The sequence below is a fragment of the Mytilus trossulus genome, unplaced genomic scaffold, assembly GCF_036588685.1.
Source record: "Mytilus trossulus isolate FHL-02 unplaced genomic scaffold, PNRI_Mtr1.1.1.hap1 h1tg000220l__unscaffolded, whole genome shotgun sequence".
Lineage (NCBI taxonomy): Eukaryota > Metazoa > Mollusca > Bivalvia > Mytilida > Mytilidae > Mytilus > Mytilus trossulus.
Genome location: NW_026963313.1, coordinates 269,350 through 413,528, shown reverse-complemented (window position 1 = coordinate 413,528; position 144,179 = coordinate 269,350). Strand labels below are relative to the sequence as shown.

The following is a 144,179-nucleotide window of genomic DNA, read 5'->3' as shown; positions in this document are numbered from 1 at the left end:
TCCAGTCCTCCATTTTCAGGAAATTAGCATGGGGGAGAATCTATAAAGCTGCATATTCCAAGGTGTATATAAGGTAATAAGTAATGTACAATGTTAGTTGATCAATCATGTAATAAAATTGAGAATGGAAATAGGCAATTATGTTTATTTTATAGATCTTTATAGATAGAAATATTTTCTGTAATTGATTAACCAGATTTCATACATTGAGATTCTATCTTTTAAAAGCTAAAGTAGATTAGTAAGTTTGGTTTGATATTATAAACATCTGATCAAACGCATGTGTGTTAATGCTGTAGGCTATCAGTTCTCGGCTTGTGTCATCCACATAATAGTGTGCATGTATTGGCATCATTTACATGATACATTGTGTAAAGACAATTTCAGCAAAAATATAAGAGGGTGATTGGTAGAGCCATCAGGGGCGGATGCAGCCATTTTAAAAAGGAGGGCTCCCAAACAAGGACAAAGGAGGGATTACAACTCATATGTCCCCATTCAAATGCATTGGTCGGCCAAAAAAGGGGGTTCCAACCCTCGTATCCCCTTCCCCCCGAGACCGCCAATGGCCATGCTCTGAGAATTTTTCTTGAAAGTGGCATAACTGTTGCCAAATTATGCAAAAACAAAATTCTAACATAATTCGCCTACTAGTATATATATGACGTAGAATAAACTCTTCTTATAACTCAATTATTGAAACAAATTGAATATATTTTCAAACATAATTATGATCAAATAAAATTTTCACAATGTTATCGCAATTTAAATGTTTTGATTTATAGGATCCTAACTATGAGTTAGTAAATCAAAATATCTGTTTTGTTTCAGTTAAAACTGCAGCTAACATAAGCAGCATGATGTGTGCAACATGTGGAGCAGGACCTGTCCGGAGCACCTGAGATCAACCCCAGTTTTTGGTTAAGTCCTTGTTGCTTAATCTTGAGTTTACTCTGTTGTGTCATGAGTACCAGCTATTATTTGTCTGTTTGTCTTTTTCTTTATAGCCGTGGCGTCGCCGGTTTATTTTCGATCTATAAGTTTGAATCACCCTCTGGTATCATTTATCCCTCTTTCACAGAGCAACCCTGTCCGGAGAACCTAATATCAACCCCAGTTTTTGGTGTGGTTCCTGTTGCTTTGTTTTGAGTTTTCTCTGTTGTGTCTTGTGTACCAGCTATTTTTGTCTGTTTGTCTTTTCTTTTTAAGCCAAGGCGTCGTCGGTTTATTTTTGATTTATAAGTTTAAATCACTCTCTGGGATCTTTTGTCCCTCTTTCAATGACAAAGTTGAAATGTTTAGGTTGTATATAGTGCTCTGACTGTTTGTTCGTATGTCTGGCTTTCTAGATTGTTGGTCTGAGAAACGCGTACAAATTCCATTACACGACTTTGACGTCAAACAGCTTTTATGTAGAGTTTTGTCAGCAGCCGACCAAGACAACACGATTATTTGTAGGAACTTATTTGTAAACATTTAACTGAAGTGATGTCAAGTTGCGTATACAGATCAGTTTGATCGTATATGTAGAAAAAGTAGTAAACGTGGTACCCAACACATTGACAAAAATAATTTGGCTCGTTTAATTTTCATCAAATTTTGACAACATATTAACGTTTACCCTTTGAAGACAAAAATTGAACCAATCACTTTCTCGGAAAATATTGGTTGGATATATAGTAGTTTGACAAACACTAATTTTGACCACTGAGAAACTTAACATTTCCTTAACAATACAACGTGATTAAAACAGTAAGCTTATTTTACAGAGTTAACTCCCTGTAGTGTTAGAAACCAGCCTAAGAAAAGTACACTGTACGCTAGTGCAGGGAGATAATCACCGGTAGGAAAGCTGACAATCATAGTAGATTATTTAAAGATTGAAGCAGAGAGCACCTGCAAGATTGGGATTCAAACTCACAACCTCAGTGTTAACATGATGGTAACATAGTAGTTCGAAAATATAAACCACTCGGCCATCGATATTTTAAATGACAAAATAAATTAGCACAAATATCTTTCAAAAATATTTTATTCAAGACTGGATATGATGAATTTAATATCCATATAAAAATACAATGTAAAATGATATTTAACTGTTGAAAGAATAATTAGCTCTGTAGCCAGGACGTCTTCGACAACAAAGAAAATATTTGAAATTTTCTCTGAAACGGTTGCTATTATAAGCATAAAGGAATGGATTAAGTGCAGATTTAAACCATAATACCCATGTACACGTTTCAATCAATATAACGCATATACATGTAGGACAAATAGACTGAAAGACTATGATAATACCATAAGGGGCCCATAAAACTATAAATGCTATTGTTAATATCGCAAGCGACTTTGCAGCTTTTGTTCCATTCCTTTTTTTAGTATTTTCTTTGTGTATATCAGTCGATCTTCTGTGTAGTTTTGTCATGACACTATCAGGTTTTAATTCCAAACACACAACAGAATCTGAAGATCCTATACTACCAGAATGAGTCGAGATAAGCTGTTCCCGGGTTTGTATCAGTTTTCTTATTTCATAAACTATAAATATGTGAATAATTATGAGAACCGTAAGAGGTATCACAAACTGTACAGTTGTCATAATTGATATGTAAACAACATTATCATAAAATTGTGCTTCACAGTCGTTTGGATCTGTAGAATTGCCGGTCCATATATCCCATCCTATTGTTGCAGGACCATTTAAAACAAAAACAAAAATCCATGCTAGACCACATTTTATATATGCCTTTTGAGGCGAATGTATTTTGTAATATGTTGACCAATGTCTGAGCAATGACAGGCGGTCGTAACTTATCAAAATCATCAAAATGGCAGTTATCTCTACTGTAGCCATATCGAATAACAGAAAAACCTTACAAAAGTGGTATCCGAATATCCAAACGTTATTTCCGAAAGTATATGTTAGATATATTGGCATAGTAACAGCTCCAATTAATAAATCGGCTATCGCTAAATTTAAAATGTACACATTGCATGTTTTGTGTAATCCTTTATCTCTTATAAAGCTACAAATTGTCAATACATTTCCTACCACAGCAATTAGAATCACTGGTACAATAATAATACCCGCATACGACATAGGATTCGAGTTGTCCTTGGTCTCTTTGGAATCTTCTGATGTGTTTTCTAAGGTCTGAGGCAATATTTCTGTGATATTAATCAACATTTTGTATCGCGTGGGCTCATGAGTCAATTCATCTGAAAAATAGAACAAAATCATTGACTATTGTTATTAAATAAATTAGATTTACCATAACAAGTTTATTATTACGAAGTTATAATAATTAAAAGTACATGTAACCACACAAAATAGGGATTACCTGAACAAAACTAAACTGAAAAACTACACATTCAATAAATCATTTTTTTTTATATGCAAGCTGTGCTTCATTAGGAGAAAATTTCAGCAACGTTCAAAGTCTGGACCGATATTTGTTTAAGTTGATGATACTAAAATGAGTTCATCTAAATTGTGGGGGTCTTGTTGCTCACACCATCCATTTTTCTTTGGATTGTGTAGGTACAAAAAAAAGAAGATTTGGTATGATTGCTAATGAGACAACTGTCCACAAGAGACCAAAATGAAACTGACTTTAACAACTTTAGGTCACCGTACGGTCTTCAACAATGAGCAAATCCATAGATTAGTGTTCTGCCCTTTGAATTTGTCATAAATTATTGAGTTGTTACGATCCATATTCGGTAATTACTTTGAGTGTCCTTTTGGTATATCTTTGATTTTAGTCTAATCAGTATAATTAAGGGGGCCCGCTCCAGGGAGGGGCTTTTCGTGGGACACATTTGGTTGATTATATAGGGAATCACTGAAGCATGACTGGAGCGGGCCCCCTTCGGTCAGCCATCGGGCTCCTGCTTATGAAAAGTTCTGGATTCGCCACTGCTTTGTAATTAATTATGTAATTGGTGGTTTCTCTCTTGAGTTTTTGTTACGTTTTAATTAAGGTTTGGATGATATTTTACCGCATACATACAAAATAATGTGTTGTAATATAGCCAATGAACCAACTGGGACAGTATCCCTAATGCGCCTTGAAATGAGGAACTCAAAAGTCACGTGTAAACAAAAATTATCTGTGTAGTGATATTTGACACTTTTCTTTGATAACCAAGTGACTGAGCTTAACCATGTGAGTTAATTTAAGAAAGTAGCAGAACACAGAATAAAGGTGTAAAATCTATAGAGCTATTAAATGTGTTCAAAGTATTAAGTTTTCAAAGAACTTATTGTGTTAAAAATAGGATTTTTTACCACGAGGAGCCGCAGCACAAAAGGATACTCGGGGTTTGCTAATTTACGAAAAAAGTTATCTCACTTCGTACCCCGAAAATTTAACCACATATGTCAAAATGTCTCAGCTTCGAAACGAGCAATCACACATATCCAAGTTAACGATATGGACTGAGCAATAGAAGAAAACATTACCATTACCGAAGACACTAATACACATCTTGACCCAACTTTTCATCAAAGATCAAATGACAAATAAATGAGCAACTATAGGTCACCGTATGACCTTCAACTATGAGCAAACATTTTGAAATCTTACCTGTATAATGTACCCATATAAATCCAACTAGTACTGATTTTGTTTTTACATCTCGCAAATGAATATGTTAAAAAGGCACTTTTAACTTGACAATAAACACTGTCCTCGAGTTAACATCTAGTAGAATCATAATACAATTTTATATAATGAAAGGATAAGCCATTTCAAAGTTTCACTTCTTACATTTATAATTTTACATGTTATAAATCACTTTTATGAATGAGTTAGTTCCGGTTATATTTTAAAGGTGCGTTTTTTCATCTAACGTTAGATAATATTGATCAATGGCTTTAACAAACAATTTGAAATGACATGTTTACATAGTTGTCTAGTCAAATGTTAACATTAAGTTAAAATCACGTAATATAACAAATACACCTTATGTCATTGAAAAAGTAATTGAAACTTGATAGATCAAATACTCCTTATGTCATTGAAAAGTAATTGAAGATAACAAATCAAAATATAGTTCCTGTTTTATTTGTGAAAGGATCTTTACGTTTATTAAATAATTATATAAGCAGAATAAAATGTATGTTTTTTTCTTAATGATGTGATAACAATTTGTCACTAAAATTACACCAGAAATCTAGTAGGCGTTTCAAAGGAATACAGTTTAATTGACACATAGGGGAAGAAACAAATACATTAATTGAGTGCAGAGCAATAAAAAACGAACTGGGGTAATCGTATGGGCACCGAAGGAGCAATATCTGGTGCTTTAAACAGTGGGCGTGTAATTTGTGACAGCAGTTTTTGTAACGAGGGCACTCTCCTATTATTGAAGTCGGTAAAGTGAGAACATGCATGCGCATAACGTTTTAAAGAACGCCATGCGATGGAGCAGAGGATACGCTACTACTGAAAAATGGGACGTTTAAAATTGGAAAGTTAACGAAACTTTCATGTATGTTCTTTGATTATCAGTCAACGCCATGTTTTACATACCCATACAGGGAGTTTAAATGCAATTGAAAAACAATATCTGACAACTGATTAGAACTTGTGATTTACTTAAGGACAATTCGTTTAACGTGGAGACCGAGCGACTTCTATTTTGCTGAATTTCATGTCGCTACCTGAAATGTTTCAATCGAATGTGCTTCAATATATAGAACATGAAATATTTTTTTGGCCTTTTAACGTCTTAGCTTCAAGAGCCAATGCTGGGTCTTATATAGACGAGGCGCTCGTATGGCGTTCAAATTTGTACGTTTATTATCCTTGATATTTTGATCAGAAAAAGCTATCAAATGAACTGATGATAGATACCAGGATTAAAGTTGTGTACAAATTGTAGTGCCTACTTCCGTTAGCTATAAACACTAATAACTGTATCAATAAAATAATTTTGTGGTTAGAAATCATCACATAATTGTCAATACTTGGTCAACTATATCCTGCATTTTTACTGAGTTTGACTGTCTCTTTGGTATCTTTCATTCCTCTTTTAAGTATTTTACAATTTGAAGTAATAAAACATGCACTGTACACCTTAATCATAAATCATAGAATTGATAAATGAAGGCGACAGTAGTATATCGCTGTTCGAAATTCATAAATCGATTGAAAAAAAAAAGATCCGGGTTACAAACTAAAACTGAGGGAAACACATCAAAATATAACTCATTTGTACTGGAACATACCTATGCTTAAACTATACATTTGTTATTCTTATGGTAACGTTTCTTATCAGTATCTAAATAGATCTCATTTTTGGCAATCAAACACGATAACTGTTTGTCAATTTATATGCCTGTAACGTGTATCACCAAACTATAAGTTGTCTATTTAATTTTTGTATTTTCAACATAAAGCTCTTCAACGGTTTCGGTACTTTTACATCTTCGGATTTTAAATGTTTTGCTTTGAACGTTCCTGGTGAAGGTAAATTCAGAAAAGCGCTTTGGATGTAAAAAATTATTAAACGTGTTGTTTTCAATTTTTTAAGGGTGATTGAAGGTCAAAGGCAACAGTATTATATTGGTGTCCAAAAGTCATAAGTCGATTAAGAGAAAAAACAAACCGGGTTACAAACCAGAACAAATAAAATAAAACACTTAAAATAAAGTTATCGTATAAATGAAAATTCATGTCAACACCAGTGTTGATTACTGACTGTTGATATCCTCGAGGGGAAAAAAATCCAAAGCCCGTTTCTGTTATCATCAATTTATTACCATATGGAAGTCAACTTTTGTGCAAGATACATATATCAATGACGTTAAAAATGGTTTCGACGGCGCGGGAAAGGGTGAATATGCAGTCTTGAACAATAAATAATAAAATTTCATTACTATATATTAAACTCTCAATAAACCCGGAATATCAAATTTTTCAATGAATTGAATCGTCTACTTACTGCATGTTTCAAGTGTACAATTCGTGTTATCCTTTTAACTTGAAAATCTTTCAGTGTTTACATTCCCTCGTGATTAAAACAATGTTGACGTAACTTTTAATTCTTTGAAAGACACCATGTTGCAAAAGATGAGAAATCTGATGAAAAATAAGAATTTAAATTAATGACAGCTGCTTAACTCGTATTGGTCGATATTATATTCGTGCACTTTGATATTGATGATAGGAAAACTATCGCCCTTCCTGGAAGTGAACTTCACTATTGTCACGATATGTGATTAGACAGGAACTATCTGATTCAAATGGCAGTTGATTGGCTTATGTACTGATATCGTCTGTTACATAAGCAATCATTTATTACATGATGTTACATGGGTTCACATTGTTTGTTATCAGTAATATTCTAAATAGTTAATCTTTACTAAGGTGGGAAACAATTTGCTATAATTGGCTGATTTAGTCTTACGTTAGATTTAGAAGAAAAGAAATGAATTTTCCTTTTAATTAAAGTGGTACCCAACAACTTGACTAAATTTAATTTGGCTCGTTTAATTTTCATAAAATTTAGACAAGATATTAAATGTGAACCTTTGAAAAAAACATCGAAATTTCAAAACAAATGAACCAATCACCTTCTGGGGAAAAAATTAGTTGGATAGATAGCAGTTAGACAAACACTAATTTGGATCATTGAGAAGCTTAATATTTCCTTAACATACAATTGTCAAAGTGATTAAAACGTTTAACTGTTTTTACAGAGTTATATCCCTGTAGTGTTAGGTACCACATAAACATTGAAGTTTTGTATTTTTGTTAATACCATAATTGATTGTGATAGAGTGACTCTTACAAGTTTGTAGATAATGTAGGATTATCTCGCTATTCCGAGTAACTCCATTGATCTGTAAGTAGCGACAATGTAAAATTACAAATAGTCTCATTGTTATATTTCCTATTTTACGAATTCGGAATTTCAAAATATATCTATAACATCGAATTCGCAAAATAGGAAATATAACATCATTATAGATTTGCGCCAGAGAGCATTTCATTCTGTTTTGTTACACATACCTTTTCATATATTTGGTTACTCAGATTGGTAATAAAGTCAGTTATATCTTTTAAAACAATAACCTATTCAACCATAATTCTCGAATATGTAATAAGTTTAAGCAAGACAATTTTTAAACAATAACCCCAATTCAATCTATTTCATGATCTTTGTACATTGTTGGATGTAGCTTTTCCAATTCTACACCGACCATATTCAGTCCAATGAATATTAAGTTCTTATGATTAACTCATCATAGATACCAGGATTGAAATTTTATACTGCGCCATACGCGCGTTTTGCCTACAAACGACTCATCAGTGACGCTCGAATCCAAAAATGCTATAAAAAAAGGCCAAATAAAGTACGAAGTTGCGAACATTGATGACTAAAGATTCCTATCAGTTTTTGACAACCACAACTAAGGTATTCAGGACATAAGACACTACATTTTGGGGTACGACTATCTTATCATTAATGAAGTAATTGTATAAAGTTCGAGATTGCATGTTAGTTACGTAAGTGCGTCACTGTTCTCGATTTCCGGTGGTGATTATTTTTTATGAAATAGGTTCGTTGTTGTTCTGTGGTTTGCATTTTGCGTCGACTTTTATTTTTATTTTTTATGAATTTCTTTTTAATTAATGTTCTTGCGTGTGTTTGTGCTGTATTTCTGTCTCGTAGTGGTTTAGCGATATTTTTTAATATTGTCATATAGCAGGAGGTAAGGCATGTCATTAAACAAGGTTTGAGTCATCATTTTTTTTAAAGTTCTTTACCAAGTCAGCAATATGGCAGTTGTTATCAAATAGTTCGTCTTGATGGTTTCTGCGTTGTTTTTTTTGTTTTTTGGTTTTTTTTTTGCACTTTGGTAATCCTCATTTTCCTTTGTTTTCCTCTTTTAATTGATGTGTTTCCCTTAGTTGTTGGTTTGTTATCCGGATATGTTTTTTTTTTCTCAAATGATTTATGACTTTTGAACACCAGTATACTGCTGTTATCCTTATCATGTTTATCATGTTTATCTAAAGACTTAGCAATACGAACCCCACCAAAAACTGTGAGTGATCTCAGATGCTCCAAAAGAGTAAGCAGATCCTGTTCCACATGTAGCAACCGTCGTGTTGTTCATCTTATTACAAACCCGGTAAATAGTCTTATTCGGAAGGTCATATTCATGAAAAAGGAAGGGAATTGTAGTTACGACGTAAGGAACATGTGTGAAAACGGTTATTCTATAACTGTCAACCAACTCGAAATGGCGTTCGTAAAATTTACGAAGGGATGATTACGACTTCACCATTTCGAACTCTTTGGTTGAATACATTGTAGCTTCCTTGTTAGCAGCAACATTCTATCTAGATATGAGGTCGACTTAACTGTATCTGGGGTTTCCTTTATCTCTAGTTCGAAGGCATATATGCGTTCAACATAGTCACCAAATGTTAAATTATTACGTGAGAGAACATCATCTATTTAGCGGAAAGTAAAGTTAAAGGATATTGCTAACATATATATCGATGGATTATTTCTGGGTTGCGATTTTTGATTGTAAATAAACTCATCATAGATACCAGGACTAAATTTATTATATTCGCCAGAGCCAGACGCACGTTTCGTCAACAAAAGACTCATCAGTGACGCTCGAATCCAAAAAAAAAAGCCAAATAAAGTACGAAGTTGAAGAGATTGAGATCCTAAATTCCTATAAGTGTTGCCAAATACACCTAAGGTAGTCTATGCCTGATGTAGAAAAGCCTTAGTTTTTCAAAAAAATCTAAATTCTGTAAACAGTTAATAATGCGTTGTTTCAACTTACTTGTGAAACTAAATAACGATTGAAAGAATCTCCCACACTTTACCTCAGTGACGGTAACTTATTACCAATCCTGACAATAAACAAAGATTAAAAAAGAATCCTACCATATAAGACAACAAATAGTGTGCACCTGTCCTAAGTCAGGAATCTGATGTACAGTAGTAATCGTTTGTTTATGTAATATATACGTGTTTCTCGTTTCTCGTTTTGTTTATATAGATTAGACCGTTGGTTTTCCCGTTTGAATGGTTTTACACTAGTAATTTTGGGGCCCTTTATAGCTTGTTTTCGGTGTGAGCAAAGGCTCCGCGTTGAAGGCCGTACTTTAACCTATAATGGTTTACTTTTAAAATTGTTATTTGGATGTAGAGTTGTCTCATTGGCACTCACACCAAATCTTCCTATTTCTATTATCGTTTAAAATCTGACATATCCAATCATGATAACAAATAGACACCAGTTCCATTATGTACTACTTATTGAATGTAACTGAATCATGAAACTTTCTCTTGTGTGAAATAAAATATGAAAATGTTAATTTGATTGACAATACTTGACACAAACTCAATTACAGAGATTTAAAGAGAGATACCATTCATATGAGAATTCCATGCAATTTATAGTAAATGTATAGCAACCGTTTCATTCATGTTTATTCTAATCTTTAGAAGCAAGAGTATTTCTATTCTTTTCATATGAATGCTTGAAATGCATTGATTTGAAATTGAGAAAGGAAATGGGGAATGTGTCAAAGCGACAACAACCCGACCATGGAGAAGACAACAACCGAAGGCCAAAAATGGGTATTCAATGTAGCGAGAAACTCCCACAACCGGAGGAGTTCTTCAGCTGGCCCCTTAAACATATGTATACTGGTTTAGTGATAATTGGACGTCATACTAAACTCCAAAATATACACAAGAAACAAAAATTAAAAATCATACAAGACTAACAAAGGCCAGAGGCTCCTGACTTGAACCCTCAAAGCTCTTCAATTGTGTACTTGTTTGGCTTTATTAATATTTTGATATGAGCGTCACCACTGAGTCTTACGTAGACGAAACTCGCGTCTGGCTTACTAAATTATTATCCTGGTACCTTTGATAACTATTGGGATAGGCGCAAAATTGCGGCGGGGTTAAACATGTTTATGAGATCTCAACCCCTCCTCCCATGTACCTCTAGCAATATAACTTACTTCTTAATGGCAATAGTGATTCAAAAGTCTTATCAAAGCACAACGTTACACGTTTATGAAACGCAATGTTTTATTTTTGATAAACAAACCTTGGTTAGATGAAAGTATTTTTTTAAAGTTATCTGAAATGGTTTTGATTGGCTGGAGTTTAAAGCTACATTCATCATTATTGTGTTTTTTATGAGGCAGTCAATGTGTGTGGATTGTAGGGTCCAGATAGAACCAGCGACCTTGGTAGGGACAAAATTTTTATCAAATACGATTGTAATCGAGAAAACGTGCTACAAGTCCAGTAATTCAACTCAATACAACATCATCAATCTTTTCTCTTGTGTGTTATAAAACACGAATGCGTTAATTTGATTTACAATTATTGACACAAACTCAATTACAGAGTTTTAAGGAGTTAAATCATTGATTTGAGAATTCCATACAATTTATGGTACATGTATAACAACCATTTTGTTCATGTATATTCTTATCTTTAAAGAAACGAGAGTAATTCTATTCTTTCTATATGAATTCTTGAAAGGCATTGATATAATTTACTCCTAAATGGCATTATCGATTTAAAAGTCTTATCAAAGCACAACGTAACACAATTATGAAACGCATTGCTGTATGTTGATTAAGTAACCTAGGCTAGATGAAAGAATGTTTCAAGTATTGATCTGAAAAGGTTTTGGTTGGTTAAAGTGAAATGCTACATTCAGCACTTTTGCATTTTTTCAAGGCAGCCCATGTGTGTGTGCTGTAGTTCCCAGATCGAACCACCGACTTTTGGTAGGAAAATTTTAAAAAATCTTATCAAATACTATTGGTATCGAGAGAACGTGCCACAAGTCTGGTAATTCAACTCATAACTATTTTCATCATCGTTGCTTAGCATTAATTATTAATTTCATAAGATAGACTCCGCATCAAACATTTGGCCAGTCTAAAAAAAAACGTTTGCAAGACAAATTAAAACAAAAAGAGCATAAGCATAATATTGAAACGTCAAACTTTTCCTGGATGAAAAAAGTTTACATGGATTTTGAATTTACAATTGTACACAAAATGCATTTCGACAATAATGATAAGACCTAAGGAGATGTAGTATGTTTCCCATGATACAAAAACATGTACAAGTCACCGTATCTAAGAACGCGTTGCGTAAGAATTTCGTTTAGTTCTTACCGGTCTCTAGTGATTAATTTTATACTGTTTTTTTCATTGTTTGAAACTATACACGTTTGATTACCCCTGCCAGTATTTTTAAAAGGAGTACATAAAATCAACGGTACCAATTTTGTTGCACCAGATGCGCATTTCGACAAAACATGTGTGTCATATTACAAGACAAAGTTGATATAATTGCGAAATCATATAGTGATTTTCAAAATTTGTTTTACTGGATAACGTTTTTTCTAAGCACATGCTTCACATGTCTTGTTCTTGAATACAATATACATTATGTATGTGTATAGATATGTATAGTACATGTATAAAAATGCTTTAAATCCACAATCAGACCGAACCACATTTCTAATTTAAAAAAATGAGATGTGAAGTAAACGCAATTGCGTGAATAGCCAATGAACACACACAGTAAAGAGAGTCATAACTTACATGTACTTTAGAGGTGATGAGAAAATACAAATTCACACAAAACTATTCTTCACTTTTTTTTATAATCTAGAGATCCGGGACACTCATTTAAAACTTCATATTGATCGTTGTCCTTCGAATCCAAACACAGGAATGAACAGATACACCAAGTATTACATTTTATAGCTATAATATCGCTTCGTCTATATATAAATGTTAAATAATAAGGATGTTGCCATTCTAGAATTAATATGTTCTTATCTGATTTTTCCTTGGTATATTTAATTGAAAAACTGTAAAGCATTCCTTGGGGAGGTAATCATTTAACTTACATCACGTTTTGTACTTATATACCGAAATATAATATATATGACAACAGAAACCACTGCAAAGTAACAAATTATCATATAGAGGAAAGTCTTACAGATGTACGTCATTCAAGTACGATACAGGTTTTCCCCCTTATTTCGCTAAATAACATACAGTATCAACTTTGTCATTTAAAGGACAATTAAGTTATCAACTCAAACTCCAAATGAATTTTTGATTAAACGCGATGTTGTACCTGTAATAGGTTATTCTGTAGAAATATTTTAGTTCGATTTGAACTAATATGCACATGCGGGACTTTCCCTTTTAATCGTGTAATTACGTTCTCACTCATCCATACACAATTATATGTACGCATTGATTATACACACAATTATATGTACGCATTGATTATAAACGTAATCAGTACATTAACTTGTTTTACAGTACTTCCGTAACGGCAGCCCCATTCATCAATTACTTCCTGTCAAATACGTATTAAAATGTATCTTATTTTTTTCTAAATAATTGTATTGTTTCAGCATTTTACAATGAGATTTAAATTGAGAATAGAAATGTGGAATACGTAAAAGAGACAAAAATTAGAAAATAATAGAAGACCACTAATGGGTCTTCAGTTCAACGACTGCTTTGACAAAATTAGTACAGTATTTTTATGATTCCGTTGATTGTAAAAGTTAGTTTTGAAGTAACCCCAAATCTGTGTTTTTTAGAGCACATTTATTGCCTAACTGACATATATTAATTAGTTATCAAAGGTAGCAGGTCTATGATATGATATGTCAGACGCGCGTTTCGTCTAAGAAACATTCGAAGGATACAATTCCAAAAGAGGAGTAAAACTTTAAAACTACGCAATGTGCGGAAACACTATTATTTATACACATATGTATTGTGCCAATCAAACTAAGACCAGTCTTTTTCCGTATGTTAGTTATTCTAATTCATTGGTAACATTCAGTGCATTCAGTCTTCTAATAAACACATTCCTTATCTTTCTAGTCTTTTGTTCATATTTTCTTAATTGGAAAGTATAGTATAAAACTAAAATCAATACTGCAGTTGCTTAATCTATTATATGGAGAATATCATGTGTGGTTTTTTAATATCACATCCGTATCAACCCAACACACCAATAAAATCCCAAGAGACCTGCTCTAGGGATTAAATATGTCGAGGGTTGATACGGTGTGTGATATTGATCAAGCCATATCATATATACTTTAGTATATACCTCAAGTTGATGTTGTTTATGTTATTTGACGCTATACAAATAAGGGGTTTGATAAAGTTTTTGTAACATGGACTGATGACGTTACGTTAAACTGGCGTATTTACACAATTTAGTCTTGGTATCTATGATGGGTTAATTTACAACCACTGGGTCGATGCCACTGCTGGTGTAGATTAATTTCCCCGAAGGTATCACCAGCCCAGTAGTCAGCACTTTTTGTGCTGACATGAATTATCATTGATATGGTTATATTTATAAATTAACTATTTACAAAATTTAGAATTTTTTAAAATACTAAGGCTTTTCTGACTAAGGCATAGATTACCTTAGCTGGATTTGGCAAAACTGTTAGGACTTTTGGTCCTCAATGCGCTCCAACTTCGTACTTATTTAACCTTTTTTATTTTTTTTTTATTTTTGTGTCACTGGTGATATAAAAAAAGAAGATGTGGTATGATTGCCAATAAGACAACTATCCACAAAAGACCAAAATGACACAGACATTAACAGCTATAGGTCACCGTACGGCCTTCAACAATGAGCAAAGCCCATACCGCACAGTCAGCTATAAAAGGCCCCGATAAGACAATGTAAAACAATTCAAACGACAAAACTAACGTCCTTATTTATGAAACTAAATGAACAAAAAACAATTATGTAACACATAAACAAACGACAACCACTGAATACTGACACATACATAAATAATGTGGTGGGCTTAAACATATTAGCGGTATCCCAACCCTCCCCCTAACCTGGGACAGTGGTATATTAGTACAACATAAGAATGAACTATAAAAATAGTTGAAAAAGGCTCAACTCATCAGATGGACAAAAATACAAGTGCACGTGGCCGGGTCTTCTGTAACTTTTGAGTCTTTTGTAGACGAAACGCGCATCTGGCGAATATACAAAATTTAGTCCTGGTATCTATGATGAGTTTATTTAATAGTGTGATAAAGCCATTGCAACTGTTACATCTATATCATCAAGGATGGCTGATACAACACTATTGCCGTTTACCGTATTACACATACAATACATCTGTATTTACTACTAAGTATATGATAAATGTATTTAAAGTTCGGCGTCATCAATATAGTTAAAGCAAGGATTATCATATTCTGATTAGAAGTCTACGATAAACTAGGCATAGCATGTGTAGAATGATGTTTTCGTCCGATGACATAATAAAAATCATCCATTAAAAGGCAATTGAAGATATTAACAAGGACCCGTCACGTTATCTTATAGACATGATAGAACAGAATTATGTAATAGTCATAAATTTTATGGTATCGATCATCACACAAAGAAATACACAATAAGAAATTACGAGACGTTTTATCAATACCAATGTGGTAGGACTAAAACATATGAACGCTTACACCATACCGTATGGACTTCAATGATAATCAAAACGCATACCGTTTCTATGAAATACATAAAAGGTAAAATCACAAAAATACTGAACTTAAAAAAATAAAACACGTCCTAGTTTGTTCATTTGAACCATGGATGAACTGAAATAAATAGTTGTAATTTCTTAGAAAAGTGGTTTCATGTAAGACTTTACTTAAATATACACCATATTCTTTCTTCTCCTTCATCAACATTGGACAATGGTATGAAGGTGTAATTCTAGCCAGGCGATGTCAGTTTATTTTCGATTTATGAGTTGCATGGACTGTCCCTTTGATATCTTTCGTCCCTCTTTTAAGTATCTTCAATTTTATTACTTAGTACATTTTTCCTTGAATCAATACATTATTTTTCATTATTCATAAGCAATAATACGAGACAACTTTTGTATGGTCTAGTTAACCCTTATACTTCATTATTCGTTAAATCAAAAGTATATAGTGGTTTGGAAATATTTGTTATTTGGTTCAGTTGTACTATGAGTTTTCTTTCAGGCCTCCATAATGTCTACAATATGATTCTGATAACTTGATTATTGGATTGATCATAAGAGAACAATGTGTTATTAATCTAATATCAGTCAAATAGGTACCAAAGAACAGTACAATTATGAGTCTTAGTTGCTGTATTCAGACCTGCGAATCACCAATGAAATACTAAGTAAAGGGTTTTTTTTGTTGTTTTGAATTTGATTGGACTCTATTGAAGGGCAAAGAGGAAAGACATTCAATTCTGAGAAGCGTTTTTTCATCTGAAATAAGTTTGATATTATTGATTTTGAATAAATAGAAATATACTTTTCCTATAAAAGATCAAGAGAATTTTATGCCATTTTTTTCTAAAATGATGTTGACAATGGAAAAATGAATAATAAATGATTTAAAATATTAAAAAAATAGCCCCTTCATCAAACCTGATCGAAAAATGATTGACTCAATTCATCGTATGTGATATATTTCATCAAAACTGTGATCAGTAGCATGTATGCGTGTATGATTGAAATCAAAACCAAAGATACCAAAGCCATTGCGTAAATTTAGGACAATGTGCCTATAATACACTGATACCCCACTAGTACTATCATTTTCTATGTTGATTGGACCGCGAAATTATGGTGAAAACTCTAACTTGGCATTAAAATAAGAAAGATCATATCATAGGTAACATGTTTACTAAGTTTCAATTTGATTGGACTTCAGCTTCATCAAAAAATACCTTGATCAAAAACCTAAACATCAAGGGGGAAAGAAGGACGAACAGACAGACGAACAAACTAACAAACGAAGGAACAGACAGACGAACAAACTAACAAACGAAGGAACAGACACACGGACTAGAAAACAATATGGCGCTCTACTATCGTAGGTGGGACATAAAAATGACACACCTTTGTTATACAGTTCGTAAAGTATGTTTTTGAATAGGATCTAAAAATGTGATGCAAACAATGTTTTATGTTAGTAATATATATCCATCTACTTTATGTCATATTCATTTCAAATACTCAGGTAGTGTGTAATGAAGATGAGGCAATCATGTTTAAAATGTTTACAATTAAACTTAAACAAAAGGGCACTTAAAATTGAATTTATAATTATTCATATTTCACTTTGACAATGCCCGTATCGTATTTTGTATTGTCTTCATTTTCTTTTCGTATTTGATACAGACAATAGTTTTAATGGTCTCCTAACATTCAATATTGAAAGTCAATTATAAAACGACATCGTTTCCGTTAACTAAAATATGAGTATCGAAGTGACATTTTTCTTTTTAAAGTATATATTTGACTGGCTGTTATATTTGTATTATACAATTCCACAATGACATAGTTTATACATTATGTGTATATTTGAATGTGCTTTGCTTTGGCATCCACGATATCTTATTCCTAGAATTGCACCTATATTATAAGTCATATGCTGATAATGATCGCTTTTAATTTCAATTAGTACTGAGTCACTCCTCCAAATTAGAAACTCGTTTTTTTAGGGACGACATCAAAAGTTCAATGTATGATAAAAAAAAACTTAATTCACTGACACCCCCCCCCCCCTTTCTTAACTTAATTTTTGAAAAATTGATTTACCAAAAGGGATATATGTAAAAATCGGTTTTAGACATACAAAACTTGTAGAATTTAAACCCCACCCAAAAACTATTTGATTTTCAGTTTTTTTTATCCTACATAGAAATCTATCTTTTTTTACACGAACGAATAGCAACCTTACATTTGGTAAAGAATAACAAACAAAATTAAAAGAGATCAACCGATGTTATTCGATAATAAATAGGCGTCTATGCAATAAGTCAGTCGAAATATCAAACCAAAGTAAAGAAATAAAGTGAAAAAATATAACAAAAGGACCATAGAAAACATAAAACAATAACACACTAACGTGGTTTCAAATTCACATTTTTTTTTGTAATATCGGTAATCAAACTGTAAAAAAGGCTTCTTGTTGGCGATATTGATATTTTCTAGAAATCACAGAAATTCATCAATATAACTTAGTTGGAAACAACATTTGTGTTACATAATTGGTAAACTATGATTCACTTTGATTGAAACTGTATGATTATCGTCACGTAATGACAAATGTAGAATCAAGCCTCTCCCTCGCCTGCCTTTGCACAGAATCAATATTTTATAAAAAAAAACTTTTATTGCAATTTTGATGAAAACGCTTTCGTATTGTCTGTTTTTATTCAGAAAAAATACAGTCGCTGTTCTGATGTATCTTCAACGATAAGTGTATCTGTTCAAATAATATTTCTTTGTGACACTTTGAATTGTCAACTTTTGTTTTATTTTGTACATAAAAAAATGTATGACCACAGTTTGGAACATAATACAAAATGCGGGAGTTTTTCACTACATTAAAGACCCATTGGTGGCCTTCGGCTGTTGTTTTTTTCTATGGCCGAGTTGTCGCTTTGACCTATTCCCAATTTCCATTCTCAATTTTATTGTATATTTTTATCTTTTTAGTTTAATATTTCATAAGATGAAACATTTTCTTCGTCATATTACAAGTAACATTTCCGTCTTCCTGCTGTGTTATCACCGTGATATTATGCATGTACTTTCGCCATAACTTCATTTTTACATATATTTTCCCGTTTGAATGGTTTTACATTACTAGTTTTTGGGCCCTTATAGCTTGTTGTTCGGTGTGAGACAAGGCTCCGTGTTGAAGGCCGTAACTTGACCTATAACGGTTTACTTTTATAAATTTTTATTTTGATGGAGCGTTGTATCGTTGGCACTCATACCACATCTTTCTTTATCTATATACGTGATGTGTTTAAAATTTGTTTTCGCCCATAGCATTCAAAGAATTAAAATAGTATTTCACATCTATCAGGTTACATTTCGATGGTAATATGACAAAATATAATCCGATGTTAAAAATGAATTGAAGTCTTAAACGGGTAGTTTGCTCTTAACATCATCTACAAATTTATTTAAATTGTATAATAAATGCAATTGAAAACTACTGAAAGTTTGAGAATAAACTGAACATTTCGTATTAAACGATCTGCACGCACATGAGCTGAATTGTACATTGTACTGACTTTATCGCTATGAATTATGTCTGGCTGACTATAGCTTAACATGCGTTATGATGTCTTTTATTTTGTCATTTGATAATAACTGCTTACTCTTCCGGAGCACCTGATATCACGTTCAGGGTTTGTGTTGTTTATTCTTTAGTTTTATGTTTTGTGTCATGTGTACTATTGTATGTACGTTTGTCATTTTTCTTTTTTGCCATAGCGTTATCAATTAATTTTCGACTAATGAGTTTTTCTGTCCAACTGGTATTTTTTGTCCCTCGTTTAATAACTTATCAGAAGAAAATAACTGTTTGAGTGTTGATTACCAATGATATATTAACTTTTGTTCTTCAATTGTGTCTAAAAGAGGGTCGAAAGATACCACAGGGCCATTCAATGTCACAGATGATCGACAAATAACTGAATAACTTGAATGAGAAATCAAATTTTTCTATTCGTTCAAAATGGTACAAAAAAACATTTAAATGCGTAGCTTAAATGTAATGTCAATGAGATATTCCATTTCCGTTTCGATTGAAACAATTTCGATTTGAAATATCTTAATAGTCATGACGGATGTCGTTTCTTGTAAATCAGCAAATTGAATGTCTTAATACAAGTTTTCTACTTTTAGACAACAAGTACTTCCTGTTTACCAAAGCAAATGATGAAGTAAAAATATGATTTGGAGAAGTGAGGCCATGCAACACGTATACCACAATAAACAGATTCTGTTTCTAAGTCAAATTTCAGCTAAGAAATAAAACCCTAAAACGAAACATTAATGTAATTGTAATTAAAGTAACTACTTTATTCATTTTTGATAACTTGGGATTAGCTTTCATGCACATGTATTGAACAAATGGTAAGTATCATGTACGCATCAATGTGCTTACAAAACATTTCCGATAACATGGTCTCTTGTCTTAAGAAATTGGCCAGGATATCCCTATCTAATTCATATTCGATTAGATGATACGATGTTTACGTCACGATGAATTTTAACCGACTTCCTGACATACAGTAACTACGATTTACATTACTTTTTTTTTGTTATTTTTTATAATTTTGTGTATGATTAGGATTTTTTTTTATTCCAGGCATATATTACCTTAGCCGTTTTTGGCACATTTGTGATCCTAAATGCTCTTCTACTTTGTTCTTGTTTGGCTTTGTAACTATTTTGATATGAGCGTCACTTATTTCGATGAAATGCGTGTCTGCCGTACTAAATTATAATCCTAATACCTTTGATACATGTTAACTATTTCGACTATGTTTGTATCATTTAAAACGACCTCAGCGGACAATTTGGCATTACAAGAAGTTAGGAAATACACCTACAGACAAGCTTTTTCTGGTATCATTGTTCTACTTTTGTTATAAATTAAAAGTTTAAACATTTACCGTGGCAACCCATCAATTATGGTAATTTGTGCTTTATTATTGAAGATAAAAAAACACAATAAGATTAGTTATTTACAACTTCACGAAGATTGCTAATGATACAGCTTTGGAAAACAGTAATATTGCTGTTTTCATATTGATAATCCGGAGCACTTGAGATCGCCCCCAGGTTTTGGTGGGGTGCTGCTTTGTTTTCTATGTTGTGTTTCTGTACTATTATTTGTCTATTTGTCTTTTTATTTTTAGTCATGGCGTTGTCAGTTTATTTTCAATCTATGAATTTGACTGTCCCTCTGGTATCTTTCGTCCCTGTTATCGAAGTGTTTTAACGATGAGCTTCTATATATTGCCCTTTTTAGTAATTTTAAGTCTTTGGAGAGTGACACCGTGTTATTTTGCATTATACACTTTGCAAGACATTGTAATACTCGCTGATTTAGAATGAAATCTAACCATAACAGCATCTACTTTTAAAGTTAACAGACATTATTTCTTTATCCTTATTTTATTACATGCTATAAAGAACTGCTGTGACCGTTCTATAACTGAAATGAATCTACTTCATCATTTTCTGTTGTCTAATACAAAAATACGTTTTATCATGGTAATGAAGTGAATAAAATAAGAATAACTTTCGAGGTCGTATTCACAGGGAAGAAAAATAAACAATGAGGTTAGATTAGCATATTAACATATACTATGTCATTGAACTAAAACTTATATAAAATAGTCCCGATAAGTTCAGCTTCTTTTGTGTCTAAACTCACATATTCGAAAATCTATTTTTTAGAAATATATATTAGACCGTTGGTTTTCCCGTTTGAATGGTTTTAAACTAGTAATTTTGGGTCCCTTTACAGCTTGTTGTTCGTTGTGAGCAAAGGCTCCGTGTTGAAGGCCGTACTTTAACCTATAAAGGTTTACTTTTTAAAATGTTATTTGGATGGAGAGTTGTCTCATTGGCACTCACACCACATCTTCCTATATCTATTTGATTGCCCAAATTTTAATGTATTTTCTTCCACGTAAGTTGCCATAGATGTTTACTGATACATCATAATCTTGAAATAGTACTCAAGATGTTAACATGTAGATTCCTTTATATATTGTAATAATCTAAGTTATCTCCCCTTACAGTCGAAATCAAGCAATACAATCATTTAATTTCAATCCACTTTAACATTTACTGTCTAGATTTAAATCAATACGTGTTGTCCTCTTCTAATTGTCAATACAAGATTGGCAAAATTATTTAACTATCATAGATGGACACTTGCAAAAAGGAAAATCACAAAAATAATAAACTTGGTGGAAAATTCAAAAGGAAAAGGTCATAATCAATTTGCAAAATCAAAAAGGCTTGAACACATCAAACGAATGGATAACAACTGTCATATTTCTGCATAGTACAGTCATTTGAGTATGTAGAAATTGGTGAATTGAACCTGGTTTGATAGGTAGCTACTTAAACGAAACTATTGGGGTAAAACAGACGTTACAATGGTATTTGTATCTTAGATATTTAGATATATTTACTGTTTTGAAATAACATCAACAAGAAAGTAGAACATACAATCATTACATCTTACGGTTTAATCAAACTAACGAATGATAAGATTATAAGTCAATTATATAGACAACAGTTCAATATACATCAATTTATTCAGACTAGAATAGATCGTATAGAAAATGTCTTTACTTAGAATTGACCCACACTAATGTTAGTATGTTGTGGTATATGTTATGAAGATAAATTGGAAATACATTTCTTATCTGATTTACGTCATTTGAATGCCATACAGGAATGTTTCGTTTGCTGATCTAATTCATTTTTGTCCATAGCAAAGAAACATGATGCCGATAAATCAAGTCTTTGTCAATCTAATTGGAATCTAACGAGAAAATGTCACTTCCAGATTACAACAGGATTTAATGTAAAAGACAAGGCCGCTTCATAGATAAAACCATCGTCGATTATTATGATTATTTTTATATTTGTAGAATTGATCCAACTATCCTGCTGGACGCCAATTTATATCGGTTTATGAATATCAAAACATTGATATTTTTTTTCAATAAATTAAAGCCGGTTATGTTGAGATATCAAAGTTGCAAGTTTTGCTTTACACACCAAAAATAAACTTTCGACTATGTGGTATGTTTTTTGCTCATTGTTGAAGGCGGTAAGGTGACATAAGTTTTTTTAATTTCTGTGTCAGTTTGGTCTCTTGAGGAGAGTTGTCTCACTTGCAATCATACCACATCTTCTTTTTTATAACATTTGTTTCCGAAAGGAAAGAACAAATCAAGATTTTAAATTATCTTTAATTATGAGATTAATGAGACTAAGTTCATTTTTATATTTACAAAACTTTGAATTTTTCGAAAAACTAAGGATTTTCTTACCCCAGGAGTAGATAACCTTAGCCGTATTTGGCACAACTTTTTGGAATTTTGGATCCTCTATGCTCTTCAACTTTGTATTTATTTGGCTTTTTAACTATTTTGATCTGAGCGTCACTGATGAGTCTTATGTAGACGAAACGCGCGTCTGGCGTATAAAATTATAATCCTGGTACTTTTGATAACTATTTCAAAATGTATTGTATATTTGTTTTTTACCATAACAATTTGTATCTGATCTATACATCAGACGGGGATGCAGAAAAGATTGCATATACGTAAAGTTCAATCTAATTTACATCCAGCTGATAACATATTTACTAGGCTTTCATCGTGGAATTTTTCATGTGAGCAGTATTTCTTTTTACAATTGTTACCAGTAGATAATTGACCTAATGCTAATTATGCATGTTTTTTCTTGATGCGATTGATAATTAACGCTAACGGTAACCCTTTAATGATATTTCATACAGAGGAATATAATTGGACCTTTGGTGGTGCAGCTAATAATCTATCTTTCTAGTTTTATTGACCTTGATATGACACATTGATAAAATAGAGTCTTCAAGGTGACGAGTGGGTTTTAGTAACTGTTTTGGATCAAAGATTAAAAGTAGCTCTAAAACCAATTTAACCTACCATTCTCGTCATTAGAAAATTCCTGTCCCAATTCAGGAGCATCTGGCCTTTGTTAGTCTTGTGTTAAGTTTAATTTTAGTTTCTTGTGGGCTAGTTAAAGGACACCTATGGTTGCGGGAATTCTCGCTACATTAAAGACATTAAAGACCCATTGGTGGCCATCGCCTGTTGTCTGCTCTATGGTCGGGTTGTTGTCGCTTTGACACATTCCCCATTTGCTTTCTCAACTTTACTGTATAAAGTCAGGAATATGAAAGTTGTTATCCATTCGTTTGATGTATTTGAGCTTTTGGTTTTGCGATTTGACTACGAAATTTCCCGTTTTGAAATTATATCGGAGTGCTGTATTTTTATATTTTTTTTATTATATGGTTGCATACTGCAATTTTGTATTAAAAAAAACTCATAGTCCTTTGATTTTTTTCTACTCTGACATCTTTCATCTATTTGTCTTTCAACTTTTAACAACACTAATAAAGATCGATGTCTTTGAGCCTTTAAGTTTCATTTTCTAATTTGATATTCAATTTCGTTTTTCAATGCAAAAACGTAAAAAATTAAAATATTGATTTTCTTATACCTTACCTACATCTTTTAATTTGTGGTAAGAATTATTCTAACCTAACAGAGAAATGCTGATAGTTTTACTTTATGAAAGGCAATTAATTCCCTCAACTAGAACCTTTGTTAGTATTCAATAAATTAATAAATTTCAAAGGTATTTATCAACTCAATACCATTACTAGTAGTATTTTACATTTCACTATTGCAAAACAGAGAAATACTGATAGTTTGACTTTATCAAAGACAATTATTCTCTGTACTAGAACAAAATTTTTTGATAAAATAATAGACTGTTAACGGTATCCATGAACATGATCAACTCAATACAATTATATGTAGTCTTTGAAATACAATATTTAAAATCATTCTTACCTTAAGAGAAAAATACTGATAGTTTTACTTTATCATTGAACAATTAAGTCCCAGTCCTAGCACAGTTTTGTCTGATAGTAGAGAAGCTAGCGTTTCATACCAGTATTTTATTTCCGATACAATACATTAACATTGCGTGACTTTATATACATCCCACAGTGGATAACACTTAAATAATAAAACAGTTAAGGTACGTTCGTTATATCTGTCTCTTGTTAATTAGATGCTTTGTGGTTTTTCATACAATAAGTCTACGGTTTTGTTTGTATTTAAAGCTCACTGGTTTCAATATTGATGAAAACGTGACAGAAATCAGCACAATTGACGACAGTTCAGCAGAGAATATGAAATATGATAGGTTTTACATCTCTGAATAATTAAGAAAATGTCTATGTTAATTGTATGAAAAATCTAGAGAATATCATTTCCCGCCATATTGACAATTCAGTAGAGAATAGGAAATATGATAGGTTTAACATTCCTGAATAGTTAAGATATTAAATTGATTATGTCCTGAGTATAAAATTGCAATCAACATTAAATATTATGACTTTTTTAAATGCATACAAGTTATATATTCATTCTTGGAAGAGGGATAATTGAAAAGCATTATAAACTTTGAAAGAGGAAGAGTGAATTGCTCGTGAATTGATGTTACACCAAAATCAATTAATTTGATTTCAAATGCAGACAGGTTATATATTCATTCTTGGAAGAGGGACAATTGACAATTGAAAAGTTTAACAAAGTATTATTAACTTTGAAAGAGGTATGGTGAATTTCTCGGTAATTTATTTTAACCCAAAATCCTTAAAATTGTTTTCTTGAATTTGATTTCAAATGTATACAAGTTATATACTCATTCTAGGAAGATGGACAACTTAGAAAGTGTAACAAAGCATAACTAACTTTGAAAGGGGTAAGGTCAATTTCTCGTGAATTTATGTTACACCAAAGTAATCTAAAATGGTTTTCTTAAATTTTATTGCAGATGCATACACGTACCATACTTATTGTTGGAAGACGGACAATTAAAAAAAATTAACAAAGCATTATAAACTTCGAAAGAGGTATGGTAAATGTATCGTGAATTTAAATTACACTATAATCATCTAAAATTGTTTTCTTGAATTTGATTTCAAATGCATACAAGTTATATGCTCATTCTAGGAAGATGGACAACTAAGAAAGTGTAACAAAGCATAATTAACTTTGAAAGGGGTAAGGTCAATTTCTCGTGAATTTATGTTACACCAAAGTAATCTAAAATGGGTTTCTTAACTTTCATTTCAAACGCTTACTAGTTGTATGCTCATTCTTGGAAGAAGGACCACTTAAAAAGTTTAACAGAGCATTTGAAATTTTGAAAGAGATTGGGTGAATTTCTTGTGAATTTTTGTTACGCTAGAACCATCTACACAAGTTTTTCATAAATTAAATTTCTTTTTCACTCTCCTTTTATATGGTCATTTTTTTTTAATTCCCTGTCACAAAACTTAAAATTTCCCCCAAAAAAACTAAGGATTTTTTTATTCCAGGTCAAAATTACCTCATCTGTATTTGGCACAAATTTGAATATTGGGTCCTCAATTCTTTTCAACATTATACTTGTTTAGCTTTATAACTATTTTGATTTGAGCGTCACAGACGAAAAGCGCGTTTGAAATAATATGAGGCAGACATAACCTCTGAATGGGGACGAAGTCTGTATGAATTAGTTTTTTTTAAATTCAAACATGCTTAAAATTTAAAAAAAAACTGAAAAACTGTCATCCGAAGATGTATCAGTACCGAAACCGTTGAAGGGCTTTATGTCAAAAATACCTAAAATAACCAGCCAAATTCATCTAAAGCCAACTTTGCCAGAGGGAGTTGAAACGTTATTCTCTTTATAATTTCCAAATAAATAAACGGACAATTTTAGTAAAGTTTGTTTAATCATGTCAGTACCAAAGTACTGACTACTGAGCTTATTTGATAGGTTGTTGGATTTTCATTTAAAATTTTCAACATTAAAATTCTGTTTGAAATCAAGCTTATCATCGTCTTAGTAAAGGAATCAATTATTATTGTGAAGAGATGCCTTTCGATCAAAATTATATGAAACCATGTAAATTTGTGATTTTGTAGCCTGGCTTATGTTGAATTTATTCCACGGTTCCTAATGAAACGGGGGCAAAACGTAAATATTTTCGTGACAGTATCGGACTCTGACTTAATCTTGACCCACGGTTTAATCTGGGGATGAAGGACTTTAAACTTTACTCAGTGCTCTGAGCACACAAATCATGCTCGAAATTTAACATTTTGATTGATTGATTTTGAAGTATTAGTACAAACAAATGACTCGAAAGTTTAATAACTACAAGGCCTGGTCTGTATTTTAGCACTAGCAAGTTACACTGGTGAGTCATTTCTACTTAATTGTTATTACAATTAGACGGCTTCGTAAATGAAATTCACACGCCTGTCGTACATAAATATACTGTCCGTAAAGTATTTAGGATGATTAGATTAAAACGGATATGAAGAACGGTACACAAACACTTGCTTTTAACCGGTTCAATGTCGATTCTTAATTGAAGGATACTAAGGGTAGTTATAAGAAAGTGGAATAGCGTATTTTATGGTTAAATATCATTATCATTGAAAATATGATTTTATGGTAGTTTCACAGTCAAAAACGCTATTAATTATAACTCATTTATACAAAGAAAAAAAGACATATAGTTCATGTTTAAATTTGTCCTTCCAACATGTCCAAGCACACTAATATTTAGAACTCTAGAAATGATATTGCTGTAAATAAATGTGAAGTTCTTAATTATACATTTGCAGCTTTAAAAAATAGAGTTACAGTACGTCGACTAAAACTCTTTAAAAACAGAAATCCTTTATTCACGCATTTCCTTATAACAATTAATTACATTCTGTTAATAGATATTTTCCATATTCCAAATAAGCCAACATTTCGTTGAAAAAAAATCATTTCTAAAACTCGGCCGTTTGTCAAAGTTTAAATACAATAGATATATATCATTTAATCAGCTTGGACGCCTTCTTCTTATTTCTTATCTCTCTGGGGTGCAAACTTGATTCCGAAACCTTATTAGTCATTACCGGTTCTTTTTCTATTATGAGTGATTCTATGTAAATCAGAAACAAGACTGGGGATGTGTGCAGTGAATAAACTTATCATAGATATCAGGATGAATGTTTTAATTAACGTCAGACGCGCGTCTCGTCTACAAAAGACTCGTCAGTGACGCTCGAATCCAAAAAAGTTAAAAAGGCCAAATACAGTACGACGTTGAAGAGGGAAATAAATGGTATCTTTTATCATTGGAAAAATATATAAAACATATACATTTCAATATTAAACTTTTGATCTTAAAATGAAAGCAGTTCAAACATTTTGCTGTCTTCCATTATTTGTAAATAACACGTCTTCTTATTGAATGTAGAGTCTTGTCTATCCGCTCATACACAGAATTGTGTCATGGTATCGTGACGTTATCAACTACTTTCATCGTCTTCTCAATGAGGATGGAATTAAGAATTTGGTTATAAAGAATGACTGTAATATTGTTTTCTGTCTATCCTAAATAACCTTAAAATGTAGTGCACACTTTTGAATAATCAGTTTATCAGGTTATTCAGTGTATTGTGGTATTACTCCATAGACAGAAACAATATTAAAAACATTCCGTAAATTCCATTTTGCTGTTACCCTTATTCGCTGTTTGTATGTTTTTCTTTATTCCACGTTTTAAAAGATTGGTATCTTTGTCATGTCAATTGTTTATTGGTTAAATAAGATACTTGTCTAAAATTTATATATGTGACAATTTAAAGATAAGGAAATTGCTTTTAAGTTACCGTACAGTATTTTCGACTTCGAAAGGATTAATGACATTATTTGAATAATGGGTAGACGTATTCGTAGACTGTATGTTTTACAACTATTGTACTGAATCTTTCCTCAGACATGACACATAATTATAGTTATAAAAAGTCAATAAATCTACATATCTTTATTACAATGACAATATAAAATAAACCGTAAATATAGGATCACATTCAGGACATCAGATGTGATCCAATATTTTATTAACCAAGTTATAAGATCACAGTCTGGCATTGTTCTTATTAATTATTTGATCAAATAAAAAAAAAGGATTTTGAGCAAAACCAAAGGAAAACATACAATAATTAAAATTATTTATATATTACAACAGAAAGTTAAAATTAAGTATGGACATGGAACAACATTTTTGGAATTTTGAGTCCTCAATCCTCTTCAACTTGTACGTGTTTGGCTTTATAACTGTTTACATTTGAACATCACTGATGAGTCTTATGTAGACGAAACGCACGTCTGGCGTATTAAATTATGATTCTGGTACACTTGATAACTATTATACATGGCACTGTTGCATGCACTATTATTAACATTGCGGTTTGGCAGTACGTCAGTGTATACATCCGTATTAAAAACGAAATTCATTAAAAAGATAAAGTACTTTCACCTCATTATCAATAACTTTTAAACGTGCATGTCTTAACTAACTACGAACATTGCATATGACATTGATTCGTGCACTGTTAATTATATATCAACTATCCTGTTTAGTACTATTGAAAGTACATCGCCAATTTAACAATTTTATAACGAAGATTTGGTACTTTCATTTTATTATTAGTACATGTATATGCCACAACAATTTGATGATACGTAGGTGGGTATTTATCAATTATGTTTAACGAAATATTCGACTGATTCGGTCAGTGTTTTCTTACCTTAGTGGTCTATTGGTGCAGATTACCTTATTGTACCTTATCACAAATTTGTTCGTCTCTCTTATGTATGGTGTTTCGTCAATGGTCTTTGTTTATTTATAATGTGTGTTTGATCTTTGTTGGTTTTTTTTTAATTTAATTACATGGTACAAATAACATTAAGAATAGAAATCGGAAATGTGTCAAAGAGACAACAACCTGACAAACAGAAGGTCATCAATAGGTCTTCAATGCAACGAGAAATTCCCGCACCCGGTGGCGTTCTTCAGCTGGCCACCAAACAAACGCATACACCAGCTCAATGAAAATGAACGCCGTACTAAACTCCAAAGGGTAGTTTATTTTTATTTCATTCATACCTTGTCTAGGTAAGAAGGCAAAGTGATAAATCTTTGAATGACTAGAATAATACTTTAAAACTTGATCCATTGACATTAGTGTACTGGATTGTTGAATTTATACGAAACACGCTTGGAATAGGGACGAAGGATACCAGAGGGACAGCCAAACTCATAAATCGAAAATAAACTGACAATGTCTGTATGAGTGTAAATAAATCATTAATAAAACAAAAGTTATTAACAAATACTGAATCACGTAGATATATAAGCATCATGGTAAAAGAAATAAAACTGAAAGAACCTAAACTAGAGAGAAAAGTAAAATAACGAAAAATATCACAGGAAAATACGAATCAGAAAATTCATTATCAAACGGCAACATCTAAGCTCAAAAATATCAAGCGATATGAATGATTTTGGTACACAATTTCCTGATTTGGTACACAATTTCCTTATGACAAACAGACAAATAATAGTATGGAAGACACAACATAGAATACTAAAGACTAAGCAACACGAACCCCACAAAAACTTTGAGTTTTGATCAGGCTACAAATAACAGTATTAGTTGCATCTTAGAATTTTATAAAGAGCAGCACTCTGCGTGTTCTCTGGTTGAAAGAGTTGCCCATATGTCAAAGACATAGATACAACAGAGTAAAAAAAAATCGTCAGCTATGAAGTTCTCTTATGATTTATTATACTCTCTAGGATAAATACATGATGCCGGAAATGTATCAGACAATACAAATACGTTAAATATCATACTTCGTTCTTAGACTATGTCAATCGGAAGCAAGTGGGATCCAACGTTTTCCTGGAAGTGATAAACTTCATATGCACTTTAAATCAATCTCGTATCGATCGTATATGTGTTTTTACGTTTTTGTAGCAGAACAGAAGTATTGTTGAAAGTTTAACACTCCTGTTCATGGCCATATATATATATATATGATTTTGGTGGGGTTCATGTTGATAAGTCTTTAGTGTTCTATGTTGTATTGTGTGAACTATGATTTGTCTGGGTTTTTTTAGCCATGTCGTTATCAGTTTAATTTCTATCTATGAGTTTGAATGTCTCTCTGGTATCTTTCGCCCCTCTTTTCTAAACCAGGTTCCAAAATCAATGTGCTTTTTTCGTTTGATAACTATAATTAGTGGTCGTCTTGCTTTACATGAAATGGTTTGAGAATAAAATTGGGAATGGAAATGGGGAATGTGTCAGAGAGACAACAACCCGACCATAGAAACAAACAACAGCAGAAGGTCATCAACAGGTCTTTAATGTAGCGAGAAATTCCCGCACCCGGAAGCGTCCTTCATTTGGCCCCTAAATAAATATATACTAGTTCAGTGATAATGAACGCCATACTAATTTCCAAATTGTACATAGAATAATACAAGACTAACAAAAGCCAGAGGCTCCTGACTTGGGACAGGCGCAAAACAGTAGCGGGGGTTAAACATGTTTGTGAGATCTCAACCCTCCCCTATACCTCTAGCCAATGTAGATAAGTAAACGCATAACAATACGCACATTAAAATTCAGTTCCAGAGAAGTCCGAGTCTGATGTCAGAAGATGTAACCAAAGAAAATAAACAAATTGACAATAATTCATAAATAACAACAGACTACTAGCAATTGATTGACATGCCAGCTTCAGACTTCAATTAACCGTTTCACAAATGATATCGGATATGTTCCTTACGTCGTAACTACAATCCCCTTCCCTTTCATGAATTTGACCTACCGAATTAGACTATTTACCGGATTTGTAATCACATAAGCAACACGACGGGTGCCGCATGTGGAGCAGGATCTGCTTACCCTTCCGGAGCACCTGAGATCACCCCCAGTTTTTGGTGGGGTTCGTGTTGTTTATTCTTTAGTTTTCTATGTTGTGTCATGTGTACTATTGTTTTTCTGTTTGTCTTTTTAAATTTTTAGCCATGGCGTTGTCAGTTTGTTTTAGATTTACGAGTTTGACTGTCCCTTTGGTGTCTTTCGTCCCTCTTTTATACTGACTGAAAGATTATGATCTCGTCATATGAACATCAGGCACAATCCTTCCCGTAAGGGGTTTAGTATCATACCATCATAACATATAAGAGAAGAATAACCCGTGTCATGCCAACAATTGGTTTTTGAATAAATGTGTTTAGTTCCGATGCAAAGACCCTATAAGTGAATCAATATTAACGCCAAAATACACAATCTGTAATGACCTGACAACAGTATCGTAACTATATCTCTTCTTAATACGTCTGTTCAAAGGTTTTGTTAGTTTCTGAGGTGAATACTGACACATTTGTGCTTTATAAAGAATATTTTCATAAAACATTGGATGTGAAATACCTGAACGTTTTAGAAGTCTGCATGTTGAGCTATATTTAGAAAAGATGTTATTATACCGATGATAAAATTTAGTAAATGTTTTGACTAGTTTATGATATCGAAAACCCTGGTGTAATAATTTTTCAGTAATACATAATTTTTTCTCGGTAAAATCCAAATCATTGTTACACGAGCGAATCGTACAAGTTGAGATATATAAACACCGTAAAATGATGAATGTACTGATTTTTTTTGTAGTGGGTGGATAGCACCCAGAATAAAAAAAATTATATATTTAAAGGGGATTAGTTATTAACAGGTAAAACTGGTTCAACCCTATCAAATTATCAATTTAGTGGATCTTAACTGGTGGTGTTCGTTGTTCTTCGTCTTATGCGTAAACATATTTTTTGAAAGGGTCGGGCGTCGAAAGTTGGTGTGGGTTTTCTTTTTGTTCTGTGAGGTACTTTGGCGATTTCGGTTCATTTCTTTTATATTATACATCTTAAACCTTACTATGTTCTATTATATTTTTATTTGCTTTACACATTTTCCCAAATAGTTATTTTAACTACATGTATGTCATGTATGTAAAACGTACAATTGATTTCATTATAAATTAGACGCAACAGTACCGATGTTCAAAATTCATAAATTGATAGAAAAGATACAATCGAAGTATAGAGGTTACAGCTTTAGCTCTTAATAAGTTGGATTGCTATGCATAAATCATCTGCGATGCTAATCCATACTCAGTCAAGTTGTCCTAGTCGTTTAAATGACAAAAAACATTTAAATGTGTTTTACCACTCTTTTCAATATCATTAGCCCAACTGTTTTTTTCATCAGCGATATTGATATCGCTCACTACTTTGTTACAAACAATATCATATTCCATAGTTTAAACATGTAACAAGATCGATGAAATCCTATACTATTTGTTCTCCTTTATCATTTAAACAAATAGAAGTTGCTCAATGTTACCGAAAGTTACATATTGTGTCTAAGTACCTATCCTACTATTGTGGATATTAATGGCACTAATGATACAGAAATAAGGTAGCATATCAATAAAATATTGATGATATATTGTTCCTTGTTTGACGTACAATGGGATGAAACGTGTTCATAAATTGATATTTTGAAATATATTACATTTGATTTACAGAATTGAAAGATCAAAATTAAAATTTATATAGCAACGTATATTGTTTCAAAAAGATCACCTTTCAAATCATTGTTCTGTGGATTCATTTATTTTCGTAGGTATCAAGGTTCGTGGATTGCAAAAAATTGCATATTCGTGGATATTTGATTTCGTGGTTTTGCCAATCATTGTATACAAAGCCTATTGAAAATATGTCATTCGTTGAATATTTGAATTTGTGGTTCACCTGTACCCATGAAAACCCACGAAAATTGGTATCCAACGAATAATAATAAATCCTCACTAAAAATAATTTTCTTTTAAGTGCTTCCAACCAATAGTTTATAAAGTGCTACTGCATATCAGAACTTATAAGGAAAATCTATAAACACGACAAAAAAAGTGCAAAAATTAATGCACCTACTAAAGAAGGAATGCCCGAATACAATTCCTTTGTTTTAATGTTATATGCTAGCCAAAGCATTAGTATCAGTATTAGTAAAATACCTTTTTAAAGTAATTTCAGTAAATGTATTAAAATTATGGCTAAGTATGTTTCTTAGAAAGCGCTATTCATACATTCCTCATAGGACCTAGAGACATTTTCTATCTAATGGTTTATGTTTATTTGATTTTTTTTTATTATCGAATTTCTAACTGTTTGTTGTTGCTGTTATGTGTTCATTGTCAACACCTCTTTTGGTAAATGACAAGATAGCTAAGAACAAATTAGGAATTGTAAATCCAAAACAATATATGTTAAACATTTAATTGAAACAAAAATATTTTTTCATTACCAAAATCGAAAAATTGAATTTAGAAATAATGATGCGTATATGGTTGTCACTGTGCTTTGAACGTTCTTATTTGTTCAGCAGGAATTTCCAAGCACGAAACTGAATATCAGATATACAAAATAGTTCTGCACCTTGATTCTTGGTATAATAATCCCAAACGCAAATGCAATACGAGCTGAAACACAATAGACAATGAATTAAGATTACACCGATTCCAAGAAAAGTCTTCAATCGACTTTTCTAATCTATTTTTTACTGTATTGGCTTATTAACTGGTTGATGTGAAAATTTAAATTCTGCCTGCTTAGCGAAGAAAAACATTAATGTTGCAATATATTGCATAACTATATGTTATTTAACAAATGTCTCAGGAGTGTTTATTTTAACTTAAGGTGGTACCTAACACTTTCAGTGAAACTAATTTGACTCGTTTAATTACATCAAATTATTATTTACTTTGACCCTTTGACTAAAATAAAAAAAAAAATAGAACCAACCAATTTTATCAGAAAAGTCACACTGGTTATATAGCAGTTTTGACAAACACTAATTTTGATAATTGAGAAGCTTAATACCCCCTGAACAACACAACGTAATTATAACGTTTAACCGATTTTAAAGAGTTATCTCCCTGCAGTGTTAGGAATCACCTTAAAAAAGCATTATTGTTTAATTTGACCTAGTGTCGTTTTAGCGGATACACAGATGTATTTCATATTTGTATTTTGAATTTGCATGATTTAACGATCCTAGACAATATCCATATTTTTTATCACTTCGTACACGTATGAATGTTTATTTTACAAATGAAATCGGCTGCACAAGAGTAAAATGAAATCTAAAAATAGTAAACAAGTGGGGTTGCTGCACAAATATAAACGCATACAAAATATTGATATTAAATATCAGGTGATTATCAAAAATTATAATTTGAAGAACGTAAAACAACACTCTCCTTCTTATTCTTCTTTTTCCAAATAAGAACCCGGTTTCAATGACTGCATGTATTAGGTTCGGTGCATTATGACTGTCGGACAAGTTTTCGCTTGGTTATTTAGATTTAAAACATTATATTTATATATACAGTTAAAGCTCTGACCAAAAGGGAATGACAAAACAATGTGTAACATGATACCCTGCTCAAGCAAACCAACAGTTTAGCATTCATAATTCATAATAAGTCATAACAGAAGGAGTACAATAGCATGAGAGTCATTATGAAAGCAAAATGAATAATTTGCAAACAATAGCGTTCCCATTACATCAATCAGAATCAAATATTTGTGGATATAGATATTGAAGGAAGCTGTTAAACCAGGTGTCTGTCCATCCGTAGTTTTTTTCAGTATCATAATTTTGTATACAAAACTTCTCCTAAGCCACAAACCGACGTTTTTTTTTTTCTTCTTCTTCTTCTTTTTACTTCAACAGAATCTTACTAAAACGACGTTTCTCATTATATCTTTCTTGTACGTTGTCTGCAATATTTTTTTATGTTATTTTATACATGAGCTAAGTTATATCAGCACATTATAGCGCAGCTCCAATTTGGCTTCATCAGCTATAATTGATGGTAATTTTTTCTTACAAAATTGTTGAATTAAAAAAAAAAATCACTAGTTCCTTAATAAATGGCACACTTAAATGCTCAAACACATCATCAAACTAATGGAAAGTGTCAGAGTGTCATGTTATGAGCTCGTCTCAACCATACATATTCATATTCTGACATCGGACTCAGACTCAACTTGAATTCATTATTACTGTGTGTATTTTAGTGCGTTTTGTTATTGGCTAGAGATATAGGGGGATGGTTGAGATCTCAAAATACATGTTTAACCATGCCGCAATTTTGCGCCAGTCCCCAGTCAGGAGCCTCTAAACTTGTCTTGTATGTTTTAATTTAAGTTTCTTGTGTATAATTCGGAGTTAAGTATGACGTCCATTATTACAGAACTAGTATATATGTTTGTTAAGGGGTCACCTGAAGGACGCCTCAGAAAGGGTGTGTACTTTCTGGCTACATTGAAGACCAATTAGTGGCCTTCGGCTGTTTGCTGCTCTATCGTCGGGTTGTTGTCGCTTTGACACCTTCCCCATTGCATTCTCAATTTTTAGTTTCCACTCAGTTTAATATCATGTCTTATTTTCAGGTCAATCTATCGAGATTTTAAGGAAACAATTGCAGTCACAATAAACCCCTTATAACAGAAATTATTTTCCATTTACTACATATTGATTACGCTTTTATTGTGCATTAACGTATGCAATATGAGACTGTTAAACAATTTATAATGCAATGAATTTGGATTTCTGCAACATTCAAATATCATATTGCCTTAAACAACTATAAGTCATAATGACCTTAGATATTGTATGACATTGATTTTGGTTTTCGTATAAGAGCGCTTCACTAATTATATTTTCAATATTAATACTGTAGGCAATGGGAAAAATTATAAAAAGCAATCACTTAGATAAGAAACAGCTCTTGATAGAAAAAAAACGTGGCTTCTGAGCATATATTGAAAGTCTGTCCAAGGCTAAATCTTTTGTGCAATAATAAAAAACAAGTGTAACGTTCGTTGCAAGGAATCAATCACAAATTGATCAATAATCTGAAATATATTAGGTTCTGAATTTTTTCTTCAATGGTTTATGATTATTTTCTCTATTCTTTATACGTTTTGCCTCTTTATTCTCTTTAATATTATAGTCCGTGTCTTTGTGCGTTATACTTTTTACGTTGTATTGCTGTTCTTCTTATATTTGAGTTTAAATTCACATAACTTTAAGACGTGTACCGGTGTTTTTCTGTCCCAAATTCAAGTATTTAGTTTTAATGTTATATTGGTTATTCTCATCGGATTGTGTCTAATGCTTAGCTCATTTCTGTGTGTGTTACATTTTGACGTTGTGTCGTCGTTCTCCTCTGAAATTTAATGCGTTTCCCTCAGTTTTATTTTGCAACATTGATTTGGTTTTTTTCTCTATCGTTATATGCGTTTCGAGCAGCGGTATAATACTGTTGCCTTTATATCTTTGCATCTCATCATTCTCTATTATTTTATTTTTGCTCAATTTCACTCTTTATTATATAATTTGACCCATAATTCTCTATTTAGTAATCCCATATACACACTCATATATAAGGTTTTGCTCAGATGAAGTCTTTTTTTTTTCGCTATAAGTGCAGCAAGTTGCACTTTCAAGCAGAGATTTTATCCTATTGATTTTTGTAAGGACTTCACTCAATATGGAGAATACTTCATTGTGTCCAAAACACCAAAGCAGCATTTTCGTTTTTTGATTTTTGAACTTGAATACGAAATCGTTCTCCAAATATTTCTTGACTGTAAGGCTTGTACTATCGATTTTGGAGATGAAAAAAATAAAGGCAACAGTAATATATCGCTGTTCAAAATTCATAAATCGATAGAGAAAAAACAAATCCGGGTTCAAACTAAAACTGAGGGAAACGTAAATCAGAGAACTACGACACAACAGAGAGACAACAGCGAAATGTAACACACAGAAACAAACTATAATGTAATAAAATTTTCCTGACTTGATATAGGGCATTTTATGAAAAATGGTAGGTTAAACCTGGTTGTGTGGGCATGCCAAACCTCCCGTTTTAATGACAGTGTAAGAAAATAGAGATCTACGATGTTATTGTTTTTCTTTGGTGCCTGATGATGATCATGATGATTGACAAGTGATAGATGGTTTTGCATGGAGGTTTCAGATAAAATGGAAAAGTAACTATACTTTCAAATAGAACATTATATTTCTCTATGTGTACATGCTCAATAAATAACATTGCTTGCCTCTCTTGAATTAGTTGTTAAAGAAGAAGACACGAATAATCTTTTGTACAGTTTTCCATATGTTGTTCGCAGAATAGAAACCTATGGGTCTAATGATACTAATTAAAAAAAAAAGAAAAGAGAAGAGAGTCATGATGGAGGGAGGGGTGGTGGAATGATGAGCCATAAAATAAAAAAAATAAGAAAATGGCATCAAATCTTTATAGTACAAAAATGAAGACCTCATCAACACATCTCTTACAATCTCTTGTTTAATTACGTTTGTAATACTACAGATTAGTTTCGATGAACACGGAATGCTGACCAACTCCAGCACACCTGTGATTAGTGAAATTGTATCAAATCTGTGTTCTCTAAAAATGTCCACTTGAGGTGTAATACCACCATTTATGTTCCCTATTAATCTTTGTTAAATTGGCACTTTTAAACAGATTGTACAGTATTTACCTTTATTTCAACCAAAGAAATACTTTTTATTTATTTTTTATCTATTTTTTCAATACTCAGGATTTAACATCACCTTTACAGCATCACCTGACTAAGGTTGTACAGGGTTTCAAATATATAACAACATAGGACTATTGTTTTATCAAGATTTACACAATCGAAAATATTTTTTTTTTGAAAATCTCTTTTTTTTCCCCTCTCTCTCTTTCACTCTCTCGCTCTCTCTCTCTCTCTCTCTCTTTCTGAGACTCTTTCTCTCTTTTTTGAAAATCTCTTGATATAGAAATATCTACATTATATAATAGAAAAAAAAGGATTACATGTTTGCTCTGTTCCATAAATAGGTGAAAAAGATATATATTGATATAAATTTTGTTGTTTAAGATTACCATTCAGGATAAATAATAAGCATAGGGGCCCAAAGTTTTTCAAGTTCAAAAACTTTGTTGTATTTTCTTGAAAATACTTTGCATGTATAAAGTTTATTCCTTTCCAGTGCTACAGTAAAAATTGTACAATACATTTCATTGCATATAAGAAAGTAACCATCACCGGAAGTAAACAACCCAATTGTTACATTGTTTATACTGGTTACCTGCTTTGGAAACTATGTAACCTTAACGTTCCAAAATATTCCATAAGACCATCAAATAAAAAAAAATTATGCTTTCAGACCCAAATATACGTGTTTATGACTCTGAAAAAGTTAAGTGCATTAAAATGCAGGGTTTGTTTTTTTACAACGGTCAAATTCAAGGGAATATAGTTTTAGGCCTACTTTCGTACTTACAACCGGATGTGACGTACCATGATTTGGTGGTATTACACCTAAAGAACACCTAAATGTCATATAAACTTATTGTAATTTTTTTCCCTCCAATTACAAGTTATTTCTAGCATAACTGTCAAGTTTGTCTCAGTCAGAGCTATAGTTTCAGAGAAATTCACTATAATGTAAGGTCATATGCTACGGCAATGTCAGTCTAATTTCTTCCAAAATTCCTAATTTCAGTGTATCATTATAAAATGCAGTGTTGACTAATATCTGATCATATACTCATGATCTATGCATTCAAACAATTCAATACAATACAAAAGACAACTTTAAGATGATAAACAATTTTATATTGCACCTTTAAGAGTTGTTTTAAAGGTCTGTCGGTCTGTTTTGGTACATTTTTCCTTCTTCCTTCTTTTTTCATCAAAATCTGATATCTTTTGTCTAAAAAAATAAAACAAATGTGATTATTTTCCCCAAAAAATGAAATAAATGTAATGTTAAATCAATAATTAAAGTGTTAAGCTGAAAGAGCTGTCTCTATAAATGTTAACAGTCTTCACGGAAGTTTCTATAAGTCTTAAGTGTAACTTGAGTTGTTGGTCTGTTCCCCTAGTGTGACAAATAACGGTTCCCTTTCAGTCAATCATGTAATGTTACTGTATCAAAGTCTTTTCATTTACTCATAACCGTATATTTCTAATAGATTTACACAAAAAGTCCACTTTCTGGTATTTTACATTAGAAAATGGAGAGAAAGAGTAAAAAACATATCTCAAATGTTTTTAAAAAGGGTTATATCCATTGGGATGCTGGTAAAAAAAAATGGTAAGAATTATTAAGTTTAAGTATGTGAGACTGGATTCTGATGTGTATAAATCCAGAGCAAATAAGTGTTTAGATGATTTATTGTCAGTGCAAAATGCAGATGGCACAATGGCAAATTCTACACGTTTGCGGCCAAAAAAAAAACCACATGACATTAGTTATACATATTTATATCACCAGCCCAGTAGCCAGTACTTCGGTACTGGCATGAAAATACGGATTTTTTGTGTTATTAAAATTTGCTGTTACAAAATATTAAAAATTATTATAAATTAAGGAACGTATCTCCCTCATGCAAAGCTCTGATTCCTTTCACGAATTTGGCTATACTTTTTGGACCTTTTGGATTATAGCTCTTCATCTTTAATATAAGCTTTGGATTTCAAATATTTTGGCCACGAGCATCACTGAAGAGACATGTATTGTCGAAATGCGCATCTGGTGCAACAAAATTGGTACCGTTGATTTTATTACTACCACTGGGTCGATGCCTCTGCTGGTGGACTATTAGTCCCCGAGGGTATCACCAGCCCAGTAGCCAGTACTTCGGTACTGGCATGAAAATACAGATTTTTTGTGTTATTAAAATTTGCTGTTACAAAATATTAAAAATTATTATAAATTAAGGAATGTATCTCCCTCATGCAAAGCTCTGATTCCTTTCACGAATTTGGCTATACTTTTTGGACCTTTTGGATTATAGCTCTTCATCTTTTATATAAGCTTTGGATTTCAAATATTTTGGCCACGAGCATCACTGAAGAGACATGTATTGTCGAAATGCGCATCTGGTGCAACAAAATTGGTACCGTTGATTTTATTACTACCACTGGGTCGATGCCTCTGCTGGTGGACTATTAGTCACCGAGGGTATCACCAGCCCAGTAGCCAGTACTTCGGTACTGGCATGAAAATACGGATTTTTTGTGTTATTAAAATTTGCTGTTACAAAATATTAAAAATTATTATAAATTAAGGAATGTATCTGCCTCATGCAAAGCTCTGATTCCTTTCACGAATTTGGCTATACTTTTTGGACCTTTTGGATTTTAGCTCTTCATCTCTTATATAAGCTTTGGATTTCAAATATTTTGGCCACGAGCATCACTGAAGAGACATGTATTGTCGAAATGCGCATCTGGTGCAACAAACTTGGTACCGTTGATTTTATTAATGCTGAAGTGTCATCTGCAGACCAATCCACATATAAGATTTTTCAACAGAAGGCTCTTCAGAACATGGTTAACACTGAAATGAAAATAATCACATGTTGTAGATAAACAAAACTGTAAAGGTGATTTAAAGTTTGACACAGTAAACTGAATACAGCCTTGTCTGTCCACCGATTTGACTTAGTAAACACCCGTAAACACCCGTTTTAAGACAATTTTACCTCAAACGTGCTTTCTATGTCTCGATCCATTCCAAATAGTCCATGTTTACAATTTGAGAACTGGTTATAATAAGTAATAACTTTAAAAATGAAAGAACAATAAGGTCACGCGTGCACAAGTAGTTTCCCTAAATAGGTGTAATACCACAATTGATTTTTCCCTATTAGTCTTTGTTAAATTGTACAGTATTTACCTTAATTCCAACCAAAGAAATACTTTGCAAGTATTAAGTATTAAGTTTTACCTTTCTATATTGGCTAGAGGTATAAGGGGAGGGTTGAGATCTCACAAACATGTTTAACCCCCGCTACTGTTTTGCGCCTGTCCCAAGTCAGGAGCCTCTGGCCTTTGTTAGTCATGTGTTATTTTGATTCTAGTTTCTTGTGTATAATTTGGAAATTAGTATGGCGTTCATTATCACTGAACTAGTATTTATTTGTTTAGAGGCCAACTGAAGGACGCCTACGGGTGCAGAAATGTCTCACTACATTGAAGACCTGTTGGTGACCGTCTGCTGTGGTTGTTGTCTCTTTGACATATTCCCAATTTCCATTCACAATTTTAATCCTTTCCAGTGCTACAGTAAACATTTCACACTACATTCCATTGCATATAAGAAAGTAACCATCCCCAGAAGTACACAACACAATGTTTACACTGTTATTGACTGGTAACTATGTTACCTTAACGTTCCAATGTATTTTATAAGACCATCAAATAAAAAAAGAATGATGCTTTCAGACACCCAATATACATGTTCATGACTCCGAAATATTGAAGTGCATTGAAATGCAGGGTTTATTTTCTACAACTATCAAATATTTTTTTAGACCTACTGAAGGACAACTCCGGGTGCGGGAATTTCTTGCTACATTGAAGAGCTGTTAGTGACCTTCTGTTGTTGTTTTTTATTTGGTCGGGTTGTTGTCTCTTTGACACATTCCCCATTTCCATTCTCAATTTTATTATGTATACAACCGGATGTGACGTGCGATGATTTGGTGGTATTTTTTTTTTTTAACTTGATTTGGTGGTATTACACCTTGATATATGATGTTATAATCATGTTGAATATTATAAATGGGAAATAGAATTAGCAAATCTATGTACAGCATAAATATAGATAAGCAAGTACAACTTTCTACTTGGTTTAACATTTGATTTAAACTGGGATTGTTTATCTGAACAAGTTAATCAGTCAAAAAATTCCCTGTACGTTGACCTCCAAGGATCAGACATTTATTGTGAAATGCATCGATATCATATTTGTAGTTCAACATGTTCAAGGTATTTGCTGTCAATTTTATTGATAGAATGATAAATGATATATATAGACATTTTATTATCAATCTACGAACAGTAGTTGTAATGTAAATAAATGCAACAATAGTATATTGCTGTTCAAAAGTCATAAATCGTTAAAGACAAACAAATCCGGGTTACAAACTAGAACCGATAAAAAAAAACATCATTTTTAACAGAAAATCAAGAAAAAAACAGGAGAACAAAAAAATCAAACGACAATGCAACACACACAGACAGACACGAACTATAAGTTAACTAATAGATAAATTTCTCAATTCATTTTTATAATGTACTGTATTTTCAACTTTCGATTATGTATCTTTTTGGTTCCACAAAACAACTACACACGATGTTTACACGTGGAAAAAAAATGGTATTGTCAAGTTTGTTTGAAACTTAGACATTCCAAGTCAGGAATATGACAGTTGATGTCCATTCGTTTGGTGCGTTTTGTCATTTGATGTTTGCAATTTTGAGAAGGGAATTTCCATTTTTCTCGGAGTTCAGTATTTCTTCTGAGCAATCATGCAGCATCTCCTTATTGTTGTATGGTTTACATTTTGTCAAGTTAGTGTCTTATATATTATTCGAAAAACTAAGGATTTTCTTATTCCAGGAATAAATTACCTTGGCCGTATTTGGAACAACTTTTTTGAAATTTTGGGTCCTTAATGCTCTCCAACTTTGTACTTGTTTGGATTTTTAACTATTTTGGTCTGAGCGTCACTGATGAGTCTTATGGAGACGAAAAACACGTCTGACGTTTTGAATTATACTCCTGGTACCTTTGATAGCGTTTTATAACTGACTTTACGGTTTTAGTTTGGCTTAGTATTAAAGGACGTATTTTTATCTATAGTTTCTTCGATCCACATCATTTGAGCTTTTATAAATATTGCTCTTATTTTCATTTATACTAAATATACAAATGTTATGATATAAGTATTACAATACGCCTTTTAGAATTCTAAATGACTATGGGATATATCATTTTTCGGACACCAAAATGAAAATAGCGTTACGTCATTGGTATATATGTTAAATTTCTATTATTTATCAAGTATTTAACCAATTACAACTTTTGGTGTACGCTTCTGAAAATATTACCCAGAATGCATGATATTTTGAAACGGCGAAATGTGCAGTGACCTTCTAAAAAGTTAAAATCTCGTTGGGTATTTAAGATTTATATTCTGATTGATAGCATTGGCATCCTATATAATTGCCCTCAACAAGGGAAGACATTGAATTGTCAAGACAGCTATAACGCCATCAATACGTCTAGTCGTCTAACAGAATGATCCCCCTCTCGAAGTGTCTTATTATTTAGAAATACTGTAATAGATTAAGAAACGGAATTGTTCGCAATTGTAATGAAAACAAATTAGAAGTTGTACAAGAAATTATTTTACCAATATCTGTTCAAGCTTCGACGCTTATCATTTAACTTGAAATACTTGCATTTGTCTCCAGATTTCTTTCCGAGTCTTAAAAAGTTGCAATTATTTTCAGTACTTATGAATTTCGCATTAGTAAAGGACACAAAGTATATCAATACTATGTCTAGAATATTTCATTGCGATATTTAATAACGATTGTTAAGAAGCTGAAACATAATCTTCGGAAGCTATATACAGAATGTAAACACAACAAGTTCAATCACGTCAAATATTTTAAAGTAAATACAAGCAGTGTTGAGATATATATGGATTCCACAACTTCAACTAGTGTATTACGATATTTCTCCACTCGATACAGTTAAATTTTACGTGATCAGGTATGGTCGCCTAGAGAAACACAGATTATCACTAGCCCCAAGAACATTTTCAAAAAGTAAAGGGCGGCAGGCAAGACACTATTAGTGCAAAAAGAAATAAACGCATTAAATATATTCGGCAAATGACGACTTAATAAAAAGTACCACAACCCTACCAAAAACCTGTTGTAAAATCACGTGACGAGAAAAGAATTTACGACTTTTCGTGGTAGATTGATAACAAAACTTTGTGCCAAATAGATGAAAGCACCTTTCCAATCATCTAAAATCCCCTGTATATTGATTATATAGTTTGCTGTTGATCCGATATTGAAGTGTTTGAGTTTCTTTGATATTTCCTTGATACAGGGAAGATTTTAAACAAAGAGTTTCATGTGGAGAGATTGGAATCCTCCTTTCGAAATTCTACAAACGCATTATGATTTGGTTGACTGTTATATCATATCTGTTGCACAGATGACAAAGGATGTTTCTATTGTCGTAATTACAATCCCGATCTCCTTCCATGAATAAGACCTACCAAAATATACTGATTAGCGGGTTACTTACATGAGCTACTCATGAGTTCCACGTGTGAATTTGCTCACCCCTCCGGAGCACCTGAGATCACCAAGCTTTTTGGTTTGATTCGTGTTTAGTTTTTCGGGGATGTGTTTACAAGTTTATTTTCGACTTTGAGTTTGAATGTACCTTTGGTGTCTATCTCCTCTCTTTTGAATGGTTTTAGTGTTTGCAGTAGTTTGTTATATATTAGTGTTTTTGAACGAAATACGAACCTTGTAGGATTGTTTTATAGATCAAGTATTTTTTTAATTGATCGAATAGTGATAGAATGTGATTCGTTTGTTTTATTTTCAATTTCAACCACAATAGAATATATAAATTTGTTTCAGAATTCTTTAATTTCCTACTAACAATCAACAAAATAAGAGTGAGCTTTAAAAGCATTCACATTTTGTTTTCATTGTCAATGATTTAAAATAAACTCATCATAGATAACAGGACTAAATTTAGTGTATACGCCAGACGCGCGTTTCGTCTACAAAAGATTCATCAATGACTCTCGAATCCAAAAAAGTTAAAATGGCCAAATAAAGTACGAAGTTGAAGAGCATTGAGGACCAAAATTCCTAAAAGTTTTGCCAAATACAGCTTAGGTAATTAAATAAGCTTATTAGATTGTTACCAAAGTATGATCCTGTATGATATATACAATTGGACAACAGATAAAACAAGAAACGTTTATTGATGTTCATTGATGTTTATTGCCAATATTGATTTAAAACTAAATGGTGGTGCGCAGGGAAAAAAATATGTTACAAAACCGTGTACGTTCAATGTTCATTTACTATTATATAGGAATGATTTGATATACTTTAATAACCAAGGAACTTAAAACAACCAAACGGTCATTGTAGGCACAGCGAGTTTTAATGTGATTGAATCAAATGTATGCTACACAAGGACTTAAAATTGTTCTGTGCTTTTTTTAGCATTAAATATTAAACGGAAATAAAAATTCTATTTTTATTTACCAGACTGCAAACCAAATACATATAAAATCAAAATATGCATATTTGCAGGAAAATAACATTGGTCTTAGCGCAACTTTCTCACTATTAACCGAATTTGTAATAACTTAAGCAACACGACGGATTCCATATGAGGAGCAGGATCGGCTTACCCTTCCGAAACCCATGAGATCACCCACAGTTTTTGGTGGGGTTCGTGTTGTTTATCTTTAGTTTTCTATGTTGTGTCCTCTATTCTATTACTTGTCTGTTTGGTTTTTTTATATCTTTAGCCATGTCGTTGTCAGTTTATTTTCAATCTATGAGTTCGACTTCCCTCTGGTATCTTTCAACCCTCATTTACCCAATTTATGAACGGTTAATTTATAATAAAACAAAGGCAATTAAATGTATTTACTGAAGAATATGCTTAGTTTTCGCATTGAAAATATGCGGAAGTCAAGTAATTTTCGTTTTGCTGCTTAAATGTATATCATATAAAAACAAGCAACAAACGATATACATTTTAATCAGTTATATTTAGTAATCATTATTTAAGAGTATATCATTGAATCTAATAATTTTATTTACATCGTTTTATTCCATGGCAATGTCATTTTTTCGACTAATGAGTTTGAATGTCCCTTTGGTATCTATGCCTCTCTTTTACAAAATTAATATTCCGTTTGTCAATTTTATCCGAACTGGCTGTGCATGTGTTTTGAAGCTTTCAATTATATTATATGTCCGATATATATGCGAACGATAATACTAGTTTAACTGTGCAGTTATTAATTTTTGTTTTACTTTTTGCTTATCAACGAAACCGGTGATGTGAACATAGGCAAATTTATGTTTCACTTACGTACCGGAATTTGTTTTTCCTGGTTTTAATTTCTCTAAAAGGACTTAGTATAGGACATTTTAAACCAATATGATCGAATCGTTTATCAAGGAGACATATTTACACTTTTGCATAAAATAAAACAAAAAACAAGAAAAAGGACGGAAAATCTATATGTTGTCTTCTCAAATTTGTCCCGTCAAGACAATATCAGTATATTTTTAATTTATTAATTGTATAGGCGCCATATGGACAACTTTTTGGCGGTCAGTTTTTATTTTTGAAGGAAGCTAGAGTGTCTGCAGAGAAACATCTGAGAGTCTAGAGTACCTGCCGATTGTCACTTTACTGGTTCGAAATAACATGGCAGCAAACTATTCATAAATCATAAGTACTCTAGTCAGTTTTGTCTGATTTGTGATTTTCAAGTTACCTTATTCGTGTATCAATCCGTATACACTGTATACAATTAAAAAAATAAATATAGTATATTACATCTTTATCAATGGATCATTAGTACTTAGTTCGGTTTGTCTGACTTCCAATGATATCTCATTTGTATCCTTCAGTATAAACTGTATACAAAGTACTGGTATCCAGTTTAATACATCATAAACCATAAATAATTAGTACTTTAGTCGGTTTTGTCTGATTTATAATTTGACCTCATCATTATAAAACTTTCATAAATCTTGCTTTTTCTTGTTATAATGTGGCATTAAACATTAATATTGTAGAACATTGGATGGAAACATAATCTGACATTATGTACAAAGTTCCAGACTTAACATTGCGCTATTTTAACGCTTTGCCAGAGACATATAATAATGTGTCTCTGGTTTTATACTTACGTAGAAATATATGTCACATAACGGGAATCATTACTCATTATTTTAATAGAAATGTGGTCACTTAAAAGCACTATATCCATTATATTGTGTAGTATCGTTAGATTTGACTTAATTTGCGACAAAATATCCCTTATTGATAGCGAAGCTAAATAAATAATTTAGATATGGTTGGATATGCGTATTTAAAGTGAGAAGAAAGATAATAAAGGGACATCCAAACTCATAAAGAATAAATTAAACTGAACCTAAAAAATGAAAAGCGTTATCAAAGACTACACCTGTCTGAATGAAGAAAACACAAAATAAAAAACTAAAGAGTGAGCAACGTTAACCTCGCCAAAAACTGAGGATGATTCTTTGTGCTCCAGATGGGTAGGCAAATACAACTCCACATGTGACAACCGTAAAATACATGCTTTACATTTGATCAAAGAACATGTTTTGATTATATGGTGTGCTTAGTAATCAAAAGTGTTCGATAATTAAGTTTTAAAATCATTTGAAATAGCTACGACCTACACATCTTTGTAATACTGACGAAATTGCAAAGATAAATAGAATACATAGACGAATAATGTATTATATATTAATTTCTGATTTTTTTAGAAATAATGAGGATTTCACATAATGAATAGATTGCATTAGCTGCAATTTAAAAAACTTTTTAGAGTCACGGATCTAGATGGCAACAAGCAATTGTTTAGTGTAACCACTGTCTATAATACAGCTAAAAGTATAAAAAGAGGGGCAAAAGATACCAGCGGGACATTCACAATCACAGTTTGAAAATAAACAGACAACGCCATGGCTAAAAAACAAAAAAACAATAGTACACCGGACACAACATAGAAAACTAAAGACGGAGATAGATGAACCCGGCCTACTTCGATTCGTCCAACTCGGAGTAGTAAAGTCTGTCGAGTTTTGTTCGACTGACAACCGACAGTCCCCCGCCACCAAATTTTACCTTTTTAACCTACACGAGTTATCTCAAAATCAACCCTAGGTCGGGTAGGTTTCGTCTAGTTTCAAGATGTCGTCAACTAGTAGCAATAAAGAACAATTGTCCAAAATAACTCTTTTTTGTAAAAACACAACGAAAATATTAAAGTCTCTTACAAGGGGAATTTATTTTTGCTTGTATTTTGGATTGAACCAATTTTGCTCATGTGTAGAACAACTGTCAGTGATGTTTATAAATAAAACAGATTTTTTTTCTCAGAACGATTTTTTTCACACAATTATTTTTCTCTTACACACTATTTTTCAACAGTATACAGAATCAGGAATCCTCTTTCTGAGACGTAATGGGTTTGTTATGCTCAGAAGAAACAATATTTTCACTTCCTTATTATATTCTACTTGATGGAAGACTTTTTCCTTCGATTTGGAAAGGTTGCACAAATACGCATTAATATTGATCTCAGAACTCGAATCAACCCGAGTTGGACAAATCGAAGTAGGCCTGGTATGATCTCCGGTGCTCCGGAAGGGCAAGAAAATATTGCTACTCGTGTGGCCCTCGTCTAGTTACTCATCTTATTACAAACCCGGTAAATAGTCTTCCTATAGCTAATTGTTCGGTATGTCACATCCGTAAAAAGGGAACGGGATTGTAGTAACAACACAAGGAACAAAACGGATTTCATGTGTGAAACGGGTATTCCATAACGGTCAACCATCCGTCAATAGTTTATAAATTTATGTATATATTGAACAGATGCAATCAAATTCTCAAAAAATTACAAACAGTCAAATAGGGAATGTGACTACCACTAACAAAGTTGCATGCTTACGCAGACTTTTTCTGAGAAAAATAAGGAATATACACGATCTTCAAGCCATTATTTAATGTCAATAGTTTATAATTGTATATTCATGAAATTTTATGCGACTGGCATACAAGTTGAAAGTTTAGTTAGCTTTAAAACCCGGTTTTGAAAACTTCAAAAAATAATAATAAAGCAGATTAAAGCACTTTTAACTTTAATCTTCATACGAAAATGCCGGTTCCAAGTCAGGAGTATGACAGTTTCTATCGATTCGTGGGATGTGTTTTTTTTTGCTTTTGATTTTCCCATTTGGTTAAGGACTTTTTTGAATTTTTCTCGGAGTTCGTTATTTTTATTTGTTTACGTCGTGTAGGTCAATCGGAAGCTTTAGTTGTTGTAGTAAATATTCAGTTTTACAAACAAATCAATGATCCTCTGACAGAAATTTCCATAGATTGCAATTTAGGCTGGATATCATTTTTCATTTACGAATCAGTGCTGTAGTCGATGTTATCATAGCAAACGATCATTGATAGGAAATGTATTCATGGAAAAAAACATTTAGCTGGAAACAAAAACTTATCAAGGATACAAGACTGAAAGGGATTTATATGATTTAGATTCTTTATCAAATATAATTAATATTACGTTAGTGTTCTCCGTTACAAATCATTTGACAATATACAAAACAAAATTGTAAAGCTATATGATTTTCGCTACACGATAGCGATAGAAAGAACACGTTACGTTTATTGGTTACGAGATTTTTCTTTACATATTATATAGGATATCAGAATATCAAACAGACCAGATGTTCTGTTTTAAGCATTTATGAAATGATTAATGAATGTAGAAAGATAAATTTTGGCTATTCTCCTTTATTCATTCTTTTAGTTTTAATCATTTGTCCTTATTTTCTATTTTTTAGCATCCCATTTTTCTTTAATCTTTAACTTTTAGCCGAAATATTGTTTTCTTTAATTCAAAACCTATATAACCCTAATATGAGAATTATTTAGCAAAAAAGACACAAAAGGAGCAATATTATTACATAATATTTTTAAGTGAATAATAGAAAAATCCTTACAAATCATATGTTTAAATTTACTTTTTTCTATAAAAATATGTTAGAAATTACCTGATTGTTTTTATAATAAAAAGTTTTCTCAATAATTCCATATCGAACATTTGCATTTGTAGGCACACTACTAAAGTCAATAATGGGGACATAGTTTCAAAAACATCAAGCAATAAAAATGATGTTTTGCAAAATCATAGCGTATTGTTTTGTATATAAATGGTTCGCTACAAGGACATTGAATTGATAAATTAAGTATACTTTATTTTTTCTTTTTGATTTTAAAAATTTACGGAAAAATAACTTCAACTTTATTCATTAAAATACAATACTTCTACATTTTATCATCATTTTTAATGAAAACCTGAAGTATATTTCATAATTTCATAAACTGTTGGAATTTAAGTCTATATTAATTTTCTAAATAAAGGCAACAGTAGTATACTGCTGCTCAAAACTCATAAATCCATGGGCAAAAAACAAAATCGGGGTAACAAATTAAAACTGAGGGAAACGCATTAAATATAAGAGGAGAACTACGACATAACACTAAAATGTAACACACACTGAAACGGACTGAGCATCAGACAAAATTCAACGAGGATAACAAATATAACATTAAAACCAAATACATGAATTTGGGATAGACAAGTACCGTGACACGTCTTATCGCAATGTGAATTTACACTCAAAAATAAGAGAAATAAACGACACAATGATAAAATGTAGTACACACAGAAACGAACTATAATATAACAATGGCCATTTAACTCAGAAATTCGAACTAGTAAAACACTTACAGACCAATGTACCTACATAAAAGGGTGGTCACTGCCCCCTACACCCAATCAAACTCTGATTAGCATTTAACATGTTAACCTTAGAGTACCTAGAATAAGATAAGTGAGGGCATTTTTATTATGTTTGTTCCTCACTTCCAGGATATTTGTGATTGATGGAATCTCACATTTTACTGTCTACTGAATTTTTCTATGAATAATTTATAGCATAAAGGTGATTAGCGTGTTTTAATTAACGTGTCTACGAAATAAGTTGTTATCATGATGATATGAAGTTGGTCTGTATAGTAGTAGAAAGATGCTATGAATAAGTGTTAATTAATTAAAAAATTAATTAAAAAAAGCACACACACAAATGCCTTTTGAAACTGGTAGATTTTTCTTTAAAACAAACATTAGTATTGTGTTTTTTTACCCAAACCATCTTTATGGATTATGGACTTTCCGAATTGATTTTCCTCTGAGTTCAGTATTTTTCTGATTTTACTTTTTTTTCAGACAGTTATGATGAAGATAAACAAGAAATGAAAAAAACATAAAGATTTGTCAAAAACAATTGAACAGTTAATTTTATAAAAAAAAAATATATTTAATGACAATCACAAAAATATTAGACTGAAATTCAACACGGAAAGTTCCTAATCAAATGGCAAAATCAATAGCTCGAACACATCAAAAGAATGGAACAAGAATGTTATTAAGTATAAAATGGTTGTTTAAACCTGGTTTTATAGTTAGATTAATCTATCACTAGTATGACAGTCGCAATAAATTCCATTATATCGACAACGATGCGTGAACAAAACAAACAGACATAGAAGATAAATATGTCAAAACATCAAAATACAAGTACAGCAGTAAACATTGTGTTATTAAAGAAGACAATCTGGGATACAATTGCATTAAACTTCTTGGTTATTATTTCTTTTCAAGACCAATAACAAACCATTCCGAATCACTGATGAGTGTGTTTTTTGGGGGTTTTTTATACGACAAAATTTACGACTGGCGTACAAAATTGTAATTATTAAACCTATGATGATTCAAATAACAAAATGATAATGTAAACAGTAAAAAAAAATGAGATCCGAGGAAAATTCAAAACGGAAAGTCCCTTCTCAAATGGGATTATCAAATGATAAAACACGTTAAACGAATGAATAACAACTATCATATTCCTGACTTGATACAGGCATTTGTGTATGTAGGTTTTAAAATCAGTTAAACCTCTCACGTGTATAAATATCAAATACTGTTATAATGAGATCATTGTCTATTTCCGTTCACACTGCAAGAAGATGTGGTATGAGTGCCAATGAGACAACTCTCCATCCAAGTCATAATTTGTAAAAGTAAACAATATATGTATATGTCGTGCATGGTATTTGACACAATTAAGTTTGTTTAATAATTGCTGCATTACTTAAATGTAACAAATGTGTTATCTTTACGTTTTGTTTGTATTTTTTACATCTAGAAATGGAGGTAAAAGTTAAGAAATGAACAAGCACAAATAAAAAGGCGTAGTTAACGCATCGATAACAGTTCGACACGTGTTTGATATCTTTAAAAGTAATGTGTTACTGTGATATGCAAAATGTAATCCAAGTTATTGTCATTCTATATAACTCCAAAGTTAATTCCGCAGATCCGTAAATTCCTCCAATGTACCCTACAATTTGAAATTTCATTAAAATTTAGACAAGATGAATAACTGAACATATTAGAAACATGCATCATAGATTGAGGAATTTTGAATGACAAATTATGACGTTGCACGGGCTAACATCGCTGAATTTGTTTGATATTTAATGACAAATATTGACACTGAGCATGTCGACATCAATGAGGTTATTTTATATTCAATGACAAATGATGACGTTCTACATGCCGATATCGCCGAAGATATTTGATATCCAATGACAAATATTAACACTGTACATGCCGATATCGCGGAGGTTATCTAGTATCCAATGACAAATGATGACGTTCTACATGCCGATATCGCGGAGGTTATCTAGTATACAATGACAAATGATGACGTTCTACATGCCGATATCGCGGAGGTTATCTAGTTTACAATGACAAATGATGACGTTCTACATGCCTATATCACGGAGGTTATCTAGTATACAATGACAAATGATGACGTTCTACATGCCTATATCACGGAGGTTATCTAGTATCCAATGACAAATGATGACGTTCTACATGCCTATATAACGGAGGTTATTTGGTATCCAATGACAAATGATGACGCTGTGTCTGCTTAAATCATTGAAATAATTTGATACATAATGAACAATGATGACAATGTACATGCCAACGTTTCTGAAGTTGTTTAATATTCGATGATAAAGGACGATGTTATGTACATGCCGATATCGCTGAAATTACTTGATATTTAATGATAATTCCCGATATCTCTGAAATTACTTGATATTCAAGGACAATTGCCATTATAGTTCAATCAACTTTCATTTATAATCTAGAATATCAATAAACTATAATGATCTTACGATATTTATAACTACATCAATTCCTTTGGTATTACATTGTGATTATTTGATGAATATTTCATGTTCAATTCATATTATTTGATTTGTGAATAAAGGTTCATAGATTGATTAAGTCATTATCACCCTCATTGCGTCTTCTGGGGATGTTATGATAAATACTTTCTATAGTATACAAGTACTGATATTATATAGATTTTAATATTTCTCCTTATATTACATGTTTAATGTTATATGCAATAATAGATATTGCTTTTTGTGTTTAGAGGCTCCCATAATGCATGTTTTCTACAACTATATATTAGATTTATTTAAGTTTAACTTGGACTTTTGAATCGTCCTATTGTAGTCTTCTGCCTTTTTTATCGATCATTTTTGGGTCTTTTTCCTTAATGATCGTCCCTCTCGTGTCTTTTGTCTTAAATTTGGTGATCTTTGGTCTTTTTTGTAATTGCAGCGTTTTTATCGTTCCTTTTCGTATATCTGTCTTTTATCCTATTTTAAGGTAGATGGTTCTCTACGGACATATCGGCTTCCTCTTTCAATAAAATGCACCGCCATGACAAAGAACATAAGTAGCAGTAAACACCTTTCAGTCAATCTTCAGCCAAATGGATCCTATCTGGTTGTGAGGTCCCGTTTACCGTTATTGTCCTTCAAATTCGACTGGGCGATGAACTATGACAAATGATGAAAGTTTCATTGAAAGAGAAGTAAATGCAATGTTTTTAAAAGTCTTTGTTTTGACTTTGTCGTTAATATAGAGTCATGTCACATTCTGTTTGTTTTGTTCACGCATCATTATCAATATCATTAAATGATGCGACTGTCGTACAAGTGAGATGTTCAGCGCTATAAAACCAAGTTCAATCCAAAATTTTCAACATTTGAAAATGCCTGTACTTAGTGAGGAATATGACAGTTGTTGTCCATTCGTTTTTATGTCTTTTGTCATTTGATTATGCCAAGTGATTAGGGACTTTCCGATTGGATTTTCCTCGGAGTTCAGTATTTTTGTGATTTTTTTTTTCACACAGAGACAATCAATGTAATTAAAAAAACACCAGCACGAAATGTCACATTGTTTGAATTTTGGGATTCAAAAGCATTCTAAAGTTATGCCACTGCTACTGACTTGAAAATACAATCAACAAGTATAATCAAATTATTTTTTTTTTATTAAAAAGCAAATTGAGACGCAATATATGTCCGTGTGTATACTATATTATTTATCTAATGATATAAAATAACAGGATATTTTGGGATTTAGAATATGATATTTCCATGTATCATCTAGTAGATGTATTTGCCCACGAAGCCTACGCTGTCATAAAAAACGAAATGAGTTTCAAGTAGCCGTTGGGTTTGAAAATGTCAAAGGGGTGATTGACAACGCGTATAGTTACGTTTTAAGAACCAATAAAAAAGAAATTATTCCATTATTCATTTTGATTCTCTAAAATCAATTAACCGTCTTCATGTAGACTGGTTCTCTGTTCTTTATTTGTTTGGCTCTAGGATATCCGTATGTTGCAAGAAGAGGACCAGCCTATTCTTCGTTTTTGCTTGTTCTATCTTTAATGGATTATAATATTCTGCCTCCACAAATGTATATTTAACAAAACATAAGTCTACATTAACTTATCGTATCAATAAAAGGTCATTGGTGGTATCAACGAGACATCAATGGAACAGCAATCCAACAACACAAAATCAAAAGTAGCTTTGGGATCAAGACATAATTTTTATTTTCGGCGACTGCCATACAACAGTTAAAAGACGAAGTGTGAGATTTATCTAGCTATAAAACCAGGTTTCGTCCACCATTTTCTACATAAAAATAATACCGGTACCAAGTCATGTTTCTAATCACGTGATGCGTTTGAGGTTTAGATTTTCCTGTTCAAGTAGGCCTTTTACCTAACATATGTAGGCAGGTGATTGATAAACATAATATGTGAAAAGTAAAATCACAAAAATACTGAACCCCGAGGATAATTAAATAAGGAAAGTCCTTAACCAAATGGCAAATCTAAAGATAAAACACATCAAACGAATGGACAATTAACAAGGTTTTTGTTTTCTCCATTTTTCATAACAATTCGTCTAGATTTTAAAACCTCCATCAATCTTCCCTGTTGTATAGAGAAATGGATTCACGTCAGCTTTGTGTATCAAACCAAAGCATAATAACCTTCTGTACAATAAATGTTGTTTGAAAGAGTGCAGACATCTTTTAATCACCATTTTCTATTAACTTTAAAAACCGGTGATTTATTATTTTGTTTTCCAATATAACAAAACATTTTTAATCTTAAAAATTGTATATTGATAATAATTTATTGATGCATATTGGCAAAATTAATGATGTATGTATTCTTCACACACATAATTATACCTTTGTAACAGTCTACATCATGAAGTTCATTTCCATCTTCAGCGTAAGTAATAGAGTTTTCCTTAGGTTTACAGAATAGAGAACCATGGGTACAAAAAGAGGGACGAAAGATACCAAAGGGACAGTCAAACTCATCAATCTAAAACAAACTGACAACGCCATGGCTAAAAATTAAAAAGACAAACAGAAAAACAATAGTACACATGACACAACATAAAGAACTACAGAATAAACACCACGAACCCCACAAAACACTAGGGGTGATTTCAGGTGCTCCGGAAGGGTAAGCAGATCCTGCTCCACATGTGGCAAAATGGATAACAATGACGTACTAAAATGTAACATCTAGTGAATAAATTCATCATAGATATGCCAGGATTGAATTTTGTATTTGCCCCAAACGCGTGTTTTTTACAAAAGACACATCAGTGACGTTTAAATAAAATAAAGTTGAAAAGGCCAAATAAAGTACGAAGAGCATTATAAGGGCCAGGAATTATATATATGTATGTATTACTTTTATTAAATAAACATATTACTCACTTAAAATAAAATAATAGTGTAAACATATAGGTAAAAAGTAAAATCACAAAAATACTGAACTCAGAGGAAAATCAATTAGGAAAGTCCATAATACATGGCAAAATCAAATAACAAAACGCATCAAAAACGAACTGTCATACTCCTGACTTGGTACAGGCATTTTCAAATGTAGAAAATGGTGGATTAAACCTGGTTCTATAGCGCTAACCCTCTCACTTTAATAACAGTCTCATCAAATTCGGTATTTGTTCTTTTTCAATGACGGAAACTGCCATCTTTAAATCTATGCCACTGATATATCATTTATTAATGGGGTTTTTTAATAATAAAAATAAAGTTTTGTCTCACTTACACAAACGTTTGCCCTGTTGAATTTTCAAACCAGTTAATTTATCATATGAAGTGATATACAGAATGGAAAAAGGAATGTTTCAAGGAGACAACCCGACCAGAAGAGCACAACACAGCGCTAGACCACTAATAGAACGCAGCGGGAAAACTCCACACTCGGAAACTAGCTTCAGCTGTTCCCTAAAACAATAACATATACTAATTCAATGCAGATGGACACCACAATATACTCCTAAGCATCAAAACTAAGTAAAATTTAAAAACATTTGACTTGCAAAAACTACGGGTACCTAACTTAGGACAGGTGATTGGATTTGTGGCGGGGTAACACATCTTTTGTGAGGTCTCACCCCCCCCCCCCTCTTAAAACTGCCGTCATACAATAAGGAACAAACACCCACAAACAAAACGCAGAGTTCAAGCATATGAGCAGCATGGACAACATTTGCAAGTGAGTTATATATATTTTAAATGACCTTTACTATTTTTTTCATCTTTATTCATGTTAGATAATTAGTGTTAGCTAAAAATTCGAACAGTTATAATGTCATTGGCACAAACCACTTTATACTGATTTCGTAATAACGATGCATTGCGTAATTATCTAACAATAAATTAGTGCCTAGAAAAACATGTTTGTTACAGTAACTTTACATTTGTAAGCGATGGACATCAGAAGGAATATTTTAAGAGATTAAAAGTCATACTACAACCTAGAATATCACCGGAGTGGCAACTTTTGTAGAAGTTGAAAGCACCTGCCACTAGCGGGATCCGAACTTAAAACCTCTGAGATTTTTTTATATAAGACCACTAAACTTCTGAGGCACCTATGTCGACTTAGGTTAGTATCTTAATTGAAAAACAAATTTAAAGACACAAATATCAAATCAAGTGTTTCTATAACTCAAACGACTGAGCAACAACCCGATAACATAGCAGAAAATATCCAGAGTCAGCGAAGATGATTGTACAAATAGTTTGAACATAAAACATCCCTCTTAATGGATACTGTAACACTGTATTATTTAATCTGCAATACTCCTCCTACTATTTGATTTATACAAGCAGTAATTGTGTGCTCTATGTGTTACTTATATTGTGTGATATGACACTGAACTTCTCAAACCATCGATCATATGTCTTCATTGACGTCTTGTTAATGTGATAGAATGGCTGACCGACACGATGGCGTGATTGATGATCTTAGTTGCGTAGGGTTGATGATTAACTTTGTTCTGAACCTTGACGTATTTTATTTGTTCCATTTCCTCATGTAAACATCTCACAAAAGTCGATAATGAAATAGCAAAATATTTTACTTTTATATACATGCATGTTTCAGTACTTTTGAAAACTTAAGCTTTTTTTTCAACAGTGGTGAATATCACTGGACACTAATTAATCTTAAAATATTAAAATAATAATATTAACTGTTGCTAGATCTGAGTCTACATTCTCTAGATCTCGATCGAGATCGAGAGAGAGAGAGAGAGAGAGAGAGAGAGAGAGAGAGAGAGAGAGAGAGAGAGCACCACTAATAACGTGACATTGGGAAAGTCGAATCAAAAACCCGAATTAGTGACGCGGTAACAAAACAAAAGCGTTGGCGTCTCCAGTAAGGGCGTGAATTATTAGGATCATATTATTCGGCAGTGGTCACTGGTTCTTTCTGTGTGCTCTAACTTCCTATTATTGTCCTAAGATAGATAGGCAATCAACAAACGGACCATAAAAAAACAAATGTATAAACGTTTTAATGTTAAAATATTTTTACTTATTAAAGACTTGATTTGCCAGTTTATTTTGATAAACCTATACTGGTATTTTATTACAATAGAAAATAATCAACGCTTCATTTTCAATGAAAAAAAATACATTGGTCCTGACCAACTAAGACAATGACTAAACTTTTCAGCTAATCCCTTTTAATCAAGCTGATGAGAACGTTAGTGTCTCAAGGTCAAGATATCTAATTTTCAAAATAGAAGGCGTGTATTTAAGGTTTTTTGCAGACTTCTTATTGACATTGATTGGTAAGCAATAATACCTTACAGATGTTTTGTTTTTCAGCACATTATTTGGCAAACATGAGGACACACTTTAAACTACGAAAAAACTTAGTAGTAAAACAAAAGGGGGACGAAAGATACCAGAAGGACGTCCAGTCAAACTAATAAATCGAAAATAAAACTGTCAACGTCATGGCTATAAATTAAAAAACTAGAGGCTCTAAAGAGCCTGTGTCGCTCAACTTGGTATATATATGTGAATATTAAACAATAGAAACATATAGATTCATGACAAAATTGTGTTTTGGTGATGGTGATCTGTTTGTACATCTTACTTTACTGAACATTCTTGCTGCTTACAATTATCTTTATCTATAATGAACTTGTCCCAGTAGTTTCAGTGGAAAATGTAAGTAAAAATTTACAAATTTTATGAAAATTGTTAAAAATTGACTATAAAGGACAATAACTCCTTTCAGTCATGTTAACTTATTTGTAAATCTTACTTTGCTGAACATTATTGCTGTTTACAGGTTATCTCTATCTATAATAGTATTCAAGATAATAATCAAAAACAGCAAAATTTCCTTAAAATTACCAATTAAGGAGCAGCAACCCAACAACAGGTTGTCCAATTCATCTGAAAATTTAGGGGCAGATAGATCTTGACCTGATAAACAATTTTACCACAGTCAGAATTTCTCTAAATGCTTTGGTTTCTGAGTTATAAGCCAAAAAACTGCATTTTACCCCCAATGTTCTAATTTTTAGCCGTGGCAGCCATCTTGGTTGGATGGCCAGGTCACCGGCCACATTTTTTAAACTAAATACCCCAAAAATGATTGTGGCCAAGTTTTAATTAATTTGGCCCAGTAGTTTCAGAGGAGAAGATTTTTTGTAAAAGATAACTAAGATTTACGAAAAATGGTTAAAAATTTACTATAAAGGGCAATAACTCCTAAAGAGGTCAACTGACCATTTCGGTCATTTGACTTATTTGTAAATCTTACTTTGCTGAACATTATTGCTGTTTACAGTTTATCTCTATCTATAATAGCTTTTATAGATAATAACCCAAAACAGTAAAATTACCAATTCAGGGGCAGCAACCCAACAACGGGTTGTCCGATATATCTGAAAATTTAAGGGCTGATAGATCTTGACCTGATGAACAATTTAACCACGTCAGATTTGCTCTAAATGCTTTGGTTTTTGAGTTATAAGCCAAAAACTGCATTTTACCCCTTATGATCTATTTTTAGCCATGGCTTCCATCTTGGTTGGTTGTCCGGGTCACCGAACACATTTTTTAAACTAGATACCCCAATGATGATTGTGGCCAAGTTTTGATTAATTTGGCACAGTGGTTTCAGAGGAGAAGATTTTTGTAAAAGATTACTAAGATTTTCGAAAAATGGTTAAAAATTTACTATAAAGGACAATAACTCCTAAAGCGGTCATCTGACCATTTCAGTCATGTTGACTTATTTGTAAATCTTACTTTGCTGAACATTATTTCTGTTACAGTTTATCTCTATCTATAATAATATTCAAGATAATAAACCAAAACAGTAAAATTTCCCAAAAATTACCAATTCAGGGGCAGCAACCCAACAACGGGTCGTCCGATTCATCTGAAAATTTCAGGGCAGATAGATGTTGACCTGATGAACAATTTAACTCAGATTTGCTCTAAATGCTTTGGTTTTTGAGTTATAAGCAAAAACTGCATTTTACCCCTATGTTCTATTTTTAGCCATGGCGGCCATCTTGGTTGGTTGTCACCGAACCTATTTTTTAAACTAGATACCCCAATGATGATTATGGCCAAGTTTGGTTAAATTTGGCTCAGTAGTTTCAAAGGAGAAGATTTTTGTAAAAGTTAACAACGACGACGGACGACGGACGACGGACGACGGACGACGGACGCCAAGTGATGGGAAAAGCTCACTTGGCCCTTCGGGCCAGGTGAGCTAAAAAAGCAATCAAACAAATAATAGTACATATGACACAACATAGAAAAGTAAAGACTAAGCTAAACGAACCCCATCAATAAGTAGGGTGATCGCAGGTGCTCCAGAAGGGTAAACAGATCCTGCTGCATATGTGGCACCCGTTGTGTTACTCATGCTATTACAAACCTGTTAAATAGTAAAGTTCGGTAGGTCAAATTCATGAAAAGGGAAGGGGATTGTAGTAACGACGTACGGAAAATATCCGATATCATCTGTTAAACGGTTATTCCATAACATTCAATCACCTCGTGATGGCGTACATAAAATTTACAGAGGGGTGATTTCAACTTTACCATTTGGAACTCTAGATTTAATAGCTTCCTTGTGAGAAGCAACCCTCTATCAAGGAAAGCATAATAGAAAATACAAGCACGGAAATACCGTATCAGTTGGGTATACTCCGTATGCAGGCGCTGCTGGAAAATTCACAATTGGGAATAAATGCATTGGAGTTAGACAAAAAACATATATTTTAAATCAGAACATTATTTACTTCTTCCTGATATGTTATTTTCTTTTATTTAATATCGACATGTTTATATTATATCAAAAACAATCAGTTCAAGTTAATCGTTTTGTTTTTACTTTAACTTTGAATTATTTAAATACATTATCGTTAGTTTTTTAATTGTTTATTTCAAAACTGTATTGTCACAACATATATGGATTACATCTATTAATGACAGTTATGCTGTAATTGTTATTTTAAATCTCTTATATGGCATTGGTCTGTTCTCGTGCATTTTTAAACCTATCCCTCGGCGATCTTACATAGAAATAGTACGATAATAATTTAAGTCGCGTTGAAGCTTCCTTACGATGTTCATCGCCTACCAATGTAAAGTAGCAAACATGTTTTCTAGGCATTGATACATTGGTATGTATTTAAGCAATGTATTTTTGAATACAAAATCAGTATTGTTCACAATTTTTAATGTATAGTGTAGGAGGGTCTAGAAAGAAGTCCTATAATGTTGTTTTTCCTAAATTTGTAATCCATTTTTCTCTATTCTTAGTTTCACAACTTTTTGGAACTTTTGGTCCTCGGCGAACATCAACTTTGTAGTTGTTATGGCTTTTCAAACTTTTACAACTGAGTATAGTTTTGTGTGGATGTAGCGCGCGTCTGGCGTATAAAAATATTGTTTAACCTGTTACCTTTTGATGGCTATTATTCGTTTGTATCTCTGTCCTATATGTTCTCCTATTTATCTGGTTATTTATTGTAACCCTGTCTTGTAAGTTTGTCATTTTAATGTTATAATGAATAACAATATAGTTATCAAAAGTACCAGGATTATAATTTTATACGCCAGACGCGCGTTTCGTCTACATAAGACTCATCAGTGACGCTCAGATCAAAATAGTTAAAAAGCCAAACAAATACAAAGTTGAAGAGCATTGAGGACCCAAAATTCCAAAAAGTTGTGCCAAATACGGCTAAGGTAATCTACTCCTGGGGTAAGAAAATCCTTAGTTTTTCGAATAATTCAAAGTTTTGTAAACAGAAAATTTATAAAAATGACCATATAATTGAGATTCATGTCAACACCGAAGTGCTGACTACTGGGCTGGTGATACCCTCGGGGACGAATACGTTGAACCACAAACGCCAAAATCATTCAATCGCGTAGTGGAATTAACTATTTGTGGATTCTTATAAATTCTATATATAACTTTTGTTCTCCTCTTGTATTTAATGCGTTTCCTTCGTTGTTGGTTTGTTGCCCCGATTTTGTTTTTTGTCAATGGATTTATGAATTTTGAACAGCGGTATACTACTGTTGCATTTATTTTGGACTAGACTAGTTTAAATCTCGGTCTATTTCTGAATTTTATTCTTACATACTTTTGATGTTTTAACCCTGTATGCTAACATTGCCTAGTATGTACTTTTTAAAATTGTTTGTATGCACATTGAACGACAAATTTATGTGACGTATAAAATTTCTGACGTCAGACACTCAAATCAATGAATGTGTTCGTAGATAGGTGTTTTTGTGTTCTGTTAAATTGTTCCTTTTAAAATTGTTATACGATGATGACTGATTTACCCATATTTTGACTATTTTATTTATTGTTTCTGTTTATTTAACGCATCAATGAAAATATAACGGAATTTGATGAGACTGTCATTAAAGTGAGAGGGTTAGCGCTATAGAACCAGGTTTAATCCACCATTTTCTACATTTGAAAATGCCTGTACCAAGTCAGGCATATGACAGTTCTTGTCCATTCGTTTTTGATACGTTTTGTTATTTGACTTTGCCATGTGATTATGGACTTTCCGAATTGATTTTCCTCTAAGTTCAGTATTTTTGTGATTTTACTTTTTAACACTACCATTAAAGCGGGAGGTTTGGCATGCCACAAAACCAGGTTCAACCCACCATTTGTTCATAGAATGCCCTGTACCAAGTCAGGAAAATGGCAATTGTTACATTATAGTTAGTTTTAGTGTGCGTTACATTTCGGTGTTGTGTCTTTGTTGTGTCGTAGTTCTCTTATATTTGATACGTTTCCCTCAGTTTTAGTTTGAACCCGAATTTGTTTTTTCTCTATCGATTTATGGATTTTTGAACAGCCGTATACTACTGTTGCCTATATTTATTTCACTATCCATCAATCCAAGACAATTATTTAGTTATTTGAGTTGCTGTTCTTGACTCGTTTGGTATGTTCGAGCTTTCGATTTTGTCATATCATTAAGGTCTATAAACTTCGAATTTTTCTTGCAGTTTTGTATTTTTTGTATTTTACTTTTAATTATATTTTTAACCCTTTACTTGTCACTATTTGCCCTTTATTCACTTTTCTGTAGACACCATCCAGACATGCATGCAGACATTAGGAATTCAAAATGGTGGCTTTCCCTAGTTACGGACTCTGGTAGAACGTGAGATCTAACTTCCCTTTATTTGTCAACGTCCAATTAAAGCAATCGTTCTCAACGAATCTTATTAAAATGTTTGTATTTAGTATGAATTTGGTTAGCGTCTGATGTACAAATTTAAAGCGTAGATCAATCTATATCATTAACATATTTAATAAATAAGACATGTATATAAAAGGTGTGTGTTATTCTAGAAAAAACAATTGTCTTATTTCCATTTCCAGGAAAAAATTACCTTAGCCGTATTTGGCACAATTTTTTGGAATTTTGGGTCCTCAATGCTCTTTAACTTTGTACTTGTTTTGCTTTTATAACTATTTTGATCTGAGCGTTACTGATGAGCCTAATAAAGACGAAACGTGCATCTGGCATATTAAATTATAATCCTGGTACGTATTTGATAACTATAGAAAAGTCCTGAATCAGTTCTTTGCTTCTTATATGTTGTATACATTAATACTTCAATTGGGTGCTGCATGTACATTGGAGATAAATATTAAACTAGAGGCTCTTAAGAGCCTGTGTCGCTCACCTTGGTTTATGTGAATATTAAACAAAGGAAGCAGATGGATTCATGACAAAATTGTGTTTTGGTGATGGTGATGTGTTTGTAAATCTTACTGTAATAAACTGTCTTGCTGCTTACAATTATCTCTATCTATAATGAACTTGGCCCAGTAGTTTCAGTGGAAAATGTTAATAAAAATTTACCAATTTTATGAAAAGTGTTAAAAATTGACTATAAAGGACAATTACTCCTTAGGGGGTCAATTGACCATTTTGGTTATGCTGACTTATTTGTCAATCCTTCTTTGCTGAACATTATTGATGTTTACAGTTTATCTCTATCTATAATAATATTCAAGATAATAACAAAAAACAGCAAAATTTCCTTAAAATTACCAATTCAGGGGCAGCAACCCAACAAAGGGTTGTCCGATTCGTCTGAAAATATCAGGGCAGATAGATCTTGACCTGATAAACAAATAAACCCCTGTCAGATTTGCTCTAAATGTTTTGGTTTTTGAGTTATAAGCCAAAAACTGCATTTTACCCCTATGTTCTATTTTTAGCCATGGCGGCCATCTTGGTTGGTTGACCGATTCACGCCACACATTTTTTAAACTAGATACCCCAATAATGATTGTGGCCAAGTTTGGATTAATTTGGCCCAAAAGTTTCAGAGGAGAAGATTTTTGTAAAAGATAACTTAGATTTACGAAAAATGGTAAAAAATTGACTATAAAGGGCAATAACTCCTAAAGGGGTCAACTGACCATTTCGGTCATGTTGACTTATTTGTTAATCTTACTTTGATGAACATTATTGCTGTTTACAGTTTATCTCTATCTATAATAATATTCAAGATAATAACCAAAAACAGCAAAATTTCTTTAAAATTACCAATTCAGGGGCAGCAACCCAACAAAGGGTTGTCTGATTCGTCTGAAAATTTCAGGGCAGATAGATCTTGACCTGATAAACAATTAAACCCCATGTCAGATTTGCTCTAAATGCTTTGGTTTTTGAGTTATAAGCTAAAAACTGCATTTTACCCCTATGTTCTATTTTTAGCCGTGGCGGCCATCTTGGTTGGTTGACCGGGTCACGCCACACATTTTTTAAACTAGATACTCCAATTATGATTGTGGCCAAGTTTGGTTTAATTTGGCCCAGTAGTTTCAGAGGAGAAGATTTTTCTAAAAGCTAACGACGACGGACGACGACGACGGACGACGGACGACGACGACGGACGCCGGACGCCAAGTGATGGGAAAAGCTCACTTGGCCCTTCGGGCCAGGTGAGCTAAAAAGGATTGAGCTTTTTTCCAACCCTGAATAACCTAATATATTGCGAGAAAATTTATATATTGTTCAAAGGGAAATCATCCTTATAATATAAATTGATTATCTTCTCTATCAATATTTCTCTCTTGTGCGGATGCACGGACTGTAGTCGTGTTCTATAATGTTGTATTTAGTTATGATTGTTTGTAGCAATCATTAAATAAAATTTAAAACCCGCAAGGGTCCATGATTTGTCAAATTAGGAGTTGTATTTCTATTTCTTTGAAGAGTTTGATAAGATACAATTTGAAATTAGGCTGAAATCTTTCTGTACTAGCGACCCAGATTGTATGGGTCTAACCCAGATTATATGGGTCTAATGTATATGATAATCTAAAATTATAATGTTGTATCAGTTATGATTGTTTGTTGTCTTAAAACAAATCATTATATGAAATTTAAATCCCGCAAGGGTTCATGATTGGTCAAATTAGGAGTTGTATTTCTATTTCTTTGAAGAGTTTGATATGATACAATTTGAAATTAGGCTGAAATCTTTCTGTACCAGCGACCCAGATTGTATGGGTCTAACCCAGATTATATGGGTCTAATGTATATGATAATCTAAAATTATAATGTTGTATCAGTTATGATTGTTTGTTGTCTTAAAACAAATCATTATATGAAATTTAAATCCCGCAAGGGTTCATGATTGGTCAAATTAGGAGTTGTATTTCTATTTCTTTGAAGAGTTTAATTAGATATCATTTGAAATAAGGCTGAATTCTTTCTGAACTAGCGACCCAGATTGTATGGGTCTTAACCAGATTGTATGAGTCTTATGTATATGATAATCACACATTTTTGAAGCATATAACAGTTTAATTGTTTTGGTTATACCGTGTACAGTCATCATATGTATGTTATCTAATTAGTATCGTGACGTTCTAATTGATTGGCTGTGTCTACAATAGAATCATCAAACATTGTTATATTAAATATTGCAGCTGTGTCATCTCCCCAGTTTTGTAAGCGAGCTCCCCAGTAATGGTTCATTCTTAGTTCACTCACATCAGCATCCTTACTTCTCCCCTTCTTCAGTTTATTATGGTGAATGGCAACATATTTTACACTTTTTGTACGACAAATTGGTTTATCTAATTTATTTGCAGGTTTTGGAGTACGACGCAAATATCTCTTTAAGATATGTTTTTCGTTTTTAGGTTTTCCTAAGAAGAGAAAGTTTTTCACAGACCATTCGTTTACATCCGGATGTTTTTGCGAATTCTTATGAAGAAACCGAATTAGAAATCTTTGTTTTTTGTCATTTGGCATAAATGGATATTCGTCCATATCAAATTGTATTTGCCATGTTGAGATATTGCGATAAGTCTCCACTGCATGTCGATAGGCAGTCATCTGTGTGTCTTCAACTGAATAAGGAAAGTGAGCATGCCAGTCGTGATAACTTACAGCAAAAGGAAAATTTTCAAAACACCAATGCCTTAAAGATTCATTTTTAACTTTAAAATGATCATATAGATATATTCGCTCAACTCCCGCGTAAAGCATATAATCAATCCATTGTCTTAATTCTACTTTGGTCCATTTTGCTTTGTCATTGTCATATATTCTTACGAGAATCACTGCAGTTAAATAAAAAGGATGTTTACTTCTGTTCAAATGTCGAAGGCTGCCACTTTCTTTGTGGTTTTGTATTATGTCTGTTAACCTCACGTGAAAATAGTCCTGTTTATTATAAAATAGAAATCCTGATACTGATGAATATGCAAACACGAGAATACACATGCACCCAATTAAGGTTAATAAAAGTTTAAAACACTTACACCATCTAATCATAATTTCCTCTTTTTAAAAACTGTAAAGGAAAATACACACACAAAATATCATCTGTTGAATGCACGTATACCTGTTCTAATTTTCACAGACTTATCAAAACTTAGCATATAATTTTAAATCAAATTCTCACCAGTTATGGCAGATAAAATATACAACACATACAATCAAAGGTTACACACAAGTGCCTCTATATATAGGGTTATTTATGACTTTAAAACATTATTATTCACAGATACAAGTCGCCTTCATTTGTATAAACATTTTATGTTACCAATAAGAACCTATAATATTCAAGATTTATGTTGATATAAACACATCTTTGCACCAATTTAACGATTCATTAAAGAAATGACATATAAAATAAAATATTATGACCAGGCCAGTAGTGATAATTGACAACAGTGGAAGTACTTTTGAAGTTTTGTTCGTGGGGTACCAATTTTCGTGGGTTTCGTGGTTGTTTCCATTCACGAACTCAAGTGTCTAACGAACTTCAGCAAAGTCAAAACATGAAATGCAAACTGTAACGAACTTAGATATCAATAAAAAAAAACTTGGCGTGTCAGTACTTGTATTTTTCATATATAAATGCAGAGACAAAAATATATTTTTTTGAAAATATATAAAAGTTATATACAGTATCATGTTCATATTCCATGCCAATATAGTCCAGCTGGAGACCATTGCATTGTAAACAATAAACAAATGAGATTGCTAGAAAAAGATCTCAAATATCGAAGTGGTGAGAAGGAACTCTCTATTAAAGAAATCATGATAGGAAATACAAGCCCGGAAATATCGTATCAATTGGAGGATAACAATCAAAACTCTATGGGACTGACTTGATACCAAAATCTTCCAAGATGTATCGCTACCTTTATGATACAAAATTGCATTGTTCATAACATTTTATACATTCTATCTATGAAAATTTGCCAGAAAGTGAGAAATTTAGAAAGATAAAAAAAAACAGGTTTGATCAACAATTTCTACATAAGAAAATGCCTGTACCTAGTCAGAAATATGTAAGTTGTTATTTATTTTTTAGATTGTGTGTCGTTTGCCTACGGACTTTACGTTTTGAATGTTTCTTGGAGTTCAGTATTTTTTTTTATTTTACTTTTTATCAATGAACGAAATGCCCTATATTCAAATCACAAAATGTTATACTTGTCAAGAAAATTACATAACTTTTGCAAAGTACAGGAAACTTATATAAATTTTTAACATCTACAATGCAAGAGATGTTATTCTGGTCGAACCATGAGATATCGCTCCGTTTATATCTTCCACATCGTTATGTGTTGGTGTGATTTTTTGTGTACAAATGTTTATTCTAAGAATATTGGAAAAACTACAGATATACTTCGAATTGCAACTCTCTAGGTTAATTTGACACAATGTGGTTTTGGTTATTCAGTTTAGAATATGCTGCTAAATTTGTATAGAATATTGACGTATTTACTCCTGTTTTTTTATTATTATAGACTTTATCTTTGAAACATTCCCAATATCCATTCTTAATTTTAAGTTCTGGTATATCGTTGCTACTGGTAGCTGTAAATAACATATACAGGAGCTGCTAGATATGTTGTTACATGGAAGTGGAAATTTCAAAATTGGGAAGCTCAAATCATCATTTTTGTCGGAAAGCTTTGTTCTCGATCGATCCTCATTTTAAATTTCTATATAAAGTCAAGATATTAGACCACCTTCAATGTATCTTGTTCCAAATTCCGTAGGGTAAATGCGTTCAACACAATCACCAGTCGTTCTCAGATGGGCTGCAGTTGGCTCGTAAATAAAAATGTGTAATAATTAGTTTAGTAAAATTTGACGTCATACTAAATTCCAAAACATATAAGTAAACTGAAAATCAAAAAAAAATACTAAGAGAGGCCAGAAGCTCCTCACACGAGATAGGCTCCAAAATGCGATGAGGTTTAAATAGTTTGTCAGTGATATCATAATCCTCCCCTAGTCCCTATAGCAAAACTATAATAAAAAAACCACATAGTAGTACACACAGATTAAAACACATAGTAGTACACACAGATTAAAACACATTTTAAAAGAAGTCCGAGTCCGATGTCAGAATAGGTAACAAAAGAAACTAAGCGAAATGACTATGATACATAATCAACAAGCATGACAATGGATCAGTGGCGAATCCAGAAATTTTTATAATTGGTGCCAAATTACTGTCTTAGAGGGGGCGATTCTGTCATGCTTCAATGATTCCCTTTGTAATCAACCAAATTTTTTCCGGAAAAAGGGGGGCCCGGATAAAAATCAAGCACAATCCTTCCCGTTAAGGGTTGGTATCATACTAGCATAAAATATATGAGAATAACGTAACCCGTATCATGCCAACAACTGGTTTTAGAACAAAGTTGTTTCTTTTCGATGCAAAGACCCCATGAGTGATTCAATATTAAAATTAAAATGTGTCATCTTTAATGACTTGACAACAGTATCATAACTATATCCCTTCTGAATAAGTCTGCCTAAAGGCGTGGTTAGCTATTGAGGTGAATGCCGACATTGTTGTACTTTGTAAAGAATGTAACCATGGATGTGAAATACCTGAACTTACAAGATGTCTGTATGTTGATTTATATTTACGAAAAATGTTTTTGTACCGATAATAAATTAAGTAAATGGTTTGACTAGTTTGTGATGTCAAAACTATGGTGTAACAATTTTTCCGTAATACAGAGGTTTCTTTCATTAAAATCAAATACGTTGTACGGTACCATACACGAGAAAATCGAATAAGTTAGCATATATAACACAAAGGATGTGTATAGTATACAAATCATTGATAAAAAGACAAGAGAACGTCACCATATAAAATTTTATCGTTAACAAAAAGAGATGAAAAATCATCTCTTTTATCATACATTTTGGTATTAAGTTTCGCGTAGCCTAGAAGCTAAAAATTTGCAGAAAGATTACCCTCTCTCGTAGATTTTTACTAACTTGAAAAATACAGATTTTTGTATTAATCAAATGGGAACAGAAAAATAAAAATGCAAATAGTCAACTATGAAATAAAAATTTTGGCGACCAAACTTTTATTTTCAATATCTTAAATAAAAAATTCAATAAAAAAGACTTTCTTTATAGTAGTCCGAGAGATTACTCTGACGTCCAACGGCTGTTTTGCCAGACTTCTACTTCTACTTCTATATGGTTAATCTGCAGTCGGAAAATCCATAACGCAAATATACTGTGCGCGTGTGTCAACCAGTACACGCCAAGTTAAAAATAACAAACTTTGTGTATTTACAGGAACAAAAACAAATAAAATTATGTGATGTTTGCAACAACTGTACAGGGTTAAAATCAGGCATCAATAGTTACGCCAGGAACTGCCACACACAGACCCGGAAGGCGACTGTTGTGGGAGCTTGGATGGCACATTCAGGTAGTTGGTTCCAGTCAACAATTGTTCTTGGGATGAAACTGTATTTATAGGCATCCGTTGAAGTGCTGACTATGGAAAACCTGTCTCTGTGGTATTGTCGGGTTGTTACAGTTGGTCTTCTGATGTAATCTGGAATAATGACTGATGCTTCTCCATGTAGGATCTTATAAAGGAGTATGAGCCTGGCTCCTTGTCTGCGTGTTGCTAGTGTTGGCCAGCCAAGTGTCTGTAGGATGTTGGTTACAGTTCCTGGTTCCCGAGAATAGGTTGATGTTACAAATCGGGCAGCTCTTCGTTGTACCATCTCGATTTGGTTAATATGGCACTTTTTATATGGGTCCCACACTGCAGATGCATACTCAAGGTGTGGTCGGACTAATGTTTTATATGCACTCTCTTTTATGTCTTGTGGGCACTTATTTAAGTTCCTTCTTAAAAATCCAAGTGTTCTGTTGGCTTTTGATGTTGCTTTTGTTATATGGTGGTCCCAATTCATGTCCTCTGATAGTTCTAAGCCGAGGTATGGATAGTGCTGAACAGTTTCCAGGTAATGCCCCATCATATGGTAGTTGTGAACGACAGGGTTGCGTTTTCTGGTTACCCTAAGGATGAAACATTTTGCTGGATGGAATGTCATCTGCCAGCGTCTTGCCCATTCTACCAGTTGCGTAAGGTCTTGTTGTAGCTGCTGGCATGTATCCGAGTTGTGGACGCTTCTGTACAAAAGGGAGTCATCAGCAAACAGTCGTAGACTGGTACATGGCGATATAGAATCGCCTATGTCGTTGATGTACAGCAGAAAACATAAGGGTCCAAGGACCGTCCCCTGGGGTACACCGGAACGTACTGCTTTCATATCACTCATTTCACCATCTACACAAACTCGTTGGTTTCGTTTGGTAAGCCATACGCTTATCCAACCAAGAACATCTCCACGGATACCGTAATAGCTCATTTTCTGCAGTAGCCGCTGGTGTGGGACTGTGTCAAATGCCTTGGAAAAATCTAAGACAAGCATATCTATCTGTTCTCTCATGTCCAGAGATCTTGCCACTGATTCTATTGTGTTCACCAGTTGAGTTTCACAGGAGCGGTGTTGTCTGAAACCGTGTTGGTAGTCCACTAAGATGTTGTGTTTTTCCAAGTGGTTCATTACATGGCGATAGATGATATGTTCCATTGTTTTACAGCATATAGAGGTCAGAGAGACAGGCCTGTAGTTGACTGCTTGTGTACGATCACCTTTCTTGTAGATAGCTGTGATGTTTGCTAGCTTCCAGTCTGATGGTACTGTCCCAGTTGTCAAAGTCTGGTTAAATATGTATGTTAAAAATGGTGATATTTGGTCAGCTGCCTCTTTTAAAATTCTAGTTGGTATCATGTCTGGCCCTATGGCTTTTGATGTGTCCAGCTTTTTGAGAAGTTTGGTTACTCCATTTTCTGTTACTCTAAGTATTTCTATGTCGTCGATGTTGCTGTTCCCAAGTGATGGCATTGTATTCATATCCTCGTCTGTAAATACACTATCATACTGTTCATTAAGTATAGCAGCTTTCCCCTTACTGTCTATTACTTCGGTTCCTGAGCTGTTCTTCAAGGTTGATATGTTGACAGTGTCTTTTTTCCTGGACTTGATGTATTGCCAGAATTTCTTTCCCATGGTAGGTTTTTTCTGTTCTTCATTAGCACCGTCATCGTTCAATATACCCCTGATGTATTTATCGTGTGCTTCTGTCATGGTCTGCTTGACAATGTCTCTAGCTTTTCTGTATTTTTTCCAGTTTTCTGGTGTATTATAATTTTTAGCTGTGTTGTATCTGCGTTGACGTTTTCTAATTAGTCGCTTAATGGTGTGGTTTATCCAGGGCACATCTTGTTTCCCATTGATGTTTTTTTGTGGGACATGCTTGTTTACACTGTTGACAATTGTGTCTTTGAAAAAATTCCAGTTATCTTCGACGGAGTTCGTGAGCTTGTCTTTGTTCTTTAAATGATCTGTAAAGGCTTGGTCAATATCATTTTGTAGACTATTCATGTCGGCTTTTTTATAAATATAGACATTTCTTGGTTTTTTTCTGTATGTTTTTGCTTTGATGTTGATATCTGTAATCACGATTTCATGGTCACTCATTCCAGGCTGTGTTTGTGTTCTTTCTATAATTCCTGGGTTATTGGTAAGTATCAGGTCAAGTATGTTTTTACCTCTGGTGGGTTCTTTTACCATCTGAATGAAGTCATTTTCTGTTACTATCTCAACAAGTTTGGAGTTGATATCTTGTCCATACTGTGGGTTGGTGTTCACCGTGGTATTGTCCCAGTTGATGTCTGGCAGGTTAAAGTCACCTCCAAGTATAATATGTGGCATGTTGTTTTTTACCTTTGATGTTATATGTTCGATTGACTTCTCCAGTTCCTCTATCATATCGGTTTTACTTGAAGGTCTTCTGTAGTAGGAACCTATGTAAATTGGATAGCTGCCTTGAACAGTTAGTGTTGCCCAGACTATCTCACAATCAGTTTTTATATTAATCTCTGTTGTTATGAGGTCGCTTTTAGCGGCTATGAAAACTCCACCTTCGCCTAGCTTCCGATCTTTCCTGTACGGGTTACTGTAGTTTATAGGGAACACCTCACTACTAGCAATTTGTGGATCAAGGTGTGATTCGCATCCCAGGATAATATCTGGACTATGTGTTTCTATGAGGTTTTGAAGATCTATATGTTTGCTGCTGCTTATTAAGCTTCTGCAATTAACGCTCATAATTCGTAGGCCTCGTTTGTGTTGACTCTGGTTTGTTGTCGCACTATCGGTTGTAGAATCCAGGGAATTATTCGGTTTATCAGAGAAATCTGATAATGCCTGAAAGGAGTTGCTTAGGTCTATGCTTTCTCCACTTGCATTAAAGAACGAGTCCGTAAATGTAAAAAGATTACATTTTGGACACTCAAATATTAGGTGTTTTATTTCCTGAAATTGTTTGTATTCTTGTTTTGTAATACCGTCACACTTTATGTGAACCCATTGATCACACGAATCACATTGTAGTGCATGCTGATTTTTGGCTACTGGTCGCTCACATACAGAGCATGGATACTTGATAGGGCCTGGGTGGGGGTGCACATCACCGGACATCAAAATTAACTGTATCAATAAACGCTGGATTTGGGTGTTGTATCTTGAGTAAAATATATTGATATACATGTTGTTTTTCCTGGAGTAGACTTTATTTGTTTCTTTTGCTATACTCCATTTAAGGATTGGCGTATAATGAAGCCATGTACTAGTATCTTGGAATATACTCTGTTCAACGAGAGTAACGTCTTTACTGTATTTCGATGTTTCATTGAAGTTTTTATGTAGATATGTGTTTTCTGCATGTAACACTATGGTAAGTATCTTGTACAGTGCTATGATTGATATAATGTTTATTTTCGAAGTCATTTTGTACATCACTCAAAATTGTTTACATTGGCAACAATGGCGGCTATTGGCTGATTGTTGTCATTTCACTCATCTGTAGAGTTGTGTATTTCTGTGAGTTGTGGTTCAGTGTGGATCGCTTTTACCTGAATATCTGTAAGATTTGGTTAATTTCTGTGCAATTCTGCCTGGTATACCAAAGATAATATGTAAAAGAAGTAAGAATTTTGGTGGCCGAAAATTTTCGACGTATCGTGGTTGACACATGCGCCAGACAAGCTGGGCCGTGTGACGGCCCCAACAGCCGTCGGACGTCAGAGTAATCTCGGACTATCTGTATAGATACCAGGCTTATCAATTGGGTTCGCCAGACGCACGTTTTTTTTTTCTTTCTTGAAGTCTTATCGGTGATTCTCGAGTAGAAACAAAAGGCAGAATGTATATGTATATTGTACCATGTTGAACCGCCAAATATTAGAATTAGGTACGTTTTTTTAACCTGTCCTAATATTACAACTTATTATAACCGTTTAATTTCATTCCACAATTTGATGCCCATACTCACAGAGCTTTCTTGGAGATTTCTGTGGTCTTTTGCGGTGTTGATTTTGTCATTATGATAAAAAAAAAAATATAATAAAACCAATCAAAAGTTTTAAAAGTGTACGAGAATAAGGTGGGGTAAAAAGTCACAACCCCACAACGATTTTAGAGTAAAAAAATAAACAAAAATCGTGATCGTCTCGCGCAGAAAACTCTTTTGGCAACTGCAGGCAACAAAATTATATTTTACATAAATTTTTAGCATTTTAAAACACCCGCGTATTTTACTTTGATGTTTGAAATACCTCTGATTTTAACATCGGAAGATACCAAATAACCCGAAATTATTATCAGCCAATCGTAGATGCTGTTACAAACGACTTTGGTCGGATAAATGTCACAAATATTTCACAGGTGAAAACCGCGTCATTTTACTTAGTCAAGTATTCAAACAGGTAAATAAGTTAATTAACGCAGGTATACATATACCAACTATTGTTTATTTTGCACTTTAAGTAGATTTGAATGAAAAAAATGTTGATATTATGATTAAATTCTTGTAAATATGACAAACATCGGCGACAGGTAAGGCAAACCTGGAAAATGGCTGTTAAATGTAAACATAAAAACCCGGAAGTGCCGAATGAACACATGTTTTGCTTTTAAAAACAGAGTAATTGACTGAAAAAAGAAGATGATGGTACACTGCATCCAAACTAATAGGTGTCCTATCACGCACCTAGTAATTTAGTGAATGATCTGTGTTTATCCTGGAGTTATTTACCATATTTGTTTTAGGGTGGTGCTTTTCTACTTGTTTCATTAAATATTGATTGTATAATTTGATTTAGGTACATCTTTTTGGTCTTGTTTATATTTTCAAGACATATCAGAAAATCTGTGTTTCACAACAATGAAGATCTTCAAATGCATGTCAGAGTTCCAGTGAAGCCACCCAGGGGCGGATGCAGCCATTTTAAAAAGGGGGGGTTCCAGCTATTTGTCCTCATTCAAATGCATTGATCGGCCCAATAAAGGGGGGTTCCAACCCATGGACCCCCCTGGATCTGCCAATGCCACCTTGATACCACATTGTACAAATTGAAACATCTTTGTACTCTGAGTCTCATCAGTTCAGTGAATGACAAGTCTAGTACTCATGGACTCTCCTCAGTGAAAATAGATATAGGAAGACGTGGTGTGAGTGCCACTGAGACAACTCTCCATCCAAATAACAATTTAAAAAAAAAAAAAAGTAAACCATTATAGGTCAAAGTGCAGCCTTCAACACGGAGCCTTGGAACCTTGTTTAAGAAAAAAAAAGTTTATTCATTCTTTAATCATTTCAGTTTTGTACTTTCAGATGTGAATTAAAGGTTAAACAATGCCAGCTGCAACAAATGACAGTCAAGAGACTGCACTTGGTAATGATCCTTATCTAGTCATGTCTAATACTGTTTACTGATTTTCATGGAACCAAACAATGTCTAGCATTTTGATTAAAAATAGTAAAAGTAGTCCAGTCAAGGGTCTAACTTAAATAAGTTATTAGAGAAAAATAACAATCATTTTGTTATTGTGAGCTGAAATATCAAAAAACTGTAATAACATATGTATGTTACATGTTTCAAAGGGAAAATATACAACCTTTATTTTGTTAAATTTTTCTCAAGTTTTATTGATATTATAATTTTCTTTATGTATACTAATCTTTGCAAATATATAACAGCTCATAGCTTACCAATCATGCATAGTACACCTATGTTATTACAGAAAATACATTCCTGTAATAACCAATGGGTGTTATTGCAGCTTCTCTATATCTCTTTAAAGGCTTTGCTCTGACTTGCATAAGAATGTATTTCAATTCATTGTCAGAAATGATGATCAGAGCTTGTAATGAGGCATTGTGCAAGATTCCAAGTGTCTCATTTACTCTGATATAGTAAATTACATGCTTGTAATAACATAAGCCTTGTTATTACAGCTTAGTTTGCCCTTAAAAGTCTTGTCTCATTGATTTACCATGGTTAATCATAATTGTATTAATGGAATTAGAAAATTAGTTATCAAGGTAATTTATTAAGCTACTGCGCAAAAGTTTTTAAGAATTCCCAAGTGCCCATTAAAGATAAAACATTTTTGATATATTTCACTGATAACCAACATATGTTATTACAGATTCAGGAAAAAAGAGAAGACAACTCATGAAAGTGTCTGTAATAACAACATGCATGTTATTTATCCCTGATAACTTATTTAAGTTAGACCCTTGACTGTAGTCATTGCTTGTCAATTTGGAAACAATATATCTTAAAATTTGCATTGTTGTAATTGTTTTAACTTATATATACATGTACATTGTATATACCATGTATACATTTTGTACAGATAAAATATCAAAATGTAACATATTCCTATGATTTATTTTTATGTAATGATTTTATATACATATACATGTATATAAATTTTTGTTTGCGTAAAACCTTTGTTATAAACAGTCAGGTTACTTATTAAAATAAGTGATTTTTAAATCACTTATTTGAGTATCAAATTCAAAGTTTTGTCACAAATTGTAGTTTTACCAAAATTTTAAACACATAGGTTTAGTAAAATTGAAAAAAAACATATACAGATGAATTTTTTGCTTCTATTTAGTAGCAAGGTTTATGCCTTTGATGCTATCATTTAGCTGCAAGTTCTATTTTAGTTGAAAAATGCATTAATAAAGGCTTTAAATAATGAACTGATACTTTCTGATAAAAATACATAGAAGCCAAGGATTTATTTCACTATTTTTAGTGATCATAGATGTTTTCTCATCAGTGTATGTGAAAATTATTGTCATGATCCATAATGCATTATGTTGCAGATTGTCTCCATGACTTACGATCACAGCTTGATGACATTGGTGATAGAACAGGTGCTCGTGATGCTGACCTCGACTTTCTGAAAAGCTTTTTAACAGATCCTGTTGTACAAAAAATTGCACAGGTAACAGTCTATATATGTTCGACTGTAGGCCATGTAGGGGATTGTCTTTTAAGAAAAAAAAATTTGAATGCATAATCTTATTTCATAAAATGATAGATATATATATATATTAAAATATATAATTATATAAATTATATTACTTTCTGTCTGGTTGGCTGTTCATGAACTGAGCATTTGAAATAAAAACCCACAAGTTTGATCTTTAATTTACAATTAAAAATTTTGATCCACTACATGTTCATCAGGATTGGACCTCTTGTCTATCTGATATTGTGGCAACTCTACTGTTTACTAATTTTAATATAAATCAATCTAAAAACACCATAAACATGACAAAAGAGACAGAGGATACCAACATGACCAAGGGAATGTTCAAAACTCATAAGTTGAAGAAAACTGACAATGCCATGGCAAAAATCCAAAGATTCCTAAAAGACAAATAGATATGCATGTAGATAAATACCTGAGCAACACGAATTTCACTAAATATCCGAGAAAGTCCCTAATCAAATGGCAAAATCAAAAGCTAAAACTTCAAATGAATGGACACAGGCTGTCATATTCCTGACTTGGAAAGTTGTAACAAGCATTTTCTTATTTAGAAAATGGTGGATTAAACCTGGTTTTTATAGCTAGCCAAACCTTTCACTTGTATGACAGTTGTATAAAATTACATTATATTGACAACAATGTGTGAATAATGACATGATAGGTAAAAATGTGAAGATAGATGCCTGGAAGGGTAAAAATGTGAAAATAGATGCCTGGAGGGGTAAAAATGTAAAGATAGATGCCTGGAGGGGTAAAAATACATTTGTTTTGTGTTATAGGCTGATGATGAGTTGAAGCTTCCCATGTCCAATCCTCCCAGTGATGTCAGAGGAGAGAAGTTATTAGCAGATGTTAACAATGTCATACAGAAAGTTGTAGGAACAGCCAATGGAAGAGACTTGGATGAGATATTATCAGATCCACATATTGGGGTAGGTTAATACAAAACAAAGATGTTCAGGAAATATTACCATCCTGTTCCAACAATGGACTTGTCTTCAACAATTTCTCACATAACCACAGCTCAAATTCAATATTTCAAAAATGCCTCAAACTATCACTGTGGATTCATGGATAGGTGTAAATCACAAATTTTGATCTTCAATGAAGAATCTATTCTCTTGAGGCTTGTATTCAGACTTTGCTAAATACACAAAAATAAATATCCAAGAAAAAAAAGTATTCCTGAATCCACAAAATATGATACCCACTTAAATAAATAAGATAAGATAAACTTTATTTTGATTCAGCATAAGTTAAAACATTCAACACAAGCTCTAAGAAGCTTTTGACGGAATATAAAAGCAGTCGATATTTTCTGACAAATAAATGACAATCTAAATAAAAATTATGTGTGGTTTGTCATGCTAGATTATTGTAAAAAACAAATAACACAATCACACAAAAAAAATTGTTTTAACTTTAATATAGGTTAATTGTTGTTAAGACTAAAGTGACTAAATTCAAAATAAAAACTCAGAATAATCCATGCTTTTATATAGGCTTTGATGAAAGCATATGATGATGTAGCAGACAAAAACTATGAAGAAGAATTATACGAAACTAACAAGCTAGCTCAGCCTCCTCCACCAGTCTTCAGTGCTGTAGCAGACCATGTTAGACTTGTCAGTATCAAGAAGGATAAAACAACATCTTTGGTGAGTTATTTCCTCTGAAATTATCTTTGGTGAGTTATCTCCCTTGAAATCATCTTTTCTGAGTTATTTCCCTTGAAATTTTCTTCTCTGTGTTATTTCTCTTGAATCATCTTTGGTGAGAAATCTCCCTTGAAATTATCTTTGGTGAGATATTTTATCTTGAAATAATCTTCTTTTGTGACTAAGTTCCTTTGAAATTATATGGGGACGAAGTCCCCAATAACGATAGAAAATTCAATAAAATAAAAAATTCGGGAAAATTTTTCGAATTTTTCATTGTACTAATGAACTCAAAATCATTCAATTTTTTTAATGTCATGTTTTGAAATCCCGGACTTGCGCACAAATCTACAATGTACTTCCTTTTTCCGGTCTTTTTTGTATGAATCTTTGAGTAAAATATATATATCTATCAGTCTAGTATGAATAGGAAGGAATGCAATATCAATTTCATTTTTAAAAATTCCTTGATATGAAAAAAAACGTTACCTGATGATAGCATTTCTTTGTTTACATTGCATATGGCGTCATAACTTAAATAACGTCACAACTAAATTTCCTAACAACAGAACCAACATCAGAAACGTTACGGTTTTTCCGTTTCTTTTCTTTTAACCCTTTCCTCCATTGAAATATTTTTTTGGCATACTTGATTTGCATAGGATTTTTTTAATAAAATGCTGAACATATGCTTTAAAGTATTAAGGCAATGCAAAAAACAACTACTTCATCAAATAAATTTAAGTCAGATATTCCTATGATATTCCTTTTCATAATGGATACAAATTTTATTAAGTCAACTGCAAACACTTTCTAGTCAAAGTGTTTCAACTGAGGTACTACACAGGCGTCAAAAGGCGTCATTATGGAGTAAGGGGGGTGGCGTCAAAAGGCGTCATTATGGAGGAAAGGGTTAACAAATATTTAAGTTACAAAAAAATCATTCATAAAGACTTCGTCCCCATTTACAGGTAATGCCTGCCTCATATTATTTGGTGAGTTATCTCTCTTTATCTTGAAATTATCTTTTGTAAGTTATTTATCTTGAAATTATCTAGGGTGAGTTATTTCCCTTGAAATTATATCTTTGCTGAGTTATTTCCCTTTTTATTTCATATGATATCATCATTTATTTTACATTTAACACAACATAAGAGGATCTATAATCAAAACCATTATTGTATAATTCTTAATTGTATTACAGGGTATTACAGTGAAAATAGATGAGAATTTTAATTTGAGAATTGCCCGAGTTTTAGCTGGTAGTGTCATTGATAAACAAGGTTAGTATGAACACCCTATACATGTTTATGAACATTTGTAAGTTTGTCTAATATTCAAAAGGAAATAAGTATAATATAATGTTCTCTGAAGGCATAATACAATTTACTGTAATTCAGATTCATAACTATTCATAAGAAACCAATTTTTGATGATATCATGGGTACAGTTGAACCACAAATCAGTTGTTCAGCAAAACTACAAAATTAAATATTCCATGAAAATAGCTACCCACAAAATAAATGAATTCACATTATGCTAATATTCTACCATTGTGTATTGTCAATTACATTGTACACAGTTATGACAGTAGCTTGACAAATTTTGAATTTCCCTACTTTTCAACTAATAATGAAAATAAAATTATATTTGAAATGTTCACCTGCTCTATTTGTTTTATTCAGGTATGTTACATGTTAATGACATCATAAAAGAAGTGAATGGAATACCTGTAGCCACTCCAGAACAGCTGATGGATATTATCAGAGTGGCAGAGAGTGAAATCACATTTAAAATTGTTCCAACAATGCAGGATATTAATTTTAAGACACAGGTAGTTATATTTAACTTAATCTAAATACCCATTTTTGACATAGTGTCAGTATAAATCCATACATAAGGCTTAAAAAGGTTCATTAATTTATTTGCATACATAATTTAACAACCCTCTGGATTTCCTCACGTAAATGTTCTATTCATCATGCATTGTCTCACGTTTAAGTTTCCGTTTTCTTGCTATGTCTCATACTAATGCTGCCTTTGACTGGTCGTGTATCTGAATAATGTTGAAACTCTCTTGCCTTGTTTGTGGTTAAGTTTGAATTTGTGTTGCCTTGTTTGTGGTTAATGTTGCATTTATCGGTCTCATCTCTTGTAAACCTTGCATTTGTCTTGTCTCACCTCTGAGGGGAAAAATGCATTTCTTTTGTATTTCTGAACACACATTTTGTTCCTTGTTTTTGTCAACGAGGGACAAAGTTTGTGACATGAAAATTTTCTTCACTTAACAAAGTGCTGACTTCCTGCTTCACTTTATATATACTTGAACTTAAGTTGAAGCTAGTTCTTAAGGAACACAATTAGTCCTCAATCTAAAAAAATATATTCACAACACCAAATGAAAAAATAATTTTAAGAACACAGCAGAACATGAGATATATGAAGATTTCCATGACTTCGATTGAATTCTTTAATTTATGCATGTACCAATGGCATCTAGCTGTTAACTAAGCAAAAAATAAAATGTCCATGGCATTTGTCATCTCTAAATTAGCTTTAATCTTTAGACTGAAGTTTCAATTCTTTACAGCTAGAACTAAGCTTTACTTCTCAGGTTTGTAGGATACATGTAATGTTATTCTGTTGTTTTGTATATATCACAGTTGTTCTTAAGACATCATTTATTTAACAATTTTCTATCTGTCCTGTATTATTTTAGGGGTTGCAGAACACCTAAGGGAGTTAACTCTTTGAAAATCAGCTGAACGTTTTTATCAATTAAAACTTTTAGAAAGGAGGAATCAAGCTTCTCATTGATCAAAAAGTGTTTGTCAAACTGCCATATTTCCAATGAAATTATTTCTGTTAATTTTGTGGTGCAAATTTCTTTAAATTTTTATATTTTTGTCAACAGGTAAAGGTAATTATTTTGTGATAACGTTATTAATTTAGATAGGCCAAAGTATTGGGTATCCGCTTAATTGTGGGAATATTCATGTTTGATATAATTATTGGCATGCATTTGTATATTCCCAATATATTTCCACTCTTGAAAATAAATCATTTTAAGAAATTAGTTAAGTTTCTTGAATTATAAGAATAATAAATGCTCATTTAAAGCACTTATTTATTCACAATATTCATGTATTTTGTTTCCTTTCACAGTAAGCATCTTGGTGTATGTTGATGTAGACAAAGTTTCGGTTTATCTTTTTTGTAGACTTTCATTTTTTCAGTTTGTCATATATCATGTTTATATGTTCCTTAGTTAAACATTCAACCTACAAGGTCATGTATATAGAAATCTTATTTTTATATTGTATGTGCATGTAAACAATAATCTTTTTTATGAACCACACATTGAGTATTGTTTGAATTGATGTCTTATATTTCCACAATTCAATTTGAAAAACAATAACAGTACATGTACTTTTTATTTTTCATTTTTCAATAAGAGATATGTTAGAGTTAGGATTATTTTTTAAGTACATATTTTGTTATCTATACTAATACACAATACTGATTACTACAAAATACAGATGGTTTCCATATCTAAAACTTAAGTTTGGCTCAGTTAAATGTTATGAAACTTATACAGGATATTTAGAATGTACCACAAAAATCTTATCAAGTACAAATTTGGGTAGCGTCCCTTTTACTGTTCTTCAGTTATGCCCTTTTATAACTTTATATGATATATGTAAACAGGGGCATCATCTGTGTCCAATGGACACATTCCCAATTTATTTTTTCATTTACTCGTTCTTTATCTTCTTCTTAATCTCAAGGACTATTTTTATATTTTTTTCCATTGAGGATATTTATGTATTTGGACCTTGTTTTTTTCAGATGTTTATGAAGGCCCACTTTAACTATGACCCTCTGAAGGACAGATTGATACCCAGTAAAGATGCAGGTCTGACTTTCAGTGATGGAGACATTCTACATATCCTCACTTCTGAGGACCCTAACTGGTGGCAGGTCAGTCAAACTCTAGTATTTATATCTATTAAGTGTTTTGGAGCCTAGGTTGCTAAGTGGTCTAAAAAGTTCTCCTACTGTAATCACTAGCCAGTCAATACCAAGGTTGTGATTTCAAAACCCGCCTGTGCAGGTGCCCACAACTCCAATCTGAATTGACTAGGATTATCAGTTTTCCTATGGAAGGTCGGTGGATTTTTCCAGGCACTACAGCTTTCATCACCAATAAAAACTGACTGCCACGATAAATTGGTGATGAAAGCCGTAGTGCCTTAATCTGTCATTCAAGAAAAAAAATTATATTTAAGTATCTGTTGAGATTATTCAGATATTAACATTTATTGGCATAAAGTTCCTACATGGGCAATAAACAATGATAAGTATGATAAAAAAAAATCAATGAATTAAAGAAAATAAAAGTTATAAATGTTTGAATATATTTTTCAGGCCAGGCGGGTAGTAAAGGATGGAGAAGGGCCTACAGGACTGATCCCATCACAGCAATTAGAGGAAAAAAGAAAGGCATTCGTACAACCAGACTATGATTATTCTAAAAGCAGTTTATGTAAGTTATACAAAAAATAAAATAACAGTTAGAGGAGAAAAGAAAGGCATTTGTTCAACCAGACTATGACTATTCTAAAAGCAGTTTATGTAAGTGAAAGTCCATACTGGTATACAGTCAGCATCCCTTTTTTTGCCACTAGGACATGTTGGATTTTAGGATAAAAAATTGTTACTTGTTGAAAACATCTTAAGTAGTTTCAAGGCGTTGTGATTGTTAGGGGTATTTTTTCATCATTTGGATGTTAACAATGCTTGTTAATGATTTCAGATCAATTACAAGAAAAACAATTGTGAAAGTTTTGTTAGAAATTAACAGGATACCTGAATAGAATGTGTTGATTGGAAACATATATGGTTGAAGCGTGCAGAAAATCTGTACTAAATAGATTTCCCTATTTTCTACATGATGAAGGCTATGCAGTTCTCGATTAATGTCTCTTTACAAATGGAAAAAATGGGAAATTTGCAGTTTCCGCACTCTAATAATTACTTTTCTTTGAAGAAAAAAATGTCAGTAGGTTTAATTTATTACTCATTGACTTACACATTTACAAGGGGGGTTGGTCATCTGTATCCTATAGAATCATTTTTTCATTTGACTATAATATTCATCATGCTTATACATGTTATTGGAAATTGAATTTTATTTCAGTGTGTGGTCTTAAAAGGAGAAAGAAGAAGAAAATCAATTACACAAGCAGTAAACATAAAGGTAAATAACAGTACACAGACAGTCATACTTCTATAAATATAGATTCTACCACTGCATCGAGTAATACGATATTTATCCACTCACAGTTAAATTTTCAAATTTAAAACAAGAGGCTTGCCCGAGCGTTTAAATATTTAAAATTTAACTGTCAAGAGTGGATAAATATTGTGTTACATGAGATTTGGTGGTGGAATCTGTTTCTCTAATGATTTTCTAACATTAGGCAGGCAAACTTATTCCTTCTTTTAGAATGATCTGCAAAAAGATGTGTCCTTCTATCAGACATCATCAGGCATGGTAGCCTTTTTTTTAATGCAGTCACAATAGGAAATTCAGAGGGAAGCAGGAAAATTCGACATCATAATCGGATTTTAACCAATGAAGTACTGAGATCAATCGAACCACACGTTGATTAAAAAAAAAATTATACAATGGGTGCAGAAAGGGATAAATTGACGAAGAATTAGAGAAATGTAAATACATTAATCTGAAAAGATATACATCACACTGACAGTTAACATAATGCAAATGCTGATTACAAAATTTGGAATCAATCTTTTACCCTCACAAACTGATAGGATTATGGAAACGTTTGTATGGAAATCTACATTGTTGAGACTTTGAGATGTATTTTGGTTATATATTTTTTTATCAGATTGTGCTCTAAAATGATGAACACTTAGCATTTACTTTATTTGAATTCTCATTCATATTTATTTCAGAGTTTGATAAATGTGAAATTACCATATATGAAGAGGTGACTAAAATGCCTCCATTCCAGAGAAAGACCTTAGTCTTGGTTGGGGCAAGTGGAGTGGGGAGGAGAGCACTGAAACAAAAATTACTGAAAGATGATCCAAGGAGATTTGGAGCTGTTATGCCACGTAATTATAGACCTTTTAGCTCTAAAATGCAGAGTCAGTTCTCTAGAGTAAATAATGTTTGCTCAAAACATCAAATCCAGTAATTTGATTGGTTGATTTATGAATATGAGAACAATAATTGTGCTGTTAAGTTTCATGACCAAAAGGCCTGCTGGCTTGAAAAAGTAATCTTGAAAACACTTGTTAAGGAACATATGTAACATATTTGTATCTTAACTAAATGATCTTTTGAATGTATACTAATATAGTAGGCTTTAGTTGACTTTGTCTTATGGATATTACATAATACCTATTCCATACTGTTGCTTTACGAAGAAGCTTAAGGGATGGAAATGATTTTGAGGGAGGTTAATCTAATTTTTTTAAATTTTAAATTTAAGGAAAATGTTTGCCTCTCTTATGAAAAAAGTCTTTAACAACATGAATTTTCATAAAAGAAAGTTACAAAACTGTCACATTTCCATATTTATTGAAAACCTATTGTAGATATTGTTATAATGCAATTTGAAGATGTGACGTCTTGTAAAATTATTTGATAATTTTGGTTATCTCCCTTTGAACATGTTGAATTAAATGAGAAATTTAGAACACCATTTTTAAGATTCTGAATAATTCTTATATATATAGTGCTGTAAGCATCTGTTTAAAGATTTTGACATATATAGAATGCCTGCCTTTGATAAAATGAGCATAGAGCATTTGAAAAAAATATTCTGAATAACAATAAACCAATATGATACAATTGTGAGTCTATTTATAATACTTTTAAATCATGATTTATGGCTTTGTTTAAGGTTTTTGACAAAATGAATGCCTTTGATAAAATGAGCATAGAGCATTTGAAAAAAATATTCTGAATAACAATAAACTAATATGATAAAATTTGGAGTCTTTTTATAATTACAGATACATCAAGAGCCCCAAGAGAAGGAGAAGTCCATGGTAAAGGATACTATTTTACAGATAGAGAAGGCATGGATGAAGAAATAAGAGAAGGAAAATACATTGAGTGGGGAGAGTTTAATGGTAATCTGTATGGAACTAAACTGGAGTCCATTCATAATGTTACCATGGATGGAAAAATGTGTGTTCTAGATGTTAGTCCCACTGTAAGTTCTATAGAGATTAAGTTGATTGTCTAACTGTAATGTACATAGATAAAGCCGCTAGTTTTCTGGTTTGAATTGTTTTACATTGTCATTTCAGGGCCTTTTATAGCTGACTATGCAGTATGGGCTTTGCTCATGTTGAAGGCTGTACAGTGACATATAGTTGTTAATTTCTGTGTCATTTTGTTCTCTTGTGGAGACAGTTGTCTTATTGGCAATCATACCACATCTTCTTTTTTTTAAAGTTAAAAACAAATTTATGTACTTGCATTGATTTAATTAGAAAATCAGTTGATGTATTTTTAGAAATCTAAAAATAAAAACCATATGAGAATAAATAGATGTGGTATGATTACCAATGAAACAACTATCCACCGAAGTTCAAATGAAGATGATGTAAGAATTTCTGTTTGAATATTTGGAAATATGTTATTATGAAAATTTAAAGTCATTGTAAATTTCTTTTACCTTTATGTATCTTGTTGATTTATTAACATGTTTAATATAAAAAAAAAAAGAAGATGTGGTATCATTGCAAATGAGACAACTCTCCACAAGAGACCAAAATGACACAACATACAGCCTTCAACAATGAACAAATCATGATTTAAATAATCAAAGAGTGTAGTGAAAGCATCTCTTAAATGTTTTCTATTGGAATGTTTCAGGGTTATTTGTAGCGTGAAGTAGTAAAATTTTAGCTTAGTTTTCCATGGACAAAATACACAAAACTTGTTACTGGAAAATTAGTTATTTTTGAAATTTTTTCATGCACCATTATCTGAATTCTAATCGGTTTATTTTTGTTTTCAGTCATTAAAAGTTTTGAAGACAGCAGAGTATATGCCCTTTGTTGTATTTATTGCTGCACCTGGTATTGAGGCATTAAAAAGAATGTATGAGGAGGGAAGGCGGAGAGGTCTGGTGGGCCGTAAAGGGGTGAGTACAAATATTAATGTTTTATAAAAAAAGAAAATGTGGTATGATTGCCAATGAGACAACTATCCACAAAAGACCAAAATGACACAGATATTAAAAAATACAGTATAAGAAATAGATCATTAATCATGATAATAGAATAAGAAGACAGCTTATCAAGGTTATGTAATTATATTTTAGAAAATTTGTTGACACTTGAAATACAGATGTAGACACTTGTATACACCAGAAATCTGTCTTAAAACAAGCCTTCTATAAATCCCTCATTAGTTTATAAAAGTTAAAAAATAAAGTTTTATATACCCATTTTGATTGGGAATTTGTTACTGAGTTTCTAATGATTTATACATTTTATTAGAATTATATTGATTGAGTGGTATTCAAATAAGAATTTGTTATATAAGTTACATATTCTTAAATTGCTGGATATTAAATCATTTATGTATTTCTTATTTTAGGCAAGTGGTCATGGCACTATTGAAGTTAAAACTGTAAGTATAATTTTTTTGACAAAAATCATGTTGTTTGACAATAAATTCCCTTATTTTCATGGGTACCAATTTTCGTGAATAAAGGAAAACTTACATATTAGTGGATACTTATAATTAATTCTTTGGATTTGCCGAAGTCTGCATACACACCTACATAAAACTTGTCATTCGTTGAACATTTAATTTCATGGTTTCGCCTCTAACAATGAAATCCACAAAAACTGGTATCCAACAAATAATAATGAATCCACAGTATTATGGAGAGTTGTCTCAATGGCATTCATGCCACATCTTCCCATATCTATTAGCTTCACCTTCATTGATATTTTAAACAGTAGCAGTAAAATTTGAAAAGAGGCTAGGACCACCAAAGTGTCTTTCTATGCACATTAAAGTTAATAATATGAGATCACAATCTGTTTTGGCTGGGATCTTGTTTCTCAGTCATGAGTCATGACATGAGTCAAGTGCTGTAACTCAAAAAGTTTAAATCATATTTTCACCAAAAAGTATACAGATCATTTGACCATAATAAGAAACAACTATATTAAGTTTCATGAAATTTGGATAAGTTGTTCTCAAGTTACGGTGCGACATGTTTACACCAGACAGACATCGGACATTTGTATACCATAATACGTCCCTTCAAAATTTTGATGGGCATATAAAAAGAAGATGTGGTATGATTGCCAATGAGACAGCTCTCCACAAGAGACCAAAATGACACAGAATTTATCAACAATAGGTCACTGTATGACCTTCAACAATAAGCAAAGCCCATAGGGCATAGTCAGCTATAAAAGGCCTCAAATGACAATGTAAAACAATTTAAATGAGAAAACTAACAGCCTAATTTATTTAAAAATTGAATGAAGATTCTTTTGCCTCTCTTATATATTCTAAAAGTAACATGCAATTAATTTTCTTTTCTTTCAGGAACATGATTTTTACGAGTCGATTCAGGAAAGTCAGAACATAGAGAGAGTATACAAGGGAATGTTTGATTTTACACTTGTCAATGATGACTTCGATGAAACGTATAGAACTTTGAGACGTGAATTAGACAATTTAAGTTCTGAGCAGCAGTGGGTGCCCATTAACTGGGTCTATTAACCTGTAAATTTGTACATTCTTTATATCAGCTGCGTTGGATAGAAATCGGCCTTATGCAAGTCCACATTTACATATACATGTATACAATTTTGATTAGTTTTAGGAAAATTCAACATGTACAAGTACAAAATAAAAGTTGAATGTTGGTCTGTGTTATATGGTTCTTATAACAACTCAATTTTCAAACAATTCCAGACATTTGATTGAGATTTAATTTTAAGCCGAAAAAGGAAAATATTTATATTCCCTTGCATAAGGTGGATTTCTATCTGACTGAGCCCATATCATATCATATCAAGGGGGAGGTTGTGCATCAATAGAGTGCTTAATGATATTGGCAGGTAGTTTGGATTAGAGGAAAATTTAAGATATTACAAGCTTTGTAAATGCAAAGGTATGGTGAATCTTGTATACAGTACTGAATGTGTTGGGAGAAAAGAAGTTCTTTGAATTTTTTGCCTATTTTTCTTATTTTCATGATTTATATAGGGAAAGGCCTATTGTCAAGTAGTTTGGTTTAGAGGAAATTTTAAGATATTACAAGCTTTGTAAATGCAAAGGTATGGTGAATTCTGTATATTGTACTGAATGTGTTGGAAGAAAAGAAGTTCTCTTTGAATTTTTTGCTGGTTTTTCATATTTTCATGATTTATTTATATAGGAAAAGGCCTATTGTCAGGTAGTTTGAATTGGAGGAAATTTTAAGATATTACAAGCTTTGTAAATGCAAAGGTATGGTGAATCTTGTAAATTGTACTGAATGTGTTGGAAGAAAAAAAGTTCTTTTTGAATTTTTTGCTGGTTTTTTATATTTTCATGATTTATTTATAAAGGGAAAGGCCTATTGTCAGGTAGTTTGGGTTAGAGGAAATTTAAGATATTAAATTCTTTGTAAATGCAAAAGTTATGTACTGAATTCTGTAAATTATACTGAATCTGTTGGAAGGAAAGAAGCTCTCTTTGAATTTTTTGCTCAGTTTTCATATTTTCATGATGTATTTATACATTTAATACAACTTTGCAACATTTTTTTTCACAAAATTTTCTACTCAGGTGAGGGGAAATAAATTGCTTACAAGTGAAAATTTAGTTTGACAACAGTATTTAAAAGACTACATCAAGGCTGTGATTTAGAATTTAAAGTAAAAACTTGCAAAAATGAAAATAAGAAATATTTGCAAATGTATTGGTCAATTCAATATACACCACAAAACAATGAATACATCGGCAAATATTCAAATTCTATATAACGTATTGTCATTAATCAAAACCAATAACGTTTGTAAAACATTACCATTTTTATGTTTTTTGTGTATGATAATGTCTTTTAACCATGTAATTTGGCCTTTATCATAAATACAGTACTGGTATGCATAAATATCACATTTAGATGTTGTAATTAAGTGTTACACATGCTATATATAGATTTACTTGATAGTGGAAAGATTTGTGATTATTCAGCTATGACTGCATCAAATTGATTTTTCATAATTTTGATTTCAAAAGTTATTCAGGGTTACGATTTCTGGACTTCTTTAATCTTTTTTCAAATACAAGTAATTTGATGTGTATTAATTGTAATCTTTAGGCAGCACATATATATGTATTAAGTGTCTTACTTATCAGTGTTTATCTATGTATACAGGATGAAAAGAGATCCTCTGTTTCTTTGTTATTATTTTTCTAAATGAGAAAAATGTTCTTTGCTGTTTATTACATAGTGTAAAGTTATTTGATATAATTTTCACATTATACGAGATGTCTGGCAATGCCTATTTTGCATGCAGATTTTTTTTTAGCATTTATAGTTAACCTCAAGATGAATTATGCAGAAAGCAGTTTTATACTGGCACCATTTCTATTATAAATTTACACAAGACTTATACTGTTTTTGGGTTTTTTTTCTCACTTTTCAAGGTTGTAGGGTGACCTAAAATTAATTATATCAACTTACATGCATGAAGAGGAACTTTTATATATCTCTTTGCATTTTTATGTCTATAATGTCAACCAAGGCAGTGTGCACTTTTAACATTATTTAACCTCAAAACCTCATGATTACTTCTGCACGGTCATTTTAGACACAAAACTTACAGGAATTATTATATTTCTCTATTTTGCTTGATTGATCATATTTTATAATAGCAACATAATAAAGGCATAATATAAGGACAATCTTTTATATCAAGGACATTTTATTTATAAAAAAAGATAATTCTTTTGATAAAAAAGTTAATTCTATTTATAGAACATTATTTGGATTGATTAATTGTATGAAGAGATTAATAAGTGGATAAACTATATGAAGTTAACAGTATATTTGGTAAAATAGATAATTTGATATTTTTCTTATTTCTAACTTTATTGCACAACAAGAGAAGTTCCTTTGTCTAGTAAGAGGTCAACACACATTGAGTCAATTACATCCATTAAGATTTGTTTCATTATATATGCATCTGTATTTTATCTAATTTGAATAAATAAACCATTTTATGTAAATTATGCAGATATTCATCACCAAATGTCATGTGATAATGGGTTGTTACTACTTTGTACATTTTATGTTTTATAATAGGTTGTAGAAAAAAACATTTTAAGGCACACCTTTTGGCTATTAGTCTGTCTTTGATTGGTTGTTATGATAGGTTGTAGAAAAAACATCTCAAGACACGCCTTTTGGCTATTAGTCTGCCTTTGATTGGTTGCCATACATATTTTTCGTAAAATTTCGATGACACAAGAGTTAAGGTTCGACTACAAAGTGATTTCTTATAATGACAATAGGTCAAGTGTTAAGGTATCCAAAAATAAAGATAAGAACTATTATTTATGTACCCTAAGTAAAAGATTAGTGTCAAGTCTGATATTTGTAACATATCATAGGTCACGGGTTGTACATAAGATTTTGTATATTGAGAAAATTACATTCTTTTCCAAATAATTTCCTTTTTAATAACTGGAATTTATCAGCTATATACCTATAGTGCGTGATTTTAACATTTTTTCATATACATGTATATTTTTTTCAGAAATTTTAGTATACTTTTTTTTTATATTTAAAATTTTGTCTTCTATGTATATTATACTTTGTGCTCTCCATTTCTGGCTGTGAAAGTACAACAATACACTTAGAACAAATATGAGTAATATATTATTTTTTTATGAGAGCAGTTCAAGAAACACTACTAAGTTTATATATTTTTTTTTATTTTTTGAGAACTTTAATATTTGTGAAAATTATGAATACATAGCGCAATATATATAAAAAAAATTACACACATATTGTAAAACACTTACATTATAATTTGATTTAGACTATGAGTGTCTGGAAGGGGTTTACAAAATAGAAAATATTGGACTAAAATAACAAAGAATAGATAATAATGCATTAATGGAGTTTTAGATAAAAAGAAGAGATTAATAGTCCTAATAGATGAAGAATAGAGAAAAATGGCCCAACAATTAAAGAATAAAAAATGAAGCCCTCCCCAATTCCAGACTTTCAATTATTAAAATTCAATAAAGTAGTACTAATCCCTCCATAGATTGTCTTGTGTGATATATATTTTCTCGTATGCAAATTAAGCTTTCAGAGATGTAAAATAGATGTAAAATATTCAAATTATATTTTTTGATTATGCAAACCTATTACAATAAAACAATGATGGTAAACATGTTTGGTGTTTTAATCTTCAACTTCCTAGTAAGGAAATGAAATCATATATGAATGTGTATGGTCACACAAAAAGATTGTGCAGTGTCAGGCAACTCAGCTAGCTTTCTCAAAGCTATTTACATTTAAAACATTTACCAATTTACAATTGTAACTATATACAGACTATGCTGTATACTCCCTTTCAGATCAGCTCTGAATCCCTCTTTGGTGTCGGTTGAGGTTGTTTTAGATGGTCTGTGGGAAGAATGACTGTCCATAGTTCAGTATTTGTTCTTTCTTAATCTTAATTTCTGTGTTTTATTTATTCATATAGACTTAGAGCTATATACCTATTGCATGGAACTGGTCTATGATCAGTCAGTGGGTTGATCATGTTTACTGTTTAATGCATTGTCTCAATGTCATATAATTCATGCAGTTTGGTACTGAGTTGAGTTTAAGCTGCAAGAAGTTCTTACTGTGTTAATTCCGTATTTGTTTTTTTTTTTGTGTTTTTTTTTATTTTTCATTAACTCTTTATATTAAAAAAGCAAAGGTTATGGTACAATGATTCACAGATTTGAGTTTAATGGGAATGGAATGGGAAGACTTATTATTTGAACAAAAGTGCACACGCTGAAGCGTCTTGCCTTCTTAACATGTACAAATCAATGGCATTATGTTGATAATCCTAAATTTATATAACGCTTGACTGCAACTATCAAGTAACATGATCCAAGATACCAAGGTCAAGTTCAAATAAACTGAACAAGAAATACATGTACACCTTACAAACATTCAATACTCTAAATATAGTTGACCTGTTACTAATAGTTTCTAAGAAACCGACTTAACCAAGAAAACTAAACATTAATCAATGAACCATGAAAATGAAGTCAAGGTCAGATGTACCATGCCAGGCAGACATGTACACCTTACAATCCTTCCATACACCAAATATAGTAGACATATTGCATACAGTATAAGTAAAACGGACCAATTTGAAAGCACAAAAACTTTACTATAACCAATGAACAATAAAAATGAGGTCAATGTCAGATGACATATGTCAGCTAGACATGTAAATCCTTACAATCCTCCCATACATCGAATATACTAGACCTATGGAAAACCACCAAAACTTAACCTGTGAAAACTGTCTGATGGGCATGCATCCTATTATCCACGATAAGAGAGAAGTAAGCATTACAAAAAGTCTTAACCTTTTTACAAGTAGTCACTGAGTCATGAAAATGAGGTCAAGGACAATGGACCTGTAACAGACGGAAACTTCGTCACATAAGGCACCTATATATACAAAGTATGAAGCATCCAGGTCTTCCACCTTCTAAAATATAAAGCTTTTAAGAAGTTAGCTATCGCTGCCGCTGAATCACTATCCCTATGACCATTTTTCAGAAACTAAAGTCACAAGCTCAACAAAAATGGTAAACATAGGCCCATCAATCATGTAAAGATAGTCAATCACTCAAACAAAAAGCTCAATTTTACTGGTTTAATTTGGAACATCTCTCAGAAATGAAAAAACAAATATGATTAAAAATAACGTATGTTTGTATATCTTTAATGAAAAAAAACGTGTGTACATAAAACACAATCATTCATCTTTTAAATCACAAATATATACATAAACTAAGAAACTCACAACAACAAATTTTAACAATATGAAAAGTGCTTTCAACATTAACTCAGAGGAACTGCTACGGCTAAAAACAATGAAGTTGGTTCCATTTTTAAGATAAGTCGATCTGAAGGCTTATATGATCCATATTCCTTTCCTGTGAACACTTCAGTCAAATCATATCCCTTTTGATTTGTAAGGCCAAAATCGTTCAGTGTCTTATTTACGTATTGTAGCCATCCAAAGTTGTTAGAATTCAATATTCCTACAGCATACTTTCCTGCTGGAGACAGTGGTCTTAACCAACCTTCCACGTTACCTTGCTGAAAAAAATCATAACGGCATTTATCGTCTAAAATCATATATTCAGGGCTGTCAATTTTCGAGCATTGTCATGCTTTTATTTTATTTCCTGTACTAACCCGATAAAAGGATATCATATTTGTAGTTAACTTTAAGATACAGTATAAGGTTACAGTTTTTGTCGAGCCTGCAACTTTTGTTGCAGAAAGCTCGACATAGGGATAGTTATCCGGCGACGGCGGCGGCGGCGGCGGTGTTAGCTCACTTCTTAAAAGCATTATATTTCAGAAGGTTGAAGACCTGGATGCTTCATACTTTGTATATAGATGCCTCATGTTACGAACTTTCCGTCAGCCACATGTCCAATGTCCTTGACCTCATTTTCATGGTTCAGTGACTACTTGAAAAAAAGTTAAGATTTTTTGTAATGTTAAATTCTCTCTTATTATAAGTAATTAGACAACTATATTTTGTAGGTGCGTACCTTGCAAGGTCCTCATGCCTGTCAGACCGTTTTCACTAGACCTCGACCTCATTTCATGGATCAGTGAACAAGGTTAAGTTTTCGTGGTCAAGACCATATCTCAGATACTATAAGCAATAGGTCTAGTATATTTGGTGTATGGAAGGACTGTAAGGTGTACATGTCCAACTGGCAGGTGTCATCTGACCTTGACCTCATTTTCATGGTTCAGTGGTTATAGTTCAGTTTTTGTGATTTGGTCTGTTTTTCTTATACTATATGCAATAGGTCTACTATAATTGGTGTATTGAATGATTGTAAGGTGTACATGTCTAGCTGACAGGTGTCATCTGACCTTGACCTCATTTTCATGGTTCAGTGGTCAAAGTTAAGTTTTTTAGTTTTGGTCTATTTTTCTAATACTTTATGCATTAGGTCAACTATATTTGGTGTATGGAAATATTTTATGATCTTTATGTCGGTAACGCAGGTTTTATTTGACCTTGACCTCATTTTCACGGTCCATTGCTAAGTTTTAAGTGTTTGTGTTTTTTTGTCTGTTTTTCTTTATTTTTTAGCAATAAGTCAACTTTATTTGTTGTATTGAAGAATTGTTAGCTGTACATGTGTGTTTGGCATGGTTCATCTGACATTAACCTAATTTTCATGGTTCATTGATCAATGTTTCATTTTCTTGGTTAATGTTAAGTTTATGTGACAGTTGTAATAAAGCTTTATATTTAGGTCTATCAAAATAGTATCAAAAATTAGTAAAGAAGGCGAGACATTTCAGTGTGTGCACTCTTGTTTAACAAAAATAACTATGTGAACCGTTCATGTAATTTTAAAAAATAATGATATATTCAAGGACCACATACAGCAAGAAAAATAGCCAGTCTCGAATATGATATGAAGAATCCTGATTCTCATATTGCTTTCTTTTCTCCATTAAAATACCAATACTATCTTGATGAATATTACTCTTAGACGCACATGTAAATATGCACACACAGCTGAAGTAATAATTATTGTGTTCATCCCTTACATGTAGCGCTCTTGTTAAGTCGATCCTGGTCACGACACCAAAATGTCGAAGAAAACGTTTGAATAATGACCAAGTATACGTCACAAAGTCTTAAGTTTACAATATAAAAAATAAGTGACGTTCCCACGTTGTGTTCGCTACAAATTTAGCACAATGGACTTTACCTAAACGTGGAACCATACTTACTCGGACAGCATATTTAAACATTCTTCTCCCTTGTATACCACGTGGATCTTGGCTAATGGTTATCACTTCTTTGTTCAATAATATCTTCTTTGACTCGACATCAATATCCCTTAGGTCTACAGACATAAATAGAGGTGACGCAAACAGAGCCCACATACCCATCTGGATCCTCTGTTGATTCAGACTTAAACCAAAGTCTCCAACAACTAACTGTACAGAAAATAAAAATGAACTACTAACTGTACAGATAAATAAAAACCAACCACTAACTGTTCAGTAAATAGAAACAACTACTGACTCATGTTACCGTACAGAAAATAAATACCAACTATTAATTGTATATAGAAAAATAAATACAAACTACCAAATTTTCCGAAAATAAAATCCAACTACTAACTGTACAGAATAATAAATCAGAAAGGCATGTTATACAATTCGCAGTAATTTTTCAATGAAAATTATCGTTGCTATACTATTAAAATGTGTACAAACATTGCTGTCACTGAATTTGATACCCAACTGATATTTACCATGTCAGCATCGTGCCAATGACCCGGTCCTGCGGAATCAATGAACTCCTCTGTCTTGTTACCATAGAAACTAATGATCTGGTAGACATTTTCCCAGCTATCTTGTACATCCATATACGATCTCACTGTATTACACGTATTTGCGCCAGGAGTATAAGTTCCCTATGAAAAGCATTTAGTATTAAGGTGAAAAAAGTACTGTAGATCATTTTAATATGAACAACTTTGGTTTCATTTAATTTATAAATCATTATTCTTTTTATATTTCATATCTAACTGGTTGGCTGATTGATTGACTTCAATAGTGGTGCATTCTTTTTGATTGGTTGATTGATTTATTGACGTCAATGTTTGTACATACATACTGATTTGTGGATTGGTTGACGACAATAATGGTATATACATATCGATTGGTTGATTGATTGATGTCAATGATGGTACCAACATATTTATTAGTTGATTGATTGCCGTCAATGATGATATATACATATTGATTGGTTGATTGATTGACGTTAATGATGGTTAATACATATTGATTGATTAATTGATTGACGTCAATGATGGTACAAACATATTGATTGGTTGATTGATTGACGTCAATGATGGTACAAACATATTGATTGGTTGATTGATTGACGTTAATGATGGTTCATACATATTGATTGGTTGATTGATTGACGTCAATGATGATATATACATATTGATTGGTCGATTGATTGACGTCAATGATGATATATACATATTGATTGGTCGATTGATTGACGTTAATGATGGTACATACATATTGATTGGTTGATTGATTGACGTTAATGATGGTTCATATATATTGATTGGTTGATTGATTGACGTCAATGATGATATATACATATTGATTGGTCGATTGATTGACGTCAATGATGGTTCATACATATTGATTGGTTGATTGATTGACGTCAATGATGGTTAATACATATTGATTGGTTGATTGATTGACGTTAATGATGGTACAAACATATTGATTGGTTGATTGATTGATGTCAATGATGGTACAAACATATTGATTGGTTGATTGATTGACGTCAATGATGGTACAAACATATTGATTGGTTGATTGATTGACGTTAATGATGGTTCATACATATTGATTGGTTGATTGATTGACGTCAATGATGATATATACATATTGATTGGTCGATTGATTGACGTCAATGATGATATACACATATTGATTCGTCGATTGATTGACGTCAATGATGATATATACATATTGATTGGTCGATTGATTGACGTTAATGATGGTACATACATATTGATTGGTTGATTGATTGACGTTAATGATGGTTCATACATATTGATTGGTTGATTGATTGACGTCAATGATGGTTCATACATATTGATTGGTTGATTGATTGACGTCAATGATGGTTAATACATATTGATTGGTTGATTGATTGACGTTAATGATGGTACAAACATATTGATTGGTTGATTGATTGATGTCAATGATGGTACAAACATATTGATTGGTTGATTGATTGACGTCAATGATGGTACAAACATATTGATTGGTTGATTGATTGACGTTAATGATGGTTCATACATATTGATTGGTTGATTGATTGACGTCAATGATGATATATACATATTGATTGGTCGATTGATTGACGTCAATGATGATATACACATATTGATTCGTCGATTGATTGACGTCAATGATGATATATACATATTGATTGGTCGATTGATTGACGTTAATGATGGTACATACATATTGATTGGTTGATTGATTGACGTTAATGATGGTTCATACATATTGATTGGTTGGTTGATTGACGTAAATGATGATATATACATATTGATTGGTTGATTGATTGACGTCAATGATGGTTCATACATATTGATTGGTTGATTGATTGACGTCAATGATGGTTCATACATATTGATTGGTTGATTGATTGACGTTAATGATGGTACAAACATATTGATTGGTTGATTGATTGATGTCAATGATGGTACAAACATATTGATTGGTTGATTGATTGACGTCAATGATGGTACAAACATATTGATTGGTTGATTGATTGATGTCAATGATGGTTCATGCATACTGATTGGTTGATTTATTGACGTCAATGTTGGTACAAACATATTGATTAGTTGATTGATTGACGTCAATGATGGTTCATACATATTGATTGGTTGATTGATTGACGTAAATTATGGTACAAACATATTGATTGGTTGAATGATTTACGTCAATAATGGTACATACATATTGATTGGTTGATTGATTGACGTCAATGATGATACATACTTCTTGATTGGTTGATTGATTGACGTCAATGATGGTTCATGCATATTGACTGGTTCATTGATTGACGTCAATGATGGTACATACAAATTGATTGGTTGATTGATTGACGTCAATGATGGTTCATGCATATTGACTGGTTCATTGATTGACGTCAATGATGATACATACTTCTTGATTGGTTGATTGATTGACGTCAATGATGGTTCATGCATATTGACTGGTTCATTGATTGACGTCAATGATGGTACATACAAATTGATTGGTTGATTGGTTGACGTCAAGGATGATGCATACTTCTTGATTGGTTGATTGATTGACGTCAATAATGGTACATACATATTGATTGGTTGATTGATTGACTTCAATGATACATATTGATTGGTTGAATAATTGACGTCAATGATGGTTCATACATATTGATTTGTTAATTGATTGACGTCAATGATGGTACATACAGATTGATTGGTTGATTGATTGACGTCAATGATAGTGCATACATATTGATTGGCTAATCGATTCACACAAATTGGTGCATACATATCGACTGGTTAATTGATTTACGCGAACGATGACGCATAATTGTATATCGATTGGTTTAATTTAAATAGTACACACATATAGATTCCTTTATAAATTGTTGCAAACTGGTGCAAACCTATCACTTGTTTTAATTGATTGAAAACAATGATGGTGCATACATGGTGGTTTCTGGTGTACAATTTGGAATTTAGTATGGCGTTCTTTATCACTGAACTAGTATATATTTTTGTTTGGGGCCAGCTGAAGGACGCCTCTGGGTGCGGACATTTCTCGCTGCATTGAAGACCTGCTGTTGACGTTCTGTTGTTGTTTGTTCTATGGTCGGGTTGTTGTCTCTTAGACACATTCCCCATTTCCATTCTCAATTTTATATCAATTGGTTAATTGATTGATTAGCACCAATGACGAGATAAGTAGTTTTCTTATAAACTTTGATCTTTTCCAAACTCACCTGAGGGTTAGCACAACTACAACAAACGTACAAAAATGGCCGTCCAGTTTTGTTCAGGAAAAGTCCCATCACTTCAATACCTTAAACATACAAAATTCTTTATAATAAAGCTCCACATCAGGGTGTCAAAGTAATCAGTTGTTTTGGCCAATTAAATCCCAGAATCATTTTTTTAAATAGGATAAGATTATTAAGTATTCAAATAATCATGAAATATATAGCCTGGTAATCAACGAATCACTAAAACACGGCCAAGTAGTTACGTAACCAAAAACCCAATGAGGAGGCTAAAAAATATGTCCAAGTAAACTGATGAACATTAACTACTAAAACAATTATTTAGGTCATAAAAAAGAACATTTCAATTTGCCCTTACCTTACCTACTCAGAAAATAGATACCTACTCGAAATCTTTTATTGTCCTGGTGTGATTTTTTTTTTAATTCACTAACTTACCCTCAACGCTATGTGATGCGTAACAACAATCTATTTTTAACATGTCGACCCCCCACGAAGCATAAGTCTCAGCATCCAATGGTATATAGAATTCGTTGCCAGGATAACCTTGACAGGTCTTTGAACCAACATCACCATAGAGACCAAACTTTAGACCTTTGGAGTGAATCTAAAAGTAGCATGTACAAGTTCAAAATCAATTTCTTGTCAATTCATTACAAGCTTTCTTGGTCTTGTATTTATTTGGATTATTTTGGTTTTATGGATTATAACAGTTACATAAATATTTAGGCAAAACTTGTTTACTGGTGTTCAAATCCCGTTAAAAAATCAATAAAGAAGAGAAAAATAAGATAACACACAATCAATATAATAATCGAAAGAGCGAGAGTCAGGATTTAGAGGGGGTAATAGAATAGTAACTAATGAATACGACGTGTAGAATAAAAGGCAAAAAAAATTCTAAAGAGTATAGATGAAAATATGTATCATTCCAGGCATTGCGCACAGTATTATTCCAAACATTTCTTATGGTATCATTTTAGGGAAAATATAATTTAATATATATATAAATATAATAACACATGTAAGTTTCTTTGAACAGAGTCAAAAACTATCAACTGTCTTGTGCTACTACTTTTATTCTTTCTAGTCTCATCAGGGATTTGTTTTATTAGAATTAGAACAAGAATTTGAAATAGGAAACAGTTAAATTTATTTATTTACATTTGTACATACATAGTCTATGACAGGTTTCATACCACCAGGGAATCTTTGAGGGTCTGCCATTAATCTGCCGTCACTGCTATTTCTCTGGTGTGCCATCCAGCAATCGTCAACCGCCAAGTACTCATAACCAGCGTCGAGATACCCGCCCTCTACCATCTGATCGGCCATTTGCATCAACAGCTTTGCACTGAAACAGGCATATATTATTTCATTTGTATGTATCAAATGCCAAAAAGTACAGTTTCGCATTAGAGCAGCAGCCTTTGTTTGTTATCTTAATTCAGCTAGCATAATAACAGTAATTTGTAAAAGAGGGACGAAAGATACTGAGGGAGAGTCAAACTCATAGATAGAAAATAAACTGACAACGCCATGGCTAAAAATGAAAAGCCAAACAGACAAATAATAGTACAGTAGACACAACGTAGAAAACTAAAAACTAAGCAACATGAACCCCACAAAAAAATTGGAGTGATATCAGGTGCTTCGCAAGGGTAAACTGTTTTCAATAAAACTTATATTATTCCCTTTACACTTTGCTGGTGCGAGTGCTGCCTTGTAGCGGCACTGATAAGTCTGCTCTTTTTCAAAATCTACAATGGTGTCTGTTATGTTCATAAGATTTTGCTTCCTTTTAACACGCGTCAGCCATTTGTCGTTCCCTTCCGACGGACTACCGGCATCGTTTCTCAATACCATACTCGCAAATGGTGTTAACAGTAAAGAAGAGGGTTAAATTTAAAATTCACTCCCTGGCATTTTAACTTCTCTTCGGAACGGGAATTGAACTAGGAACCTTTGTGTTTGTAGTCCGAAGAACTAACCACTACACCACGGCTCTCATCTACATGTTTGCTTGATATTGCTTTAATTTCGAACTGTTTTGATTATATCACATTTGATCAATGAAGCTTAAGTAGAAGAAACACAAATCTTGCGTACTTAATTAAAGACCTATTATATTAGGTGTGTTTACAACAGATACGCGTGCAATGAATAAATCAGAAGATACACATCCCGTAGGATCGAGGCGCTGTATAAACCATTGTAGTCGGATTTAATAAAGGATAAAAAGAAATCTAACATTACAATAACGCAATGTCACACAAACATCAACATCAACCATAACGTTCGTTAGTAACCCAACCAAGCATTGCAATATTTGTGTGTCCACCGTAATAGCTGTTTTGTTGTTGTTACATTCCAACGTAATCGTAGCCATTGCCTTTATTCAAACTTACCTTATACAGTTATCGGGTTCAGCCTTACAATCGGTAAAACATCGGAATCTTTCCCATGACATCCAACCCATCGGAGGAGTCCTAGCTAACCCATTGTCCAAAGCAAGGGTTAAGTAGTTTATCAATACACTACAGATAACAGTCACAGAGAACATCATCATTTAGCAATGTCAATCTGTAAATTATCGAAACAAACGTTTTTACACATTGGCGGATCCAGGTATTCTATGGTTTGGATGGGATGTCCTTAATTTATATATTCTTTAAACATTTAGGCCAATTTTTTTTTAAATTTTGTGTGACAAATTAACACCAGCGACCGAATAGCATATAAGTTAACAACTAAAGGTCTGCGTTTAAGGGACTTGGTGGGCCGTTCTTCAAATTTGTATTGTATAAAGTTTTTTTGTTATTATTCTCTAGAATTCATTATAAATTTAGCACGTTATTGTGTATTCTTATAATTCAGCATCCTATTGTTCTTAACTCTATTGTTTTAATCCACTTAAATCTATTCCGTGTTCTTTTGGCCAATTTTTCCGCAGTTTTTGCCAAACATTCTCTAGTTTAAAAAATAAGTAAAGCAGGATCTAATAACCCGTCTGGATCACGACCTCACTACAAGTTACTAAGTAGTAGTGGGGTTCTTGAATCTCAGTCTAGTTTTCTATGGTGTAATGTAAGTAGAATCGCTTGTCTTTTCGTCGCGTTGTATTCCTTTTTATTTTTGTTTTGTCTTAATATTTTCTCGTTATTGTAAGTTTCCCATTGCCTTGTGCGTTATAAAACCTATGAATGGCCAATGCATTTGTTATATTTCTTATTTTGAAAATTCAGAATTTCAAAATATATCTATAACATCTTTTGAAATTCCGAATTTGCAAAATAGGAAATATAACACATGGGTGTCTCCATTGTTTTGTCTCGCAATTAGAATCAACATTAATACTTACATTTGTTTAAAGGGCCTCACACGCAACAGTTTTTATCTGGTTTCATTTCTATTGTAAACGATTTAGTCTGATTTTAACGTAGATCTATCTTCACTCGCTTACTCATCGTCATAATGAAAGGGAAATCACAAGATGAAGTCACAGGTGTTATTTTAATTAGTTTTGAATCGATCTTAAAACGATGCTATAGAAAATGATAAGTTTGTTATCGATCTCCAGGTAAGGGAGCTACCATTTGATTTTTAGGGGGGGGGGGGGGGGGGGGGGAGGGGCTAGGATCAAATTTGAAAAAAAATAGGCAGGACAGGAGTTTTGAGTAATAAAAAAGGCAGGATGAGACACTTGCAAAAAAAAAAGTCAAGATGACAATTTATGTAAAAAAAAAAGTCAGTATAAACTAAAAAAAAAAAAGCAGGACCGGATAGAGTGAAAAATAAAGGCAGGACAGAGATTACAATTAAAAAAAAATGCAGGACAAAATTTTTCATCCTTGCCCCCCCCCCCCCCCCCCCCCCCCCCCCCAACCCCCCCCCCCCCCCCCCCTAAAAATCAAATGGTAGCTCCCTAATATAGGGTTTACAGTATAGTAAATTATGGCGGGCCAAAGTTACAGAAAAAAGTAAAGGACCAACAAAATAAAGAATGGAGAACCATAGGACAAAACTGAGGAATGGATAATAATTTGGGGTTTAGATATAAAGGTACCAGTCTTGTATTACAACTCCAATTTCCGGTGCATGCAATTTCCGGTGCATGTCAAAACATAGTCCTATAACATATGACTTCGCATTCTTATTCAATTTTTAACGTTTTTATACTGATATTTTCATTTTTTATTTTTTTTGAATGCGAAGTCATATCGATATACGTTAAATTCCTTTAGCACTTTCCGACATGATTTCAGGTCGGAACAAAAATGCTTCAATATTCTTTCTATGTCAAATATTTAACGGGCCAAATATCATTTTAAATAACTTGAGCACGAAAACTATTAAAAAAATTACTTACTTGTGCTAAAGAAATAGTTAATCCATCACTTTAAGAAAATTTTATTCTCGAGTCGGAGCTCAATAACACCAGTTTAAATATGGCGCCCAGATTTGATTAATTTTCGAAATGTAAAATCCAAATAAAAAAAACGAACTAATGGCATCGTTTAACGACGATCGGTTTCAATGTTGTTTAAACGTAGTTTATAGCTTTAAGATACAGAATAGAATACAGTTTGTTGCAAAAAGACAAAAAGGAAATTCTTATTAGCGTTTTATAAATCTATCCTTGAAAGAAGGGAGTTAATTTGTCACACCACATTATCAATCATGCATTGTGAAAAGTTTGTTTTTTTAAAAATCTCAATCGCAAACACTGCCACATTTTCCCTAAGAGAACCATTGTGTTTTAATAAAATCAAGAACCCCTACCCCCCCCCCCCCCCCTTTCCAGAATTTTGTTTCAGAACCTTGATAAAGGGAAACGTTGAAATAAAAATAAAAATGTTTTTTGTCTTGTGTCTTTATAATTATTATGTACATGTATACATTAGTAATTTCAATTAATATTTTGTCAGTCTCTTGAATAGTTCCCAAATATATGAAATAAAATTTGTTATATATGGGCATTTCTGAACGATGTTTTGCATTTAGTATATACATGTCTCTGGTATATATAAAAAAAGGTGTGAATGCCAATGATACAACTCTCCATCCAAGTCACAATTTATAAAAGTAAACCATTATAGGTAAAAAAAAAAAGTCACTGTCTTCAACACGGAGTCTTGGCTGACACCGATCAGCAAGATATAAATGGCCCAAACATTACTAGTGTAAAACCACTCAAACGGGAAAACCGACGCGGTCTAATCTATATAAAAACGAGAAAACTTGAACTTATGAACCACATCAACAAACTACAACTACTGAACATCAGATTCATGACTTAGGACAGGTGCAAACAATTGCAACGAGTTTAAACATTTTAATTGTATCAAACATTCGCCTTTATCTGAAACAATGGTGTAACATTGTATTTATAATACCCCGTTTTAGATAGCAAAACCTGAACCTTTCAAATGCAAGGAGAAAAAACATAACCCCATTACAGACAAATGAGCTGAAAATGCAACCCTGTCCGTCGGAACATACCCGTTTCGGTATTATATTTATCTAGTAAGTATCCACCAGGTACAAGTAAAATGGCCATTGGAGAAGTGTCACACAAAACAACCATTTCATGTATGGAATACTTACCGTTTTTGTTGTATAAAAAAAAGGTGTTCAAGTCCCCATCGGATAGGGAATTAGTATAAAAAGAATTCAGAGTATGTGTTTAATTATTTAATAAAGCAAATAATGATAGGGGCTATTTTTGTGGAAAGGGGGGGGGGGGGCGTACGCCCATTACGCCCTTGCGTGGACCCGCCCCTGAAAATTTCAATAATTTCCTGAAGCTAGATATCCTCGTCTGCAAACGATAATTAAATAGCATGTCCTTGGTATTCATTCCAGTGTCTGGTAGAAAAGATTGGACACGATAAAAAAAAAAATAACCTCTAATATTTTTGTCTTTATAGATACTATCAATTTACGCCATCTTTAGTTTCAGACGAATTGATCGAAAAATATCGGTGAGCTCATCTTTTAAGTGAACTCGCAAGTTCCAAATTGAAAGAGTTGGTATTGCTTTGTTTCATAAAAAAAGAATGGCCAACATAGATACAAGTATCTTGTCTTAGGGAGGGATAAATCCTACTTTGTAAAGGACCACTCTGATTCAAACAAAAAATTCTCTGATACTGACATTATCGACAAGCTGCTTGATTTCTTAATTGATAACATATTTGTTACGTTCGGAGGACGTGTTTTTCAACAGATCGGTATTCCAATGTGAACAAATTGTGACCCTCTTCTTGCCGACTTGGTTCTTAATTATTATGATGCTGACTTCATACAGGAATTTCTTAGAAAGAAAGATAAGAAGTTAGCAATATCCTTTAACTCTACTTTCCGCTATATAAATGATGTTCTTTCACTAAATAATTCAAAATTTGGTGACTATGTTTAATGCATCTATCCCACCGAACTGGAGATAAAGGATACAACAGATACAGTTAAGTAGGCCTCATATCTTGATTTACATAGATCTAGAAATTGACAATAAGGGTCGGTTGAAAACAAAACTTTACGACAAAAGAGATGATTTCTGCTTTCAAACTGTGAACTTTCCATTTCTAAGTAGCAACATTCCAGACTGTTACACAAATGATATTGGATATGTTCCTTACGTCGTAACTTCAATCTCCTTCCCTTTAATGATGTGACGTACCGAATTTGACTATTTACAGGATTTGTTATCACATAAGCAACCCGACGGATGCCACATGTGGAACAGGATATGCTTACCCTTCCGAAGCACCTGAGATCACCCCTAGGTTTTGGTGGGGTTCGTGTTGCTTATTCTTTAGTTTTTTATGATGTGTCATGTGTACTGTTGTTTGTGTGTTTGTCTTTTTCATTTTTAGCCATGGCGTTGTCAGTTTATTTTCGATTAATGAGTTTGACTGTCCCTTTAGTATATGTCGTCCCTCCTTTCCAAGCCAAACCATTACCTCCGGCTCACAACTTGCAATACGACCTACAAGTTTGCACAAGGTCATGGTTGTTTATGACGTCTTTACACTAAATCCATAGGATGTTGGATGTGTACGGATTGATTGTTTAGTCTTAGATGCATGATTATATATTAGTTGTTAGTTGCTTTGAACTTGCTGTAAGATATAAACTGCGAGTACTTTCAGATCTGTTCATTGTGTCTTTTTGTGTCGGGATGTATAAGTACCCCGCCACGTTCACTTGTATTTTTTGTCTATCTGATGAGTTAAGCCTTTTCAACTGATTTTTATAGTTTGTTCTTATGTTGTACTGTTATACCACTGTCCCAGGTTAGGGAGAAGGTTAGGATCCCGCTAACATGTTTAACCACGCCACATTATTTATGAATGTACCTGTCCCATGTCAGGAGCCTGTAATTCAGTGGTTGTCGTTTGTTTATGTGTTACATATTTGTATTTCGTTAATTTTTTTTTTTACATACATGAGGTAGTTAGTTTTCTCGTCTGAATTGTTTAACAGTTTTTAATGGGGCCTTTTATATCTGACTATGCGGTATGGGCTTTGCTCATTGTTAAAGGCCGTACGGTTACCTATAATTTTAAATGTTTGTGTCATTTTGGTCTTTTTTGGATAGTTGTCTCATTGGCATAATACCACATCTTCCTTTTTTATATCTTCTACAATTTTGGTGCTCCTACAGGCTACTTATAGCCACCAAATCTGTCTTATTGCTTACGCACTGCGTGTTGAGGCATTTTGTGTAAAAAGAATGTCCCATGTAATTTCCATAGACACGTTTTCTCGCTAGTAGATTAATTTGCTTAATTGCATGGTAAACATGGTAAAGTCTGAAATATTTCTTTTTCATATCATACACGAAGTAGCAGTTGTTTAATTATACATGTTTGATGTCTACAATTATTCAAATAAAGATAACCAAAAAATAAATGTTTGTTAAAGTCCGGTTGCAAGTATTTCAGAAAATTAAAACTAAATGCCAAAAAAATGAAAAATTCAAATTTAATATAATTGTTTTGCTCTGTCTTGGAGTAAAGGCATATAACCCATATAATACATTCATAGAAATGTTCCATAAAAGTAGAGACAAAGACTCAAAAGATAGAATTTTAAAAGAATTTCAAACTGAAAGAAAGAAGGACCCGATGTGTGATTGCTATAGTTATTTTTGTTATGGGTCTAAACATACGGGACGTAGACTTGTTAGTACATATTGGATGCCCTTAATCTGTACTCTTTTAGTGGCAAGAGGCAGGCCGTTGTTCGAGAGATGGCCGACAAGAGTTAAGTCTCATTTACGACATGTTCACTACATGTCTTTGAAAAATACCGCTAGAGATAATCGTACAGAACAAAGATAGCATGTGTGTCCGTACGCAAGTACTGTCACATATTTCAGACAAGAAAACAGTTGCAAGTCTGTCGGAAAGTAATATATGCAGTGGATGCGACTTGGAACATTGTGATTGTTCTTCCTGTAGATCTTGTTCTGTGCGCATTAAAAAGTGTCCATGCCAAAAGAGATGCTTTTGCAATGTACAGACTTTCCTTAACCAAGAATGTGTTGATGACAAACTAAGTTAAAAGTTTCGTGTGGCATTTGTAACTAATAGTTGAATGAAGATTTCTTTGCTCACCCATGGAGTTGTACATAGAGACTTGTCTGGTTAAAACTGAATTGTATAATAAATGTCAATACGGTCAATCCGACTAATGGGTGAATGAAGATTGCTTCGCTCGTCCAAGGAGTTGTTCGGTTCAAACTAGACTGTACATTAAATAATGATACTATCATCGGTGTTCCACTTCAATTTTTATTTAAAAACCAAGCATAAACCATAATTATAAAATTATTCAATTGAGCCAATGCAATGTATTCAAACTGTAAACTAAATATAAAATCAGTGCTGACTTAGAAGAAAATGACTGAGATAGTTCAGCTGTACAGGGAGACCGTTAATTGAATATTAATCAGCTTTGAGTATACCCAATGATACCGATCATTTACAGTTTTTTTTATATTCTATCTAGTTTTTATTTTAGTTACAAAGAAAATCTTCATGTTAATTTATCATATAACAAAATAACTTCTGTTAAGTCTATACGTTATCTTATAGTGAGGGTTAATCATCATGTGCTTGTATTCAAAGGAGGTTTACACACAGAGGAAAAAAAATTCGTTTCGTTTCACGAAGGAATCCGTTTTTGTACTAGCCGTTTTGAAAGTTTGAACCTGATGTTGATGAATGTTGAAAACTGTTGAATTGTTATATTATGACACATTTTCGTTGGATTTAAAGCAATATTATATGATATTTCGCTTCTTAGTATGATTGGACACACTTAAAAACAAGGTACACATGTTGATTTGAGAAATTGTTTTTGCTACGCGAATTTTGCCTATCGCGATATGACCTCGGGTGGCACATTGATAGTAAAAAGAAAATATCAGAACAGCAAATAGAAATAGTGAATAATGCCCCCGAGGTCATATGTTATAGGACTAGTCAAAACATGGAGGGAAACAAAATAGTGCATTTTTTTCTGAATTTTTTTCTGAACTCAATTTTTTCTGTTTGATTATAGGTTTATGCTGAATTGAAACATATATATAGACTTTAAAAAAAATCTTGCATCTTTTGGGGATATCAATCCAGGAAAGTGGAAGGATATCATGTTTACTGGAAGTGGTGCGGCCTAGTAAAAATAGCAAACAGAAAGTAGAAAAAAAATGTTTTGACTTCAGGATTGCGTAACTTTTTATTCTTCGTGGCAACACCCTCTTTTTTTCCGATTAAATCACAATTTCACATTAGTACATGCATGATATGAACATGAAATTTTTTTTCTGTGTAGCATTTTTTATTTTTTTATTTTCAAAGATCAGCTGTTTAACATGTAAGCCTATGGAGCAGTCAATTACAAGACTGCAACCTAAAGAACAGATAATTTTAGACCAAATATTTAATGAATAGAGAAAGCTTAACAACAAATCAAGAATATATGACTTCATTTTTTTTTTACTTCATCGCTTTTTATTCAGTGACATACATGTGTCAAGAACTGCTAGATATTGAAGCTTCCATAAGAATGCAAATTATCGTCTATTCATGTATTTGGAGAAAACAAATCTGAAAATTAGGGCTAGTCACGTGCACTTAATATATATATAGTTTAAACGATTAACGTGAATAACACAAGCGATGTAAATTAAGGAGTACAAATTCTCAAAATATCCATATATAAACAAAAAAGCTTGCGCACCAGTGGCGGTTCCGGGGGCTGGAACCCCCCCCCCCCTTTCTTTGCCGATCAATGCATTTGAATGGGGACATCCCCTCCTTTGTCCTGGGTTTTGAAACCCCCCTTTTTAAAATGGCAGATAAAATCCTATATTAGTAATTTACTTCCGCTTTTATACTATATTTAGATAGAAAATTCAATCATTTACAAATGTATTTATAACTGTTTTAAAAATGGTTACTTCAATTATTATGGATTCAATCGAAAACTGTAGAATTGCTCATGTCGATGCATTTGTGAAGAACATGATTAACAATTTACCTTGGTTTCTTTGTTTGTTTGCTGATTAACAATTTACCTTGGTTTCTTTGTTTGTTTGCTGATTAACAATTTACCTTGGTTTCTTTGTTTGTTTGCTGACAACTAAATCCATCAGCTACATCCTAAAACCAAGTTCTCCATCGTTTGAAGCAAAAATATAAAACACAAACTTGAAGCTACACAGATCGACACAATTTGATAGAGTAGACCAAAATGCTCTGCTCTTTAAATGTTTTTGTATTGAGTAAAAATTAGATCCTAATAATTTACCGTACACCGATATGAGATGTCCTTTTGTGAACTACAGTTCTTATTTATAAACGGTTCCGCTTCGCATGCTATGTGGGGTAGAGACATGCATCACGAATTGTGAAGTTAAAAGACAAATTAACAAAATAGACTTATTTCCCTGTTAGTACAAAAATCATGGCACATTAAAACATTTGCATAGTGTAATGTTTTAGTATAGGCGAAAATCCACTTTGAAAAGAGAGTCTGAATGGGGATAGGTGTCCTTTATTTCTGTTCTATTTAATCATTTATGTTTTTTTTTTTTCTATGTTCTATAATATTTTGCTTATTTGTCAAAATATTTTACTTTTTAAAGTTTTTTTCCCTATAATCTGTATTTTTAGATATAATTTCTTTAAATCTTTTACTCATTATGAAAGTTCTTATTCCTTTTTTCTTAGATTTTAGCATCATTTTATTCTCTAACTTGTTTGTTTGTCCTATTTCGCTCTATTCTTTCTTTGTTTTGCCAACAGTTCTACACATTTGACCCATCATTCTCTCTTCTTCTATTATCCCATCCGGACCCTTGCTTAAGCCTTTAAATCTCATATGTCTACCTCAAAAAATAAAAAAAAGTTAAATTTGTCATTCATTGGCAATAACTCCTATGAGAATTTGTCTAACAGTTTTTACGTATATGGACAAAAGATAGAGCTCATTTATAATTATTCTGAACATTTTTGCTCCTTTCACATCTTCTCTCTATTTATAACGGTTCAAAAAATAATAGACAAAACTTGTATTTTACCCTCATGTTCTACTTTAGTCCTGTCGGCAATGTTGGTAGGTAGGCAGAATCATCGAACACATTTAAAAAAAAAGATACCCAATGATGATTGTGGCCGAGTTTGGTTAAATTTATCTCAGTAGTTTCAGAGAAAGGAGTTCTGCAAGAGATTACAAAAATTTACCTTTTTTTTTTTTAAATTGACTAAAAGGGCAATAACTCCTTAAGGGGTCAATTCACGGTGGGTATGGTTGTCCTGCGAGAGAACATACTGTGCTGGTGATTTGGTCCTGACGGGTGCTGGTGGGTCCTGATTCTGTGCTGGTGGGTTTGTTTACATAGTATCAGAACGGCAATAAAACGACTGTTTTGTGGCTTAGTTTTTCTCTGATGTGTCATAAGTACCATGCAAAGTATATTACAACAATATTATATTGCAAAAGTCGTGCAAGTTCGTTAAACGGAATTGTCCTGACGCTGTGCTGGTGATAAGAAAAACGGTCCTGGTTCTGTGCTTTTATATTTTAGTTAAAAGTGGCATATATTCAAGATCATTGATGCTGTACTGTTATTGACTTATTAGCTGTTGTCTGCTTTCTTGAAATTGACATTGTTGTGAATCTGTTTACTGTTATTATGAGAGAAAAAATACCCCTATTTAAAAAAAAATATGTTTAAACTAACTGTTATCTTATTCATTGGCCTTTTAATGGAACCCTTCTTGTCCCCTTTTACGATAAGAAAATATGTTTACGATTTTCGGGATTACGATCATTTTGCAAGATCACCAAAATACGTTGTAATTTATACAATACTTAGATAAAGTAGATGATGTGGTATGTTTGTTGTAAATGGACAAATTTTCATAAGAAACCAAAGGAAGTATGTGTTAACAACCATACGTCATCGTACGACCTTCAACAATAACCCATAAAAAAAATGTAAAAGGTTTTGCATAAAAATGGAGAGCAAAAATATAGAACAAAGGACTTTCTGAGCTTTTGAATCATGTCTTTAGCAGCTTAAAACACATTTGTTTGTGGACAATTGAGTGCTGACTATAAGAATGACAATAGTATTGCGGGTTTGTTTGTTTGGTGTTTTTTTTTGGGGTGGGTGGGTGGAGGAGGGATGGGGATAAGGTAGAGCGAGGTTACAGTGAAAGCTTGGAATAATTTCCCGTAAGTTATATTGTAAAATAAAAATGTATCTTATAGCTATCAAGAATCACTTGCTGTAAGATTTTTCCAACACATTTTTTTTGTCTAAACGGTTATCAGGTGGTTTTTTTCGAAAGTTCGATAGAACACTAAAAAAAATCACTATTTTATGAAAGGGCAGGCTAAAATATGTCAGAGAATGAAGACGAGATAACCTAAAGAACACTTATAAAATTAAGATTTCTTAGCTTTTTTCATTTCAAAATAAATATTTTTGATAAAGAATTACGGGAGAGGAAGTGAACAATGTGTCCTTCTTTTCTATATATAAATATTTTTCATGAATAAAAATAAAATGTGTCTTGATTATAATTGAAAATGAGTAAATGGAAAAAATACCCAACTAAAATACACTTTTATTTTAATATTGGTAATATCACTAAGCTTTTAAGTTTTGTGTGTCAAACACACCATCTCTGTAGTAATGACTCCTTACTGAGATATTTCATTTCATTCATTTTTTTCTCTGCATTTTTTTATATTGTGAATTCATAGAATTATTATATTAAAATGTAGCCTAAATTTATATTTAAAAAAAAGCGGAATCTAAAGCCAGATATATCAAACATTTTTGTTTCCATCTATCTGTTTTCAGGACTTTAACAATCAACAATAACACGCCTGGAAAGTAAAATGCGTACTCGGCTGTCTGTAATCGATAATTTTTAGACACCCCAGGCTCCTAAAAAAACAAGCCGGGGTGGGGGGTCAAAGATGCAAATTAAGTACTTATATCAATATTTTATCTTTTCATGTACGGTTTATGACCCCTCCTGTAGCCTGTCAATTCCGAAATGTGCAAACTGCAATAGTATCAAAACAGCACAGACAATGAATAATAGAGATATAATTTTGTACATATATCAAGGGGAAACTTCTTGCAAAGCATTTTTATTTATAGTTCATTATTGTATTTAGTAGAAAAAGAGAATTTAGTGAAAATAAAATCACTATTTTTGTAGAAAATTCACAGACCTTTGTATAGAGATTTTTGTTATGTTTAGCATGGGATCAACACAATGGTTCGTTACCGAGTAAAGCAACATTTATAAGCAATTTGCTGTAAGATTGTGACCCTCACAGTTTCCATTCACCACAAATATTCTCGTTACAACGAATCATTTTAAATACAAAAATACGTGCTGTATGCAGCCTTTTGTTTATCTATTAATATGTATAAGCAAAGACCCATCAAAACAACATCTGATAAACAAATTTAATAATACTTTTAGATATTTGGATGATATTTTGGCTCTCAATAATGACGACTTCAGTATGTATATTAATGAAATTTATCCTGGTGAACTCACTTTAAATAAAGCTAATACTAACAATGACCACTGCCCTTTCCTCGATCTTGATATCTATATCACTAACGGAAAGCTGAATACTAAAATTTATGATAAAAGGGATGATTTTTCATTTCCTATCGTTAATTATCCGTTTTTAGATGGTGACGTTCCCTTGTCACCATCTTACGGTGTTTATATATCTCAACTTGTACGATTCGCTCGTGTATGTAACAATGTTTTAGATTTTAACGAGAGAAATTTATGTATTACTGAAAATTATTACACCAGGGTTTTCGATATCACAAACTAGTCAAAACATTTACTAAATTTTATCATCGGTATAAAGACATCATTCGAAAATATAGCTCAACATGCAGACTTTTTATACGTTCAGGTATTTCACATCCAATTTTTTATGGAAATATTCTTTATAAAGCACAAAGGTGTCAGTATTCACCTCATAAACTTACAAAATCTTTGAATAGACTTATTAAGAAGGGATATAATTACGATACTGTTGTCAAGTCATTAAAGATTGCATATTTTGGAGTTAATATTGAGTCACTGATAAGGTCTTTGCGTCGGAACTAAACACATTTATTCTAAAAACAGTTGTTGGCATGACACGGGTTATGTTCTTCTCATATATGTTATGATGGTATGATACTAAACCCCTTACGGGAAGGATTGTGCCTGATGTTCATATGATGAAATCATAATCTTTCAGTCAGTTTAATTGAAGTCTGGAGCTGGCATGTCAGTTAACTGCTAGTAGTCTGTTGTTATTTATGTATTATTGTCATTTTGTTTATTTTCTTTGGTTACATCTTCTGACATCAGACTCGGACTTCTCTTGAACTGAATTTTAATGTGCGTATTGTTATGCTTTTACTTTTCTACACTGGTTAGAGGTATAGGGGGAGGGTTGAGATCTCACAAACATGTTTAACCCCGCCGCATTTTTGCGCCTGTCCCAAGTCAGGAGCCTCTGGCCTTTGTTAGTCTTGTATTATTTAAATTTTAGTTTCTTGTGTACAATTTGGAAATTAGTATGGCGTTCATTATCACTGAACTAGTATATATTTGTTTAGGGGCCAGCTGAAGGACGCCTCCGGGTGCGGGAATTTCTCGCTACATTGAAGACCTGTTGGTGACCTTCTGCTGTTGTATTTTTTTATTTTGGTCGGGTTGTTGTCTCTTTGACACATTCCCCATTTCCATTCTCAATTTTATATACGGATAAAGTTATGAAACGCAGCAGGGTCATCAGGGTGAGCAGTTCATGTCATATGAATTAAATGCTAAGCATAGATCTAGAAAGCGACATATAATCATGCATGACATTAAAAAAAGTCTCTTCTTTTCGACTTTTTTCGAACAAATTGACACATAAAATGAATTATATAGTATTGTGGAATTTTTAACTTATTTTAGATACTATATATTGTTATCTGATATTGGATGAAAGATGTTGCCCTTTTATGTTATTATGTAATACAAGTTCAGATCATTTGAAAACACATATTAAACAGCCAAATGGATGCACAAGAGCTAAAATAGAAGTCATAGATCCTGTTGACAACAATTATCTGGCTAATTTTATTGATTTTGTAACATTTGTTTCAAATATGACCAACTTCTTATCCAAAATCACCAGCACCGTATCAGGACCCACCAGCACAATGACAGGACCCACCAGCACAGTATCAGGACATGAATAAATTGAGAAAATGCTAAATTTTAATAAATTGCAATGTTTTTTTCACAAAATTGTTTTGTCGTGTGGATTGCGGTATAGAAAGCAGACTCTATGAGCATTTTTGTTTTATTTTTTCAGTTCGAGATTTTCTGAAAATGAGTATTTTTGTGTTATGCTTACTGAAACAGTTTAGACAGTCATTTTTTAATGGTTTATATATAAACCCATAAGAAACGAAATTGAAAAATCTCAACTGTTTTTTTACCATTTTTTATGAGTGAAAACGTCAAAAATCATCATTTTCGTCTTTGTTTACATTTTTTCATTGATCACCAGCACCCGTCAGGACCGAATCACCAGCACAGTACGTTCTCTCGCAGGACAACCATACCCACCGTGCAATTGACGCTTTTTGTCATGTTGACTTATTTGAAGACAAGTACTTTGCTGAACAATATTGCTCTTTACAGTTTATCTCTATCTATGATGATATTCAAGATAATTACCAAAAACCAAAGATTACCACTTCAGGGGCAGCAACCCAACAACGGGTTGTCTGGTCATCTGACACATTTTTCAAACTAGATACCCCAATGGTGATTCTGAACGGTTTAAGTTCCACTTATTCTGTTGTTAGTCGATGGTCAATGTTCCTGTTGCCAAGTTATTAAAAAGATGGGGAGGTGGTTTATGACACCGACGGCTTGCTCATATACTTTTACAGTAATCCATCATGACCGTCTTTTTGTTGTAGGTTTATCATTTAACAAGAAAGATCAAAGAAATGACAAAAAGCAAATACGTTCTCGACTATAAACCTTTATTTATTTATTTTACTAAAATTTCATGAATTTACGCTTCAGTGTATTATATAAAAAAAATAAGATGACGTATGATTGCCAATGAGATAACTATCCACAAAAGACCAAAATGACACATACATTAACAACTATAAGTCACCGTACGGCCTTCAACAATGAGCAAAGCCCATACCGCATAGTCAGCTATAAAAGGCCGCGATAAGACAATGTAAAACAATTTAAACGAGAAAACTAACGGCCTCATTTATGTGAAAAAAAAATGAACGAGAAACAAATATGTAACACATAAACAAACGACAACCACTGAATTTACAGGCTCCTGACTTGGGACAGGCACATACATAAATAATGTGGCGGGGTTAAACATGTTCGTGGGATTCCAACCCTCCCCCTAACCTGGGACAGCGGTATAACAGCACAACATAAGAACGAACTATAAAAATCAGTTGAAAGGCTTAACTCATCAGATGGGAAAAAAATACAAGTGGACGTGGCCGGGTACTTATACATCCCGACACAAAAAGACACAATGAACAGATCTGAGAGTACTCACGGTAATCTGACAGCTATTTCAAAGCCACTAACAACTAATAAATAAACCATGCATCTAAGACTAAACTATCAATCCGTACACATCCAACATCTAATGGATTTAGTGTAAATTTCATAAACAGCCAGAGAAAAACATGACTGTGTGCAATGCCAAGTTACAGGTATCGACAGATTGTAGATCCATGAAATTATCATACTAGTTATATTTAGTTAGCTTTTAATTTGCTGATAACAAAATCAATATGTATACCAATAAAACAATATTCAATGATCTTATTATAGTGTTGAATAGGTAACCTTTTAGAATAAGTTTATTTAAAGGAGCGACAAGTTTACATGGATCATTTCTAAATTTCCGGGCACGGTTAACAACATTTCCGTAAAAATGAGGATGTTAGAATAAAACAATTTCACAATAAAGTTACATTTCAATAAAGAATACTCTTATTTCATAAATAAAACATCTTCCTATAAAAGATTTCTTTAAACGTATATTCCTGTACTTGCACTTTGAAGTATAATGTTTTTTTAGTATATATAATGAGTCTGTGTGTTTTCTTTTCTTCTCCATTTTGTATATAGTCCTCGAGTGTTTATACATAACCATAATATAATGGACTAAACCAACACAATGTTAATATCCTTTGAATGTTGCCACAGCAGTCTTCATTGGATTTTCCCAACAAATAAGTACCCATTTTTCAGAATAAGCCATAACACTCCCAATTTTTCTCATTTTTCCAGAAATATACGCACTTTCTGCTACCGAAAACTTGGCGTCGGCGTCATAAAACGCATTGCCTCCATTTTTACATAATTTCTCGTCAAGGAAGAAGCACTTATCTTTCAGTCTATAAGGTGAAAATTTGATACGCAAGGTTATTAATTCCTCCGTTTCTCCGAGGTTAAGACTAAAACGGCCATAATAAATGAATCGAACCAATCGGGAACTTGGAATGTCTTCAATGCCAATGCACGAGCTCGCGCATGACAAATAGTACATTAAGTGTGCTCTATAGTCGTCTGCAACTTTGGCAATAGAATCTTCTTTAGTTAGTCCTATAACAGACGACATCTTCGACATGTTCAGGGGAGGATGTTTGAAATTATACTGAGGAGAGTTTGAATTATTCTAATACGATATAAACGAGCTTCAGTAGTTTTACATTACAATGTACCGGTATTTCATATCGTTTTTTAATGTTGTAAATAAGGTACATGCATGGTTGTCCTAAATTGTGCTATTAAAGTTATTACAATAAATATACTAATCAGACCGTTGGTTTTCCCGTTTGCATGGTTTTACACTAGTAATTTTGGGGCCCTTTATAGCTTGTTTTTCGGTGTGAGCCAAGGCTCCGTGTTGAAGGCCGTACTTTAACCTATAATGGTTTAATTTTTAAATTGTTATTTGGATGGAGAGTTGTCTTATTGGCACTCACACCACATCTTCCTATATCTAATCATTATCAAACTGTATTACAATATATGCGATTAAAAGGGTTGAAGCTGGGGTAAAATCTTTGTTCATGTATTTTGTCATTTTGCCTTCTTTGTGTTGTATCTTAAAGTAAACAGTGATATATCTATGAGGGTGTGGAGAATAATAGCAACAAAACATAAAGAATAAAGGGCCGAAAAATAAAAAAAAGAAAGAGTATAATTGGGTGCTTAAGTATAAAGATACAGAACGATGCCCTTACCAAGACCCCCATCTATATCAGGGGCGGATCCAGCCATTTTAAAAAAGGGGGGTGTTCCAACTATATGTCCCCATTCAAATGCATTGATCAACCAAAAAAGGGGGGTTCCGACCTCCGGACCCCTCTAGATCCGCCAATGTATATGTTCTCTTCATTTAAGTATTTTGCACACCTTCATTAATTTTCCTGTTTCACAGATTTGCATCAATGATATTTACTGGCTGATTTTTTTTTCTTTTTTTTCTACAAAGCGGAAACGAAAGCTGATAAAATCATGATAAATGTCCATAGTTCATTTCATAATAATCAAATGATACATATATAATGCAATTTAAATGGATGTTGAATACGATAGTTATTTTAAGATGTTTGAAATGAATTTTAATAGCACTAATAATCTAATCATCAATTTCAAACAAGTAAAGTTCATTTAAAATTAATTCCATCTATTCAGTCATGATTGTGAACGAAAAGAAAAGATTCAAAAGTATTGGGAACTATAATAGCACATGTGTAATTCTGACTGTATCTCAATTGTAGTTACTAGTATCAGGAAGAGGGTATTTGCAATAAGTTATAATGATATCAAGAAAGCAGGCGGTAATAAGTTGAGAAAATACCGTTTGAATAAAAAAAACCAAAAAAAAACCATTCAGGTACTGACAAAAAAATGGGTGTGAATAAAAATTAATTTTGTAAAAGATACGATTTGTATAGCAACATTCACTTGTATATATATGTATATTGAAAGTCAGTCAGTGCACCAGTAGATGAGAAGATTTGGAACTTGACTAGGCGTAGGCGGTTTAATTCGGTTTTAATTTTATCACAACATGTACCAAACTTGGAAAAGAAAAGCAACGGAATGATCATGAGTTATTTAGAAATATTATTCCTGTTTCACACTTCTTTTTCTAGATAATCATATTCTAAGTTTGAAAAATTTTAATTTATAAAGCAGTAAATTAATTGATTTAGAACTGAAAATAGCATATATATGTAACATGTATATATGGCTATGTCCTTAGATATAGGAAGATGTGGTGTGAGTGCCAAAGAGACAACTCTCCATCCTTGCTTAGAAGTATGTTAAATGTTTTATTTTATTTGTCAAAAAGATGAATGAAAGAAAAATCAGAATCTGACACTATAAATACAAGATCCATGATAACTAGTAGTAACTCATTTCACTCAATTTTTATCAGTATTTTTAATTGAGAATGGGAAAAGGGAGTTAATCGCTACAGGTGCTCGGAGTGTTAATTGGTATATCAATACGCGACATTGATTGTCTGGAAAATATTTCTTTTTTCGTCACAATTAAAATAAGCTTGCAATGTTCTTTAAAATATAATTAATATATGAAAAACATTCATTTGGTGGTATTTAATCCGTATTTCTTAAAGTTGAATCAGATTTTCATTCGTCAAAGTAAATATCATGTTGGACTTTTTCGGTGGATTGATATCCTGTATAGCAGACAGTATGTTCCTCGGTCAATAACAAACAGAGAAAAATGTTAAAATTTCTAATTTTTATGATTTTAATCACGATTTTGCTTAATTTAATTGGAGTTTCAGATGGTAAGAAGAAAATAATCTCAGCATCAAGAAGAATTCAACAAACATATTTCATTTTTTATAGAATTTAAACATATTTACGATAAATATCTCAACCCCGACTCAAATTATACAAATCAGCTGCTCTAGATATCTGAATGACTGATCTTAAAGTATAAGATTTCATCTATCATGTCTATAGATTCTAAAGTTGTTTAATCTCTGTATATCTAGTTGTAGTTTCTCCCTACCAATTATTCATCACCTTTTGTATTGCTGAAATTAAAGTTATAACCCTCTTCCCTCCTGATGCATGCATTATATGGATCTTGGCTGTATACCAGCTTTGATTATTTGTAATATCTTCAATTTTTCACTTATTCTTACAACATTTATATAAACTTCAAGATTATAAAAAACCGGTTTTTTTCTTAAGTGAACATTGATTGGTTAAATATTTCTCAGTGTGTTTGAATTTGTTTGATAGCCTTTTGGTCATGACTGTTTGTCTCTAATATTTAATTAACTGTGCATTTGTATTCAGATATCGCAGATCAAATTTATTCGTTCTTTGTGTAATCATACGTTTTTTGATTGAGTTAAGTCTGCTAATTGATATTTTATCGTATGTTTTTATATGTTGTGATGTTATGCTATTGTTTTAGAAAAAGGGAGAAGGTTTGGGCCCATTAAAACGTTTAATCCCGCTGCAAATGTTTGCACCTGTCCTAAGTCAGGAATCTGATGTACAGTAGTTGTCGTTTGTTTATGTAATATATACGTGTTTCTCGTTTCTCGTTTTGTTTATATAGATTAGACCGTTGGTTTTCCTGTTTGAATGGTTTTACACTAGTAATTTTGGGGCCCTTTATAGCTTGTTGTTCGGTGTGAGCCAAGGCTCCGTGTTGAAGGCCGTACTTTAACCTATAATGGTTTAATTTTTAAATTGTTATTTGGATGGAGAGTTGTCTCATTGGCACTCACACCACATCTTCCTTTATCTATTAAACAGTTGATAAGTTTCTGAAAAATGTGAGAACTGGATATGGCTTAATTTCAATATGATAATATATCACTCATGTGGCAGTGTCAATATTACTATTAAACATATTAAATAAATGAAATAACAAGAGTTTCAGATGGGTCTAACCGTGTAAATGTAATGATGTAAAAGTATGTGTTTGCTTAAAAATCAGTTAATTTGATTAAGCATTCTTCAAAGGCAGTGTCTACGCATACCCGCATGCGAGTACCAATAGTAAAATTGTGGTTCGCAGGAAACTCGTAACCACATCCGGTTTTATAATAAAATGCCATCAGATCTGGAATAAAATGTGAAATATATACATAATTTGTCGCAATAGTCCATTTACCAATTACCGATTTGAATCTGTTATTACACACTTTTTAAGCAAATTACTTCCCTTTGTCAATCGTTGACTGGTTCCATACCGAACAAAATTGGCATTTTCCAATGAAAAGTATGATGAATTGAAAGTGAAGTATCTTCGGTTTAACTAATTTCTCATTAAAAATAATTTCTGATGTCAAAAGTATTTAGCTGAATAAAATGGAATTTGTCGCGTTTCATTCATTAGTCAGTCTGAGATTACATGTACTATGTGTTAAAGTAGGCTCAATTTTTATTTTATGTCCAACAGTTTTCCTATTTTAAACCATTCTTAATATAAAGGATATGCTTACTTTTAGTACATTTCAAATGGAATGTCCTTTCCACTTTAATCTTGGTGTGACTAAAGATCCACAAAACCTGATTGCGAGGGAAGCAAAAGGTTTATTTGATCATCTTCTGTTTTACATTTTAATTACTAAAAGATTACTTTTTAAATCTCATATGGGTTACAGGGTATTATTCAAATTCAGTAAAATTTAATTTTTTAGATTTGCATTTACATTTTATAATAGTACTAAATTTATCATGTTTTTTTTCTTTTTACAGGTACTCAGGGACTTTCTATACTATACTAGAAAGTCCCTGAGGAACTGTACAGTTTCATTTTCCATCAGTGTGCATTTAATTTGCAATTTTTATTATGTATTATTATTGAATAAATCCAATGTATTTTCGATAATTTCCCTTTATATTTCATGTTACATTCCCGATCCAATGGCATTTATTTATAAAACTGGATGTGGGTACGCGTAGCCTACAAATGTCAATTTGACTATTCGTACCCGCAAGCGGGTACATGCAGACACTGCCTTCTTTTAACATGTTTAACACATTATTCAAATCGAAGTTTAATAGTTAAGCCATTTATACAAGTGATACAAGAAATTCAGCGCCATCAGACAATCTGTCTGCTAATCTTGATCCGTCTTACATGTGTATTACTAAAGTGTACCAACACAGTCTGCTAATCTTGATCCGTCTTACATGTGCAGTGTTCTCCCCAGGCCCTTAAAGGACCACGGGACCGCGATGTATAATTTTCTACCGCGGTGGTATCGTTCTTGCCGCGATGTATAATTATTCTCCATGGTGCTAAAGTTTTCGGTAAAAAATCGTATTAAAATCGGTAAAGTTTCAGATGACTTCAACTTTTTACATGAAAATTGACCAGTTCTAACCAGTTTAATCCAGTATTTACAAGTAGATTGTTTACACCACGTGATCGATTTACCTGTTGAGGTTAACCTTGTTGATGATTGGATTTAATCATGTACATGATTCTCTTGTGTTTTAATTAATCAAGAGATCATAATCAATTTTAATATCAGACTTGTAATAGGGGACAAGCAGACATTTGTTAATGAACTATATTACGCCAGTCTTTAGTCAAAATAATTTGCCTGTTAGAAATTAATTGTGGAGTTACTTCCCCTGATTTTGCTTATTACAAATAAATGCTCCTCACATATAATTTCTCATTGAAAATTAAAATAAAGTATAAATTGAATGCAAAATTATATTAGAATGTTACATTAAGGATAAAAACTTTCTTAGAACCTACCAACAAAAATGTTTTGCAAATTATTTTAGAGAATCATACCTTTATTGATAAACAGACATTTTATATTAAGTTGGTAGGTTTTTCAGACAGTTAAAGAACCGACCGTGCAAGGGCTGTATAGTCAGTCAAGGTCGTTAAAAACTTCCATTTATTGAGTTAAAGAGCCGACCGTGCAAGGACTGTATAGCCAGTCAAGGTCGTTAAAAATTTTCATTTGTTGAGTTTAAAGTTGTGAAGAGTAATGTCTAAATACATTAGGAATGTTTTAATATATAAATTATATTTACATTTGAAATAAAGTATTTTAACTATAAAATAAATTAAAGTAATAAATGATAAACATTAGAAAATAAATAAATTTTTTGATGATAAAAAGAATGGAAAATAGTTTATAATTTACTGAATCAAAAATTCTGTATAAAAAATTAATCATGTTCAAAGTTCATTGGTATTGTCAAATCTAACATGGGGAATGTGTAGTGTAACTACAAGTATTGGGACAAATTGGCTTGATCAAAATATAAGAAGTGACTTTAGTTTAAAGACTAATTGTGCTTTCTTTTCTTTTTCAAAGATATTAAAGTATACAAACTGTTTTATTGATTTACTTTTCCTACCAATAATGTTCTGACCCAAAGTCTATATAACACAGTATCACAGTTAACAAAACAAAGGCAAAAAGGTAATGACTAAAACTAACAAGAAAAAAATAAGCGACGAGAAACGCGACACAAAATATTGTAAAATTCATTTCGTCACACGTTACCCTGGTGCTATCCAAAAATCCTGGGGAGAACACTGATGTGTATTGCTAAAGTGTTCCAACACAGTCAATTTTATATTTTACCTGTATTACTAAAGTGTACCAGCACAGTCAATTTTATATTTTAGCTGTATTACTAAAGTGTACCAACAGTCAATTTTATATTTTACCTGTATTACTCAAGTGTACCAACCGTCAATATTATATTGTATCAGTTCAATTCTGCTGTTACAAAAAAAAAAGTGCTTTTGCTCGTTTAGATATCAAATTGCTTTTTTTATAATTTTTTATGTATCTTCCTCCTCAGAGTTATCTGCACTTTAATATTATTTTAAATTATATTTGGTCACATCACCATATCATATATATTTAGCAAGTGACTTAGTGAGAGTTAGGACAGTGCACCCTACAAATTCTAAATCTCCTGTATATTCTGATCCTTATACAGTGGTGGAACCAGGGGGGGGGTCCGTGGTTTGGACCCCCTTTTTTGGAAGATAAATGCATTTGAATGGGGACATGTAGTTGGAACCCACCCCCACCTCCCCTTTTGTCCTGGGTTACGACCCCCCTTTTTCAAATGGCTGGACCTGCCCCTGTTATAAACTGTTATGAATTAAAATATTTGGTTTTTTTTAAATTTTAAAAGCAGAGAATTACTAGATTTTGATTCTTTTGATTTATTTTCAGGTCTGAAATGCTATTGTGATATATGTCCGAATAATACATGTATAGCTAATGCTAAATGTTTAACAGTTGTTGTTAAAGGAAAGACAGGTCTTGTCCATAGATACAGGTATGTGTATATATATATATATTTTAATAAGGATGAAATCATTGAGATGTAAAAAGTATATTGGAAACAGAAGAAATGTTTAGAGATAAAACAAAAATATAGAGTACCAAATCATGCAGATATAACTTTGATAGAAATGTATGGTACCAGATCATACAAAACTTACATTGACAAATATTAAGGGAACCAGATCATTGCAAATAAAAAATTAACAAAAATGTAGTAGGGTACCAGAATGAGTTCAAAAATACATTTTACTGGGTACATTGTACATGTATTTTCATTAAAATCAATCTATTTTTTAACATGTTGAATGAAGCCTGAAAAAAACTCTTAAAGTCTCAATCATTAGATGACCAACGACAAGTATTAAAGTGTTATGACATTTCAGATGCAACACAGAGGACAAATTTTTCCGTCCGCCAGATTCACCGAGTATTTGCAATCCTACTGATAAAACGAGTCTGAGTAATGCTCAATGTTGTTCTGACTCAGATTATTGTAATAGGTATCTTACTCCTACATTAACTCACGTTGGGAGTACAAATATGACAGGTATTTATACCACCTATTGCCATGGCAACACACACCAAGAACCTTCAAGATTCCTTTAACCCGTCATCAGAATATCCCAATTTCTTGCATAAACCATTTCACGCATTTAAGCAATTCATTTTCACTCAGCAAAATCTATATTTACAATTGCAAGCAAGTAATAACCCCTGGAACACCCCAAGATCAGGCTAAGAATTGAAATCAGATGATAATAAGCTTGTATGTGATTGGAACTATTGTCTGTTATCTTCAGAACACTGCTCATTTACAAGCCCCCAAGGAGCACTTTTTGAAGGCCTTGCACAAATAGTTTAGATCTTTGTGCATTCAGTTTCATTGTTGTATTACTGAGATGAAACATTGAAATCCAATTAAAAATTATGAGCTAACATGAGAAAAATCATTAAACATGTTAAAGGCATGTTTTACATTTGTACATCTCAAAACTTGAGAAGTTTTTGTGGGACTGTAAAAAAAAATACTTATTCAAACATTTTAATTAAGATGATTAACTTACATAAGTAAATTTTATTTACTACTTCCAAGTAAATATACAATATTAGGTCAATGTCAGGAAAATATAAACTTTTTTGTATGAGGCTGAGAAACTGGGGAAGGGCGAGGTTCTATCGAGGTTTTGCATTGAGTACAAAAAAGTTTATATTTTTATGACATTGACCTAATATTGTTTTTATTTTGCAACTTAAATTAATAAAATGATAGCTCTTTTAATCGTAACACAAATGTCAAACTCATTTTCATCCCTTAATGGACCTCTGATTGTGGAGAAAGTGTTCCATGATGAAATTGGCATTATACAAAATATAGCTTCATGTTCATGATGTTACTACATGTATATTTAGGAAATAAACACAACTAGTTGCAGTATAAATAAAGATTACTTGTACAAGTAGTACCCTTGACCATGTTGACTGAAGTATTTCTTAATCTATAACTGAATGATAATCCAGATATCAAGATAAAATAAAAGTCAGCTTTCATCAACTCAAAATAACCAGAATTAAAACTGAATGACTTTGTGTGAACTGAATCAACCAATACAATTATGTATTACTTAGTTGATGTCTAATACTTCAGATGTTTAGTTAAAATAGAAGTCAGGAGTCATTAATGCACAGTCACCACATATAACTTAATCTATGATGTATAGTTTGATAAAATAGTAGTGTTAATTGATGACTTATATTTCAGATGTTTCGAAAGATTACCTTAAAGAAGTAACATCAAACATTTTATCGGTACAATTCTTGGGGAAAATATACTGCTGCATATTTTCTTTACACGACAAACTCATTGGAAATACTAAAATTTCTCCTCAGATCACACTGATTAAATGATTGGTATTACTTCTTTACGTTGCTTTTAATTGACAGAGTATAAGGATGTCGTAGGTAACCTGTCGAAAAATAATATAAACTATGAGTCAAAAGTCAGTAATATGAAAATAGTCTATTTTGCAAATATATATGTAAAGTCTATCACTTAATGTATGCCTAATATTTTATGTATTTCAGATGTTTAGAGGTCAAGAGTCATTTATGCACATTCACCACATTTATTTACATGATTTATGACTGATATTTCAGATGTTTAGATAAAATAGAAGGACAGTTTTTGAATGGAGAGCATTTAACATGTAACACAGCTAAGAAACAAAAGACAGACAATTATAGATTGTGTTGTGATGATTACGATTTTTGTAATCGTAATCTGGTGCCGACTCTGGCGCCACCTACAACAACAACTCAGAGTCCAGGTTTGTTGTGACACTTAACAATGATATGCTTTTTGACTTACATTTGGGTTATTCTGTTTTTGTTTTTTGTATACATAGAATATTTGATACACTTTAGGTTTTGTTTAAGTTGAACTGTTCGATCATAAGAAATCCTAACATAAATAACGAATTCCAAGGTAAATTCAAAAAGGGGAAGCCACTTAAAATGACAAAATCTAACGCTATCAAACAATATAACAAGTGAAAAACAACTGATGTATTCTTGACTGGGTACAGACTTTTCCAAACAAAATGGTGAGTTAAACCTGGTTTTACATCTAGCTTAACCTCCTTCTTGTAAGACAATTGTTTCTAGTTCTGTTATATTGACAAAATTAAGTGAATCACCCAAGCAAACATAGAAGGTGAGAGGTTTAGCGCTATGAAACCAGGTTCAATCCACCATTTTCTACATTTGAGAATGCCTGTACCAAGTCAGGAATATGACAGTTGTTGTCCATTCGTTTGATGTGTTTTATCCTTTGATTTTGCCATTTGATTAGGGACTTCCTGTTTTGAATTTTCCTCGGAGTTCAGTATTTTCGTGATTTTGCTTTTTAATATGACAATAATTGGGATCCTGTGAGCACCCAAAACTGTGGATACAAACATTTACCAAATTTGACAATTTCTTCATAGATATGGGAATATAAATAGACTCTTTGTCTTTTATCCCACTTCAGCTGACATTGATAGCTATGTTTAGCAGAAAAAATATTACATCTGGGTGTGGGATTTTTCTCTGTTTTGAAGACCCATTTGTGGCCTATCGGCTGTTTTCTGCTCTTTGGTTGGGTCGTTTTCTCTTTGACACATTCCCTAGTTCAATTCTTAATTTTATATTTTATTTATGTTTCAACTTTTTATAAAATATACTTGTAGTTTGTTAGTGTTGTGAGTATTTGACTTTGTCATGTGTTACATAAACGCAACACCAGTACATCGATACATGTATATACATGTTTACGGGTGTATATTTTGTAAATGATGCAAGCAAGGTAGTATTTCTTTATTTTTGTCCAGTACTGCACTACCCTCTAGGCTTACACATGCTTCAAACATGTTTGTTGGCTAGCATCAAAACTTCAAAATTCCCAAAATGCACTTGCAAAATGTTACACTTATATATTTTTATTTTTTTATGTGATAAATTTAATGAAAAACAAATATATAAAAAAAATGTTTATGTTTATGTTTAAAACAAATGATTTAAAGGCTGTTTGAGAATCTTATTAAGCTTACCAATCCAAAGAAATTAATACATCTGTTTTCCTTGCCAAAAAATCAACATGAGGGCTAATTATTGGCAACTTGCAACCTTCAACAATAAGATAAAAGTATAGTTGGCTATGAGAGGCTCCTACAAGAAAATATGAAACAATTAAATTGAGAAAAATGCAAAATTTGATTATTATCACATTAAAATCAATTAACAATAATTTCTGAGTTTACATACAAATGAAATAAAATTTAAAAGCACATCAAAGGATAACAATGACTAGAGGTTCCTGACTTAGGTCGGTGCTTAAATGCAATGATGCTAAACATGTTTTCGTTGTTTGTTTTATAGATGAGGATTTAGACAAACTAGAGTTTGGGACAGCAGAGTTAGTTGTACTGATATCCGGTCCAGTAGTACTGGTCTCCCTACTCTTTATGATTGGATTCTTTGCCTATTACCAGTACCAGCACAGGAGACCTTCAGGTTATATGCTGCCACCAGATACCAGTAATGCTGACGTTGCACCGTTCGCTCAGCAAGGGACAGAGGGTTTGAGAGAAATGATGATTGAATATTCAGGCTCTGGATCTGGTATGTTTAAGGATTTTAGCTATACAGTGAAACCTGTTTAAACCGAACTTCTTCAGGACTTAAGATTGTGTTCAGTTTTTGCCGATGTTTGGTTTTACCAGGTTCACAAAGCATACAATTTGGTATGACGGTGCTTAAGAACATGCTTGATTTATACAGGGTTTCTGTTTAGCCAGGTTTTAATGTATATAGATTCTAATACATTTGTAACGCAAAGATATATATCACTGTATTTAACAGAGTTCTTACTTATATAATTGAGAGTGGAAATTCAGAATATGTCAGAGATACAACAACACAACCAGACCAAAGAGCAGAAAACAACCAAAGGCCACAAATGGCATGAATGGGTCTTCAATACAGTAAGAAAATCCAGAGGTTGGCAACAGCTAGCCCTACATAAAATTGTGTAGAAGTAAAGTTAAAAGGAGCATCATACTAAACTCCAAATCATATAAAACAACTCAAATAAGAATTTAGCAAAGACCATGAGTCCTGCACTCTAAATGGAAAAGCAGTGTTTATACTTTTGTTAATGATTATGGCTAAAATTTCTTCAAATGATTTTATAACTATTCTCACAATGTATCATAGTTACATCATTTTCTAACGTAGGAACAACATTTACCATGTTTAGGGGTCATCCATGATGTCAACAATTTTCCAAAGTGTACAAAAAATACACCTTTGCAGACCCCCCACCCTCCCTCAAAAAGTGTTAATCAACCATTTTCAGATTTCAAGACAAGAAGTAATTATTTTTAATAAAAAAAATATCCTGTCTATCATAGATGCATAGTTTAGTTTAATATAGAAATTTGCATTGAAAAAAAACTGAAATATATCTGACTGTTTATATAGTGATAAAAAAAAAGTGTACAGTAAAAATATTGATTTTTTAACCCCCTCCCCCAAGTGTAGGTTTTGTACACTTTGGAAAATGGTTGACAATTATGGATGACCCCTTACTTATGTAGGAAAGAATCTGTTAAAATAACATTATTCTTTTTATTCCATAGACAGTGTGGATTTAAGTGGATATTAAAAGTGAAATACAAGAAACCATTTCTTTTTCTATGCATTCTTAATCCATTTTGATGAAATACATTGACAATTTTTTAATAATACCCATTGTTATATGAAGTCAGAGGAGTGAAATTATCACAGTTATTTGACCTGTGAAACTATCAGTTTTTGTTTCACTTGAAAATCCCTTAATTAATTGCAACCAATATAATAATTAATTTGATATGATTTCAGGTTTACCTCTGCTGGTTCAGAGGACTATAGCCAGACAAATCCACCTCTGTGAAATCATTGGTAAAGGTAGATATGGGGAAGTGTGGCGAGGAAAGTGGAGGGCAGAAAATGTGGCTGTTAAAATATTCTCATCTCGAGAGGAAAGTTCCTGGTTTAGAGAGGCTGAGTTATATCAGACAGTCATGTTGAGACATGAGAATATTTTAGGGTTCATAGCTGCAGATAATAAAGGTAAGAGGTCAGGGTTCAAAGTTCTTGATATCCTTTTGCAATTGATCATGATAAAGAGACAAACCTTTTATTCCTTGATGAGATGACGTTCTGGTGTTATCAGATTAGCATTTTTTGGGGGGAATTTTTATGCCCCAACTGTATCGTCCAGAAATTGGTTTCCCTCCTCAAACTTTAGTTTGTCGTGAATACTTATTACCACAAATCTGTGTTGAAGGTCAAATTTGATTGGGTCAATTTAACCGCATTGGAGTTATGACCCTTTGTAACGTTATATGCAAGCAGGGGTATCATCTATGTCCCATGGAATGATGAACATATTCACCACCAAGAAAACTAACCACCACTAAGTGCTAAGTAGCACAATTATGCTGAAAGTGGCAATTAATTTTCAACAGAAACAATCAATTAAATGATTATATTCAGTGATAAGATAATTACACTATAAATTATTTACACACTATTTTATTTTAAATTTATGATTTTAGACAATGGCACATGGACACAGTTATGGTTGATTACAGACTATCATGAGAATGGTTCCCTGTTTGACTATTTGAACAGGACCCAGATTAGTATTCCTCAGATGATACAGATGGCCTTGTCAGCAGCCAATGGTCTCTGTCATCTTCATATGGAGATTATCGGCACAGAAGGTAGTCACATGTATATATAACTGTAAATATAGAAGTTAATGCGAGTTTTATATTAATAGTAATAAGAAGATTTGGTGATTATGGCAATAATATATAAGAACTCTCACTCTGACATCTGTTACATATATATTTGCTTGCAGATTTTCCTGAAATCACATTAATTAATCTTGCCTTATTGTCTATTCTTAAAAAAAACACACAATAATGAGCGTCTAATTTCTGAATTAAAAGTAAATATTGGGAGGTTTTTAGCTCACCTGGCCCGAAGGTAAGTGAGCTTATATCATCACTTGGCGTCTGTCGTCGTCTGTCGTCGTAAACTATTTCAAGAATCTTCTCCTCTGAAACTACTGGGCCAAAAACTTCCAAACTTTAAATGAATGTTCCTTAGGGTATCTTGTTTATAAATTGTATCTGAAGTTTTGATCTATCAACAAACATGGTCGCCATTGCTAAAAATAGAACATAGGGGTCAAATGCAGTTTTTGGCTTATATCTCAAAAACGAAAGCATTTAGAGCAAATCTGACATGGGGTAAAAATGTTCATTAGGTCAAGATCTATCAGCCCTGAAATTTTCAGATGAATCAAACAACCCATTGTTGGGTTGCTGCCACTTAATTGGTAATTTTAAGGAAATTTTGCAGTTTTTGGTCATTATCTTGAATATTATTATAGAAAAAGATAAACTGTAAACATAAAAAATGATCAGCAAAGTAAGATCTACAAATAAGTTAATATGACAAAAATTGTCAATTGACCCCTTTAGGAGTAATTGCCCTTTATAGTCAATATTTAACCATTTTTCATTAATCTTAATTAACTTTTACAAAAATCTTCTCCTCTGAAACTACCCGGCCAAATACTTCCAAACTTTAACTGAATGTTCCTTATGGTATCTTGTTTATAAATTGTATCCGAAGTTTTGATCTATCAACAAACATGGTCACTATTGCTAAAAATAGAACATAGGGGTCAAATGCAGTTTTTGGCTTATATCTCAAAAACGAAAGCATTTAGAGCAAATCTGACTTGGTAAAAATGTTCATTAGGTCAAGATCTATCAGCCCTGAAATTTTCAGATGAATCAAACAACCCATTGTTGGGTTGCTGCCACTTAATTGGTAATTTTAAGGAAATTTTGCAGTTTTTGGTCATTATCTTGAATATTATTAAAGAAAAAGATAAACTGTAAACATAAAAAATGATCAGCAAAGTAAGATCTACAAATAAGTTAATATGACAAAAATTGTCAATTGACCCCTTTAGGAGTTATTGCCCTTTATAGTCAATTTTTAACCATTTTTCGTTAATTGGGTAACTGTTTTTCAGGTATAATGCCCCTTAATTGATGATTTTAAAGAAATTTTGCAGTTTTTGGTTATTATCTTGAATATTATTATGGATACAGATAAACTGTTAATAGCAAAAATGTTAAGCAAAGTAAGATCTACAAATAAGTTTATTTGACCAAAATTGTCAATTGACCCCTTAAGGAGTTATTGCCCTTTAAAGACTTTTTTCACAATTTGTTCATCATGTTGACTTACTTTAAAAAATCTTCTCCTTTAAAACTGCTGTATCAATTTCAGCCAAACTTAGGCTAAATGAGTTTCAGAGTATCTAGTATAAATTTTATATTTTATTTCCTTGTATGTCAAGAAATATAGCTCCTATGGCTAAAATAGAACATAGGAGAAAATGATTTTTTTTTTGCTTTTGAAGAAAATAGGGCGATTCAAAGAACATTTAAATAAATTGAAAAGCCAAAATAATCATTGATGAGAGATTTAACCCAAAAAATTAAGGTGAGCGATTCAGGCTCTTGAGAGCCTCTTGTTATTTATGCCAATAATGCAACTGAGTCTCAATAATAAGAACTTGCATTTTGATATCTGACACATATATTTGTATATTTGATATATTGGTGAAAATGTAAAACTTGTTTCTTTTATATTAGTACATACATGTATACAAAATAGATTTAAAAATTATTGTGAATTCAGAGATACAAATATGTAAATTACTCTGAACAAAGAATCAGATAATATAGTTTCTGTTTTATTTTAGATTTAATCTTATGAGTCACTATATATTATAAAGTTTTCTCCGTTTATTTCTTCAGTTCATGCCGGCAAACCAGCCATTGCACACAGAGATTTGAAGAGTAAAAATATCTTGGTAAAAAACAATCTTACCTGTTGTATAGCAGATTTAGGTAGGTCATTAGATTATATTTTGTTTTTGTTTTGTATAGAAACCATCCAAGCTGATAGGTCTTGGTAGTGACTAGATATTATGAAACTGATACCCCATTAACATAAACAGTACATAAAAAAATGCACCACTTATAGGAATAGGAATTTATGAATGCTTTAGATAAGCTGAATATACTGATTTTTTTTTACTTTACATGAATGTGTCACTGAATCCATTTTTTAACTGCCAACAATCATGCTTGATTCAAAAATTATCCTTCCTATCAAAATGAAATGTTATAATCCTTATGACACATGCTTCTTGAAAAAAAAGCACAGGTAAATAAAAGAAAAACTTTATAAAACTTTTTCCATAGTATTATTTGCATAAATTTGTAGTTTTGAGAAATAAATGCTTTTTTGGCAACTTGTTTTGGGTTTAAAAGTGCTGATCTTGCACCAATGTTTAGAATGAAGTGCCTTTGTGCTTTGTACAAAATTGTGCCTCAGTCAACTCTTATACACTCCAATAAAAAAACAAAAAGAAGCATTCAGTTCCTAAATAAAATGTTGATTTATTTCTCCAACGATTATTTATTCAGGTCTTGCTGTTCGTCATGATATTGCCACAGATTCAGTAGATATAGCTCCTAATGTTCTCTGATGATTATTATTTTAGGTCTTGCTGTTCGTCATGATATAGCCACAGATTCAGTAGATATAGCTCCTAATGTTCTCCAATGATTATTATTTTAGGTCTTGCTGTTCGTCATGATATAGCCACAGATTCAGTAGATATAGCTCCTAATGTTCTCCAATGATTATTATTTTAGGTCTTGCTGTTCGTCATGATATAGCCACAGATTCAGTAGATATAGCTCCTAATGTTCTCCAATGATTATTATTTAAGGTCTTGCTGTTCGTCATAATATAGCCACAGATTCAGTAGATATAGCTCCTAATGTTCTCCAATTATTATTACTTCAGGTCTTGCTGTTCGTCATGATATAGCCACAGATTCAGTAGATTTAGCTCCTTATGTTCTCCAATGATTATTATTTTAGGTCTTGCTGTTCGTCATGATATAGCCACAGATTCAGTAGATATAGCTCCTAATGTTCTCCAATTATTATTACTTCAGGTCTTGCTGTTCGTCATGATATAGCCACAGATTCAGTAGATATAGCTCCCAATGACAGAGTAGGAACCAAACGATACATGGCTCCTGAAGTCTTAGATGCTACTCTCAACAGAACACACTTTGAGTCTTTCAAAAGAGCTGATGTATATGCCTTTGGTTTAGTTTTATGGGAGATGGCAAGGCGATGTTCTATTGGAGGTAAGTGTATATGCCTTTGTTTTAGTATTATGGGAGATGGCAAGGCGATGTTCCATTGGAGGTAAGTGTATATGCCTTTGGTTTAGTATTATGGGAGATAGCAAGGCGATGTTCCATTGGAGGTAAGTGTATATGCCTTTGGTTTAGTATTATGGGAGATGGCAAGGCGATGTTCCATTGGAGGTAAGTGTATATGCCTTTGGTTTAGTATTATGGGAGATGGCAAGGCGATGTTCTATTGGAGGTAAGTGTATATGCCTTTGGTTTAGTATTATGGGAGATGGCAAGGCGATGTTCCATTGGAGGTAAGTGTATATGCCTTTGGTTTAGTATTATGGGAGATGGCAAGGCGATGTTCCATTGGAGGTAAGTGTATATGCCTTTGGTTTAGTATTATGAGAGATGGCAAGGCGATGTTCTATTGGAGGTAAGTGTATATGCCTTTGGTTTAGTATTATGGGAGATGGCAAGGCGATGATCTATTGGAGGTAAGTGTATATGCCTTTGGTTAAGTATTATGGGAGATGGCAAGGCGATGTTCCATTGGAGGTAAGTGTATATGCCTTTGGTTTAGTATTATGAGAGATGGCAAGGTGATGATCTATTGGAGGTAAGTGTATATGCCTTTTGTTTAGTATTATGGGAGATGGCAAGGCGATGTTCCATTGGAGGTAAGTGCATATGCCTTTGGTTTAGTATTATGGGAGATGGCAAGGCGATAATCTATTGGAGGTAAGTGTATATGCCTTTGGTTTAGTATTATGGGAGATGGCAAGGCGATGTTCCATTGGAGGTAAGTGTATATGCCTTCGGTTTAGTATTATGGGAGATGGCAAGGCGATGTTCTATTGGAGGTAAGTGTATATGCCTTTGGTTTAGTATTATGGGAGATGGCAAGCAATGTTCTATTGGAGGTAAGAGTAGGCAAGTCTGCCATGAAAATTGTGTAAACTTGCCATAATGGCCTTAACTTTATTATTATGTCTAGAAAAACATTAAAGGAACAAACATACTTAACATTTACTTAACAATATCAAGAATATTAATGTAAGTGTAGGCAAGTCTGTCAGCAGTAAGATCTGATTGTTCAATAACATTTCGTCTATTAACCTTGGCTCAACCGGTGTAACTCATTCATAAAACTCATTCATAAAAAACTTGTTTGTATATGAGCTATGGTGTAAGGATTTGTCAAAGGTATATTCAAACTGATTGTTCAATTTCATGAAATTCTCTTTTCTTAACAGGGATAGTAGAAGAGTACCAGTTACCATATTATGACATGGTTCCGTCAGATCCTTCCTTAGAGGAAATGAGAAAGATTGTCTGTGATGAAAAATATAGACCGGCCATACCTAACAGATGGCAAACAGTAGAGGTATTTAAACAACATTTCCATAACCGATTTGATTCTTTGATAACACACTTTTTATGCAAATTACTTCCCTTTGTCAACTGTAGACTGGTTCTATCCGAAACACATCAAGCATGGCATCAAAAGTATTTGTTAATTGTAGACTGGTTCTCTACTTGTCAGAGCTGGAATCTGCACATTCAATGCATGAATTACTGATTTAATTCTGTTATTACACTTTTTATGCCCCACCTACGATAGTAGAGGGGCATTATGTTTTCTGGTCTGTGCCTCCGTTCTTTCGTCCGTCTGTGCGTCCGTTTGTCCTATGTCAGGTTAAAGTTTTTGGTCGAGTTAGATTATCATGAATTTATAGTTGCATCCATTTGTAACTTTGCATACATAGTCATTATGATTGGGAATTTCTAAAAACTACTACAAATTTAGGTTTTGGTTCACATTTCATGGTTCATTGAACATGAAAATGAGATTGTGCAAAACAGCTCTTTTTCAGGTTAGAGTTTTTGGTCGAGTTAGATTATCATGAATTTATAGTTGCATCCATTTGTAATTTTGCATACATAGTCATTATGATTGGGAATTTCGAGGTAGTTTATCATGAAGTTATTATTCACAACCTGGAAACCATAATTGTTAGGAATAAAGCATTAGAATTATTATTATGCCCCACCTACGATAGTAGAGGGGCATTATGTTTTCTGGTCTGTGCCTCTGTTCGTTTCGTCCGTCTGTGCGTCCGTCCGTCTGTCAGGTTAAAGTTTTTGGTCAAGGTAGTTTTTGATGAAGTTGAAGTCCAATCAACTTAAAACTTAGTATACATGTGCCCTATGATATGATCTTTCTAATTTAAATGCCAAATTAGAGTTTTTACCCCAATTTTACGGTTCACTGAAAATAAAAAATGATAGTGCAAATTTCAGGTTAAAGTTTTTGGTCAAGGTAGTTTTTGATAAAGTAGAAGTCCAATCAACTTGAAAACTTAGTGTACGTGTTCCCTTTGATAACATCATTCTAATTTTGATGCCAAATTAGAGAATTTATTCCAACTTCAAGGTCCACTAAACATAGAAAATGAAAGTGCGAGTGGGGCATCCGTGTACTGTGGACACATTCTTGTTTTAACATAAATTACTTCCCTTTATCAATCATAGACTGATTATATACTGGACAGAAGTGGCCTTTGCCGATGCAAAGCATGATTTTATTTGTCAATTAAATTCTGTTATTACACACTTTTAATACAAATTACTTCCCTTTGTCATTTGTAGACTGGTTCTATCATAAACATGCAAAGCATATGTTGAAAGTAATATATCATTGTATTAACCAATTTTGTTTTTGGTATCAAAAGGTTTTAGCATATCAAAAATTTAAAATGCAATTAAATGATTTGAAACTAACAGGTTACATACTTTACACATATAAATTTGCTTGTTCTACAAGCTTGCCATCATGTCCATTTTCAATGAAAATTTATAATTTCCCTTAAAGGGAGACAACAACAAATTGATCTCAAATTACAGGGTAGTCTAGCAGAATTGAAAAAACCTTCTAATAACAACAACAAATATTGCAAATACTCAGACTTTTGATTTTTCTAAACAAAATATCAATGTTAAATAAGAAGATGTGGTATAATTGTCAATGAGTATCCACAAAAGACCAAAAGACATTATTGTCAGCAACAGTAGTTCACAGTAAAGCTTTCAACAATGAACAAATCACATACCACATAGCTAGCTAGGCTCTGAAATCTTATTCCAGTGTAATTTTAAAACATTTTAAAAACCTTGCAAGAGTTTCTGAATTTACATAAATTCCATTAAATGTTTTTCAGAATTTACATAAATTCCATTAAATGTTTTTCAGAATTAACATAAATTCCATTAAATGTTTTTCAGAATTAACATAAATTACATTAACTGTTTTGTTTGTAGTCATTGAGATTGATGGGGAGATTAATGAAGGAATGTTGGTACCATAATGCTGCAGCAAGATTGACAACATTACGGATCAAGAAATCGTTAGCTGCAATGACCTCAATGGAGGACACCAAAGTGTACATTAGGACAGCATGAAAACTTTGATGAAGGGAGACAACTACTTCTTTTTCAGGGGAGACAACTACTTCTTTATCAAGGAGACAACTACTTGGAGGTGTTATGCCTTTCAGCTTTCAGAAGTGATATTGTTGTTCAACAGATTATGTCACAAATTAAATTTCATTGTTTGTAAGAAATTGCCGTTAGGCTTTTACATGACTACATTTCACCAAATTGTTATAGTATGGGTCTGTCATTGTTATTACTTGTGTCAGTGCTGTAACTGGTAATCTTAACACTGGTGTCTACTGTTATGAGTAGTGTCAAATCTATTTATAGCAGTGTTATTGCTGTAGACAGTAGTGTCATTACTATTAACAGTAGTATCAGTGCTGTGTGACGAGTAATGTCATTTCATTTATAAATGATATTGCTGTTACCATAAGTGTCAGTGCTGTTAAAAGTTGATTTATTGCTGTTCAAAGTAGTGTCATATCTGTTATCAGTAGTGACATTGATGTTATTCATAGGCGAATCCAGGGGGGGACCTGGGGGGCCCAGGCCCCCGACCTTTTCGTGTTAAAAATTTGTTGATTATATAGGGAATCATTGAAGCATGACTGGAGCGGGCCCCCCCCTTAGAAAAAGTTCTGGATCCGCCACTGTTATTGTTAGTGTCAGTGCTGTTCAAAGTAGATCCATAGCTGTTATTGATATCAAAATCTTTTCATGTATTGGCATTCATCATACTTTTATCAAAATTAAAGTGACGAAATTAATCAGAAATACTTGCAATTAAAAAATTGTTTGAGAAAATGATGAGTGCTAATGAATCAAATTATTAACTACTGTTTTGAAGTTTGCAGAAGATGTGTCATTACTTTGGTATCAACATTCTGGTCTGTTTACTGTTCATGTGATGTGTTTTGCCACCAGTGAAGAAATTGATACACAAAATATTGATCGTTCTCTGGAAAATCAGTGCAGGCCATGAACCTAACTGTCATATAACAAATCATTTCTATTATGCTGCCACTAGGTGTCACCACTACTCCACATATTTGGCTATTTATTTGTTATATTTTTATCATTCACTGTACATTATTTTATTAATTACGAAACTGAATATAGGTATTGTAAAGACAAGTAAACAAAAACTTAAGTGTCACTGTAAAATCTGAAATTTTTGCGTGCATTCACTAATGCTATTGTTTTTAAAATTGTCAAAAATGTAATTTTAATTATTGCAATTTAAGAAAGATCTGTAAAAGGATATTATTGAGCAACTCATCAAGTGGCATTGTCCAAAGGAAATACAAACCTCACAATAATTTCTGAATTGATGGTAAACCCAACACTGAAAGATAAGGACGAGGGTCTGGGTGCATTCATTTCTGTCTTTGGTCATTTGCATTCTTCTTTATTTTTCTGGTCCAATCATTCTCTGTATATTTTAGCACCCCATTATTATTTATTGTTTAGTCTATATAAACCCAATCCAGACTCTCATTTGTCACATCCATGGAAATGAACAAATCTAATGGCATTTTTTTCTCTAATTATTGATTTTAGTAGAAGAGTTGTTTTTGTCTGATTTACTGTAAAGTTAGCATTTTCTTACAATGTATTATAAACTGGCAGGACAGGGCTGAAAAAGAGGGGGGAAAGATCTGGGTGAAATTAGGTAACTAATTAAATGTGTGTATTTAGAAAAAGATTAACATATCATGACATTTAAACTTGCATATTTTTACAGCTTTTCATTTTTGTTAACAGGATAGTAAAATTAATTTTGGGAGAGAACATAAGAAATTAATGAGGCATTGATTTAACAGATGTTTTGATTATATGTGAAATGATACATTTAAATCTTTTTACGATTTTATGCATTATGTCAAATGTTGTTGTTCTAATTATTGGGTTGCTGTCATCTCATTTTATTTACTTTTTTAAAAAGACAAAATTTAATTACATAATTAAAATATGGTTGAATTTAAATATGGTGAACCAACACCTGAGGTAGTAATTCTGTGGTAGGGTAATAGAGGGTGGATACCACATGGTATTCACAGTTGTCTTTCACTATAAAAGTAAATAAACGACATTAAAGACAACAACTACCATCAGTTACCCCATGGTGAATAATTTATTGTGGTCAACACGATTTGCCAGCAAGCGTGATGTCTTCAGGTCAATTGAAATATAGGTCAGATCATAATTGTGTCATAGGCAGGGTAATGATTTACAAATTGTACTTTGAAGGCACAATCTAAATAGGTATTGAACTTGAGTTTAACATCTACAAGGATTCGTTATTGATTTATGGGATATTAATTTTTGTAGATTTCTTAGGTATAGTTTTACCCAAATTAAATTGTTCTTCATAAAAAAAAATTCTACTGGCTTGTATTCAGACTTTGGCAAAACTACAAAATCAAATATCTATGAGAATACAATTGTTCAACGAAAATAGGTATCCACATTAGTTGATTACTGTAAACCAACTTATTTTCGTGAGCGATTTATTTTCGCGACTTTCGCGAGTAGAAAAATAACGCGAATATAAATCGTCGCGAATATGTCAACATTTGATCTTTCCTTAATAAACTTCATCAAGTAAATCAAATAATCGCGAAATTAAATCGCCGCGAAGTGGTTAAGAAAGGGTATAACGCGAAATAAAGTATCCACGAAAATAATTTGGTTTACAGTATTTGGGTTTATGATTGTTAAAACTGATATACTTATTTACTTAAATGAATATTTACTAGGGAGATTAAGAAAAACACATATACTGTGTGTTTATGTAAATATTGCTTTTAAATGTGTGCAATAACTTTGTAAATAAATTTTAGTTCAATTCACATTATTTGTCAGGTTGCAGTACATATTGATTTTTCTATTTTATTTGAGATGATACGAGAGAAATAAGTCTATTGTATGAATTCCATGGCAATTTGAAATTTTTAGTGTATATAATATGTTTCTCATAATGAAATCTTTTTTTTTCCTGCTAATTTTCACGAGGGAAAAATATGTGTATGTTGGGCTTGTACTATCAAGGTCAAAATATTTTGTTTATTAATTTGCTCTTCACAATTAACATTGCAGCGAATCAAAAACAGTTCATAGTCAAAACAATGATGATTGTATAACGGCTTTACGCAACATTAGTTATTTATATTTAGAACAAAATGGGATGTAGAATAATTCAAGCCACAAAACTTCATTCTACAATCTGTCATACAATTTCAAAAACTATATACATTAGAATGGGTCTCATTGGGGTCTAAGCGTGACGTGGGATTGTCGATTTTTTGTAAGCGTGACACGTGAAAGTCAAATTATTGTGGCGTGAAAACGGGAAATGAGGTCTTGCGGGACCTGGGAAATGACAAAAAAATGAGAATTGCTTACATACATAGTGTAAGGGAGATACGGGAATCTGTCAAAACAGTAAGCGGGACCCGGGATCGAAACCCCCCTATGAGACCCCCATTCGATTTACATATTTACATATTTAGGATAAAAAGTATGTCCTGTTTACTTCCTTTTTGACTGAGTTATGTCCCTTTTGTTCAAAATTTGTAAATGCATGTTAAGTTTCATGTTCTAACAGTGTTTTATACATGTATTAACACATTTCATGATAAATAAATATGTAAATTAGTCACAATTTTTTATGTAGTATTAATGTGTTATCTTTATATTCATTTTAATCCTAGCTTTAAAAGTTGGGATCGGTCTGTTAATTTTTGCATGAGCCATCTAATGGCTGTGTGTATGTGTACAGTGAATGTTTGTGACGGAAAGAGAGAGAAAGAAAGAATAGTAGGGGGAGTAAGGCATTAAACATGCAGACAAGGTTGGGTATTATTTGTGTGTTGTTTTTATCCTTTCTTTCCTCTTTTTCATTTTCTAAGTTAAAATCTATATAACTTTTTTCTACCAAATCTTGTAAACTTTTGAATTTTTGTACAGAAAATGTGGTCGTTTGTGACGGAAATAGAAAAAATGGTAGGGGAAGTAAGGCATTAAACATATGCAGATAAGGTTTCGTATTAAATGGTTGTTTTATTCCCTCTGTTTCATTCTCTAAGTGAGATAAGATATTTTTTATCCTATCTCTTGATTTTTTTTGTACAGTTGTAATGATCATACATGTATATATACATTATCCAATTTGTCGGCCATTACTGGACATCACAAAGGTTCCCTAAAATTTTGAAGTCACTATAGAATAAATGTCTGACACCACAAAAGGCTTAGTGATTATAATATGACATCAAAAGTTCAAGGGTCACAAATGTTCAGGTAAAGTGTCTGAAATTCTCAAATAGAGATTATGTTAAATAGCAAAAGTAAAAATACAACCAGTTTCATATTGTAATTTGGACATATAAAACACTTGCAAATTCCAAAGTAGATAGCCTCTACAAATTATTACAAATAAACATATTTCACACAAATATGTTTGTGAAAATTCTGTCCTGTACAAAATGGTTTTCTCTTCTGGTCCAGAATTGTAAGATTTCTCCACAATGCATACTTTGCTATTTTTTTTAAAAGTTTATACATTACAAGTTCTTATAACACTACATGAATTGAGATAAAGAAAAATGGAAGTTTTTTTTTTTTAAAAGGCTCATTTTGAGAAAAAAATAAGTATGTTATTATCAGGTTTTTAAAATGTGATTTGGAGTAAAGATTACTGTAAATTTAGAAATTATTGCAAGCTTTTTATTATTTCGAAAAAAATGTGACAGAGTTGTAAACGCAATTATTTAAACTCTCAGTTTGAAACATTTTATATGAATTACACAGAATTCTTCTCAAAATCGTAAAAAATAAAATCACACTAAGTTTAAAATGACAAAATCGCAATAATAAATGCAGGCAATAATTACTGAATTTACAGTACTTATGAATTATTTGTTGTACATTTTTTTTAGAATTTTTAGTGTTGGTCTGTCACAATGGAGATTGACTTTCATATGAATGATGTTTTTGAATAACGATATTTGTTATTTTTGTTTTTAGTTATGAATGTGTACATATATGTGCTTGCACTAAGTCTTGAGAAAAGCTTAATATATTAAATGTGTGTATATTGTGAAAGAAATATTAAAATGGAAACAACATTTGGTGTTTTATTTAATAATCCTCTACCAACTTTATGTGCACCCTGTCCGTCTGTCTTTCAGTCTAGCAAATCAGTTTTTTATACTTTTTTCCTTCATGCTTGAAGATATAGATTAGATATTTGGTGTATTGTTTTATCCTGTCAAGTTACAGATCAAGTTCCAATTTTGTTCAGGTCTAAAAACAAAAATAAACAGTTATCCACACTTTTTTTTGTCATTCTTGAAGATAATGATTTGATATGCAAGA

General features: G+C 32.4%; 4 protein-coding genes across 10 annotated transcripts; 2 read left to right on the top strand and 2 right to left on the bottom strand.

The window, feature by feature from the left end:
• Positions 1-2,041: 2,041 nt before the first annotated feature.
• Positions 2,042-24,689, bottom strand: LOC134701140 (histamine H3 receptor-like). 3 transcript variants are annotated; one of them, XM_063562285.1, is made up of 2 exons: positions 24,541-24,689; positions 2,042-3,219 (listed from the first exon to the last, which is right to left on the bottom strand). In XM_063562285.1, exon 2 carries the CDS (start codon positions 3,185-3,187, stop codon positions 2,093-2,095), a length of 1,095 nt encoding a protein of 364 aa, XP_063418355.1. In that variant the 5' UTR covers positions 3,188-3,219; positions 24,541-24,689; the 3' UTR covers positions 2,042-2,092. The 3 variants fall into 3 exon arrangements, with proteins under 3 accessions (XP_063418355.1, XP_063418356.1, XP_063418354.1); XM_063562286.1 differs by lacking the exon at positions 24,541-24,689 and adding an exon at positions 6,952-7,026; XM_063562284.1 differs by lacking the exon at positions 24,541-24,689 and adding an exon at positions 4,590-4,917.
• Positions 24,690-75,304: 50,615 nt separating this feature from the next.
• Positions 75,305-93,120, top strand: LOC134701141 (protein PALS2-like). 2 transcript variants are annotated; one of them, XR_010104050.1, is made up of 16 exons: positions 75,305-75,400; positions 76,309-76,369; positions 77,818-77,939; positions 78,770-78,922; positions 79,493-79,648; positions 80,853-80,931; positions 81,334-81,482; positions 83,498-83,629; positions 84,077-84,194; positions 84,849-84,908; positions 85,631-85,792; positions 86,699-86,901; positions 87,715-87,840; positions 88,299-88,331; positions 89,268-92,019; positions 92,090-93,120. XR_010104050.1 is itself a non-coding variant. In XM_063562287.1 (15 exons), the coding sequence occupies exons 2-15, from the start codon at positions 76,330-76,332 to the stop codon at positions 89,442-89,444; spliced, it is 1,710 nt and encodes a 569-aa protein (XP_063418357.1). In that variant the 5' UTR covers positions 75,305-75,400; positions 76,309-76,329; the 3' UTR covers positions 89,445-93,120. The 2 variants fall into 2 exon arrangements, 1 of the variants encoding a protein (XP_063418357.1); XM_063562287.1 differs by having other exon boundaries at positions 89,268-93,120.
• Positions 93,121-94,670: 1,550 nt separating this feature from the next.
• On the bottom strand, positions 94,671-111,496 carry LOC134701132 (alpha-galactosidase A-like). 4 transcript variants are annotated; one of them, XM_063562278.1, is made up of 8 exons: positions 111,392-111,496; positions 102,979-103,153; positions 101,747-101,924; positions 101,009-101,177; positions 100,553-100,632; positions 97,269-97,430; positions 96,739-96,948; positions 94,671-95,064 (listed from the first exon to the last, which is right to left on the bottom strand). In XM_063562278.1, exons 2-8 carry the CDS (start codon positions 103,137-103,139, stop codon positions 94,804-94,806), a joined length of 1,221 nt encoding a protein of 406 aa, XP_063418348.1. In that variant the 5' UTR covers positions 103,140-103,153; positions 111,392-111,496; the 3' UTR covers positions 94,671-94,803. The 4 variants fall into 4 exon arrangements, with proteins under 4 accessions (XP_063418348.1, XP_063418346.1, XP_063418349.1 ...); XM_063562276.1 differs by lacking the exon at positions 111,392-111,496 and adding an exon at positions 111,196-111,385; XM_063562279.1 differs by lacking the exon at positions 111,392-111,496 and adding an exon at positions 111,122-111,145.
• Positions 111,497-120,891: 9,395 nt separating this feature from the next.
• Positions 120,892-142,047, top strand: LOC134701134 (TGF-beta receptor type-1-like). Its single transcript, XM_063562281.1, has 10 exons — positions 120,892-121,012; positions 125,417-125,522; positions 127,685-127,854; positions 129,446-129,688; positions 130,949-131,179; positions 131,668-131,835; positions 133,960-134,052; positions 135,174-135,371; positions 136,619-136,749; positions 138,684-142,047. Exons 1-10 carry the CDS (start codon positions 120,946-120,948, stop codon positions 138,822-138,824), a joined length of 1,548 nt encoding a protein of 515 aa, XP_063418351.1. The 5' UTR covers positions 120,892-120,945; the 3' UTR covers positions 138,825-142,047.
• Positions 142,048-144,179: the final 2,132 nt, after the last annotated feature.

What these genes read in the sequence shown, in the direction of transcription:
- LOC134701132 (XM_063562278.1), bottom strand. Translation starts at nt 103,139, where the DNA reads ATGATGATGTTCTCTGTGACTGTTATCTGTAGTGTATTGATAAACTAC. An exon ending in GAACCCGATAACTGTATAAG is followed by an intron (nt 101,925 to 102,978) that starts GTAAGTTTGAAT and finishes TGCCTGTTTCAG; the next exon opens with TGCAAAGCTGTTGATGCAAA. An exon ending in TGAAACCTGTCATAGACTAT is followed by an intron (nt 101,178 to 101,746) that starts GTATGTACAAAT and finishes TGCTACTTTTAG; the next exon opens with ATTCACTCCAAAGGTCTAAA.
- LOC134701141 (XM_063562287.1), top strand. Translation starts at nt 76,330, where the DNA reads ATGCCAGCTGCAACAAATGACAGTCAAGAGACTGCACTTG. An exon ending in TTATTCTAAAAGCAGTTTAT is followed by an intron (nt 84,195 to 84,848) that starts GTAAGTTATACA and finishes ATTTTATTTCAG; the next exon opens with TGTGTGGTCTTAAAAGGAGA. An exon ending in TTCTAGATGTTAGTCCCACT is followed by an intron (nt 86,902 to 87,714) that starts GTAAGTTCTATA and finishes TTTTGTTTTCAG; the next exon opens with TCATTAAAAGTTTTGAAGAC.
- LOC134701140 (XM_063562285.1), bottom strand. Translation starts at nt 3,187, where the DNA reads ATGTTGATTAATATCACAGAAATATTGCCTCAGACCTTAGAAAACACA.
- LOC134701134 (XM_063562281.1), top strand. Translation starts at nt 120,946, where the DNA reads ATGTTAAAATTTCTAATTTTTATGATTTTAATCACGATTTTGCTTAAT. An exon ending in AACAACAACTCAGAGTCCAG is followed by an intron (nt 127,855 to 129,445) that starts GTTTGTTGTGAC and finishes TTTGTTTTATAG; the next exon opens with ATGAGGATTTAGACAAACTA. An exon ending in ATATTCAGGCTCTGGATCTG is followed by an intron (nt 129,689 to 130,948) that starts GTATGTTTAAGG and finishes ATATGATTTCAG; the next exon opens with GTTTACCTCTGCTGGTTCAG.